At 40.9% G+C, this 144,179-nt stretch overlaps 1 pseudogene; it reads right to left on the bottom strand.

The window, feature by feature from the left end:
• Positions 1–81,026: 81,026 nt before the first annotated feature.
• Positions 81,027–143,333, bottom strand: LOC131810531 (GTP-binding nuclear protein Ran-like; annotated as a pseudogene).
• Between the last annotated feature and the right edge of the window lie 846 nt (positions 143,334–144,179).

Raw genomic sequence — 144,179 nt, 5'->3', positions numbered from 1 at the left:
ATAAAATGACAGGACCCATCCATATGTTGTCTACAAGAAACCCATTTGGAACCTAAAGGTACATCCAGACTGAAAGGGAAGGGATGGAGAAGCATCTTTCATGCCAATAGGCCTCAAAAGAAAGCTGGAGTAGCAATTCTCATACCAGAAAAAGTAGATTTAAACTAAAGACTGTAATCAGAGATAAAGAAGGACACTACATCATTTGTAAAGGGCCTATCCACCAAGAAGATCTAACAATTGTAAATATTTTGCCCCTAATATAGGAGCAGCCAACTACATAAGACAACTGTTAATCAAGATAAAGAGTCATACTGATATGAATACATTAATAGTAAGGGACTTTAACATGCCACTCTCAGTAACAGACAGATCATCTGAGCAGAAAATCAATAAAGAAACAAGAGCATTGCATGACACATAGGACCAGATGGACCTCATAGATATATATACAGAACATTCCACCCTAAAACACAGAATATTCATTCTTCTTGAGCACACAGGGAACTTTCTCCAGGATAGATCACATATTTGGTCACGAATCAGGGCTCAACTGACACCAAAAGATTGAGATTATTTCCTGCATATTCTCAGACCACAATGCTTTGAACCTCGAACTCAACCACAAAAAAAAGTATGGAAGGAATTCAAACACTTGAAAGCTAAAGACCACCTTGCTTAAGAATGTTTGGATCAATCAGGAAATCAAAGAAGAACTTAAACAATTCCTGGAAACCAAGGAGAATGAAGGCATATTAGTACAAAACCTATGGGATACAGCAAAGGCCGTCCCAAGGGGGAAATACATAGCCATCCAAGCCTTACTCAAAAAAACTGAAAAAAATCCAGAATATACCAGCTCTCTTTACACCTTAAAGAAATGGAGCATCAACAACAAATTAAACCAACCCTCCACACAGGAAGGGAAATAATCAAGATTAGAGCAGAGATCAATGAGATGGAAACTAGAGATATAGAAGAACACATCAACAAAACTAGAAGCTGGTTTTTGGAAAGAATCAGTAAGACTGATAAACCATTGTCCAAACTAATTCAAAAGAAAAGAGAGAGGACCCAAATTAATAAAATTATGAGTGAAAAGGGAGAGATCACAACTAACACCAAGGAAATAGAAACAATCATCAGAAATTAGTTAATGCCAATAAGTTAAGCAACCTAGATAAAATGGATGCATTCCTGGAAAACTATAAACTTCCAAAACTGAATCAGGAAGAAACTGACAACCTGAATAGACCAATATCTAGTAACGAGATTGAAGCAGTGATCAAAAATATCACAAAAAACAAGAGCACAGGATCTGAAGGATTCCCTGAGGAATTCTACCAAACACTCAAAGGAGAAATAATACCTATCTTCCTGAGGCTGTTTCAAAAAATAGAAACAGAAAGAAAACTTCCAGACTCTTTTTATGAAGCCATCATTACCTTGATCTCCAAACCAGGCAAGATCCCACCAAAAAGGAGAATTTCAGACCAATATCCCTGGTGAATATGCATGCCAAGATTCTCAACAAGATCCTAGCTAATAGGATCCAACAGTACATTAAAAAGATTATCCACCATGACCAGGTGGGATTTATCCATAGGATGCAAGAGTGGCTCAACATTCAAATCAATCAATGTGACAGAACAAATCAGTAAGAGAAGAGATAAGAACTACATGGTCCTCTCAACTGAATGCAGAAAAAACATTTGGACAAGATAGCATCTGTCCTGATTAAAACCCTTCAAAATGTAGGGATAGAGGGAACATTCCTCAACTTCATAAAATCCATCTATGAAAAACCCACAGCGAATATCATCCTCAATGAGGAAAAGCTGACAGCCTTCCCTTTGAGATCAGGAACACAAGGATGTCCACTCTCACCACTGTGGTTCAACATAGTACTGGAAGTCCTAGCAACGGCAATCAGACAACAAAAAGAAATAAAAGGTATTCAAATTGGCAAAGAAGTCAAACTCTCTCTCTTCGCAGATGACATGATGTTTATAGGGAAAACCCAAAAGACTCTACCCCCAAACTACTAGAACTCATACAGCAATTCAGTAATGTGGCAGAATACAAAATCAATGTACAGAAATCAGTTGCTTTCTTATTCACTAACAGTGAAAATATAGAAAGGGAAATTAGAGAATCCACTCTATTTACTATAGCACCAAGAACCATAAGATATATGGCAACAAACCTAACCAAAGAGGTAAAGAATCTGTACTCGAGGAACTACCGAACACTCATGAAAGAAATTGAAGAAGACACAAAAAGATGGAAAAGCATTCCATGTTTATGGATCAGAAGAATAAGCATTCTTAAAATGTCTATACTGCTTAGAGCAATCTATACTTTCAATGTCATCCCAATCAAAATTCCACCAGTATTTTTCAAAGAGCTAGAACAAACCTAAAATTTGTATGGAACCAGAAGAGACCCTGAATTGCTAAGGAAATGTTTAAAAGGAAAAACAAAACTGGGTACATCACATTGCCTGATTTCAAGCTTTACTACAAAGCTGTAATCACCAAGACAGCATGGTACTGGCACAAAAACAGACACACAGAACAGAGTAGAGAGCCCAAATATGGACCCTCAACTCTATGGTCAAATAATCTTTGACAAAGCAGGAAAAAATATACAATGGAAAAAGAACAATCTCTTCAATAAATGGTGCTGGGAATATTGGACAGCTATGTGTAGAAGAATGAAACTTAACCACTCTCTTACACCATACAAAAAAATAAACTCAAAATGGATAAAATATCTAAATATGAGGCAGGAATCTATCAAAATCGTAGAGGAGAATGTAGGCAGTAACCTCTTTGACATCAGCCACAGCAACTTCTCTTAAGATATGTCTCCAAAGGCAAAGGAAACAAAAGCAAAAATGAACTTTTGGGATTTCATCAAGATCAAAAGCTTCTGCACAGCAAAGGAAACAGTCAACAAAACAAAGAGGCAACCCACAGAATGGGAGAAGATATTCACAACTGACACTATAGACAAAGGGCTAATATCCAAGATCTATAAAGAACTCCTCAAACTCGACACACACAAAACAGATAATCACGTCAAAAAATGGTCCTCAAACTTGACACACACAAAACAGATAATCATGTCACAAAATGGGCAGAAGACATGAACAGACACTTCTCCAAAGAAGACATACAAATGACTAAAAGACACATGAAAAAAGAGAGATTGAAATCAGGAGATTGAAATCAAAACCACATTGAAATACCACCTTATGCCAGTTAGAATGGCCAAAATTAACAACAGAGTAGACAACATGTTTTGGAGAGGATATGGAGAAAGGGGAATCCTCTTACACTGTTGGTGGGAATGCAAGTTGGTACAGCACTTTGGAAAACAGTGTGGAGATTCCTTAAGAAATTAAAAATAGAGCTACCCTATGACCCTCCAATTGCACTACTGGGTATTTACCCTAAAGATACAGATAGAGTGAAAAGAAGGGCCATCTGTACCCCAATGTTCATAGTAGCAATAGCCACAGTCACCAAACTGTGGAAAGAGCCAAGACGACCTTCAACAGACAAATGGGTAAAGAAGATATGGTCCATAGAGACAATGGAGTATTATGCCTCAATCAGAAAGGATGAATACCCACCTTTTGTATCAACATGGATGGGACTGGAAGAGAATATGCTGAGTGAAATAAGTCAAGCAGAGAGAGTCAATTATATATGGTTTCACTTACTTGTGGAGCATAAGGAATAACACAGAGGATATGGGGAGATGGAGAGGAGATGTGAGTTGGGGGAAGTCATAGGGGGAGACAAACCACGAGAGATTGTGGAATCTGAGAAGCAAACTGAGGGTTTGGAGGGGAGGGAGGTGGGAGATTAGGTGAGCCTTGTGGTGGGTATCAAGGAGGGCACGTACTGCATGGAGCACTGGATGTGGTGCATAAATAATGAATTTTGGAACACACATGTGCACGTGCACACTCACACACATTTAATTTAACTTTTAAAAAAGAAATAAAAGAAGCTAAAATCAGAGGAACACAAAGAGGAGGAAAATAGAAAATAAATAGCAAAATGGTAGATTAAAACTCAGCAATAGGAGTAATTGCATTAAATGTAAATGGATACATACAACAGTTGAAAACTAGAGACTGCCAAACTGGATGAAGGAAAACAATAGTTACAACTACAAGAGCCATAGCTGAAATATAAAGATACAGACAGTTGAAGGTAAAAGGGTAGAAGCAGATATACCATGCATATGTAAAGGTGCAAAAGCTAATTGTGACCGTATATCAGATATGGAATTCAAAACAAGGGATTGATTGGTAATAAAAGAAAGCAGCTGATAATGAAAAATGGGTCAATTCATGGGGTGCCTAGGCAGCTCAGTCGGTTAAACATCTGCCTTCAGCTCAGGTCATGATCTCAGGATCCCGGGATCAAGCCCTGCGTTGGGCTTCCTGCTCAGTGTGGAGTCTGCTTCTCCCTTCCCCTCTGCCTGCTGCTCCTCATGCTTATTCTCTCTCTGTCTCTCTCATTCTTTCTCTCTCTCTCTCTCAAACAAAAATCTTCTTTAAAAATGGGTCAATTCATTAAAAGACATAGCAATATTCAATGAGTATGTATCTAACAGAGCTTCAAAATACATGGAGCAAAACCTGACTGCACTAAAAGGAGAAATAGATAAATACATGATTACAGCTGGAAATTTCAGTGCTCCTCTCACAATAATTGATAGAAGAAGTAGACAGGAAAGTAATATGGCTATGGGAACACATAGAACATTTCATCAAAATGAACCATATGAAACAAATCAAATCTCTGTACTTTTGTTTTGAAGAAACAAAATTATACAAAATGTGCTTTCTAATCATAGTGAAATATAAACTAGAACAACACCACAACTTTTTCTTTGAAAATATTAATAATCAATAAGTCCCTAGAAAGATTAAGTTAAAAAAAAAAAAAAAAGGAAAGCAATGAGCTATCAAGCTACAAAAAGACACAGAAGAAACAAATGCATATTACTCAACTAAAGAAACCAATTTGAAAAGGCTACACACCATACCATTCCAGCTACATGATCTTCTGGAAAAGGCAAAATTATGGAGACAGTAGAAAGGTCAGTGGTTGCCATGAGTCTGGAGGGAGGGAGAGATGAATAGGTAGAGCACAATGAAATTATTCTTCATGATACTGTAAGTGTGGATACTCATTTGTCAAAACAGAATATGCAGTACATAGAGTGAAGCCTAAGGTAAACTATGGACTTTCTAAATCAACAATAATGTATCAATATTGGCTCACCCTTTTAACAAATGACTGACACTAATGCAAGATGTTAATAACAGGGGGAAACTGGGGAGGGGGTATATAGGGAATCAGCAATTACCACTCAATTTTTCAGTAAATCTAGTATTACTCAAAAAGTAAATAGTCTGTGTTTTTAAAAGGAGAGATAAAACTCAACTAACCAGTATCCTAAAAAGAGAGACATTAAAGGTTTTGTACATATTTAAAAGATACTAAAGGAAGATTATGAAAAGTATTGCCACTACATTTGACAGCATACATAAAATGTACAGATTCCCTGTAAGATACAGCTTGCTGAATCTGAAACAAGAAGAAATAGAAAATATAAACTGCTCTATATCTGTTAAAGAGCTAGAATCCATAATGTAAAACCCTCTCAGACAGCTTTACTTGTGTTTTTTATAAAATATTTTTTTAAATAAACACAACCTATCTTACAGAAAATTTTTTAGGAAATCAAGAATGAAGAAACACTTCTCAGCTTGTTTTATTGACAAAGACATTACAAGAAAAAATTACAGGCCAATAATTCTCACAAAATATTAGTAAATTAAATCTAGTAGTATTTGAAAAGAGGAATACCACATGATAAAGTGGGGTTTATCCCAGCAACGTAAAGTTGGTTTAACACACTCAATCAATTCATCATGCTAAGAGAATAAAAGAGAGAAGCCAAATGATCATCTCGATAGACACAAAAAAATGAAGTTGATGTAATTCAACTTCAGCAAACCTAGTTCAACTCAGTAAGTAGTAATAGAAAGGAGATTCCTCAAGCTGATAGAGGACATCTGTGAGAAACATGTAGGTACTGAATGGTGAAAAATTTAATTCTCTCTCCAAAGAAGATCAGCAGCAAGACAAGAGTGTCTCTTCTCACCACTACTGTTCCACATTGTACAAGGTCCTAGCGAGTGCAGCAAGGCAAGACAAAGAAATAAAACCACTCAGATTGTAAACAAAAATATAAAATAGCTTTTATTCACAAACAATATGATTATGTATATAGAAAATCCTAAGGAATCCACATACCAAAAAGCTACAATAATGAGTTTAGTGAGTATCATTTATAAGATAAATATGCAAGAATTTATTGATTTTTATATACTAGCAATTAAGAATTATATTTGAAAAAATGTTACTAATAGCATCTGAAACATTAAATGAAAATGTTTACATATAAATTACCACTGTATTTGTAAGACTTATACACTGAAAGTTACAAAACACTGAGAGGAATTAAAGATAACCTAAATAAATGAAAATATAAGGCATGTTCAAGGACTGAAAATTTTAATATTGTCAAGATGTTATGTTCATATATTGAAGTCCTAACACCATTACCTCAAAATGTGACTATATAGAGCATTTAAAGGGGTAATGAAGATAAAATGAAGTCATATGGGTGGGTCATAATCTAATATGACTGGTGTCCTTATAATAAAAAGAAATTAGGACACAGACACTCCTATCAACTCAGAGGCAAACATGTGATAACAAAATGAGGAGGCAGGCAATTTCAAGCCAAGGAGAGAGGGTACAGAAAAAAAAAAAAAATTATGGACACCGTGACTTAGACTTCTAGCCTCCAGAACTGTGAGAAAATAAATTGTTGCTTAAGTCACCCAATCTGTGGTATTTTGATATGATAGCCCTAACAAACTAGTACAGATTTCAATTCTCTAAGAGTTGATCTATGGATGCGATGCTATTGTAATCAGAATCCAAGTTGGCATTTGTGTAAAAATTAATAAGCTGATTGTAAAAATTATATGAAGAGGAATAAGAAATGAATCATTCATGCGAAACCTAAAATGATCTTGAAAAAGAACATAGAAGATGTACATTACCTGATTTGAAGACCTACCTTAAAACCACTGTAGTCTAGGCAGTGCATAATAGGATAGACAAATAGAACACAGGAAACATAAATAGACCCATATATATGCTATCAGTTTATATAAACAAAGGCACCAAGGAATTCAGTGGATACAGGAATCTTTTCAACAAATTACTCTGGAACAAGTAGATAATCATATGGAGAAAAAAATGAACTTCAACCCCTACCTCACACCATATACAAAACTAATTTGAGACAGATTGCAGATTAAATCACAAAAGTAAAAACTACGAAGTTCCAAGAAAAAAATATGGAAGAATGTTTTCATGATCTTAGGGTGGGCAAAAATTCCTTAAGCAAGACTTGGAGAGTATATTAACTAGAAAAATTTAATAATAACAAGCTGAACCTTACCAAAATGTAAAGCTCTGTTTGTCAAGACAAAAAAGGAAAATGAATAGTCAAAGCAAAAGTCAGGAAAATAATAAACTGCACATATTTACAGTGTAGAATTTGATGCCTTTTTCATATAGTATATTTGCAGTGAAATCATGGGCATAATTAAGGAAATTTGCATCTTCACTAAAAAAAAGTGGGCAAAATATTTATAACAAATGCATAGATCAAAGGACTATATCAGAATATATAAAGGCCTTCAGGACTGATCAGAATATATAAAGACCTTCCACTAATTAATAGTAAAAAAAGCTCAGTGAAAATATCAGCAAAAGATTTGAACAAACTCTTCCAGAACAAGGCATGTAAATAGCTAATATTCAATGAAAAGATGCTCAATGGGCTAGGAGGCTCTTTCAGTGACTTGGACAAGAGTAGTGCCAATGGTATCACATGACCCAACAATTGCACTACTGGGTATTTACCCCAAAGATACAGATGTTGTGAAAAGAAGGGCTATGTGCACCCCAACGTTCATAGCAGCAATGTCCACAATAGCCAAACTGTGGAAGAAGCCAAGATGTCCTTCAACAGATGAATGGATAAAGAAAATGTGGTCCATATATACAATGGAGTATTACCCAGCCATGAGAAAGGATGAATACCCAACATTTGCATCAACATGAATGGAACTGGAGAAGATTATGCTAAGTGAAATAAGTCAAGCAAAGAAAGTCAATTATCATATGGTTAGAATTTGAACCCAGTAAAAAAATTGTTCCAGAGCTAGCAAGGTCTTATAGCTGCCTTCTTTCCCCAGAGCACCACTGATAGTCATTACTGATGCCTGTCCAATCCAGCTCAGTGTGCTGACAGGCCCCACAGCTTCATGAATCATTGAGGCCCACCTGCCACCTTCTCCTTAGAATCTACACCTCACTGTCTCTAGTCAAATCTAGTTTATGCCTTTCTGCCCAGTTCCTTTAGATTTGATGCTAATTTGGACCCTCTGGTCCTCAACTACATCTCTGACCATAGACTGTCTTTTTGGATTCTGCACCCTCCCACCACTATGCTTCATGCCTCGAAGTCTTAGGTTACTGCAAACTCACACCTTTGCAACCAACCCCAGGTCTAGGAAGGGCCCATGCCAGCTTATACTGACTAGGAGAGAAGGTCCAAAAATCAAAAGGTTTCAAGGGAAGACTAGGTAAACCCATGTCCTGCACTAGGTACCCAGCCAAAGGGTCAAGTTGGGGCTGAAATCCAGCCCGTGCTCTAGTCTCTAGATCTGAGCCCCACTGCTAGGCTGAAATCTGCAGGAAGCAGTACCTGTTTCCTTATTAATTCACTCAAAGAAGAGGTCTTTTACATAAGGTACTTATTTCTAATTTGCCCAAAGGCACCATATGTACAAAAGAAGACTTTATTTCAAGGCCAGACAGGCATGACTCTGATTCACAAAGGTTGGACTTTTTTTTTTTTTCCTAGAAACAACAGTGAGAACCTTAATAGAGCACTTGAAACTCCTGTCTCTCTAGCTTAGAATTTTTCTTAGAAAATTTAAGTTGAAAGAGGAAACAAAACTTCATTGATATCGGCATATCAGAAGGCAGTGTTCCTAGGTATCATCTTTGTTTTGTCCCACATCGGCACGTCACTGTTTCTCCTCCACTCCAGAAGTGCAAACAGCTTTTGTTTATTTCTACTGAACATCATTCCTTTTTCTCTGATATTGTCTCGATTGAACCTGAGAAGCTGACATAATTGTGCAACTCATATCTAGTGAAAGTTGAACTTTGAACAGTAACTGGAGATCTGAGCAGATAAAGGCATCTGACAAGAGTTTGTACTTGACAACACTAGCATCCCTTCCTTTTTGAATAATCATATAACCTGTTCAACGCTCAATATTTTCCTGCTGTTGCAATTGTGAATTCAAGCGTCAGTATGACCTATTTATCTGGTCAACTCAATTAATTTGTGCCCAGACTCATTAATTGCTCTTAATTCATGTTTGACCATTGTATCTAGTACCTGACCCCTGGTCTCATTTCTGCTTGGAAATCTCCCTCTCAGTAAAAATGCACCATGCTCTAGCATATAGCCACTTACTCTTGATTGTCACTAGGGCTTTTCTGTCACCACAGCTGCTGAATTTCCTTGAATTTATTTCAGCAATAGGTTCTGGGAGACTGCATTTTGAAGATAAGTTTTTTTGTTTGTTTGTTTAAATCTGTCTATAAATCCTGAAAAGCTCTTTCCACAGGATCATAATTAATGCAGGAAGGAATGCAGGTAGTGTAAAAAGCACTGAACCAGATGCAATGCACACACTAGGTACTCAGTGAGTATTTGTTAAATGAGGCAGTAGTTCTAACTCTCCTTATAACCAGCCTGTGTGAGGTTCTTTCATCTTGGAGGGCCTCAGTCTCCTAGTTTAACATCCAAGGGCTGGAAAAGATAAGTTCCAAAATCCAGAATGGGGCCTGTGAAATTCCCATCTCTCCTATATAGTTTTCCCAAAGTATTCCTCAGGCAAATTGAAGACAAAGGCTGAAAAACAAGTTCCTGGAACTCAAAATGACCTTTGGAACTGTCTATTGAGTCAGTTCTCTACTAGGGGACAACCTCAGAGAACAGACATGCAGTCCTAGGAGATTTTTCAAAGAGTTCAAGCAGTCTAGAGATTCAATAAATCCAACCAATATGTTGCAAGACATCCCACCCTTCCCTTATTTTTTATCTCTTTCTAGCAACTCCATATAATTTTTTAAAAGAAAATTTACCTTTAAGGTCTGATTTGTTTTGAATTCAGTAATTTTATCTCCTTGTAACTCACTGGGGAATTAAAAAAAGCACAGGTTGGGAAAAATATTTAGGCCCTTTAGTTTTTTCCTATCTTTTCTATACAATCACTGATCTTACCAAGGCTATGATATTAATACAGGTGAAGACCAAAAAAATGTCTAAGTAGATACTCTTAGAACAAAATCTTTCTAAGTTCTGCACTTAGCAAATATGCTCACTCAATCTTTTAAGTTTCAAACTCTTCCATAGTCATTTTTATGAACAGTTTAATTAAAATCGAAGAGGCAATTCTAAAGATTAGTTATAGACATGCACTAACCAGAGATTCACAAGAACCCATCTCTACTTCAGCTCTAAGTAGTAATACTTAGCTATGAAACATTGCACAAAAGTATCCTGGAATTTGATAATGCTAGGCCAGCCTAGCAATAAGGAATTACTTTACAAAAAGCCTCTCTTGTATAGTCTATGTAATTCCTTCCTGTGGTTAAAAATGAAGAAAACTTTACTATTTCCCACCTATTTCCACTACTGGCTAGGTATGGTAGAAAGACTGAACCACCACTTTCATCTTTTGGTCATAGTTCAATTGTGTTGCAATTGTGAGGAAATTAATAATAGCCTACATATTTTAAGCATTAACTATACATGTTATTACTTCATTTAAACTTCACAATAGCCACTATCTCTGACCAAAATCGAGTCCTAGAGTCCTGCATTAAACAACTAGAAAAATTATATATATATATATATATATATATATAATCTTTATATATATAAATTATGTATCATTTTTCTAATTGTCATATATATATCTATAGATAGATAGAAATGAAACAAAGCTTTTTGACATTGAAAAACTGGGGACTATGATCCCCAAGAAAGGCCTAAGAAAAAAGGTAAGCCTTACAATTCTGCAGCTTACTACCTGGAGAGAGTTTCTAAGCCACAGCATAGGAAAGGGTACCAAAGCAGAGACCAACAGCCTCATTTAGATGAAGAGACAGATATGGAAGTTCAAGAAGGTAAAACAGCTAAAATCTGCAGAACAGAACATCAGGGGTGGAGGAGCTGCACTGAAACTGTGTGAGAAAGAGCTTGCATGCATGCTTTGCAGATCTACAAAGGGTTCCCCTTAAGTCTTTGGATGAGGACTGATCTACACATACATGAAAGTAAATTCCCCAAAGCCCCGGGGAAACCCTCTGGCAAGCAAAAGATCAAACAATGCCCAAAGCTTATATCATGTTCCCACCAGAATGGGCAAATCTCATAATACACAGGACATCAGGTGAAATCATCAGAAGGGTATGACCTTAGTAGCCATATTAAATAACCCATAAAATAAAGACTGCCCAAAGCAAGCCCCCCAAAGACCCAACTGATTCCAAATAACTTAATTGCATACCAGAACAAGTCTGACACTATTTAAACGAATACACCAAAGTCAACATTCAACAGCATAAAATTCACAATTCCAGGCATCTAATCAAAATTTACCAAACATGCAAATAAGAAAATATAACACCTAATCAGGAGAAAAAAAATCAATTACTGGACTTAGACACTGAAATGACAGATGATATAATTAGCAGATAAGGACACTGAAACAGATGCAGATGGTCCCTGACTCAACGATTGTTCAACTTATATGATCTTTCAATTTTACAATGGCACAAAAGCAATACACAGTCAGTAGAAACTGTGTTTCAAATTTTGAATTTTGATCTTTCCCTGGACTAGTGATATATGGTATGATACTGTCTTGCAATGGGCAGTGGCAGCTCCTAGTCAGTCCCACAATCACCAGGCTAAATAACCAATACACTGACAACCATTCTGTATCCACATAGAGATTTTGGTTTTCACTTTCAGTACAGCCTTCAATAAATTATGTGAGATATTCAACTCTTTATTATAAAATAGGCTTTGTGTTGGATGATTCTGCCCAACTATAGACTAATATAAATGTTCTAAGCATGTCTAATGCAGGCCAGTCCAAGCTATGAGGTTCAGTAAGCTAGGTATACTGTATTAAATGGATTTCAATTTACAATATTTTCAATTTACAATGGCTTTTTCAAAAAGACCAAAATGGCAATGAAAACTAAAAAGTCTCAAAGGAAAATAAAATATCTTAACAAGAGAAACGAAATGTCTCAAATCAAAATACCTAGCAGATAGGGATGGCTGGGTGGCTCAGTTAGTTAAGCAGCTGCCTTCGGCTCAGGTCATGATCCCAGCACCCTGGGATCGAGTCCCATATCAGGCTCCTTGCTTGGCAGGGAGCCTTCCTCTCCCTCTGCCTCTGCCTGCCTCTCTGTCTGCCTGTGCTCACTCGCTCTCTCTCCCTCTATCTCTGACAAATAAATAAATAAAATCTTTTGAAAAAAAAATATCTAGCAGATAGATTAGGCAGAAAAAAGAGTCAGTTAACTTGAAAACACTTCAGTAGAAACAATCCCAAATGAAGCACGGACAGAAAAAGTCAAAAAATTAACAGAGCACCAATGCCGAATGGAAGATTACCAAGTAGTCTAACAGACACATCACTGAAATATCAGAAAGAGAGTAGGTGTGGACAAAAAAAATATATGGAGATATAATAATGGCCAAAATTTTTCCAAATGACTATAAACCCACAAATCCAAAAGGTCATCCAACTTCAAGATGAATATGACCATAAAGAAAGGCATGCTTACATAAAATACAATCATATTGCCTTAATCCAGTGATAAAGAGAAAATATTACAAACATCCAAAATAAAAAATAGGAATATTACAAACATAGGAAAAAAGATAAAAATATATTGGAATTTTTGCCTGAAACTACTTGAAGCAAAGATAATAGATTCATGTTTGTAAAGTACTGAAAGAAAACCTGTCAACCCAGAATTTTATACCCAGTTAAAATAACTTTTTAAAATGAAGGCAAAATAAAAACTTTTTTGGAGAAAAAAAATCTAAGGAAATTCATTGGAGGCACTGGCACTAAAAGAAATAGGAAAGTAAATTCTTCAGGTGGAAGACAAATGATACTAAATATAAATACAAAAGAAAGGAAAGACCTAGAAAGGGCAAATGTGTAAATGTCTTAGTCCATTTGGGTTGCTAGGACACAGTACCATAAACTGGTATTTTATAAACAAAAACTTTTTATTTTTTTCTCACAGTTCCAGAGTCTGAGAAGTTCAAGAATAAGACAACATCAGATCTTGTGTCTAGACAGACCTACTCCTGGTTCATAGATGGTGACTTCCCACCGCACCCTCACATGACGGAAGGGGCAAGGGAGCTCTCTGAAGTCTTTTTTATAAGACCATTCATCTCTCATAACTTAGTCACATCCCAAAGACCCTGATCAACTTAGAGGTTAAGTTTCACACAAACATTCAGACAATAGCAGGAGGTGAATATAAAGAAACCTTTTCCTTAGTTTTTCATCTTTAAAAGATAAATAACTCCTTAAGGCAAGAATAAGGGGTGCCTGGGTGGCTCAGTCAGTTAAGAGTCTAACTCTTGGTTTTGGCTCAAGTCATGATCTCAGAGTCATGAGACCAAGCCCCATACTAGATTCCATGCAAAATCTGCTTAAGATTCTCTCCCTCTTCCTGCCCATATGCTGCCCCTCTCTTAAATTAAATTAAAATCTTAAAGCAGGAATAATAATATATTATGGGGTTTATAACAGGAGAAACTAAAATGTATAACTCCATAAGAACTAGAAATGGAACTAGACTGTCATAAGTTTCTTAGATGTGAAATGTCACATCATTCTTTAAAGCACACACACATTATAAGCTAAAAATGTATGCTGTAAATCCCAGAATCACTAAAATCACTAAAAATAAATAGACAAAAATGTATATCCACTTAGCCAATAATGGAGATAAAATGGGATAAAATTTACAATCCAAAAGAAAGCAGGTAAAAAAGAAAAGGGGAATAAAGAAAAGGTAAACAGAAAACAAATAGCAAGTTAGTAGATTTAAATCTGGCAACATTGATAATTAATTTCAATGTAAATTGCCTAATACTCCAAATAAAGGCAGAGATTGTCAGAGTCAGTTAAAAAGGTCCAAATATATACCATCAATTATAAATTCAATATAAAGATATAATAAAAAAGGTAAAAAATAGATATGTAATGATATACCATGTAAACACAAAAAAAGGTAGGAAGAATGAAGGTAACTAGAATAACTATATTAGTATCTGACACAGTAAGTAAAATAATAAAAAGGGACATTTCATAATGAGAAAGGGGTCCAAGAGGACAAAACAATCCTAAACACATAGGCAGTTAACAATACTTCAAAATATGTGAAAAAAAAAAATGAGAGAACAGAGAGGAGAAAGACAAATTCCCAATTATAGTTGCAAAGTTCAACACTCTTCTATTAGTAATTGAAAGAAGTAGTAAACAGAAAGTCATTAATACAGATAACTTTTCAGAGCTAAATAAGAGGCGATCTTCACTTCTCTTAATTATATCTTGACTGATACCTCCCTTCCCACTCCATATGACATTACATAGACGTCTTTCCCAGCCAGTCATGATACAGCACAGCAAATTGTAGCTAAAGAGAACAGTACGGCTACCATCAGAAAGCGTGAAGAATATGTGGGTATAAAAATACAGAGATAGCAAGGTTACTAGGGAGAAGCTATTTTCTGCTTACTAGTTCAAAAACTCAGACAAACAAAAAACCTCAACATGTTTGCCTCCATTCTTCTTCTAGAGACTAGCAGACTGTATCTTTGCTCCTCACAACACGTGTCTGATTATACACTGATTGATCCAGCCATCCCCAAGCATCTATGTATATATTTATGGATGTGTATAGGTTGATGGTGTCAGACATTTTAAAAAGTATCCTTTACTGCCTAAGCATCATTGGCAGACAGATCTCATAGTCCAGTATATACTCGTTCTTTCTAGCTATAATAATCCAGATTCATTTTGCACATTGTGATGAATACACCAACATCAAGTAGTAGTTTCTCCTCCACAATAAGTTAATTAACACCATGTAAATTAGTAAATTGACCAACTGGCTTTCCAGAAAAAGAATGGCTTCTGCTCTCTTGCTCTTGCTCTGATTCTTTCTACACTGTCAAATAAAATTCCAATCTTACCTTAGTGATTATCTTGCAGCTTTGAATTGCTCTGCATAATATGTCTCTCTTCATTAATAATTCAATCATGGGACTGTAAAGGTAAAACTGTCAACAAATCTGCCTGATGGACTGTCTTTGATGGGCCACAGCTCAGATGCTTGCCAGCAGCTGACTAAGAAAAATCTCTAAAGGTTCTTGGACAACAATCCCAGGCACTTCTTACCCTACAGTGCATCTTTTTTCCTCCTAGGGTACCCAGAACAATTTCACATGGGCAAAAATTAAAGCAAGAGAAGGGAAGTAGAGGGGTATAGTGGAAAATTTTAAGTTTTTGCATTTTTTTACATCTCTGATATTATGTAAGATCCCTTGCATACATTATAATTGAGCAGCAAGAGAAAGCTCTTTATAAAAAAAATTATTTATTTTCAAAAAAATTTATTCTCCTACTCCCTTTGACTTCCATAACTATTAATGAAATATGCCCTTATACCTCAACCAGTCTCTACTACATCATATTCCCCATCCAAAAGTACATATTCCTAGTAAAACAAGACACAAAAAAATGTGTGCTTTGCTAACTACCAAGAAATTCCTCACTTGTCATGAATGATTCTACTTTCTTAATAGTTTTATCACTAGTGTTTTTTTAAGTAACTCGTTTTTAAACTAGCCTTCAAATTACCAAGGGCCATGAATTTCCTAAAATAAATCTTTAAGATTTATTTATTTTGAGAGAGAGCAGGAGAGTAGAGGAGGGGATGAGAAGGCAGACAGAATCTCCAACAGACTCCCCACTGAGCGGGGAGCCCCCATGCAGGGCTTGATCTAACCAAATGAGCCACTCAGATGCCCCCCAAATTAAATCATTTATAAAATAATTTTTAGAAACCTAATATTGGGCTCGAAAAGCTACAAAAAAGTGTTAAAGGAAAAGCTATAGTTCTCACAACAAGGACCACATATAAAACCAAACACTGGACTTGGACTTAACAAGGTTTTTGGAATCAGCTTTTAATTCTGTAACAGCTATGAAAGCTATTCTGCTCTGGGGGTTGGGGGGTTTGAAGGTGGGAATCAGAGCTAATTCTTACTAAAATGAAAAGCACCAAGTTCCACCTTTCCTTTCTGATATGTCCTATTTCATGAGGACAGTGATTATACCTATTCTTTGAATATTTCTCCATCAAGTGTTTTCAAACAGTCCATGCTAAATGTTTGAGCTTCTGCAAGTGTGGAACAGAATCCATTAGCAGAGTGGGAAAAGGGTGGGAGATTTGAAGTCCTGGAGAGAGATTTGAAGTATCATAGAGGAGCAGAATTTGTTCAACAGGCTATTAATCTTAAAACTATGCCACCTGGGGGCACCTGGGTGGCTCAGTGGGTTAAAGCCTCTGCCTTAGGCTCAGGTCATGATCCCAGGATCCTGGGATCGAGCCCCGCATTGGGCTCTCTGCTCAGCGGGGAGCCTGCTTCCTCCTCTCTCTCTGCCTGCCTCTCTGCCTACTTGTGATCTCTGTCAAATAAATAAATAAAATTAAAAAAAAAAAAAACAACTATGCCACCTGTTCATACTAAGGGTACCGGGTTGTAATTTGTCACTGAGGACAAACTGAATATTCTCTATTAACTTACTAATTATTATTTACTATAGAATTGGATTTAGACTATAGAATTGGATTGACTTATAGAATTATAGCATATAAACTGTGGAAATGGCAAATTGTCAGGCAAAACTTATGTGTAGGTAGTCATTCAAATTGTATCAAAATGCCCTTTGCTGTTGAAATCATAAAGTAAACACTAATTTTGGCCAAGTAAAAAATTAAAATGACAATCACGCCAGAGAAGAATTTGCTATATCCATGTGTGTGGAATTTAACATCCGTTTAGTGAATGGGGGAAGTATATTCTCAGTGTGCCCAAGATTAGCTATAACTGATGTTCAAGAACAAGAAACACTGGCTCTTTAAATCACCTCTTTTTTTTTTTTTTTAAACTATTTCACAATGACTTTTTTTCCCCTCTCCCAACAGAATTCACATCTTTGTGTAGTTTGGAGAACTAAGGAATGAGTTGGGGGGCTCAAGATCTGTAAGGGTTGATACCACTGAAGTTTATTGTGACCTGCTCTGTAGCTGGTACTATTCCCTCACTGGTTTTTCTTTTTAAAATAAGATTTTTAAAAATAGATGATACTATTCCCTCACTAGTATTTGTTTTTAAAATAAGATTTGTTATTAAAATAAAAATAAATTAAATAAATAAAAATAAATTAAATGAATTAAAATTACCTGATCCCAAATGTAAGTTTTTGTATTTAGACCTGCAAAGGTGTGGCTATAAATGAGTGGGTGTGGGAGTAGGAATGCTAATGGGTCTAGAGAGTAGGAAAATCTATCAGGAAAGAGGGGATGAGAGAATGCAAAAAAAAAAAAAAAAAAAAAAAAAAAAAAAAAAAAAAAAGGAGGCAGCTGCTTTAAAAGAAATAAAATGAGTTTATCATTATAAGAGCCAAACTCAAGTTCTAGTCTGATTCTTACTGTGAGACCTTAGATAAGTAACTTATGCTTTCCAAACTTTAGTTTGCTTATCTCCAAATTGGGATAATAAGATTGTTAGGAGGATTCATTTTGCAGTCTAGAAAATGTGTTACAAAGTAGCAGGTAATAGCTTTGGACCCAAAAATCCAAGCCTTAAATCCAAAGAGTCAGCACACCTATTAACAAAAGACTTCTTATGTTCATTCAATCACTTAAAAAAAAAAAAATGCATAATGCACCTTCTCGGAACCAGGCACCCTACAGAGCTATGCTGTCCGTGACTTCTACCAGTTCACAGTCTCAGCAGCCACGGAGATAACCTTAACAAGTAGAAGCCATGAAATGTTTAGAGTATTTTAAGATAAGCAAATGTCTTCTATGGATATCCTTTGCTTTCCTTTGTTTTGGACACAGACCACTAAAGAGTAAGACTGGAAATCTAGTCCCTGAACACAATTTCTTTTGCCCCAGAGTCAGCTCTCTGTCATTGTGTGTGTAAGTAATTGCATGTGGCTTAGTTAGGCGCCCTGGATTCTGGGAGTTAGGGAAATTATGCATAGATCTGCCATTAACACTAATGGGGGGTTACATGCACAAATTCTCCACACACCAAGAAGAGAATAGACTCTTCTCATTCATACATAATAGATCTGTAGAAAAATTAGCATGTACGCTTTTAGGAGCTGAACTCTGAAGATGTACCTTTTATGGGAAATATGTAAATAAGGAGAGAGGATACACTGAAGGACAAGTGCTGTAATGTGCTCCCTTTCTGACGCCTGAGCACCTTGTCAATTTTGCTGCTGCATAAAGTGGGACTAGATTTGCCTGTGTGAAGATTCTCCAGCACATCTCTCTGCCCAGTGCATTACCAAATTTTGCCACGCAGAGTTTACTTTGCCAAATTTGCCAGTTCCCCTAGGGAAAGGGAAGTGGGGCAATGTAATTGGTCAGCCAGTAAGCAACTATGAATATAAACATTTTTCACCGAAGTATTTCTTTGTTCCCTTAGAAGCTTTTACTACCTTGCCTAATAATTTAAGCTGTCTTGGAAATAAGGAAATACGATATTCACTGTGGAAGTGCTGACCCTTCCAGTCAGTGGGAGTCACCCCTAACAGCCACAGAAATCTGTCATGCTGGGTTTTACCTAGGAAAGGGAGAAAACACCTTCCCTGTGTCTTTCACTTTTCTGCCTCAGCCCATAGAGGAAGAAAAATATTTTCCCAGCTTCTCCATCAGCCTATACTTAGCTCCTCCCTACCAGGCTGATGTGAGAGTCACTGGGCCACATTTCACCAGCAGGCAAAATCATAACTGAGAAAGGTGATTTACATCCAGAGGGATGAGGAGGACACTTTTTTCATACACAAGCACACTTCAGACCAGGCCGTAGCAGAGTCTAGCATTCTCCCTGTGCTCCCATCCAGGGCCCTAACCTGTGCTTTCTAGCCCATTGGGTGCTGCATGCAGGGGAGGGCTGTTTGCAGGCTCAGCCTCTCTCCTAGCTACCTGTTCTAGATCCCTGACCAGCCAGTGGTTGACTACATGGACATGGGGTTTGCTTTGTATGATTCCAGAATGAACAGAAGAGTAGAAAGGCAATCTTTACTGGGAGTCCAATCCCACTTATTGTGAAACCCCTCATCTGGAGGGTGGTTCTGAGAGTTGTGACAGAGGCTTTCCTTAATTTCAGTGAAAGCCACTAAACTTTCATACCTTATACATGTAACTTCCAGAGTGTGCCCTGGGAGGAGAGAGTATTTAGGCACCAAACTTCACCCTACATATGTAAGAATTAAAAGTGCTAATAATTATTACAGTGCTGTATTCCTACAATTGTTCACTCATTCATCAGTGTTGGCACTCTTCCTAATTTTAGGCATGACCAAGGCCAGAAATACTCCCAGGAAAATGAGAAACACCTTCCATTTGAGGAGTGTACAACCTATTGGAGGAGAATAAAAAGCAAAAGAAAATTTCTAGACAGTATGAAAAATATGATGAAAGAGGTAAGCATAGGTGATATAATGGTAGAAATCCAGAGGCATGGGGCAACTAGGTGTCTCAGTCAGTTGGGCGCCCAACTCTTGGTTTTGGCTGAGGTCATGATCTCATGGGTCATGGAATCAGCCTGCATCAGGTTCCCTGCTCAGCTGCTTGAAGATTCTCTCCCTCTGCCCCTCCCCCGACTCACACTCTCTCACATACGCATGCTCTCTCTCTAAAATAAATAAATCTTAAAACAAACAAAAACAAAAAACCAGAGACCTGAACTCAGGCTTTGGGGCTGTGTGTATCATCTTTCACAGAGCAAAACTCTTGAGACATGTTGAACAAGAAACCATAAAAACCAGAGTCAGCTGTGAGGAAATAATTTTAAGTGTAGAACATTCCGAGTGTGCCTAAATCAGGGAGGTTAACTCTTAAAACCCATTCTAGAATCAATAAATTCTTTTGGAGATCTTTTTACTTTAATGTGTTACATCAAACTTAAGACATTAATCACAGATTTACTTTCTTCTTTTGTAAATGTCCTTAAAGTTTTGACCACTGGCAATGGTCCTCTAGGAAGTCCTATCAGTGGAAAGAAATGAACCAAATGTGTGTGGCCCATGATTTCAAGGTTTTGTGTCTAAGGGGTGGAACACTTATTTCAACTCCTGGAGGTTACTTCTGTCAAAAAGAAAATTCCCAGCCAAGTGCTAGGTGGTTGCCTAGATCTTGTTATGAGGATTGTGGAAGAAATGTTTGAGTATAATGCTTTATCTGATCCAAAACCACTGTGACTTGACTGATAGCCGTAAACCCTATCCTGTAGCAACACCCTATCCTGCAGATGCCCCCAAAGCTTGCTTTGTCACAAGGGCAGATCAAGAAGTCCATAGGCAGACACTGGCCTGCAACCAGGGGTGGGGGTGGGGAGTCTTCTGCTTTGAAATGTAGAATTTACCACCACCAAGACATCTCCAGAATTTCCAGTCCCAACTCAAACCTACAACCCATGCCATGCCACCCCTTGCCCTAAAGTGGGGCAGCAATCCCGGAATTCCACTGAAATGCCCATTATCTGGATACAAAGTAGCCTCTGCAGACACACAGAGCACCATCGACATGAGTCCAGGAACACCAAGCTGGGACCTCCTACTGCCTTGTGAAATCACAGCCATGAAACAACTTGGGCCACCAGCTTCGGGTTCGTTGTTCTTTCAGAAATTTGAAGGCTCAAGTCTTTTCCAGAATCATTACTTAAATTTTCCTAAAAGCAGATATGGGATGGGATAGATAAGAGACAAATGAAACAAGAGGTGAGCCTCCAAGAGACTATTGCAACTAGGATAAAACTGGAGATCTGATAACATAGAAAAACCAGTCCTTCCCGTTAGTCAAGGAAAAAGGATTTAAATGGCACCATAATAAGTTTGCTCCTATCAGATATAGCATGGAAATTGACATTTTTATAAGGAAATTAAGTCAGGGTCTAGAATTATCTTTTATGTAGCTTAAAATCTCAATTAGAATGTTTTTGCTGCTATCAAATTCTGTCCTGAATGACAGCATTTGGAAGGAGAGAGTTAAAAAAGGGGGAAAAAAAAAAAGCTGAGAAAGATTGAGCCGGCATTGCACATGCAAATGAATGCATTATGGTAGTGGGGTTTTTTTCCACTGAATAAATTTACATTTACATCAGTTAGAGCTGATGTAATTCTGCAACCAGTGGAACTTAAATATATACATATTTTGTCACGAAAGGCCTCACAGCTATAACCTTTTGATTAAAATCTATTGCAAAACTAAGAATAAATCTCAGCCGACCAACTTTAGATTTGACAACTTTTATTACTCATTTTACCCAGAAGTACACTTTAACTGGTATTTTAGCAATACTCAATAGAAGAAGTCTCCTCCAGTTTTCCTGCTAATTCTCTAGATTTTGTAACAGTTCCCATAAACTGATGAAATTTTGTAAACTCCCACCATAAAGAATGAATACTATAAATTGCCTGCTCTGGGCCAAGGACACACTTACACATGGGTGATACATGGCTACCATTTACATTTTCCCACTGGACTGAAAATGAATCACAGAAGTAAAGGAGTGGGAAAAACTGGTGGCGAAGTAACTTCCTGTGGGTTAAACTGTCACCTGTTCCTGTTTACTGCTTATGTTAGCCATTGCAGAACTGGTAAGTATGGCCTTTTGCTTGGTCACCTAAGGAGGTGCAGATGAGCACATAATTAAGACTAGAAATAAGCAAGAGCAATAGCGCTGATGTTCTAAGCGACGAGTCCAGGAAAGTATAATCTGTGTCATCATGGTCGTTACAAATAGCAGATTAGTGAAGCGGAGAGCAGGGGGCTTTGCATCGGTGGACACTGACAAGGTTATCACAGTGTAACTGCCACTAAGTTATCAAATTTGGGGGAAAGATGGAATTTTAAGGACTAGTATGACAACTGTTTGTGGAGTGCCTATGTGTTAGCCACAGTCTGCTGAACTCAGAATTCTCCCACCAGCCTTATAAAGTAGGCACTTCAGGTTCCATCTGACAGATGACAAAACTGAGGGGTGGAGAGGAAAGTTCCACGTCTAACCCCCGCAGTTCGTAAATCACAGAGGCAGAACGTAAGCCCAGTACTGTCCTATGAAATCACAGCCATGAAGCCCCTTGGACCACCAGCTTTGGGTTCATTAAAAATCCAATGGCTCAAACCTTTTCCAGAATCATTATTTGCATTTTTTAAAAACAGATGTGCAATGGGCTAGAGAGGAGAAAAAGAGATAAGAAGCAAACCTCTAAGCAACTATTTTGGTTAGGATAAAAGTGGAGATCTAATAATATGGAAAAACCCATCCTTCCATTAGTCAAAGAAAAAGGATCTAAGTATCTTAAGTGGTTTTTCTCTGAAGTCTGAACTCTTCGCACAATGCAGACCCATCCGCAGGAAATTAGAAAAGGAACAGATATTACCCGCAAAAAAATCACAGTATTACCTTTTACTAGCAGTGCAGGGCAGGAAGAACAATAGCTGCACAGGAGAGAATTTCCTAACAAGCCCACTGAAATCATCCTTAAAGATATTCAAATTACAACAACTGTATTACCATAGAGCAGAGGAAGGTTGGGGATTTGTAAGGCTCTTTTGCCTTGGATGGCTAACACCTCATGATTCAATTACAAAATTAGATAAAATAACTAATGGTAGTTACACCTAATATTTGTATGGCACTTTACCGTCTAACAACTGCTTCCGTACACACATTCTCATCTGAGGCATACAGGAAGGTTACACGGAAATCACGGCATGGAACCACACACGATATCTAAAAAGGAGAATTTACATCAGTTGTCTTCAAATTTATTGTAAGAATCCACTTGTTTTCATTAAGATACAGATCTCAAGGTCCTTGTCCCCCAAATTCTTAACGTGTGCTTTGCTGCAGGTGGGCCTAGGAATCTGTATTTGTAGCAGGCATCTGGTGATTCAGTTACATGAGGGTGAGGAGGGGATCCTGGGACCATCCTTGAGAAACACCGGTGTGTATCAGAAGGATAGGACAGAACCTGCCCCTGAATCCTGTCCCATGTGGTGGGGGGAGGGGGGCTCTTTTCAGGGGGAGGGTTCTTTTCCCCACCACCCAAAGGAGATGACCACTTGCCTTCACATAGAACTGTTTTTACAACAGGTGACCTCAAACAGCAAGGTTTAGGGTAAGGCGGCAAATTCCATATCTCATCTTCAACTCTGCAGACTTTTTATCCTCATACTTAGTCAATCTTTTCACCTTATTTTCCCAGTCTTCTTTTCCCCCACTCTCCTGGTGTTCTAAACCCTCAGTGGGATCCCACACATTAAAATAAGGTTTTGCCGAAAATAAATATATTCTAAGCATCTGGCATAACATTGGAGCCCATTCCCAGACTCGGAGCATGTGCCCAGCAGTTTAGCCGGTTTCTTAAAAGCGTTAAAGATAGGATATCTTGCACCTCTCTATGTACTGGGGTCACATTAGGAATCCATCACAGGCCCAACATACCCAAATCTCCCCTCTGGTTCCAGATCCAGGACGGTCTCAGAATCTGCATCCTCAGCCTCCCTCCCCAGTGGCAGGAAGCCTGCCCCCAGCACCTCAGCACCTCGGCTCTTCTCTCTTTCCTCACACCCCCGCTGCCTCCTTCCAGCTAGAGTGGTTCAGGGACAGGGGCTGTGCTGCGTCCTGGGACCCTGAGGTCCCAGTGTGAGGCACGTAACAGATGCCCAAGATAGGTTCTCTAAGTTACAACGAGGAAATCGACAACAAACTGCAAGGAGCCATAGGAGGCATCCCATCACAAAGCCAGTCTCTGGGTTTCTACACTAGTCTCTTAGTCTTCTTTACACAATGGGAACAAATGGACATTGTCTCCCAGACACATTTACTGCAATGAAATCCATAGACTGGACAAGAAGGATCCTTCAGGTGAGTTCTTTAGACAGTAAGTGGAAACCATTCTTCTGTGTGTTGTTTTTTATTTTTTTTAAAGATTTTATTTATTTATTTATTTGACAGACAGAGATCACAAGTAGGCAAAGAGGCAGGCAGAGAGAGAGGGAGAAGTAGGGTCCCCGATGAGCAGAGAGCCTGATGCGGGGCTCGATCCGAGGACCCTGAGATCATGACCTGAGCCAAAGGCAGAGGCTTAACCCTCTGAGCCACCCGGGCACTCCGTTTTTTTTTTTTTAGTAGGGAAACACTATCCCTCCCCATCCATGGAAAGGCTTCACCCAGACATACAGAGAGAAAGGCTGGAGGAACATGACCTGCTCACTGTGTGTGCGATGAGTGTGATTTATTGCACCTTCCTTTAATGTCTGGAAGCTGATGCAGGGGGCAGGTGAGGTGGCAGGACAGAGAGTTGTAACTGCACCCTTGGGCAGCATGGGTGCTTTCCAGGTGCTCTATAATCACTTATTTACTACCCCAAGGGCGGCTCCAGGAAAGAAGGTCAGCATTATCATCCTGGCTTGGAGGAGATGGATCTGAAACCCAGAAGGGTAGGAGGCGGACCATGCTGGGCCACTGTGTCACCGTTGAGCCATCTCCTCTAGCCAGGACTGCAGAATCCACTCCTTGGAGAAAGACAGCACTTTCCACAGCCTCTGCAGACATCTGGGTGGGGAAAACCAAGGGACAAGCTTCAAGAGGCCCATTCAGGATGTTCCAGGAGGAAAAGTGAATGGAAACTGAACTTTAACATGTATATCCAAGGGATCTACAAACTCTCTAGTGCTGAGGAACTAAAAACAATGCTTAAGCCACACACAGAAGTTGTTCACAGAGCATCGGGGTTGATTACTACATCCATACTGCTTGTTAGTAATGGAGTAGCCCACACCCAGTGGGGCAGGCAGGAGAACAGGGCCACAGTTCCCACAGGCACCCTCACAGCTCCCAGCTTCCCTGTTCTGTGTTCTGTAAGGGAATGGGCAAGGCAGGAAGGGTGTTCACTTGGAGCAGTAACGTGGAACACAAAGAAGTGCATTCTGATTCGCCTCAGCCTCCCTTCCCCCAAAATATACCTACATGCACACACACACCTATGTGCAAAATATACCTATGTGCACACACATACACACACACAGACAAGGCAGAACTTTAATGTGATGGATCCACTAGAGAATCAGAGGATGAGACTTGGGTTTGCAAGCTCAAAGAATGAAGCAGGGTCATCTCCCTCTCAGCTGGAAGAGAGACGGAGGGGAGGCAAAGAGATGAAACGCAGAGAAAGCCTCACACGGAGCAGGGATGAGTGTGGGCCTGGTAGTAACTGCGAGGCTGGCCCAAGGACCGGCAGCCCCAGCATCTCCAGGGAGCTCGTTAGAAATGCCAGATATTGGCTCCCACCCTGATGTACTCGATAGTCAGACTCTCTGAGGGCAGAGTCCAGGAATCTGTGTAATAAGTACTCTAGGTGATTCTCATATGTTCTAAAGACCCAGAAGCACTGGCCCCGGGATCAGACAGCCTGCTCCAGCACTCTGGCTCTGTGGCCTGAGACGAGTCACATAACCTCTCCAGGCTGCCATTCCTACCTTTGTAAGTTGGGGACAGTGGTAATGCCTACCTCTTGGGGTTGTTGGTGGTAAGGACCACATGAGATATTGTTCATAAAGCACTTTGAACAGGATATGACACATAAGAAACTCTCACTAAAGCATACAGAAAAAAGAAATACAGACCATCCCTTCCTAAACCCCACTTCCACTCTGAGCTCTTGCCCTGACGACCACCCAAGGTTAATTCTTGGCCCATGGCCAACTGTAACTGACAACAAAGTCTTGGATCCTGGCTAAGTCATCCATGACCTATTCGTTCGTGGCAGTCCACAGGCATTAGCCTTTAGTCCCCCACTAAAACCCCTGCCCCTTCAGCAGTGATGGATTCTGACACTCATAGCTTGGTGTGTCTTCCCCAGAGGACAGAGACTTCCAGATAATCACCCACAAAGTCTAGAGGTGCTTGGGGAAAATCGTGGACTTGAACTCACTTCTCATCTTGGGCTTGTGGCTTGGTAAGTAAATGTTCAGTTTACTTGATGAGTAAATGAATGACTACCACTCAACTTGGCAAATAGAGTCACAGGTTAGGTGACAGGAGACCGGACTGAGTTTCTGCTCTCAGTTTATCGCAGAGCCTTATTTACGGTTCGCTGATCCATTTAGACGTGCCAGGGTGGTGTGGTATACTGTGGCTTCCTGCCAGGTTTGCATGCCTGCCAAACAAGCTCCTCTCCAGACAAAAATTATCACGATTTGGAGCACAACTTTAAAACAAAACTGTAATTCATTCCTAAGAAAAGCATTCCAGAAAAACCAAGAGAAGTTAATAAGCCACGGATTCATTTAGTGTATTGTTAGAGAAAGTGAGAGTCAAATCTGAAGACTAATGAGCCTGGTAAACATAAATGCTGGGGTGTGTGTGGGGTGTGTGTGTGTAAACAAGGGAAGGCAGCCAGGAGGGAAAAACATGGATTACCACAGTATGGGGGCGGGTGGGGGAAGGGAGACAACATATATATAGATATATAGATATATATATAGATAGATAGATAGATATGTAGTGATATACAAGAAAACGTCTGACAACTTTTTTCTTTTTTTTTTTCTTTTCTCCAATCCTCCTGAGACCAAGCAATGCTCTATACTAGTTCTTCTCAAACTATCCATGTGTGAAGGACAACTTTTTGTTCTTTTGTTTTCTTTTATCATTTCTCGTCATGGACCAATGTTCTAAGTACAATAAAATTAATTATTTTGAAAATTATATAAAATAAAAGCACACAAAATGTATGGAGCTGTCCCTGCAGAAAGAGCATTCCCGCAGCTTCCCTCCCCTTGAGGGAAAGAACTAGACACCATTTAAGGACACACTTCTAACATTCTAAGACTATCAAGTGAGCAAAGGACAAGACGCGGTTGCCCAAAATTGTGGGTGACCATGGTAGCAGAAGTGGCTTAGCTCCCCAACCTCCTCTCCCTTGCCAGGTGATCCCACGTGCTAGGTTTCACTAATGAAGAAATGTTCGTGCTAGAAATTTCAGCAGCTCAACTGAGGCCTAACCCCGGCAGGAACTACAAGCAAACCTACTTCTTCCTGTTTTGCCTTTTTTCTGGTTGACTGTGTCAGAAAGAGTCAAGTATACCCAGTGGAGATGCAGGTTTGACAAGGCTTAGTATGCATATCTGTTGTTTATTTATTCTTTTAATTACAGGTTATTTCTTTAATCTTCTGCAAACAGTGCTTGCAAGAAGTGAAGACTGAGGAACAGGGCTTGCTGTCAGTCGTGAATTCCCAAGTGGGCGAGGGCACGGTTATCAGAGGGGAAGAGAATGCCTGAGTCCTTCTAGGGGGCAGCTTCAACAGAAAGGGGACTATGAAACCATTCTGACCTCACAATTACTGAGGCCACTCACATCCTGATTTGGATCAAGATGAGGGTTGGGGTAGGAGCAAACCCCCCAACACTCTCTCATGACTAGAGAAATCTTTGCTCCCCACAGTGTCCTGGCATTTCTTCTCCCTGCCATGTGCTCTACTGCTCATTCCCTTCCACCTCTGCCTCCACCCCTTCAAAAGGAGCATTTTATTCCTGGGACAGACACTGTGTACTGCCTCTGCCCACTGCACTCCCTTTCTGCCCTTCCATGGGGGGCTTATTGTCTCTATGACCTGGAGTTTTTTGGTGGCAGGCTTTTCTTCTCCCAAATATGCCCCTTAAAAAGTATCCCCTGTGAAGAGGCAGTCAATAAACATGGTGGTGGTAATAACAATGTGATATCTTCTGAGAAGTCTCCCTGATTCAGGCTCAGACTCCACAGAAAAGTATGCCCTTCTCAGAGCCTATGAAGGTAAGATATTTTTACACAATTGTCCCCACTTGCTCTAAACCATGAGCTTCATTCATTAGCTTGACCCTTGTTGGCTATAGCCGTCTTGGCTAATTCCCTTGCCTAGCTCATGAGTCGTTTGCTGGATTTGATCTGGAAAGGCTTTCTGGTTGGGGTATTGTGAGTGCTGCTCAGTTCAGGGCACACACGGGGCCCTCAGGGAGCATCCTCACCCCTTAGAAACACAGATTTCCAAGACTAGGTTCAAGCCCTGGGTCTCCCAGTTAGGAGCTACATGAGCTTGGGCAGGGTATTCAGAGTCACAGAGACTTAGGTGACTCATCTACAAATGGAAATAATGGTAGCATCTAACCCAGAGGGTGGTCATAAGGACTAAATGAGTCAGTAAGTATAAAGCAGGCAGTATAGGGCCTGGGACACAGGAGACAGTAAGTAAAAGCTATGACTTTCATCTGTCCTTGTGGACAGGATCAGGACCAGGTCCTTCAATGGGTAACAGGCACTATTTGAAGAAACTGAGCTGGAGAATAAAGCTTCCATGAATATTACAGTGAGATCCCATAAGCCTGCTCATTCATTCAGCTTATGTTTATTCAGGACCTACTTAGTACTGGTAACCCCAGTAGGTCAGGAAGGCAGACTCATCTACTACGATGCTAAGGACACACTAGAAGAAACACCCACAAAACCCAAATGACAATTTTTGTGTCTTTTCTGCTAGTGACACAAAGGTCTGAGGGTACATACTCATAAGATGTAATATCCTTGAGGAAACTGGACTCCTTGTAAAAAAAACAAAACAAAAAAAAAAAAAAACAAAAAAACCTACCACCAACTAAAGGCCCCCTCAGCTCTGGCTTCTGTTTGAGACAGCTTGGAGCAGAGGCACAGGGAGGCTGAAGAAGGGCACAGGGCTTCCTTTGGGCCTGGCCTAAAAAGACACGCCCAAGCCCCCAAGGGCCAGGGCATGTCTGTCAGTGAAAGTGGCTATGGCAGAAAGGCCCATGCACATCAGAAAGGCAACCAGCAAGAAGTCAAATCCCCCCCTTTCCCATCCCAGGGCCCATTTCCGCAGGGCGCTCGCAGCCCCAGCAGGGGCCTGGCCACTGCCTGCCTTCCCACTGCCCTTTACAAAATGGGAGACAGAAGAGGCAGCGCGGCTCCCAGATTCATCTGCTCTCTGGTCCCAAGGATTGGAGCATCCGGTCCACCATCTCGGAGCCAAACCTTGTGCGTTTTCTCTTGAACAAAGAGCATCTGTGACCGGCTGACTTACACGTTACTGGTATGGGGGTGAGGGGGGCAGTGGGGAAAGAATCTGTGTCACAGCCGTGGTGTGAGCGGCTTTCTCCCTCTCTTCCTTTTCTTTCTTTTGTTTTGGGGGATTTTTTTTTTTTTTTTTTTGTAATGCCTTTTTTAAAGGCAGCAGAAGAGGCTCTCCTGCTCCTTTCAGAGAACACGTCCTGGTTCGAGGGAGGGTTAAGTAAACAAATGATAACAACACCAATCAACCCTCTTTGCTTACAGCCCGCAGAGTCAATCTGCCTCCCGGCTGCGGAGCTACCAACCAGCAAAGGCAAACTAATTAGACACAGACAAACACTTAGGCAATCACACCTTGTGAATGTAAGCGTCTTCCTGTCATTTGGCAAGTCTCTCAGCTGCCTCGGAGCGTGAGACAACAAATCCCCTGCAAACAAGTTCCGCGCTCTCCCGTTAGTGAGACCTAACGGCTCGCAGTGGCTGGAGGTGAAAGGTGGCGGTCCCGTCAGGTAATGACATCTCTCCAACAGCCCATATTAAAACAGCGACACTTGTTTAGACTAGCCTATTTGCACCTACCTACAGAGGGCCTTTTTAATGTAATTATTAGCCTCTGCCGCCCTGCTTAGGATCTGAAAATATCGTTCATTTTCATCTTGCTTCAGCTACCGCTGCTACCTCCTATTCACTCAGTCACCTCGTCTCCCCACAACCAAGTGCGGAAACAGGCACGAGCTACCAGAGCTGAATTAACAAGAACAAGCTGGCAGGTGAGCGAGGTGACAAAAAAGAAAGAAGAAGAAGAAGAAGAAGGGGTGGGGTGGGGGGGGGGCGAACCTAAGAGATTTGACAAGATATTCTAATCATGGCCTGTCTGTGGAAATCTCGAAAACATTTAAATGGCTTTTCTCAGAGAGACCAAAAAGTTATTGCAATCATTGACCAAACTCGAAGACGTAGAAGTAGAGAGGTTGGGATGTAATATAATAGCGTGCAGCCAATAAACAACTGTACATTGCTTTAAAAAAAAAAAAATAGAATGAGGAATTTATTGACAGGCTGGCTCCTGAGTTCTGATAACTGCTCATCATAGTGCAGAATTTGGCCTTTGACACGTTAAGTAGCTGGAAGGGATGGTCCCACCTGACCTCTTTCTGTATTATACAAACAAATGCATCACCGTGTAAAAGTTTGGCTGATACATGATAGACCTGTAGGTCAAAGACCAGAACTTATAAATCCCCCGAATGGTTTCCTTCTCTGCTTCTAAGTATCCAGGTCATATTCGGGCAGAGCAGGAAGGCGTTTCATCAACCCACTATTAATTGTTAAATATCTGCCAGTGCTTGGAGCTGTGCTAGCTTGAAAATGATGCAGTTGACTTTCTGTCGAGATGGGTTTCAGTCTTGCTCCTCCAACCTTATCAGCGCTCTAGTTATACCATAGATTATGGCCATCACTTATGAGTGGCTATATACAGTGATGGTTTTCTTTTTTTTAAAGGTGCTAGATTAGACGGATATTAAGGAAAGACGTGTCCAGAGCAATACACATCTTCCTGTTTTCTTCCTACACTTTTCCCTCTGGCTCTTCACTTCATCTTCTTCCCCACCGCGCCCCCCCACCCCAGTGGAAGAGGTCGATTTTATAGAAGTCCGTTTTCAGTAGAGTCATCAAGGTCACAGCAGCTCCAGAGAGAACAATCTGGGATAAACCACCAGGGCAGGGTGAGGAGGGAAGACCACCTGGGAAGAGCGGCAAGCAAGGAGCCTTTATTCCCTCTTTGTCAGTCTGTCACCTGTCCCAGGCGCTATGGGCAACTGGAACAACAGGGAAAATGGGAAATGGTCCTAGATTCAATCTACTAAGGAAGAGAGGACTAACAACAGTTAATTAGCCCTCTTAATTAAGAGGATCTCCTCCTTAGCCTTCTGACCCCAAATGAGATGCCTAGCAGTGTGTTGACCACACTGTCAGCACAAGATTCAGAACTACCAGCAAGAGGTAGCTGTTCACAACTGAAAAATGAGAGCAAAACTCAAATTCAAAATAGCAAATGAGAAGAGGTTAGAGGGAAATGACATTGTTTCTTCTAGTAAAGGATGTAATTTTAACAAAAACACTTAAGGAAGAAGATAAAAGAAATAAGTATTGCTTGTTTTGCTCTACTCTCTCTGGCCCTCTCTTCAAAGCAGGGTGACAGGGGACTTCTGTTCCAAGATGGTGGCACAAAGGTTGTGCCTGTGACGCCTACCTAGTCTTCAACTTTTGATCAAAATCCTCATGGAGATTCGCAAAAGGACAAAAACTGGTAACAGCCCTGGAAGCTAAAGATGACATGTCATAACTGAGAGGAAGGTTCCACCAACTGCAAACATAAATGAGGATAGGTTAAAAACACATTCTCAGAATACACACACACCATCCTCTGCATCCAAACATGGAGAAAAATGATAGAAAAAGACTTTGATCCCAGTGTCAGCACCCACACCCCCCAAGATGCAAGATGTGCTAACCGAGAGAGCAGGCGCTCACTCCTCAGATGCCCTAGAACTGCCTTCTGAGCTTCCAGACCATGGCTACCCCAGCACCTCCTACCTTAGCATGACCATTCAGAAGACAGCCACACAGGAGCTTCGGGGGGAAGTGGCTGTACCTTGCATCTTGGGATGTAGAGTTTCCTATAGAAAATGCATTAGAGGGGCACCTGGGTGGCTCAGTGGGTTAAGCCTCTGCCTTCGGCTCAGGTCATGATCTCAGGGTCCTGGGATCGAGTCCCACATCGGGCTCTCTGCTCAGCAGGGAGCCTGCTTCCCTACCCACCCACCTGCCTCTCTGCCTACTTGTGATCTCTTTCTGTCGAATAAATAAATAAAATCTTTTTTTTAAAAATGCATTATAAGCAAGGGAGGACTCAGGAACAGCTGTGGACCACGCCATGCAGTTGGCCTCTGGAATTTACCATGTCACAGGAAATCTGCCGCCCCCTCCTGATTTTCAGCATAGTCAAAGACTGCACAGAGTTAAGTGTGGAGAGATTTTAAGAAATTTGAATAGTGTGTGTATATGTGTGTGTGTATGGCACTAGGAAAGAGCACTCATACTGACAGAATGTACCCAAGTCGCTTGAACTATGCATTGGAAAACTCATCATAGGCTCAGAGACCACAAGCCACTAGGACCCCACAGCTTTAAGAAAACTCAGATGGGAGGAAAAGATGTCCAGCTCTTGGGACTTCCAGGAAAAAACTTCCCAACTTTCCTAGAATGAGCAGCCAAGGTTAGGGTCGTGGGAGCAGCACAGAGACAGGCTATTTTAGAGGTTGAGAAAGCTTCAACCTCTTTTCACTTATTAATTATTCGGAGGAAGCCACCATCCTACTGTACTCAGGGGTTCAGGCTGCTGCCCTAGCTTCACCTGACCTTTGTAAGCATCACACAATCAAAAAAGGGCGACCTGGCCTCAGGGACCTTTCAGAGCAAGTTACAAGGACTTTGCGGGTCAGTTTCAGTCAGTTTTTGACTATATTATCTGATTCTGAAATTACAGCTCTAACTAGAGACACAGAGCATATGATGAGGGCAGAAAGGAAAATTATGTTTGCTATATATTGCTTCAGAAAGCTGGGAAGCAGAGTATCTTTTAGAAAGGTGTGTGTGTGTGTGTGTGTGTGTGTGTTTTAAACATAATTTTTGATTTCCATTAAAAATGTCAGTGCCTAAGTAGGGGTTACAAACCCAGATGCCTTTGGGGCCCAGTATATGACACAGCTGCGTGAATCAGGAGAGCTTGCCACCAGAGGGAGGAGTATGAGCCAGTGAAAGTTCTCCAGGGGCATCTACAGCCCAGTTTGGCCCTTCGTCCTACCAGTTTCTGTCTCATGGCTTAAAGAGTTAACCTCGACTATCTCTAAATGCAGGTATTTGAAATAATACAGTCCCAGGAGGCTCTGCGATGCTAAAATTAGGCTAACCTCTAATTATAAAAGGTGTTCTAGGATCAGGTGCCAGAGTACTCCTTGTATTTTTAACCTTTCCCTTCTGAATGAGAGCGGTAGGGAACACCAGTGGCAACTGCGTGAACCAACAGACAGTAAGATTTCGGCAGGAAAAGGTGGTCTCAACTGGGGAATGAGATGGAATTATGCGGTATCCAGGGCTCCATATGGCCCCTCAGTCAGGGGTACCATTAGAGGACATCAAATGCATTACCTTCTCTCAAAGAGCTGGCTGGGGGCCTTCTCATTCCATCTGACCACCTGTCCCTCTTTCCTTCTCTGTCACAAAGACTCCTTCCTCTCTTCATGCTGTACCAGAACTGGCAAGCTTGGCTCCTACCAGTTACAGCAGGGGGAGAAGGGGAGATATCAGGGGACTATCAGCTTGATCAAGACCTCCCCATCCCCCCCACCCCTGCTCTTAGACTGGAGGCGAGTCAGTTTACCCTCTGGAAGAAAATCTGAGAGCCCCTGATTGAGAGTGCAAAAGTCAGTAAGGAGTGTTCATTCTTTCATAAAGAGCCATGAGGCTGCACAAAGATGGGAGAAGCCAGGCCCATAAATGTGTGGGTGGGTCTCTGGATTCCCCAGGCTCTTTGGAACTATTTGCAATGTAAGGCAGGGTGCCCTGCACTTGGCGCATGTCCAGACTGAAATATTTTGTATCTGCTTGTGCACTTATGTTTGGGAAACAGGAAAATCTTTTATTAAAACAGGGTAGTTCCAGAATAAAAGATGGAGTGTGGACAGAAAAGAAACACACACACACACACCACGAAAACCCAAGAACATCCTTCTTCTAGCTCTGCCTAGAATCAGTGATGGTTTTTGGAACAGCTTTCTGCAACACTATCCTGAGTGTCCAAACTGAAGACATCATGTTCTGCTCTTCTATCGTGACCCCTCCCTCATTTCCATTCATTATTTTTCCCCAGTGGAGCGCTCTGAATAAACCTGTCACTCCTTGAGCCTGCCTTTCCCCAGCGGCACAGTGTGAAACCGGCCTCCGTGCTCGTGTGGACAGACGAGGCAGAGCTCGTCACCATATTTGACACTCGGGGTTGTCGGTTCCTGGCTGGAGTTGAAGAATGGCACTACTTCATCCCTGAGCTAGTGCAGTATACCGTAAAGACAAATTCTAGCCATAATTACCTTTATACTTTTTTAAAAATCTACTTCCTAGTAAACATGCTTAGCACAGTTCTAGGTCCAGAGAGTAAGCCCTCAACAAATGTAGCTGGTTGATTCATTGACCAAGCCTCTTCTCCCAGGCCATGTCCAGAAAGACTCCCTATGCTTCTCCTTAAAGTTTTTGCTGCTGCCCATGAACACCCTGCCTCAGAAACCCCTGCCTTCAGGTGAAATCACACGGAGAAGAAGAAACACCTGCACAGCAAGGAGCCAACAACGGGCATGACTGGAACATGGCTTAAGGCATTCGAAAGCCCAATTTCACTTTTATTCAGTAACTTCACTTTTTTAAAGATGAATCATTGATGTGGAAAGAGAACTCCAACCTTACTCTGAATTCACCTACACTCCCCCTCCCAGCTGGGGGTGATGGGAAACCTCCCTAATTTGAGTTTCACATTCCATGGTTTGCAACTTCCACTGCCAGATTCTGTCACTAAATAAGGGCTGTGTTCAGGGATAATATGAATTTACCTTTTTTAAAAAATATTTTATTTATTTATTTGACAGAGAGAGATCACAAGTAGACAGAAAGAGAGAGGGGGAGAAGCAGGATCTCTGCTGAGCAGAGAGCCTGATGCGGGGCTCAATCCCAGGACCCTGAGATCATGACCTGAGCCAAAGGCAGAGGCTTAACCCACTGAGCCACCCAGGCGCCCCAAATTTGCCCTTCTTTTTCCAGACTTTTGTGGTTACTTAGGAATTAAGCTATTTGCCATATTATGTGGTGCCAATAGGGAAAATGGAAAAGATATGGTCAGGGTTGACAGCTTTGATTTTGGAAGTTTACATTTTCTCTTCAGTTGGAATGCCCTCTCTTGTCTGCCACACATACAGCATCTCATATTACTGACATCTTGGTCAGTTTCTCTGACCCTTCTCAAACGCAGTCTCCTCCACAGTCTTGATCCTGGCCACCCGAGGCAACTTCGTCCTACAACTATGGTGTCCCTGCCTGGGATCAAATGTTAGCCCAACACATTCTTGACTGTGGGACCCTGGGCAGGTAATTTGAACTCCATGTGTCCCAATTCCTCATCTGTAAAATAGGGAGAATAAGGCAACCTATCTCAAAGTCCTGTGAGAATCCAATAATCCAATTCATGATAAATGCTTGGCACAGCACCTAGTGTGTGTAAACACTTAACTAAAGCTAAGCACTATTAATTGGCTGTCATCTATGAACTCTAAAAGAACTTTTATTTTTCCAGAAGATCTTGCCTCACTTCCCTATATGTATGGTATCTTGCTCATCTACCTCTTCTCACTGTCCTTACATGTTGATAGTGAGATCTCATCTCCTCCAGCCAGTAGGGTTCTAGAAGAGCTCAGGGCAAGTTTTGAAGGTCCATCTTAGAGTAAGGTACTTGGGAGCAGAAACAACATCCTTCTCTCTCTGGTTCATGTATGTGTCCGACAAATACATATTGAAATGAAGCATGTGAGGTTTATGTAATGCCTAGCATATGCTAAACTCTGAGAATATACGTGTTGACTTTGTTGACAAAAGCTTATACCAGGAGGAAGAACCCAACTATCTCTGTATCAGCATGTAAAGTACATCTCTTTGTAAGCATCCATGTACAACTGAGACACAAGGTGTAACACAAAGTCAAATTTTGCCTTCTGGTAACCTGACAAGGCTGCAAAACTCTGACAGCACACAAAAACTTTTCCCAACAAACAGAGCTGTCACTGGCGCTTCCCCACCTTCCTAGTGACATAAAAATGCTACGGGAGATGCCAGAAGCATCAGCGACCCGATCAAGGACAGTGCCCTGCCCGTAGTTAGAGTCACTCTATTTATTCTCACTCTGATCTGCTGTCAGCTCATCCCTTTCAGATCTATGGCTAAATCGTGAGCTAAGATTGCAAGTCTTCGTCATTTCGCTCGCAATATCTATTTCCAAAATACGCTCTTGTGAACACAAGGTAAATCTAATAGTTTTCTTTCTGTAATGTTCCTAGGCATTCTCTGCCATCAGCATAAATCTTTCCTCCGTCCCTTTGAGCTTTATTAGAGTTTTCCCCCTAAGAACTCCTTTTGCCATCTCCCCTTCCTGATGCTCCCACTCTAGTACTTGGACATTTTAAGCTTCTCTAGTCCTTCTCTAAAGAAACAAATTTGGGCTCCTCTTGTGAACATTCAGGAAGCCCTTGGGAATATGATTCATAGATCTGCCAGGGCCTGGTAGGCGTCAGAAGACCCAGTCAGATGGTATTCTGAAAAAAAGTAAGGAAAGACTATCCACAAAGCAGGGGCAGGGACTTCTCCGAGACTGAGAAGCCATTGCCACCATGTTGCTGGAGCTTGGAGATAGCTCCAAGCTATTCACATACTCTCATAAAAGCAATGGACTGAATGCAAAATTTTCCAGATAGCTGGAGCCATAGAATAGAGGCCAGCCCTTGTCTGGGAGGACATGGCTCTCCCAGGCAGGAAGGGGGAGGCCTCCCAGGCAGGAAGGGGGAGGTCTGGAGCCCGCTGAAGCAAAGAAAAGGACAGAGAATGAATCTCACAGGTGAGATGAGGACAGGAAGCAGAGAACAACCAGCACAATGTATCTGAAAGTTCATGTACCCAACCTGGAAATGACATTGCACACGGTCACCTTGCCCACTACATAAAACTCCATCCATGCAAAACACTCTCCAAGGGGCTTCCTACTTGTTTGACTCTCCCTGGCCTTCATTGGTGTTACTAGAAAACAGAGGTCAGTTTAATTTCTAAAGAAGGAAAGTAGCATCACCTTACCTGTGATCGTGATTCTCTTCGAGGCTCCCAAGATTTGTGGGACACCACTCTCTTCTCTTGCAGAAATGCAGGAAGGTAGAAGAAATTCTCTTTTCCAGTTAACAATACCTGAAACAGAAACAGCCAGCCATGAGGCATCCACAAATCGGACTTCCTCTGGAAGTGGGAAATGGCACGTATGTCCATTCTAGATGGAATGCAGTGCTCACCAGCATCACCTTCAGAACTGTTATCTTGTACCGAATCCTGGGACCTGCCCCAGAGACCTTTGATTCAGAGTCATTAATTTAAAATTATAGCTGTATGATTAGGGCACTCTAGATGGAGATTTTTTTTTTTTTAAAGATTTTATTTATTTATTTGACAGAGAGAAATCACAAGTAGTCGGAGAGGCAGGCAGAGAGAGAGAGGGAAGCAGGCTCCCTGCTGAGCAGAGAGCCCGATGCGGGACTCGATCCCAGGACCCTGAGATCATGACCTGAGCCGAAGGCAGCGGCTTAACCCACTGAGCCACCCAGGTGCCCCTAGATGGAGATTTTTATCCAGACCTCTTTGACCTATCAATAAACTTTAACATGTTATGTTTTCTTAAAGATCTCCCATGTTTGTCTCAAGACAATTTACTATTTAGAAGTACATATCCAAGGGAAATAGAAATTAACTTTCACATACTCTCATAAAAGCAATGGACTGAATGCAAAATTTTAAAAAATAAGGATTTTCACATGCAGAATTAAAATTAGTTTGTCATTTAAGGGGGAGGGGGAGTTGTGGCACTTCTGAAAAGTACAATGAACAAACTAAATGTTGCTTATATAGTCTTCCAAACCCAGCTCAAATTCTTCCAGAGAATAGCCAGGATTTTTTTTTTAAGATTTTATTTATTCATTTGACAGAGAGATCACAAGTAGGCAGAGAGACAGAGAGGGAAGCAGGCTCCCTGCTGAGCAGAGAGCCCGATGCGGGGCTCGATCCCAAGACCCTGGGATCATGACCTGAGTCGAAGGCAGAGGCTTAACCCACTGAGCCACCCAGGTGCCCCCAGCCAGGATTTTGTATGTGAAAAGGCAAAGAGTTTTGATTCTTCAGTATCTCCAATAAGTAATTCTGCCATCCACTGAATTAGTAAAGGATTCTTCTCCTGTCTCCTGGTTTGTTTGTTTGTTTGTATGCTTACTTGTTGGCTCATTTACTTCAGCACATTTCATCTTCTGGATGAGATGAGAGAGAGAGAGAGAGAGAGAGAGAGAGAGAGAAAGAACACTTTGAGGTCAGAGATTGTGTTTGTTCATCACTCACAGTGCTTGTCCAGTGTAGTCTGTTGTAGATGCTCCCTGTATGTCTGTTGAATTAATACATGACTTCAAAAACAAATGTATTTCTTTTTTAAAATTTTATTTATTTATTTATTAATGAGAGAGTGCAAATGAGCAAGCAAGCAAGTGAGCAAGAGAGAGAGAGAACATGCTCATGAATAGGGAGAATGCTAGAAGGAGAGGGAGAGGAAGATTCCCAGAACCCCGGGACCATGACCTAAGCTGAAGGCAGGCGCTGAGCCAAATGAGCCACCCAGGTACCCCACCAATGTATTTCTTTATGAACAAAATGTACCTGGTACTAATGATATTTTTCACTGACATATACCTCTTCCCGTCATGCACACCTATGGGGCCATTCTCAACTCTCCCACTCCAGGCACAAAGAAGAAAACCTAGATCTCAAATCCAAATATATTATGCTCAGTTTGAACACTAAAGGCACCACTAAAGGTTTCAAATCCAAGATCTCAGAAAACATTCATTTTCAGACAAATGTTTACCTCTATCTAGGGGACTTTCTTGACTTTGGTATGATCTCTTGATTTTGTTATTACTGAACCTCTCTACAGCTCTGTCCTGATGAATAACTGGTATCTTTCATTTGTTTTTACCATAAGTCATTTTAAATGAAAGTTTAAAGCCACCTACACCACGAAAGATATCCTTTAAAAATAAATAATGACAGATAATATTCGGAAGCCAGGAACTTGAGTAAAAGATGTGTCTGGAAATATCACCCTTGAAAATCATGCACATAATAAAAAAGGGCCGGAACTGATGAATTTTAATGCAACCAGGCAAAGACCCAAGGCCTGTCACACCAGCTGGTCATTCTTGCTTTAGCCATTAAAAGTGGCCTTTTTTGTGGCTAACAACAGAAATGTCGGTCAATCAGGCACAGCTGTAGGTCTGGGCTTGGAGCCCACTCTCAGCTTTGCCCCCTCCCTCTCTTTCCCCCAGGCTAGGCCGGAATGAAAGGATTGGGATTGGCAGTAGGCACGGAGAAAGGGAAAACCGAGATGCTGAAATCCAGATGAAAGATTGATTGCTGCAGCATCTCAGGCCTTAGCCCATTAGGTAAAGTTTAACCCCTGCAAAGCAGGTCACTTGGCAAAAATGGATGGAAAATACAAACTTCAGGTTGAAAGACAGGGAGGAAGCAAGGGAAATGCTCCGCTGCATATGGTGTTCCATTAATAGGTATCACACTCCATAATGGGAACATTTTTATACAAATGTGTTCTTTGGAATCCAGCCAAGAGCAGGGCACCCTAGTGAAATCACAATGCACAGCTAATGAGCTATTTTTGGTGAATTTGGCACTAGAGACTAATAGAACCAATTTGTCCCCAAAATGTTAAATCATTTAGCGCTTCTTTGGAGGTGCTAAGTGCATCTAGAACTTTTCGGGGCTGTCAATAAAAATTAGAGACCACTCAAAAGCCTTCAGTCTTGGCTTGCAATCCTTTATCCTTGGATTAGAGGGCTGCTGGGCACCTGAGGAGACTCCGAGCACAGCCTGCTAGCTGCGGGAAGCAAGTGGTTGGGCTGAGCCACGAATGCGCTCCCCCGACTAATGAGAGACTAAAGAGATAGTGAGCGTTCTTTACCAGCCGTGCTGTCAACCCAGGGCTCTGCTGTAATCAGGCAGACTGGATCATCTCCTCCCCACGCTCCACTGCCCACTAATTCTGTCGTGTCACTGCCATTGCCCCAAGCCCATAATCTCCAGACTGCCTCCTCCCTCACTTTACCATTTCCCATTGTACTTGCCTCCAATCCCTCCACACCAGCCCTCAGCCCTTCACCCCTGGATTTCTGCAGCCGTCTGCCTGAACGCCCTCCCACCAGTCTCCCTCGATTCCAACCATGCTGCATATTGATGGACGATGAATCTTCATTAACTAACACTCTCAAAAAGTTACTCGCCTATTTGGAAACTTTCAATGGCTCCCCAGTACCCACCACATCAAATCTGAACTCAGCCATCTGACTGTCACAGCCTTTTATAAGATGACCCCATTCAACCAAGATAGCCTTATTTTCCATGAGCTGTCTTACCCTGCCTGGCTCAGGAGAATCATTAACCATTGTTGAATAAATAAATCCCTGCTACTGTTCACCCTGGAGCCCACTACAAAGAGTGAACAAGTTACATAGTGCTGCCCATGTGAGAGACAGTAAAACCCAAAAGTAAAGCCTGCAATTTAAAGCATCTGCCCTTGTGAATTACATTTTAGAGGTTAAAAAATGCTATTTGTTTTCTTGGTCTATGGCCCACTCACCCTATTCCCACGAAAAAGCCTCCCTCCCCATGAATCCAAATTTGGGCAAATCCACAAACTCTTTTTTTTTTTTTTACGCTGCAGTAACAAATAAGAGCAAGTTTAGTGAGATGGCTGCCTCCACCATCTCCACCACCTCACATGCCCTCCACCCTCCACCCTCGCCAGACTGGCTGCATTCCATGAACACCTGCATCCATGCTGCCTCTGTGCCTTCACATCTTCTTTGCTCTTCTTGGCATGTTCCTCCTCTCCACCCATACATCCAAGTCCCATTCTGTAAGACTCTGTCCCAGCCCCACCTCTGCAAACTTGGCTGCCATAAAATCCCTGGTTCTCTAGGATTTTGTTCCTGAAAACAGTATTACAATATTCTTTATTGCTAAGGGTTAATATTCTCTCTAGTACTGATTGCTGATCAATTCATGGGAGTCATTTTTGCTTCTTCAAGAAGAGTCATAATTTAAACTCAAGTTTCCACATAATGCTATGGTCATCGTAGGTTCCAAATAAATAGCTTTTGATTGGTCAACCCATTCATGCTTTAATCCTATCCGTATTGTGCCTAAAATAGTGGTGGGTTTATAGTAGGGTATCAAAAACTCTAGTTAATCGAGAATTAGACACTTTCACGGAGAATTTTCTTTAGTCTACTCCAGATATTGGATCAGAACATTCTTTAACACTAAGGCCACTGTGGGCGCCTGGGTGGCTCAGTGGGTTAAGCCGCTGCCTTCGGCTCAGGTCATAATCTCAGGGTCCTGGGATCGAGTCCCGCATCGGGCTCTCTGCTCAGCAGGGAGCCTGCTTCCCTCTCTCTCTCTCTCTCTGCCTGCCTCTCCATCTACTTGTGATTTTTCTCTGTCAAATAAATAAATAAAATCTTTAAAAAAAAACAAAACACTAAGGCCACTGTGCTAGAGAAAACTAACCATCTTTCCCAAAATCTGTCATTGAGAAGCAACTGCCCAGTCAGGCACAAAACTTCCCAGCCTCTTTATATCTAAGTAAGTCCACATCACTAGTGTTCACCAATGGATCATAAGTCAAAATCTTTTCTGGGCCAGAGTGGCCAAGAAGTGGATATGCTTCTACCCTCTTTCCTCCCAGGTGCCACCTGGATGCAAATCTCTTGAGTATTTAGAGGACAGTGGAGCCAGATGTTGGAAAGAACTAGATCCCTGAATCACCAACCACATGGAGGAAACGTCCTGCCAAGTTCATTGGACTGTGACTTCAGGGGAAATATAGACTCTTACTGTGTTTATAGCTACTGCAAAACTGGGATTTGTTACAGCTAACTAATCCACTTACCTACCTCTGAATGACTGAAGGTGCCACTGAGGGAAGAGAGGTTCAAGATAAGAAGTATTTAAACTCCATGCATTAATATATGATGAGTTATCAGGCTGAAGGCTAACTGGCTTCCAAAATGTGCCTCTGTGCATTTAATGAAGAATCCAAGCATGTTCCACCGGTCCTAACAAAACTATTTTTTGTAGGTTCCAATATGCTCAAACTCATGGTTATGACTATTCTCTGAAGTTGCCTGTATCTCCTATCTCCAGCCCAAGCCACTTTCCTGAACTAAAGAACCGTGTATTTTTTATTGCTGCTAAATGTCTCCAGAGGGGTGTTCCACAGGCACCTTAAACTTGGGATCTCTAACACTGACCTCAACGCCCTCTCACTCACCTCCTGTTAATGTTATTCCTTCTGCTGAACCTCCTACTGAAGTTAGTGGCACCACAACCTATCCAAATGCTGCCTATTCCTCCCCTTCTCAATCTCTCTCATACCCCACCCTTACTGTCTTCTCTCACACTACTGCTGGCTTAAGGCTCTAATTAGCTCTTACCTGAACTCTAACCATCACCTCCTAACTGTTCTCTAACCCAGGGATACCTGTCTTTTACAGGGTATTATGATCATCTGGGGGGGGGTTGTAAAAATAAATAAATAAATAGATAGATAGATAGAAATTCTTAAAAAATTAAAGAGCTGACTCATGAGATCCAGACCACAGTTTCTGATTAATGGGACTGGGTGAAGCCTGGCAAGGGGATTCTGGAATGTGTGGTCCATAGCATATATTGTTATTCCCTTTTTTTAGTCTAGTATCTATACTGCCCCTGAAGTTATTTTTTGTATCACACAAATCTGATTTAGCTCACCGACACAAATTCCTCAAAGGCTATATGGTAAAGCCCTTGTGAGTGGGTTCTGCCTACTCACCAGCCTTACTGCCCTCCCATCTCCACCTGACCATTGATTCTTTAGTAATTTTGTTCATCCACCTCCCTCTACTTTTGTATGTTCTCTTACCCTGCCTGATAGCCCTCCCCAACATACTACCTGGATGACAACTACTCGTCTCTCAAGTCTCAGCTCCAACAGCAACTTCTCTGGACAATGGGCTTGACTCCCAGAAACAAACATGAATCTTTCTGCTCCTTTTACACAGTCTACCTACTTCTGCCATGGTAATAATGTGTCAGGATCATTGTGCGTACATCCATCTTCCCACCAGACTACAAACTTCTTCAGGGCAGGGACCAAATCTTTTTATCAGTGTATTCACAATACTCAAATGTTTGCTCAAGGAAGTAATAAATTATCATTGACCTAAATGTAAAAGCCAAACTATACTACAAAACTTTTAGAAGAACACATAGGAGTAAATCTTCATGATCTTGGATTGGACAGAGTCCTCAGATATAACAAAAGCATGACCCATAAAACAAGTTGGTAAATTGGTCTTCATCGAAATTATAAGCTTTGGGATTCAAAAAATACTATTATGAAAATGACGAGACAAGTCATGGATCAGAATATATTTGTAAACTACAGCTCTGCTAGAACCCTTACCTAGAATATATAAAGAACTCATATACTCAATAATAGAAAGAAAGAATCCAATTTAAAATTCGGCAGAAGAGGAGCACCTGGGTGGCTCAGTCAGGTAAGCGTCTGCCTTCAGCTCAGGTCATGATCCCCAGGTCCTCTCCCTTCTCCTCTCCCTTTCCCCCTGTTTGTGTGTGCTCTCTCCCTCTCTCTCTTTCAAATAAATAAAATCTTTTTAAAAATGGGCAAAAGAATGGACATTTCACTAAAGATACATGAGTGAACAATAAGCTCATGAAAATACATTGAACATCATTAGCCATTAGGGAAATGAAAATTAGAACTTCTATGAAATATCCTATCACTCTTACTGAAAACACTATAATAAAAAAAGACATAATTAGAAGTGTTGGCACAGACACAGAGAAACTGGAATTCTCAAAACATTGCTGGTGAGAATGTAGAACAAAGCAGCTACTTTGGCAAACAGTTTGGTAGTCTCCTAAAATTTAAAAATTTATTGACTATATGATCTAACAATTTTACTCTTAAGTCTCTACCCAAAACAGTCATCCACACAAGAGAAATGAAAATATTTGTCCATACAAAGACCCGTATGTGAATGTACACAGTATTATTCATAGTAGCTAGAAAGTGGAAACCATCCTAGTGTCCATCAACTAGTGAGCAAATAAATCGAGTTGAATTGTGGCATTGGTTGCACAAATCTGTAAATTTACAAAACATCATTGAATTGTACACCTAAAACAGGTGAATTATATGATATGCAAATTGTACCTCAATAAAGTTATTTTTAAGCAAAGAGTAAGTGAGAGTTTTGTATTTGTAGAGATGTGATGGATACTAATACAATGACAACATATATTTATGTACCTGCCGTGTGCTGGGCAGTGATCCAAGCACTTTATACACACTAACTACGTCTACACTGAATCCTCTCAAAAATTTGTACCGCTATTGGCAAGTGCTATTGTGATCAGTTTTTATTAATTATGTTAGTATTCATTATCATTATACTACCATCAGCTATTATTAAAAGGTAGGTACTATTATCATCCCTATCTTACAGATAGAAAACTGAGATACAGGGAAGTTAAATAACTTGTCCTGCATCACATGCCTAAGAAATGATGGATTAGCAAAATACGGGGAGGGGAAGAAATTGTCAAATCACTGCAATCGTTACATCAAAAAGATGCTCCCTTTTATTCAAATAGTTATGAGAAATAAGCAATGTTTGGATTGTTAATTCTTTCCCCTCAATAACAAGAATAAAAAATTTAGTCTGAAATTATATAAAAGGCCCTTAAGTATCATTCAATTCTTTCCAGTCATTCTCACTGGGTAAAACAGACATTTGTTAAAATATTACTATGGAAGGCATGATTATACACCAAACCCATTATATGCTATCGAAAGCAAACTTCAGGGGTGGCTGACTGACTCCGTCAGTAAAGCAAGCAACTTCTGATCTTGGGGTTATGAGTTCTAGCCCCATGTTGGGTGTAGAGATTACTTAAAAATAAAATCTTTAAAAAAAAAAAAGCAAACTTCGTTCATCTTCATTCTACTGCAATTTGTATACTTGTGTTCTGAACACAAAAGGGAGTCAAAGTTTCCAAAACCTCAGTCAGCCTAAACCAAGCTCCCCCCTTCCCTTCCACAAAGACATTCTCCTACCTGTGAGGTATGCTCATATCTGCAACCATCTCTCCAAAGAGCCTCCACGTGGCCTTCTCATTTTTTAACCTCTCCATGCACCCATACCTGACCAGGGGCTTTGCCTGTGACCATACAGAAAATGGTGAAAGCCCTCGCTTCCACCTCTTATGAGTAATACCAATTGTATGTAAATAAAGAAATCCATTGGTGAAGTCTAGGCCTAACAGTGGGATAAGTAACTCTCTGAAAATGAGCAGAAAAAAAGGTTAAAGCCATAGGATACTATTGATACTATGATTTTATTTAGCTAGCCCTAAACCAGGGTTTGTCTCGTGTTGGACTGCACATTACCCAATCACTGGGTTAGTCCACCACCCAAGCTGAGTCATATGAGTGACATATACGTAATTAAAGAGATATTCCTCACCCTAGAAAGAGAGTGAGACAGACTTTTAATTCTCCTCCGGGCCACCTCACCCAAATCCACAGTTGACTGAAATGTTTAAATTCTGACATTACTGAAGATAATTTGTGCAAAGCCAAAAGTAAGATTTCTTTCTGGCTTCCACCCTCTTCGGTCTCATTTTGTCCTCCAGCTTATAAGTATTAGCCCTTTTCAGCCACGGCGGTATTGATCCTTTTCATTTCCTCATTACAAATCTTAAGACAACTGCAGCAAACAAAAAATGGAATTTGACTTGCTGATGTTTAATTATTGATGCGGCCTTTTGAAAACATATTTGGTTCTCGGAAACGGTTCCTCAGAACTGTGCTCCATTTCTCATTGGCTCCTATTTTGTTTGTTCTTGGCCTCTGTGCTCCTTTTCGATTTTCCGCAGGTTCGCAAGCGCTGCATCGTCTGCTTTTGAAATGTGTCTTTAGGCGTGCTTTTGTTTGACAAGTAATGCCAAGGCTGAGCTGACAATCTGTTTGAAAATCTTTTTCCAGGTATCCAAGATCAGTGAGCCTGTTCAGTGTATACTGTGATTAGAATTCTTCTTCAGATATTTATATCAACATTTCAGTTTTAGGGAGAAATGCTTTTCTGAGCCTACCTGTCAAAGAGAAACTTATAAAAGGTAAGGAACGCTATCATTTATATATTCAAATGCAGAAATACGTTGTGGTTGTGGTAGCACTGACATCCTCCCCACCACGACTGAAAAGAAAGGAGGCAGCTTACATGCAGGAAGTCACTGCTCCTCCCACAGGCTGGGACGCAGCCTCCTTGGGAGCCCTCGCCCTTGGCTACGGGATTTCAGGGCTTCCAAGACTTAGGAGGTTTCCGTCATAGGAGTCCATTTCCTATATACTTTCCTTTCCAGGGTAGGAGGAATGGAGGCAACAGCATGAGAAAATACAGCCACCAAAGTCAAGTTTGTCTCTAGCAACCTGTATACTAGGATATCTGGTCAACCGGAGTTTATAAATATCTGCTTTGTCTGGGAGCTTTGGTCTTCAGCGCAGTTCAGCAAATACTCATTTTTTCCCCAGACATATTTGAAAGTGAGACACATTTTACCTACGACCTCACAAAACCAGAACATATTATTTCAAAATAAAAACTTACTTTAAGGGGCGCCAGGGGCGGCACACGTGGTTGAGCATCAGAGCTTGTTTTCAGCTCAGGTTCTTATCTCCTGGTGGTGGGATCGGGCCCCAGGTGGAGCTCAGAGGGGAGTCTTCCTGAGACTCCCTCATCCTCTACCCCTTCCCCACCACTCTTACTTTTTCTCTCTCTTAATATAAATAAATAAATGTTTAAAAATAGAGAGACTCTTCCTTAAAAAAGCTACTCCTTTTTGGAAAACAAAGCTTAGCGTGGTGAAAGGAAGGAGTGGCACTTTGCCCACTGGCTGTCTAGATGCCAACAGTCAGGCTTCCACTAATTTGCTATAAAACACCACCAAAGGCAATATAACAAAAAATTAGAGTTGAGGGCCCTATCGGCTTAAGAGATGAAATGATTCTTGAGTATTCTAGAATGCAGAAATACTGTGCAAAAATCTAATTTCAAATTTGGCTTACTGAGTGATTAAATCTATTGATTAAAAGTAGGCCTGCCTAAGAAATCTTCCTTAACCTTCCCTGTTGGCAGGAACATGCAATGGAACACTCCCCCGTTCCTTACCCATGCTCCACAACTTAGACACTTAACTAATTATCCCCAGTTATAAAAAATAGATTCTACCAGCCTACATTTGTCTGTTAAATTATATTTTATAAGCCAACCATCCCAGTGACAAATATTCATTGATTGCTTATGCAACACAAGGCACAGATCCCAGATATATACCTGCGAACAGCACAATCCCTGCACTCAAGGAGTTTCTGTCCAGTGAAGGTGGAAAGACAATTAGATTTACTGTCAACAAGATCAAAAAAAATAAAGGAACTTCAAGACTCCAACACATAAATAATAATAGCCGCCATTTTAAATTCTCTGCAGAGTAAGATGGGAAAATAAACAAATAAAGCTTGAGAGCTTATGTAGCTTTCTTTAAAAAAATTCTAGACAATAATGCTTTAATTTTGTATGTCAATTTTCCCAGAGCAACATTAACATAACTGTGTTCCCTTTTCGATATAGTCTTCTACCAAGAAAAACAAGTTCAGATACCTCCTGATTCTGCCATCCAAAAGTATGAATGCAAGATGCTTTTCAATTAAATAACACTGAGGATGGCTAAATCTTTCTTTTTGTTTTCAAGTGCTAACTTATGACAGTAATAGACATCAATCCCAGTTCCTAAATCCAACAGAGGAGGGTGAGGGACCAGAGGCCGGTTGAGTTACAGAACAGTTTACATGAGATGGAGGTCTGAGACCCACAGCCTCATGCTGGTGCCCATCTTGGAAGCACTGGTTCTATGCACTGCTGTTATACACACACTTAAAAGAGAAAGACCGAGAAAAGATAGGCTCATCGTGTGGTCAAGCGGCTCATTTTCACACCACACAAGTGCCAAGCACTGTGCAAATGGATGGCTGTCCTAATATTCCCCTATGGACGCTGAAGAGCCATGGCAATAAAGCAGGTGTTTTCCTTTGTGACGATGCATAGTAGTTTGGCCAACTCAGTGCAGGCGCCTCAGAATCTTTCACAGGGAAGAGAGCTACCCCCATGCCAGATATCTGGAATGTTGCTTGAAAAAAATGCCGCAAGGTCTCTGGGATGTGGCCTGAAAAAGTGTTAGAATCTGTACTAGTGAAGTGACACAGAAAAAAAAAAAAAAAAAAGTCACTTGAAGATGGAGGAGTCTATCTGCAACCCATCTGTTTCATTTTGCATTTCTGGAGCTTTAACTGGACACGTTATGCAGAATCTCTTATTTTTCTGTAGAAATTCCAGAGTTAGCTATGAATCCCCAAGATGAGAATACCTAATACACTTTGGTAGGTGTTACTATGCTCCCAAATTCAAATGATAAAAACAAATAGGGCTTTGCAAAACTTGTAGAAAACCAACATACATGTTAATGCCCATGGTCTACCAGCTTAAGATCGAGGACCCCAGAGAGAAACACTTCAGAATTCCATAACTACACCTACTTCAGGGCTCATTTCAGGAATGAAGAGGAGATAATCATTTGTTTGGGATGCACAGGAGGTGAGCAGGGAATTTGAAAGGTGAGGGAAGGGATATTCTTATTGGGGATAAAATGGAAATTATTTACTCTAGCAATCCTCATTATCCTGTTGATTTCCATCCTGCTGACACTAAGAGGTTCTCTTATCTCCCACCCACCCCACCCCACCCCCGCTCTCACAATTCTCTATTCCCTTTGATTTCATGACAAAAATTTGCAAGTCTAAAAACTTGCATTTCACGGAAATATTAGTATTCAAGCTTCGTGTATGAAGAGGATGAAGAAGAAAGGCCCCCACCTCCAAACCCACAGCCAACAAACAGAATTGCATGTTCGATTATCAATGCATTATCAACATTTTACCTATGTTGCTTTCATTGGCTTTTTTCTAGTGCAGTCATTCCATGCAAAATTCTAAATTCCTATCAAGGCAGGATTAAGAACAGCATTTTTTTTTTAAAGTGTACCTCACGTGCAGTAAAACGATAAAGTCCAATTAATACTTTTTTTTTTTAACATAAGACAAGAAATACAGTTTACTCATGGCCCATCATATGGAACAGATCTTCCCGAAAAGGAAGATATCTCTTAGACCAGAAATATTCTCGGGGCATGAAGAGGAAAATCCATTAAAGAGTTTAATTCTGCTAAAATAAGATCCTTTGTTGCCTCATGCCTGAGGCAACTCATGCAAAGGGTACAATTTGAAAACTTGATTAAGTAGGCTCTGCTACCATTCCTGAGTATAATACCCTGTCCAGTCGTCTATAGCTCCCTAAGACCCTGCCTGATATCCAACTTCCAATTCATCAATACCATATCGCGCAGTCAACTTGGTCAGACTGGTTAGAATCCCAGCCTGGCAAATATATTAACCACCAGATCATAAGTCTTAGGTTCTTTGCTGGTAACGTGAATAAAAAAACTGACTTAAAAATTTATCTCACAAAGTTGTCCAAAAAAAATGATTTCTATAAAGCCCAACATACAGTAGGTACTCCATTACCCTTTTCCTTCTCCCAAAAACCTATCTCTACCCAGGATTTATTTTCCCCTAAATATTTCGGGAGAAAAACACAAAAGGGCAATCCTACAAATAAACGACATATTATATACCATAACCACTCAACCAAAACCAAATACACTTTTTTAAAAATCATTTTGCTTTACTAATTAGCCAAAGTGTCCTCCTTTCACTAATTTACCCCAAAGGGACATTATGCTTGTCGATACAGGCCCTGGGTCTAAATCAACAAGCAAGCACTACTTTGATTGGTTTCTAATTTGTGTAGTTTCAGAAAGAGCTAAAGAATTTCCCCCAAAGCTTCTCTCTCTTGTATGTCCTTGGAGAAATTTTTATGAACTTTTAGTCTAAGGTGGAAGACTCTTTCTCAGATGTCTCATGGGCCACAGAAAAAGGAGGTTGTGTAACTAGGCTCTGCTGGTCCCCAAGCAGGCCTTTATTTCGGTAATCAGGACAAACAAGGAATCTATCACCATGGGGCCAGCTCCTTGGAAAACAGAGCTTCATCCCTCCATCCCAGAAGCTATTTCGTCCTTTCCCAACCAGGAGATGAAGTCAAGACCAAGTTGTTCAGGGTATCAGTAAGACTCTTAAAGGGCTCAATGACTGGTTCCAGTTCTGGCCATTCAGTACTCAGTCATTCTCTACAGTCAAACCACACTGACCACAAGCATCCCAACATAAACCAAGTCACAAGACCTTCCTAGAAAGGGTACCTTCATGGCTTAGTATAGAAGACTCAGAATCTGGCTGACTGGATATCTTCACCATTCAAGCCAACTGTATAAGGGCTGGAGGCCTGAAGTGGGTATCTGTGGGAACACCAATGGACCAAGATTTATGATGAAGCCCTAAGATCTTTTTGAAACTCATCACCTACCAAAAGATAAGAAAAAAAGAAAATGGAATAAAATCACCTGTCACATACAGTTTGAGATGTTCAAACGGAAAACCAAAATGCTCTGTGTCACTTTTCTGGTGACAGACAAGAAAAAAAAAAAAGTATGTTTTAGGTAGTTCTCATTCTACTAGCAAAACAGAATAAAACCTTTGGTCTGACTCCAACCACATTATTAAAGGACCATTGACCTAATATAAAAAAGCAGCTCTTCATCAATTTATCATTAAAGACAGCATTACTGCCTAAAGTAAGGAAACTACTCCTTCCCGGGGATTCTGTTCATGGACGGCTTGAGTCAGACAAGAGCATAGGAGTGGGTCAGCCATAGGAGGGAACGCAACATATGTGTTCTGTGTTCCCAGTGATGCATGTCGCACAAAAGCCATCAAAAACTGAGGAGTTTTTGGCATGTTCAAAAAAGAGGAAGGGAGCAGAAGTTGAGGAAAATTTCAACTTTCAAATGAGTGCCTTCTTGGATTTTTTATTTTTTTTTTAAGTAAGCCATGTTTATTGTCAACACACATTCCCCAGTGGCTCTTGGCTCCTGCGCAGTTTCTCACCCTCTCCTTGTGAGCATGCAGATCTACAGTTTGGGACTGATGCCACCTGGAATAACGGGCAATGTAAATGAGTATATTTTTCAAAGACTAAGGTGCCAAATAGATGCCCTGTGGGATTACTGTCCAACAATAACACCAAATGCTAGGAGCTATTTAAACCCTCTAATGGTATTAAATAATTTCATCCCTCCTCAAGAAATCTAAGTAGGTCCTATTATTTTGCTATTGTATAGATAAGAAAGATGAGACACCAAGAGGTCTGATAACTGGCTCTTGGTCACAAAGATAATACACAGTGCAACTAGGATTTGAACCCAGGCGCTCTGGCCTCAGAGTCTGTGCTCTTAAGAAGTATACTATAATCCCTGCCAATCCAGCTAATAATAAAATAAGCACATACAAATAAGCACAGGACTTGGAACTCAGAGATAACCAATGAATACCCAATGAATTCACACTGGCGATGTTGGGTTCTTTAATTAGACGGTAGGCATTGGAGTCAGACTATCTCAAGGTCGAATCCTATGACCTATATTAGTCAGTTAAACTTGAACAGGTTATTGGACTATCCCAAGCCTCAATTTCCCAATCTTTAAAATGGAGATGTAACAGGGCTTATCTCACAGAGTTTTGAGAAGTATTATCTGCATAAGCACAATTGCATGATTCTAGCAATGCAGTGGTCTATAAACTTTATGAATTATCGTCATCATCATTATGTATTACACATATGGCTTTCCACTGCAGGTGAGCATTTGGAAGGAATGTTCCTTCTTCACTCTATCCAGGCACCCTATTGCTTTCAAAAGCCCACACAGGGGGTTTTGAGATGGCTGGTGGGGATTAGGGGTATTGGCTATAGCTAAGGATCACAGCAAAGCTAAGGGGCTCACAGGGACCAAACCCCTCAACCTTGGCTTCATTAGCAAGTTTCTCTAGCTGAGCTAACCCAGCCCATGCCAGTCAAGCATTCCCTTGCAAATATAAATCATTACCCAATAAACCACAGACATACAAGACTGTCCATAGCAGATAAAGCTGTGGGTCAGAGTAGCCAATCCCTAAGGCTTTGAGGAAAGAAAGGAAAAGCAACAGCATTAATTATATAAACAGTTCCTTGGAAAATGCTTTAAGCGAGTATTTTAGATTCCCCTTTAATTAGGATAAATAATTACTGTGTTTTCATTTTTCAATGAGCTCTCAAACTCTCCCATGCCCCATCTTCAAATACCAAGTAGAAACACACAAAGATCAGGGGAATAAACTAACTGTGTACACTTTTAAAGCCACTTTATCTGTCTGGATCTCAGCTTCACCGTCTGTACAATGAGGAAATTGAACGAGGTAAGTCTCCAAGGCCCCTTCCAGTAGATTTTCCACAACTTCGTGCAGTGCTTTGGGGCTGACATAATGGCTATACCACTTTACTCACCTCATGTTCTTTTCTAGAGAGTGGCATAACATTTGAAGATATTAACTGCATTTGTTTATTGAGCTTCAAAAACTGTTTTACAAAGTAAACATCAAGCCATCCAGCATTCCTGTAAGTGTGCTGTGAAATAAGGAAACCCAAAATAGCAGGACTAAGAAATATCTGGAGATGAGCTCAAATGAAGAATAAAAGAACTGGAGATGTTTTTGGAAAATGACAGTTATCTCTTTTAATTAGATTTATTCTGTATATTTCCAGAACTGGAAACTGGAATTAGCATTGCAGCAAGAGAGATAGTAAATAACATTTTTAAGAAATAGCTCTCTACCTGGGGCGCCTGAGTGGCTCAGTGGGTTAAAGCCTCTGCTTTCGGCTCTGGTCATGATCCCAGGGTCCTGAGATCAAGCCCTGGCATCGGCATCGGACTCTCTGCTCAGCAGGAAGCCTGCTTCCCTTCCTCTCTCTCTCTGCCTCTGCCTACTTGTGATCTCTGTCAAATAAATAAAATCTTGAAAAAAAAAAGAAAGAAAGAAAGAAATAGCTCTCTACCAAAGATAATGGTTCGAATCAAAAGAGAATTATGAATATAGCTCTGAGCATCACTGAGACCTATGTGAAGACTTCCCATCAAGACACTTAGAGGACATTCCTCAACTGGCACAGTAAGTAGAGAGTCTCTGAGTCTGTCTTGACTCCCCACTGGCTCTCATAGGGTACCCAATGGGAGGTTTTAATAATTCTTTGAGGGTGTCACCCTCATCAAACCAAGAAGGTCTCATTATTGTTTGTATTTGTCTATCACGGCTCCAAGCATATAGTAGATTCTCAATAAATATTGAATAACTTTTTTTTTAAGATTTTTATTTATTTGACAGAGATCACAAGTAGGCAGAGAGGCAGGCAGAGAGAGAGGAGGAAGCAGGCTCCCTGCCGAGCAGAGAGCCCCATGCGGGGCTCGATCCCAGAAGGCAGAGGCTTTAACCCACTGAGCCACCTTGAATAATAGCTTTTTTAAATGACTAAAAGAGTTTACAAAGTCTGTCCTTGCCCTCAAAGAGGCTTGCAATCTAGCCAGAGAGTCTAAATTAACACAGCTGAACCAAATTTTATGTAGTTAAATAGATATTTTGCACAGAGTTAGGACTTAGTAAATGTTTAGGAAACAAGTTCATTTGACAGGAGTTGAGCAGGAGTTTATCATTGAATGACAAGAAGCTGCTGCGGCTGGCCTGGACCACTGACCAAAGTCTGCCCCCTCCCCAACCTGATTGTATTTTCCTTGGAAAGGCCAGCTGAGTCTCACAGTCTCCTAATCTTGCACTCTCATTCCCATACTTTGGCTCAAAATTTTTCTTTCATCTATACCACCCTCCCTTCTCTAAAGCACCAAGATCTTTCCCTCCCAGAATTATCTATCATTATTACCATTTAATAGTACATCTCTCATCTGTTTATTAAGCAGTCACTGATCCTTCAGTATGTGCGGGCTGAGCTAAACTTCAGGATATAAATGGAGGAGATATATTTCCTGCACTCAAGAGTTTTAAAATTCCCTGGAAGCCAAGCAGTGTCTAAGACAATTAACAGTTTTAATGCATAATGTCATGAAGCAAACACTGAGGACAGATGAGGACACCTACACAGTCTGTAGGTTTTGACAGATGGTAAAGAAGATCAGGCAGGGAAAGTTTCCTGGAAGAGGTATCACCGGAGCAGTCTTGAAGAAATGCTAGAATTGAGCCATGGTGGAGAGAGGAAAGATCCTTTCCAGCACAGTAGCATGCAAAAGGCTGCAGGAAGTGAAGGCGCAGTGAGTAGAGTATGGCTGGTGTGTAGGGAAGAGGGAAGAGGTGGGCACGGGGAAAGAACATGAGCTGAATAAGGAAGAACAGGTTGTGTTGAAAAGCCCATCTTTTGGGGGGCACCTGGGTGGCTCAGTGGGTTAAGCCTCTGCATTTGGTTCAGGTCATGGTCTCAGGGTCCTTGGATCAAGCCCTGCACTGAGCTCTCTGCTCAGCAGGAAACTTTCTTCCCCTCTCCCCCCACCCACCTTCTTCCCACCCCCTACCCCCTGCCTCTCTGCCTACTTGTGATCTGCCAAATAAATATATAAAATCTTTAAAAATAAAAAAAATTAAAAAAAAAAAAGAGGGGCGCCTGGGTGGCTCAGTGGGTTAAGCCTCTGCCTTCAGCTCAGGTCATGATCTCAGGATCCTGGGATCGAGCCCCACATCGGGCTCTCTGCTCAGAGGGGAGCCTGCTTCCTCCAATCACTCTCTCTGCCTACTTGTGATTTCTGTCTGTCAAATAAATAAATAAAAATCTTTAAAAAAAAAAAAAAAAAAAAAAGAGGGGCACCTGGGTGGCTCAGTGGATTAAGCCGCTGCCTTCGGCTCAGGTCATGATCTCAGTGTCCTGGGATCGAGCCCCACATCGGGCTCTTTGCTCAGCAGGGAGCCTGCTTTCTCCTCTCTCTCTCTCTGTCTGACTCTCTGCCTACTTGTGATCTCTCTCTCTCTGTCAAATAAATAAATAAAATCTTAAAAAAGAAAGAAAGAAAGAAAGAAAGAAAGAAAGAGAGAAAGAAAAGAAAAGAAAAAAAGCCCATCTTTTATCCTCACACTACGGGGAAATTTTTAAAGGACTGTAAAGAAGGATATTACCTCATCAGAGTTGCCTTTTAATTCAGACAAGTGTAGATTGAAAGGAAGGTTAGACCCTAGGCTTAGAGGCATGTCAGGAAGCAACTGTAGGGAACCATATATGAAGTGAACTAAGGTAGTCTCAGTGGGGAAAGGGAAGGAACAGATAATCCTGAGCAGGTTCAATTAACGGGGTTGAGTAAGTTATATTGGAAAGGAGGTGATCAGGAAGCCAAGAATACCTTCCAGGATTCTGCCTAGAATAGCTAAGTCAACAGTGACGGCATTACTGAGATAAACACAGAACAAGGAGTAGGTTCGGGAGGAGGGGGTGTGAATTTCACATTAGGCCTGATGAGCTTGAGATACCTTTGAGATAGACAAGATGCAGCTGGATGCACAAGTCAAAACATCGTAAGAACTGAGGTGGAGATGTGAACAGGGAAGTCAGGAACATACATATGGTGAAAATCATGAGATCTCATGGAGATTATGAGTGAAGAGGAACAAAGCACACTGTCATCCTGGGCACTCAGCCTGCTTCCAAAAAGCAGAAGAAACCAAAGGAAAGTTGGGACCACCCTTATCCCAAGTCATCGCTTTCCCCCCAGGAAAGGAATAGATTTTTAGGCATGCTAGTAGGTCAGCAGTGTGTCTGCTAGTGATTATTTCTCAATTTAAATGCTACCTTTTTCATCTGTAATTGCAGAAACCTTGAAAACTGATCTTTGCTGACATTCAGTGACCATCACCAGCCCTCGTTTTATTGTGCCCTTCCTCCTCCTCTTCTGTTCTCCACTGTGTCTAAGGGAGGTAGAGCATCTGACTTTTAAGTTCTGGAGCTTGTTTTTTAGTTGATAAAGGCCCCACTTTTCTTTTCCCTGAAGGATGCTTCCAGCTGAACTTTATTTTGTTGTTTCAATTTCAAAATAAAAGGAATAAAAGGAAAGAAACTGAAAAAGAAAAAAAAAAAAAGGAATGCCCCCTAGACCTGTAAGTGCTTGAAGTCTTGAAGAAATGCTGCAAGGGTTATCCACTTTTCAACATGCCTATCCATCTGGTCACCCTAAAGCAACTGTAAGCTCCCTGAGAGTAAAGAGCCAGCTTCTATTTGTAGTGGGTCGGTCCTGCAGAGCAACTAGCAGCAGGATGCTCTATGAGAGAGGCTGCCTTGTAATTATTTATGGAATCAGAGGTTGTTTATACACTTAGGCTCATACATATGCACACTTCTATAGCTCTTGGAGTATTCCATACTATTTAACACAGTTGCTGTGTCCTGTTCTTTGGTTATTTTATAGATGCTACCCTTGGAACTGCAGTTAGACAGTAAACTTCCGGAAGACAGGAATACTGGTATATATTTTATCTTGTATTGCTTGCTAGTCCAAAGTGGTGCTCAATGAAGGTGTGTTGATTTACATATGTTGTTTCATTCAGAATGAACATACCCTCCTACATTACACCTTCTGAAAGATATAACAGAATGTGTATCGCAGATTAGCAGGACTCAATTAGCTTGAGCTAGTCTAGAGCACACCTTAAACAGTAGATGTCCCTGTATGTTGCCTAATTGAGTAATTCATTCAGGAGAGTTCCTACGGATTTGGGTTGCAGCAGGCTGCACATGGAGTTTCACCATGACCTTCAACTGAAGATGCACATTTCATACACAGATCTGTGAGCACCATCAGTAATGTAGACTTCTTGTGAAATAAATCATCAATGGCTTTCATTGTAATGCAGGAAATTGCACTCACAGAGAACATATGGAAAGAAGGAATGAGGAAGAGAGAAAGGAGACAGAAGAGAATAAGAATATATTCCAGAAGATAAAGGAAGAAAAAGGTTTTGTTCATCACATGCAATCTGTGGCAATAGACTCAAGTTTAGACCAGGAGGGCCCTGCATGACCTCCACATGGCCTCACAAAGATCCTTGCCAGTCAGAAAGAATGGCAGTAAGCCTTCCCAGAGGGAAGTATTACAACGGAATACCCAGGTTTCTCTAACTAGTCCCACTTTGACTCTAGGCTTCAGAATGAATGTCATATCTTGATAATCATGAAGTCATTGATAGGCTTGTCAAGTTGTCTAATATGGATGGTTGTATATTTCCCCTTTCTAAGAGGCCATGGAGATCACATTGAAGAGGGGTATTAGCCATGAGTTCCTAACCTGGAGAGGTGAGCAAGCAGCCTTTAAAAGTGTGCTCAGGAAAAACAAGTCACATGTCTAGGAAGGCCAAGAGGAGCTGCACTGCTGTGAGCCTGTGAGTGCAGAAACCCACGGCTGATCATGCCCTGGCCACTGGAAAGCCACAGGGTCATATGCTTATGGATGAGAAAGAAGAAAATATTCCCTAATTCCTTCCCTTCTTTAAGCATTTAGAGAGGCAAGCATGCTGAGAAATTGTGGTCATCCTCCTAGGTCCTACAGTGGAATATTTGAAAATCTTAGGTAAACAATGTAGAGTAAGCTGAGTTTTAGTGTACGTGCACCAGTAGAGTGCTCTTTAAAATACTGGAGTAATTCTGCCGAGTTAATAAATTGCTGTTGTCCCAAGCCTCTTAGTGACCCTTAGCTGTCCCAGCCTTTCTTCCCAGGACAGTCCCCATCTCTTCACTAAGGGGTTAATGTCTGACACTGCAGTGGGCTGCAGGTCCCTGCTCCAGACTGTCATGAAAAGCTGGTGTTGCTATGGCCTGATGAGACTCTCAAAGCCCAAGCATCAGAAGGTTGCTAGGTGAGCATGGAGTTGAGCAAGTGCTAGCCTGGCAGGATATAGGCCAAGATGGTCTTTTCTTTGGAGGCACAAGCTGTGTTTTAGTTTCTGCTTTGTGGAGTCAACTGACTTCCACTAAATTGTCATATCTTTGGGTAATTATCTCATAAATCTATAATTCATGAAAGTGTGTTCTCTTTCCCCCCAGACTGTAAACCCCTTAAAAGCTACCAGTCCTCAGACACAGGGGGCCCACCAAGCCCTAACCCAAATAAATTAAACTCACACCTAGACACAATTTCAGTACAACTATTGAACATAAAGGATAAGAGGAAAATCTTAAAATGTATCAAAGAGAGAAAGATAGAACATATATAACAGAATGACAATTAGTTCTTCAGAAGGCTTAAAACAGTAGATGCTAGTAGTTGTAAGTATCTTCAAAATGCTTAGGGAAAATTAGTTTCAACAAAGAAATCCTTATAAAGCTAAGTTAGTCATTAAGAGAGCAGACAAACAAAAGGTAGTTAACACTTTTTATCCCCTTCCTGACACACATGCACCACGTGTAAGACACGATGAAGTAAAGCAGCTAGCTGATAAACTTGGTAAATTTGAATGAGAGCTGACCATTATTAAGAAGAAGAATGACTAAAATTGGGGGGATTAAATTCAAAGTGAACTGAAAACTGCAACAGATATGAAAATAATAAAGGAAATGTTACGATTAAAAGCATCTTGAGGTCTATATAAATGAAAGAGGTTTTGTTTCTGGATTTTGCTACATTAAGGACATGTATTAAAGAATAGCCAGTGAAAACAATAGAAATGGAATAGATCACTCCCAACTGCAGAGAGGAAAAGATGGGACAATAAAGGTAACATGTACAATGAAATAGAAGGAAGGTAAGGGATGGGGAAGGAGCATGATATATTTTTGTAACTAAGATAGTAGAAATGAGTCTAAATATGTTAGTAATCACAAAAATAGATGGATGGCATTTACTATTTATTACCTGAAAAAAGCTGGAGACTCTCAGGTATTTGGAATATTGAAAACTAAACAAACTCCAGCTATTATATGGTGTTTATAAGAGACACAGATGAAACGTAAGGACAGAAAAAGTTGAAAGTTAAAAGAATAGTAAAAATATACTGAGAAAATATTACCTAAAATAAGCCTGCTGTAGCAATATTAGACACTAAATGGAATTCAAAGCAAAACACAATAACAGAAAAACCCTATAAAGGCCATTGGAGGTACAGGGTAGACAATCCTTCTGGGGCAGGTGAGTGGGTCTTATTTATAAGGGTATGGAGCAGGTCCAGGGTAAGAGCCATGTAGTAATGATCAGGACCAGTCAGCCAGGACTGATAATGAAAGTTTTGGCTAATAGAACTTATGCTAAGGCCTAAGCCAACTGGGTCAATGTGTCAGCCTACGTGCTTCATACAACAAAGCTACAGTCATCTGATGGTCAAGTGACATGGTGCCCTCAACTAGTACAGACCCTAACCTCTACAATGATAGCTCTTATTTATGATAAAAAGGAAAACCCTGCCAGGAACATATAACAATCATGAACTTGAATGTGCTTTATGCAAAACAAAGAAAGATTTATCCAAAGAATTCCATCTTGTCACATGTTACAACAACATGGATGAACCTCGAGGACATTAAGTGAAATAAGTAGGACACAGAAAGACAACTACCGTGTAATTCCACTTATATGTGGTATCCTAAATAGTCAAATTCATAGAGACAGAAATCAGGGAGTGGTTCCCAGGGCTAGAGGGAGGCAAGGATGAGAATTTATTGTTAAATGGTTACAACTTGGAATGACAAAAAGGTACTGAAATTAAATAGTGGTGATCATTGCAAAACAATGTGAAAGTATTTAATGCCCCTGAATTGTACACTTAAAAAGGTTAAAATGGTCAAATTTATATTATGTATGTTTACCACAATGAAAAAAAGAAAAGAGAAATACTTAAAAAAAAACCTTATCCTGTCACAAAGGGAGATTTATTAATCCATTATTATATTGGAGGTCTTAATATGCCTCCCTCAATAAATATATATCAAGGGGCTCCTGGGTGGCTCAGTCAGTTAAGTGTCCAATTCTTGATTTCAGCTCAGGTCCTGATCCCAGGGTCATGAGATCAAGCCCAATATCAGGCTCCACACTGAGCACAGAGCCTGCTTGGAATTCCTCTCACCCCCTCTCCCTCTGCCCCTCCCCACCCTCACCCATGTGCACTCTCTCTTTCTCTTTCTCTCAAAAAAAAAAAAATTATACATAGCAAAAAGAAAACCCATAGAAAAACTGAACAACTACTAAGCTTATTCCAATAGACAGAATCTCACAATCAGCAAAGAGGCTACTTAATGGAGCAGTTATGAAAACTGAGCTAATCTTCATGAATAATCTATGGGGTAGTCACCATTATGTTCTCATTTTATAAGAGGTACGGAGGCTAAGTTGCTTGTACACAATCACACAACCAAGCTCTAAGTAGAGCTAGGATATGAATCCAGATGTTCTGATTCCAGAGTCCAAGTTATAACCATAACATTGAGTAATAGAGGCAAGTACAAAGCATTAATAAAAATAGAAAACTGAGAAACAGTAGAGGTGTTCAACAAATCAAAAGCTGATTCTCTGAGAAGACAAAATTACAAACTGCTTATGAGATCAATCTAAAAATTGAAAAACGAAGAAGACATATCCATCATGATAGAAATAAGAAGGAAGACATAGTACAGATATAGTAGAGATTCTAAAATACATAAGAGAATGTACTTTATGCCAAAAAAAATTTAAAACATAGATGAAATATACAATTTTCTGAAAAGAATGGAATTCCTAAAACTGACTCAAAAGGCCAAAAACTAATAAACCATTGGAATTAAAAAGACTGACTCAGTAGTCAACTTCTACCACTGGTTTTATAGTTAGCATTCTCTAAACTCCTCAGAAACTATTGTCCCCATCTTATACAATTATTTCATAGAATTGAAAAAGAGGATGAGATTCATTAAGAAGACCCAAAGTGAACTTAAATGCAAACGGTGGGATGGGTGCTCTATTACTCTTTATACTTTTCTGTATTGTCCAAATATTTCATATTAAAAAAGAGGATATGGTCTTAGGTCATTCAATAGGCATGTGGCATATCTTCAATTCAAAATTTAATCATTATTTCAGAATCAATAACTTCTAAATACTTTTTTTTTCAGTTTCTATTTCCTAGGGGATGGGCTCCAATATATCAGACCTACTTGTATCTCAACAACTGTCAGCTTGGAAGTAACTTTCTCCCACAGACACGCTTTCTTTCAGAGAGCACCATAGGGATTCTCCTCTGAACCGTCTCTGAATCTGTAACTGAGTGACTATGCCACCATTTGAGTTTCCAAGAAAGATTTAAGCAATTCCTAACTTGAGAACCTTTATGAGGCTCTGACATTCTTCAGACATTAGTCCTGCTTCTTCTATCGGGAATTATATTTAGAAATAAATCACCTGAATTCTTTCCCTGTGGGTGCATTCATGTTAAATTTCCTTTTTTTTCATTGTGTTATATTAGTCACCACGCAATACATCATTAGTTTTTGATGTAGTGTTCCAAGATTCATTGTTTATGTATAACACACAGCGCTCCATGCAATACATGTCCACATTAATTTCTTAACCCAGAGAAGAAACCATCTTGGGGAAGAAATGACCCATGTAATCCTCTGTTGTCTTCAACAAGAAATGGACTTGGAAAGAGCATGATTAGACAGTAATTTGAGCACTAGTTCAAAGAGGAAGACTTCTTTCTCAGAGTGAAAACCTTGCCTCACTGTGTTCCCCCAAGTCTACTAGAAGAATCTACAAAGGTCACAACACAAGTTTTCCATTTCTTCACTGATCTGAGAGAAAAACTACATTCCTGGAAATACATCAGGAAGTTAACAAAAGTAAAGTTTAGATGTGGTGAGTAATATTAGAAAGAGTCTTAATTAGAATCAGGTGACAGGAAAGAGAATTAAACATTAAAGTTCAGCATAAAAATATAATTTGTGAGTTCCAGGAGAATGGCTTACATACTATATATGGTTCAGGTGAGGTCATTCTAAGGGCTGGAAACTCTTTCATGGAGAGACTTTATGAATCTGAAAATAAGTACTTTCTATTGTCACTCAGACTTTCATTCCTAATCCTGGTAATAAATCACTGCATGTTATCCTTCAGTGAGGTTCCCCAACTCAAATGATGCTGAAGAATGTTAATCAGTTTTCTCTACTAAGAACACTCAAAGGGCAAGGGAAATAATTTAAAATTTACCAGAATTTTTATTTAGAATTAACTTTTAAAAGGAAATATATGATTATTTTTTGGGAAGTAGACACTTCTTTGCAGAGTAAAGTCACTTTTTAATTTTTCTGTTGGGTGTTGTTTTTTTTTTTATGTGGAAGCACACTGTTGCTTCAAGGGCCACTTAATTACCCTTTTCTAGACACATCAGTACTGTAGGCGATGTTAGCTACTTTGACTATAAGTGCATGTTTAAGGTCACACTGATCTGTAGTATGCCAGATCATTTTACAATATATAAAATAAGTTACCCTGTAATGTTACTCTTGATCCCCTGGGATAAGCAGTAACTATATATTTTTTCATATTAATTTCTGTTCATTTTTACAGTACTTCTAATAAAATGAACTGTCTTCATGATGACTGATCGTTTTCTCTTAACCTGAGCATCTTTAATCACCTGTATTTTTCCTCATTGTTTTCTACCATAGTTTTTTCTCCACTAATGATAACCATCAACTTTGTACCAGAATTTCCTTGAAGTTTGTTGATTTTTTTTGTTATTTTGCTGGAGTGTATTGTTATGCTTCTTTCAATGTTTACATGTCAGCTATGCTTATCCAACATCAAAACACTGGAGATACTCTATTTGTTACTTTATCCTTCGACAAATATTTGTTTCATGTCTGTCCACTGTGTCATAGGTTCTGGAAATGCAAATCCTAAATAAGACTCTTGAGGCATTTTATCTTTGGCTTACTCCTCTCTTTCTTTACCTGGCTAGTTCTCCCTTCAAGTTGAATCTTGCTGAGAGGTAGGGTGATGATTGAAAACAGAAAATCAGAATTGGCATTGAAGAGGTCATTGGGGACCTTTAACAAAAGCATTTTCAATGGGTTGGGGGTGGGGGGGGAAGACTGCAGACAACAGGTAACACCAGGAAGGAATCAGCATCAATGAGGACAGTCTCTTCATTTCTGAAGACAACAAAAAGAAAGGAGCATATACAGTTGCAACATGGAGGGAAGAGATCACCAGATGAAAAAAGGCTGTCTGGGATCTAGGAAGAATTCAAGTATGTTTATAAACTTAAAAGCAAAGAGCCAAATAGTTTGAGAGAAATTGAAGATGCAGGAAAGAATGAAGATAATTTATGTACAAGACTCCAGGATCATTTGTGGTATTTTATGGGCAGAGATTTTTGTATTGGGAAGGACAAAGTAATAGGACAAGAATTAGAATCTAAAAGTGAAGAAGGAAAGGAAGGAAGGAAGAATAAGTGAAATGCCTCTTATTTCCATTAAGAAAAAATGGAGTAGAATCATGCTTTAAGAGGCAAATAAGCAGAGGCAAACAGTTCGAGAAGAATGGCGAAGGTCTGGAACACTTTCTCTAAGGTTGGTGTGTCCCCCCAGATCCATTCTCCATACTTCTCCACCCTGCTCTGTGCTCTGAGATGCTGGCAGCTACAGATTGCCCAACCGATTTCCTAACCATCTTGCTTTTGACTGGTTTCAACCACTGGAAGAAAGGAGAGTTTGAGATATTGATTCCCTGGTGTCTTTCCAGCTGGCCATGAGCTGCCAGTGGCCAGCGGTTGTGAGGCCCACAGAGCCACAGTGTTAGCCACTACTAACAGTGGTTAGTAGTGCTCTCTCTCTGTTGTTAACCCCAGGGTACTTCCCCATCCTTTGGTATTTTCCCATAACCCCGGGCAGACAATCTTCTCATTAAATTCTCCTAAAATTAGGTGTGACATTTGTGTCCTGTCTGGGATCCTCATATGGGGGGAAAAAAAGAAGAAACTCAGTGGAGTGAAATAAAAGGATTGCCTTAGGCACAGGTGAAGCTAGGAACTCTAAGTCTGTGGTGCTTACTTGCCCGGCGTAACCTTGCTGCTCATGAGAAGCAGATGAAGAGGATGGTGGGACAATGATGTTTCACTGGAAAATGTAAATGTGGCAAAAAAAAAAGAGAGGGATTCAAGGGGCTCGTGAGTGTGTCATTGAAATAACTGCCTTAGACCTAAGAGCTGTGCTTTCCATGTGCATTTTGAGATTAAGCAAAACCCTTTTCTATTGGTTTCTTAAGTCTCTAGAACTGAATTATGATCTCCCTTGATTTTACCTGTACATTCATCATAAATCTCCAGAAAATAGGGATGCGTGCACATGCGCACGCACACACACACACACACACACACACAAAATCACTTTAGGTCGCTTTAGATCTGAAAGTGTTATTGGAATGTTATAGACTGAACTGTGTTCCCCAAAAGTCATATGCTGAAGCCCTAACTGCCAACATAACTATGGAGACAGGACCTTTAAAGAAGTAATTAAGATTAATTAAAGCCATAACAGTGGGACCCAATCCAGTGGGACTGGTGTCCTTAAAAGCATGCATATAGAAAGACCATGCAAGAAGGTGGCTGTCTACAAACCAAGGAGAGAGGCCTCACCAGAAACCAACTCTGCTGACACCTTGATCTTAGACTTCTAGCCTCCAAAACCGTGTCCAAATTCCAGTCTGTGGAATCCTGCTGTGGCAGCCCAAGCAAACTAATACAAACCAATCCACCTAAGCTTTTTTTTCTTTTTTAAAGATTTTATTTATTTATTTGACAGAGAGAAATTACAAGTACACTGAGAGGCAGGCAGAGAGAGAGAGAGAAGGAAGCAGGCTCCCTGCCGAGCAGAGAGACCGATGCAGGACTCGATCCTAGGACCCTGAGATCATGACCTGAGCCGAAGGCAGCGGCTTAACCCACTGAGCCACCCAAGCGCCCCCACCTAAGCTTTTTAACATAGAAGGGGAACCACACTTCTTTGGCCATGGAATTCAACGATGCCTAATACTGCATTCCGCCTACACGTTCTGGCCCTTTTCCTCCTTTTTACTGAAAATGATTTACTCTTCAAGGCCCTGCTCCAATGCCGTCTCTTCTGGGAAATCCCCGCTGGCCAGTCTCACCCTCTCTGAAGGAAGCCACTCTTTAGAGCTAAGGTCTATCTGGTCTTAGATGGTGCCTATCTTCATTATCATCTCTCCTCACGCCAAAGTCTTACAATTTTGTGAACTCACCCCTCACCCCCGCTCTCAGCAGAGCTGTTTAGAGAGAAAGCACTTACTAAGTGTTTGTGGATTGATTAATTACTTGTCCTTGATAATGAGACAAAAGCTTCTCAGTTTCCTGAGTTTCTATACTTAGGACACATCCTGAGAACAGCCGACAAGGCAGAGCAAACAGACTGCCACAGCTCTGTGTAGCAACATCGATGTGACTTCTGAACCTTCACGGTATCTATCCCCCCCCCCCCATCGTGTTCAACTGAGACCACCCATGCCTGGCTGGTGACAGAGCAGAGGTGACAATGCGGTTTCTTTTCACCACAGCGAGTGTTACTCAAGCTGCTTAAGAGCAATAACCAGTTTGTTCTCATTCCCGAGGCTGAGCGGGCTTGGAGTAATTTGTGCAAATCAGACCAATGAATCCTTAAGCCCCTTGTTATTCTGTCATTCTAGACATTGCCTTAAACCAACAGAAGCCCCGCAAAGTACGGACTGCTCTGAAAAGAGGTCTCAGTAGTAGCTTTCCTACCTTGACAGCAACAGTGGCTTCCCCCAGGTGGACCTACCTCATTTAGCAGGCTTCTGTGGCAAATGCTATTAAAGCAATTCCCTTTGAACCTTGCATTTTACTTTTAAAGCCACTGGTGGAGTTAACTCTCCCTTTCTCCTGAAGACTGTATCACCTTTAAAACAAGCTCATCATCCACTAATCCATTTCCAAACCCAGTTCGGGAAGCTGGGTTAAGCACAGTATAACAGAGCGAGACTGTGGCTTGATGGAGCAAGAGTTCCTTCTTTATCCTAATTGGCAGAGTCCTCACGAGGGAAGGCAGAGCACCTGGTTCTAACTCCAATTTGTCTTCCGCCATGAATAATTCATGCTGCCTTTATGCAACCAGCCACTACAACAGTAGGGGATGGTCCCTCCCTGAGAATCACTGGCCGAAGCCTGGTTGGAACAAACGGTCCCTGCCCAGCCAGCAGGAAGCTTTGGCTTCTGCAAATGTGAGAGTTCTTGCTCAAGGTCAGGTTGATGGCTACTGAATGTTAACTTACAGTATTGTCAATTTGGTATTAGTGATTTCCAATATGGTTTATTTAACGAAGGCCGACCTGCCTCACCTTTTAACCTTTAGAGGAATGCAGGCTGCTTCCTGGCAATTGAATATGCTGGTGAACATATGGTAAGAATACATGTATTTGAAGGTCTTATAGGCCTGCCTAGATCTGAAAATGGAATAGTAACCAGAGTGATTTTGTGTAAAAAGAGAGGGGGAGGGAAAACGAGCTAGGGAGGAAGGTGGGAGGGAAGGTGGGAGGAAAAAGAAAGCAAGAAATCTGATCACATCACTCCTCTGCTTGAAACTTCCACAGCCCCCATGGCTCTGAGGCTCTGAGTTCTCAGGCCTAAGCGACCCTGAAGAATGTGCCTCCTGCCTGCCCCTCTAGACTCATTCCCTCACCGCCCCTTGTTGACTGCACTGCAGCCATACCAGCATTGGTGAGTCCTTGAACTCGCTCAGGGGCTCCTCACAGACCTTCCCTCTTTCCTTCTACCTGCCCCCCTCCACCCACCCCCTCACATCCCCAAGCTTCCACCTGACTCCTCCCTCAGGTGGCAGCCAGGAGACTGCCTTTACAGGTCTGAGTGACCTCAGACTGAGGGAAATTCATAGCTCTCACCCCACACTGTTAGGTTCCCTGGTGATATAGAAGGTCTGTCATCACAGAAGCTGCTGTGTCTTTGTGGATTTTACCTCACTTGTAACTAAATTCTAGATTCAACGATAAGCTACAAAAATATAGGAACCCCATCTGCCAACTCTGTATTCCCAGCACTTAGCACAGTGTCTGATGCTAGAGAAAAAGTAGCAGGAACAGAAGGATAACTGAATAAATGAACAGACTTATGAATGGGGATGGAACTACACCAAAGCCCAGCTGGAACATTCTCAGCCTGTTGGCTTGTTTGTCCGGTGAGATTCTTGCCCAAGTGGAAGACGGATACTCTCTCCTAAAGGAATGATGAGATCTCAAACAGGTGAGAAAATGTGGACAACTCCACTAACCTCCTGCGTCTAGATTTTAAAGTCTAAAGAGCAGCTCCTTTAGTTAGCTCGACTGAAAGGATCAAGAGAACTGAGACCAAAAAGTCTCTCTCTGCCCGACGCCACTGAAGAGCACAACCAATCAGCCAGTTGGCAGCGGTTTCATTTGAAGATACCTTGGAAATCTCTCGAGCATGCCACACTCAAGAGACCTCTCGGAACCAAAAGACCTGGTTCTTCTGTGACTACCTCAGTAAGCCTCAGCCTCTGCATTTACAGATATGGGAATGACAGCATTTGGTAGACACTCCTTCCATTTCTTCCCTGCACTTCCCTGGCACTGACTTCTCCCTCCATTATGCACAGAAAGCCCAGTGCTCAGGACCCAGGATACTTTTAGGAGCTCATCAAAATGATTTAACTTCTTTTAAGATCAGAAGATAATTAATATAATCTAGCCTGGATTACATGCATCATTATGTCAAGATGTCATAAACTAAAAATGTTGCTATATTTATCAAGAACGTTTAATAAATAGACAAAGGTTTAAGTGTTCAGGGCCTACAAGAGTCATACTGTAGCCCTGTGCCCAACCCCTTCTTGGAGATCTTCCTCTCCCCTACTGTTCTCTTGGTTAGAGCACTGCATTCTTTTAAGATTTTACTTATTTGAGAGGGAGAGAGCAAGACAGGAGGAGGAGCAGAGGGAGAAGCAGACTCTGAGTCTGCTGAGTGGGAAGCCCATCTTGGGACTCCATCCCAGGTGTCCCAGCATCATGACCTGAGATAAAGGCAGACACTTAACCGACTGAGCCACCCAGGCATCCCACAGCACTGCATTCTTAGCACCAGTTTTGTGTTGTCTTTTTTTTTTTTCTTAAACAGCTCTGTGCTGTATTTATTTTTAAAAATCTGCATATAAGTGGACCCACACAATTCAACCTCTTCTTGTGCAAAGATCAACTGTACAATGTACAACTGTACAATGGGTGTGTAGTGATTGCTGCTGCACAACAATCCAGGATTCTATGGACAGTAGGGTTTATTTCCAGCAACCAGTTTTGACTCTGCTCCTGTGGTTTGATTGTACCCAGACCTACACCTGTCCCAGGCTGGGCCTGACAGAGTTGCCTCCACTCAGTACTCATCTGGCTATGGTTAACTAGTTGGGTTCAGAGGGAATATTTGGGGATGGGCCTCCTTCATCCATCCTCCATCCTCCTCCTCCAACTGGGCTGAGCTAATGTCTTCCTTATGAATTTAGACTTGCTTCTGAGATCCAGCCAGTCTGACTAGTCTCTCCCTGAAAGAAGATGAAAACTGGGGAGCTGTTATTTCCCAGCACATGGAATTAAAGCAGAGAAAGCCAATCTGAGGCAGAATAGGCGCCCAAGGGAACAGAGAACTAAAATCGAAGGTCCCAGACATATTCTAATCTTGGGCTGGAGGCTGTTTCTGGGGTTGCTGGCACCCTGTCTCTTGGCATCTCTGAGACATCAGCAGGGCTGAACAGGATAGTGGTTCCGGGCCTGGGGTCAGGAGCTCCGCTGCCAATATGCAAAGCCCAGTTTCTGTATTCCTGCTCCATCACCCTAAGCGAAGTACTTAACATCCCTGTGACTCCATTTCCTCTATCATAATAGGGACATGTGAGAATTAAGTGAAGTAATCTATTAAAAGTGCTTAGAATACAGAATAGAATACAAGACCAGAAACAGACCCATAAATATTATCAGTTGATTGCTGACAATTGCAAACAATTGCAAACAGTTCAGTAGAGAAATGATAATCTTTATAATAATTGATTTGGAATAATTGGAAATCCATAATCAAAAAAATTGACCTTCAACTAATAGTTTGCAATATGCACAAAAATTAACTTGAGGGGCCCCTGAGCGGGGCAGTCCATTAACCATTCAACCCTTGGTTTTGGCTCAGGTCATGATCTCCTATCAGGGGTGGAGCACCACATCTGACTGCGCGCAGTGAGGAGTCTGCTACTAAGGTTTCTCTACCTCTCCTCTGCTCCTCCCCCCACGCACCCCTCCCCCCAACGAGCTTGCTTGCTCTCTTTTTCTAAAATAAATAAATCTTTAAAAAAAATAACTTGAAATGGATCATAGACCTAAATGTGAACCCCAAAACTATAAAACTTCAAGAAGAAACCATAGAGAAAATCTCTGTGACTTTGGGTTAGACAAAGATTAGATAGGACCTAAATTTATGGTTCTTACCACAATCCATTTTTTAGAAGGTGATTAACTGGACTTCATCAAAACTAAAAACTTCTGGTTTTTTGGAACTTTTTGTTTTGTTTGGTAAGACACCATTAAGAGAAGGACAAGCCATAGATAGAAAATATTTGCAAAAACACATGTCAGACAAAAGACTTAAAATATGTAAAGAACTCTCAAAACTCAGTAATAAGAACACAAAGACCCCAGTAATATTTGAACAGAAACATGACCAAAAGCAAATTTATGTGTAGCAGATAAGTCCATGGAAAGGTACGCCACAGCATTACTCATTTGGGAAATGCAAATTAAAGTCATGAGGCAGCTCTGCACCGAATCACAAGAGCTAGGCTGGACCCAGAGCAAACCCACAGCTAGTGAGGACGAGGAGCACCTGGAACCCACACACAGCTGATGGGAACCTAAACCCTACAGCCCTTTCAGAACTCAGTTTGGCTGTTACTCCTAAAATTAAATATATACTTAATATAGGACTCTGCAGTCCCACTACTCGATATTTTCACTCAAGAGACATGAAAACATATGTGTACTCTCAACTTACACACAGATATTTGTAGTTTTATCCATCATCATCATCAGAAACTGGAAACAACCCAGATACCTTTCAGTTGGTCAACAGAGAAGCAAACTGTGGCCCCCTCATACAATGGAATACGTCTCAGTATAAAAAGAAATTAACAATTGATGCAGATATTGACATGAATGAATCTGAATGAAAAAAGCCAAATTCAGAAGGCTACATATCACACGAACCATTGGTATTTTTTTATGTTCAATTAGTCAACACATGGTACATCATTACTTTTTGACGTACTGTTCATTATTTGCATTTAATACCCAGTGCTCACCACACGTGCCCTCCTGAATACCCATCACCCAGTTATCCCATCCCCCAACCCCCTCCCTTCTGTAACCCTCAGTGTGTTTCCCCCAGTCCAGAGTCTCTAGTGGTTTGTCTCTCTCTCTGATTTCGTCCCGTTCGGTTTTCCCCAAACAAAATACCGATGGTTCTCCACAGAGGAAGGGAGAGAGAACCATCAGTATTTTGTTTGGGAAAAGGCAAAACTATAGGACAGAAAACTAATCAGCAGTTGCCAATGGCCAGGTGGGAAGAAGACAGGCTACAATGGGGCATGGGGAACTTTGGGGGGTGACAGAATATTCTCTATCTTGCCTATAATGGGGCAGCACGACCGTAGGATTTTGTCAAAACACAAACCTGTACACTGTGGTGAATGTATGTAAGTTATATCTCAACAAACCTGGGTTTTAAATTTTTAGAGGAAAACAAAGTCATTTCATTTCCTTAAACTGGTCCGAGGGGGTTTCTGTGACTTACAATCAAGGGTCCTGAATGATAACAAACACCGTGCTATGGGAATTACACAGCACAGTGCAGTTTTATCTAGAGATGGGGTTAATTCATCCTTGAAAATCCATCAACTCTCCCACAGAATACAGTGTACCTTTTTTATGTGCAAACTGGTACAAGAATATGTAGATAACACCAAACTTTGAGAACTGCTGAGCTCTACAGAAGGAACTACATGCAGGGGCCTGGACTCTTAATTCACAGCACAGTGTTTCTAGTCAAATTACCCTGGTTCAAACCTCAATTCCACTTTCTAGCCCTGGACAAGTTACTTGACTTTGCTATGCTTCAGTTTTTTTCATGTGTACAATGGTGATAGTGGTACCTCACTCATAGGGTCTTAGCGTAAATTAATGTATGGAAAGCCCTCAGTCAGGCTCAAGTCAGTAAAGGCTGTATTTGTGTCATCTGTCAGCTGGTCAGATAGACCCACATTATAATCCCTGCAGTCAATGAATATCCATTAAGCTCCTATTATATACAATGAATATCCATTAAGCATGATATAGGACCTGTTGCCTCAAGCTGCCCGCAGAGAAAACTGACCCTCTCTGTTAAACAGGTGAACTGAGCTTGATCTAGATTCAGTTTGAGAATGTGAGGCATTCAAGAGCTAAAGCTACCTACCCACAGGGACCTCGCCAAGACTTTTGAGATAATTCCTAATATTCCAACAAACAATCCATCTTCCTCTGCCAGCACCATCAAGGCCTGCATGTAGAGGATAATCTGGTAACCAGGAAAAAAAAAAAAGTATTAACAAAGCAGCCCTTATTTGGGGAGTCCAGTCTCAAAAAGGGGTCACTCGAAGTAGCCCACCACTAGCCTTCTTTTTCCTCACCTCTCTAAAGTTCTTCAGTCATGTTCTCCAGCTAGTCTGGTTTCCCTTCAGTGTGGGTTCTTTAATCTCAGCTCCTTGCCCCTGTTCAAAGACCATCACATTTTACTTGGGTGTCCACTCCAACAAGGCATCCTGCTTGTTAAGACACCTTGAACCTTTTATTTAGCTTCCTCGTGCCTAAGCTTTCTCTTATATCAAAATGGCTTAATACCACCCGTTCTAGTGATGCCAGCAGTCGCTTAAGTGTCTGCCTTTGGCTCAGGTCATGATCCTGGGGGCCCCGAATTGAGTTCTGCTCCCTGCTTGGGTTCCCTGCTTGGCGGGGAGTCTGCTTCTCCCTCACCCTCTGCTTCTCCCTGCACCCCGACCCTGCTCATGTTTTCTCTCTCAAATAAATAAAATCTTTTTTTTTTTTAATCACCTGTTCTATCTCCCCCCCCCCCGTGAAATTAGGTAATCAATGTGACAATGCCTTATCACCCACAGATGTCAAGGCAGAATCATTTTATCTTTCATTATAGGATTACCTCCCTTTATACAACCGTTCTTCTCAAATGTTGCTTGTGAATTAAATCTAGATTTAAAAGGCCCGGGGATGCTCAGAGCATGAGGAAATTTCATGGTGGGGAATTCTGTCAAACAAAGCAAACTGATATTTGGCCTATCCACCCCCCCAAAACCTTATCCATGGGTACACACTCTAAGACCCCCAGTAGATGCCTGAAACTAAGGAAAGTACCGGACATAGCATATATACTGTGTTTTTCCCCTACATATGTATTCTGACAAAGTTTGATTTCTAAGTTAGGCCCAGTGAGAGATTAACAACAGTAACTAAAAATAGAACAATTACAACAATGTGCTCCAGAACAAGTTGTGTGAATATAGTGTCTCTCTCCCTCTCTCAAAATATCATACTGTACTCACCCTTGTTCTTGTGACCGTGTGAAAGGATAAAATACCCGTGTGAGGAGATGAAGGGGGGTGAAGGACGCAGGCATATGACATAGTGTCAGGCAACTAATCACCTGACCAGACGTCGTAAGTAGGACCCTCTGCTTCCGGACCACGGTTGATCGCAGATAACTGAAACCCCAGATAATCACCACTGCCATTCCCAAACCTCCATACCGAGTTCATTTAGAGGAGGAGGTGGAGGAGGACGCAACAAACATCACGAAAGCAATCTTAATTCACTTAACAGTTTACAGGTTTTCAAGCCACTTTCACGCACCTCTCACCTGACGCCCATTGCCTCCCCCAGGAGACAGCCGTCAGGTATTATTCTCCCCAGCTTCCAGATGAAGAAGCTGAAGCACAGTTAGGTTAATAACGTGCCCAAGGTTATGCAGCTAATGGACCAGGGCTGAAGGCTCGGATGTCTCAAAACTCTTACCCTTGACCTGTGCAAAACAGTCCAAGAATTAAAGGAACCAGGAATCATCTGCAGTCTGCAGAAATGCAAATAACTTTCTTTAAGCATTCATGGTCTCAAGACCCTGAAATTCTAAAACCAAAGTCTCCAACACATAAAATTCTAAATAAATATAGAAGACTGCTGACATCTTCAAAGCAGAAAGGCAGTAAATGCAGTATCGCCATGATAAAAAATGATTAAATGCTAATCATACCAGCTGAAATATCATCAAATTTTGCATTAACAGCTACAATTAAATAGTAGACTTATTAGCTACATTATATTTAAGTGCATCCTGCCAGAATCTTTGTATTTTCTCACCAAACATAAAAAAAGACCTTAAATCAACTTTAAGGGATGGAAAGAACCAAGATAAAATGATGTCACCCATATTTATAGTGGAGGAAGGAGCCTCAAAGACCCCGGAGGAAAGAGCTGAGGCCTGCAGGTTCCAAATGTTAGTTTGGAGGAGAGTATTTTAGGCAGAGGTAACCTTCCTGCTAATGAGATTCTAGATAAAACTTCTAAGTAAATTCAACCTTATCTTCCCCCCACCCTGCAAAAATATCTAGGAGGGCCTGTAGTGCACTCAAAGTCATCTGTTGGGAGGAAAATATCCTACCAGGAGCTGATCCAAGCTCCCCTGAAATCTGAAAGATGAAAGATGAACAAAGGCCATTTCTTTATTGATCAGATGGGGCCACCTTTCACTTTGTACGCTGTCAGTCTTGGATGGATGCCTAGAAGTCTTGGGTGAATGGCCAAGAATCCCTTCTTCCTCTGATTTTTCCCAGCTTCTCCCATCTTGCTACCTTGCACCATCCTCCAGGGTCCCAGTGTTATCCAAGTTTGTACCACTTGGTTTGGACCACAAAGATCATGATTCTTGCTTCCATTCTGCAGAGGGAGAAGTTAGAGAGGATTTTCAGTCAAAAACTTCTTAAGTTCTCCATAAGCATTGTCTATGATCTTTCCCCTTCTTCCATGTAAAACCACTGCAGGACAAGCAAGACTACTTCTTGGAGGAGCAGATAATTTTTTACAGCCATCTATGCTGGCTTAACAGTAGGCTATGTGTTATGAAACTAAAAGTTTTCTTTCTTACCAAGAGTAAAGAGAAGTGATAAAGGGGGACAAGAAAAACTCACCCTGCCAAATAGACCTAAAAGCAAGTGTACCCTTCCAAAGTAGCTTTTTGTTTTGCATAATCTAATTTAAATTTTCTATTCCCATCCTTCCTCCAGAATAGTCTCTCCCAGTGGAAGAGATGCTTTAAATAGGCATACCTTATGATTTTGTTCATTGTAAACCACAAGTAGGTTATTTTTTAAATTGACGTATAATGTTCATTAAGTCCTCATCAACACCCATTTCATGTTTATTTGCCAAATTCCACACAACTGTGTGGACAGAAATGACCAGGGCTTTGTTGATGTCTGTGGTTGAACTGCTTTATGGCCAGATTGTTCTGAACATCCATGAGCAATGGATGAATGGGTCACCTTCCCACCTATGCCTTTGCAGAGTTACGCAGCTCATGAAAGACTTCAACTTTTGGAAACCTGGTGATGTTTATTTGAAAAATTCCAGTTCAAAGGATTTGAAAATTAAATGTCCCCATATATGAGGTCCTTGTTTAAAACTCTGAAAGGAAAGGGAACAGATCACGTAGATGTTCACCAGTTAAAGATCCTGAATTCATATACGGTCTGCAAGAATGGGTTCATCCCTTTATTTATTCAGTTATGGGTTGTCTGCCCATTATTTGTTGAGGGTGAAAAGTCCTGGGATATATTAGTGAATAGAACAAGACAGACTGTGTACTAGCTCTTGAGGTGTTCCTGCTCTAGTGGGAAGAGAGAAGAAAGTAATTAAAATAATTATAGATATTGCTAAGATGTAAGAAAGAAAGATATAGGAGACAGAGGTAGAGAATAAAATGAATGAGACATGCCTATTTTCAGGAAGGAAAGCCACCCTCAACAGGTGACAGTTAAATTGAGCCCTGAAAAATGAGAGGCTGTATCATTCCTATAATACTGAGGGACGAACATTTTCAGGAGAAGGAGACAGCCCATATCAAGTCTCTGAGGACTGAAAGGGTTTGGTGTATTCATGGCACCGAAAGGAAACTTACGTAGCTGGGGTGAGCTCAGAGAGGTAGGCAGGGGCTAGATGATGCAGGATATTGAAGGTCATGGTATGGAGTTTTCATTTTATTCTGAGGTATATTGAAAGCTGCTGGAGATTTAAATAGAAGAGTGACATGACCTAGTCTGTTTTTTATGGCCCTGGCTAGTATGCAGAGAATGGACTGCAGGAAGAAACACGTGGCTGAGGGGAGACAAGAAACTGTTGTAGCAGTCCAACAGGCACTCAGGAGAATGGCCCAAGGAAGAAGTGAAATGTAGAGAAGAGGACAGACTCAACACACCTTTCTGAGGTAAAATCAAAAGGACTTGCTTGGAAATTAAGATGTGGAAATGAAGGCAAGAGGAAAAATCATGGATAATTTTAAACTTCTGACTGGGGTGGGTGATGATACCATTCATTAAGATGGCGAAAATAGCCTCGGGTTTCTTCTGGTCTAGTGTGATGGCCTGTTTGTGGTACACACGTGGGGCCCTACAGGGTTGACCCCACAAGGTTTTTCATTTTCTTTCTAATAGAGCTTCCTGTGGGGAGAGCTTTCTTGACTCTTTTGTACTTCTTTTGTACTAAACACACACACGTTAGCCAAGATGGTTCAAAGGAAGACTGAGACCCATGTCAGCCCTTACTGTCAGGTTTCCCAGTCCGGACTAGTGTGCAGAGTGTTAGCAGGCAGAACCAACTGCAGCTTAGTGATGCTCAAGAGAACAAGAAAACAACCCAAACATAAAAATCACATTTTTCTCAGGAGTTAGGACTCGCGTGCCAAACGTTTGACATGAGTTGCATTATTGGATGAACTGAGCAGAATTCACACATACACATCTACCAGCCACTGGAATCAAGTTCTTTAGAGAAAACCCAAATCAAAGATGGGCAGTTGCTCACTGGTCAGAGGAAATTAACTTCCTTGGGAGAGAGATGAATTTAGGCTCTACTGCCTGAGATGTGCTTCTCCATTGAAATTTGTTGTCAGAGACTCTTCCAGACCATTAAACTCAAAGCTAGTAGCTGGAAGCCAAATGATTCAGAGGTATTCTCACCTCTGTGGAACTTGAGCACCACTTGAAGGCCATCAGTTTAAGGTGGATTATGATGCTGGGACCTAACCAATTAAAATGGCTTTGGGGACAGACATTTATGCTTTATTCCATAGTATTCTAGACACCTCTCTTACTGTCTGTGTAGCTCTTAGTGGGAACACAACTGGCATGGGGTCATTGGCCATATGTTCTCACTTCACCAGCTTACACCATCAATACTTCTGTGCTGTGGAAAATGTGCTTATGAGTATTGTTAAGGGAAATCTTGAAAAGATAAAGACATTGCAAAAGAATAACTCAGTACCTAAAGGAGTAATGAAAGGGATTGCAGAATTCATTCCACTGCTCTGGATCCAAATCCCAGCTCCCTTGTTACTAATTAATAGAACATACCATCAAGACAAGACTTTGGAGAAATGAGAAGCACTTCAATAAGAGATACCTAAAAGGGGGACAAGGCTTTCACCATTTCCTAACCATTGTATCCCTATGTTTTCAATTCTGTTTACTCTTTTTACTTAATGAGATTTTTATCTCTGCGTTGATTTTATGTGCCCTCATCATTTCTTTACTAAGCTCTACCATTTTTTAAAATTTTCTTCTATTGTCTTTTCATCTCCTTTTCAATGATTTTGTGTGTGTGCACCTCCTCCTCCCCAAGAGATACTACCTATAGTAACTTTAAAATTCCTTGTCAAATTCATAGAACAATCCCTCTTCTAAGTTCTGTATGTTATCTGACTTCTGCTTACTCTTTCCTCTTTTGTTCATATGCATATGGCCTAATGTGTTCCTTTTTGATGGTTATTCACATTTCTTAGAGTAATTCTAACTGAGGGCATCATTAGCTTAAAGTCTTCCGTGAAGAAGGGAAGCCCAGAGTTTCAAATGTAGTGTGTTATCTCAAAAACCTTCTCACCAAATGTGCCCTCGACCCTGATGGTGCATTTCTCCTCCCGTCTGTTTAGTTAGGATGTTGATTTGTGTTGCCGTCTGGCAAGCAAGTTTCGTCCTCCCTCCCCCTCCCACTGCAAACCCCGTTAGCTAGGAGACTAGGGTGTTCTGCACACGGTACAGGTGCACCCTCCACGTGACTCCCCTTCAGCTCCGCCACACCTGCTCTTCCGCTGTTGACAGCTGAGTCTACATAGGGCCACGTCCACTTCTTCTTTGGCCACATTTCTCTAGATCCCAGGAACCTGAATGGAGGACCCTACGGATATGAAGACTGTAACATGTACTTTTTGAGAATTCTGACTCTGCTAAAATCTGAGACGGTTTTTGGGTTCTCGGCCTCCACCCTTAGTGTTAGTTTCGATTTTTAAGAACTGGCCAGATTTTGTTCAGAGTGAAGTTTCTCTATTTCATCAAAGATGGAGTTTTATTCCTTTTTTTTTTTTTCTTCATTTTTTCAAGTGGAGGATTTTCATTTTTTTCTAGAAAAGGTTTTCCGAAACCTTCTTCAAGGTTTCAAGGAGGCTTGGTAACTGAAAATATTTTTACCTTGACTTCTCTAACTGAAGGTCCTCTCATTCACTCCTTGAGCCATGGCAAGCTTGCTTCTACTTCCAGTTGATCAGATTGCTTTCTCAAAGATTACTAGTGACTTCCTAATTGCTAAATTAAAAGTCTTTCATCCTGTTTCTTTTTCTGCTATCATAATTTCTTTTTTTATGATTGAAGTATAATTAACATACAGGTTATATTAGTTTTAGATGTACAATTTGAGTCAACAATCTATGCATTACTCAGGGCTCATCAAGAAAAGTGTGCTTTTAATTCCCTTCATCTATTTCATCCACCCCACACCATTTCCCCTCTGTTAACCATCTTCTGTATCCATTCACCTATCAATGGACCTATCAATGGCTGCTTCCATAATTTGGCTATTGTAAATAATGCTACAATAAACATAGGAATGCATGTATTTTTTCACTTTATATTTCTTCTGTTATGGCTCTTAAATGCCCATTCTCTTGCTCTTTCTCAGTTTTCCTTCAATTACAGCTATTCTCCCAGGGTTTTTTGTTTACATGCTCTTCCTGATCAACTCTATGGCTTACCCAGGTTTAAACTGCCCACTGTATGCTTTACTCCCAAATGTCTCTCATCTATCCTGATCCTCTCTTGAAACTTATACCCAATTTCCAAAGCCTGCTTGACACCTGCACGTGCACAACCCCACTGGCATCTCCATGTATGTTCTAAACCACTATTTTCTAATCTACTGACTCTCAGAATGTTAGTGTTGTGTTATTCATTTTAAAGATTCACACATTATTAGTTTTCTAGGTTTGCAAAAATAAATTACCACAAACTAGATGGCTTAAGACAATTTATTCTTCACAGTTCTGGAGGCTAGAAGTCCAGAATTAAGGTGTTGGCAAGACCATGCTCCCTCTGGAGTCTGAGGAAAGAATCCTTCCTTGCTTCTTCCAAGCTTCTAGTGGTTGCCAGTAACTTAGCTTCTCTAAGCTTGTTGCTATGTCACCCCAATCTCTGCTCTGTCCTCATAAAGCCTTCTTCTCTATGTGAATCTTTCTTGAAGCCTCCCTCTTCTTACTCTTACTAAGACACCATTCATTGGATATAGCATCTACCCAAATACAGCATTGTCTCATCTTCACTTGCTTACATCCACAAAACCTTATTTCCAAATAAGGTCATATTCACAGGTACTGTGGGTCAGAACTTCAACATATTTTTCGGAAGGACACAACTAACCCACTACCTCATGACAAAATACATTTTGGAAGTGTTGGTTTAAGCAGAATCAGACAAATTTCGTCACTAAAGAACTCCTCAGAGCCTTAACAGGCTAATGCAAACTGTAGGGGGTTTGTTTTGTTAACATCAGATTCAGGTGTGCATTATGATTTGCTATTTGAATACACTGCAAAACGACTGCGAGTGAGTCAACATCCATCACCACACATAGCTACAGACTGTTTTCTCCTTGTGATGAGAAATGTTGAGATTTACTCTCTTAGTAACTTCCAAATAGTCAATAGAGTAGTATTCACTATAGTCACCAGGCTGCATATTATATCCCCAGGACTTATCTATTTTATAACTGAAAATCTGTACCTTTTCACTCCCTTTACCCATTTTGCCTACCAGACACCCCCTACCTTTGACAACCACCAGTCTGCTCTCTATATTTATGCACTTTGATTTGTGTTTGTTTGGGGCATTTTTTTAGATTCTATGTCTAACTGAGATCACATAGTATTTGTCTTTTTCTGTCTGACTTACTTCATTGTGCATAATGTCCTCAAATTTCATCCATGTTGTCATAAATGGCAAGATTTCATTCTCTTGGGGCGCCTGGGTGGCTCAGTGGGTTAAGCCGCTGCCTTTAGCTCAGGTCATGATCTCAGGGTCCTGGGATCAAGTCCCGTGTCAGGCTCTCTGCTCAGCGGGGAGCCTGCTTCCTCCTCTCTCTCTCTCTCTCTCTGCCTGCCTCTCTGCCTACTTGTGATCTCTGTCAAATAAATAAATAAAATCTTAAAAAAAAAAAAAGATTTCATTCTCTTTTTATAGCTGAATAGTATTCCATGATATATATTGGACACATTTTCTTTATCCCTTCACCCATCAATAAACATTTAGTTTGTCTCCATGTTTTGGCTATTGTAAATAATGCCTCAAAACACATTGGGGGTGCATTCCAACTGCTTTCCAAAACAGCTAAATATGCAGGTCCAAAAAAGGAAGGTACTTTTCCAACTGCCACAGGTACTCCAAAGCCCATTCATCTCCTTCAGCATCCCAAAGATCAAGTACATGTTCTGCTCAGCTATAAAATAAAGTGGCAAACCTGTTGTACCACTGACATTACGGGACAGTTGCCTATAAAACCAGACTTCTGATGCTGGGCTCCAGCTGCACTTTCTCACAGGTCATCCTCCTCCTCTGGAAGATGACCAGATGTCTAGGCGACCTCTAGATCATGTTCATACTGTGCTGCCAAAGCTGTGTCCATGACAACCTCTGGTGGGGCAAGAGCTAGCATGGCGACAAACTCCCAAGTTAGGGTCTAGAATTAGTTTTCTAGCGAGCCACAGGAAGAGCTTTTTAAAGTTGTAGTTACTTTTGGCAGAAATGTCATAGTTCTGAAGGTACTTCTCTCTAAGACAATAGATTTTGCCTTAACTTTTCTGTCTTCAGGGTTCACTTTGTTGCCACACAGCACAATGGGGGTATTTTCACGTACTTGAACCAGATCTCAATGCCAGTTAGGCACATTCTTGTAAGTAACCCTTGATGTTAAATCAAACATTGTAATGGCACACTGGGCCAGGAAGTATTAGCCATCTCTCAGCCCACCCAAATTTCTCCTGACCAGCTGTTTACCATACATTGAACTTAATAGGTCCTCGTTGGTATGGAACACAAGGGGATGGACCTCAAAGCTCAACGTGGCTATGTACCTCTCAAGTTGACCAGTCAGATGACATTTTACAAATGTAGTTTTTCCAGTACTACCATTGCCAAACAAGACAAGTTTGATCACCTTGGGCAGTCATTATACTGTTGCTTCCAGAAGTGTCTCTGGACAATCTGACAGAGCAGTATTTCATTCTCTTTGATGCAACTGTAAATGGAATTGTTTTCTTGTTTTTCTGATAGTTCATTATTAGTGGGTAGAAACACAACAGATTTCTGTATACTGGTTTTGTATCCTGCAAATTTACCAAACTTATTAGTTTTCACAGTTTTAGGGTGGTGTCTTTAGGGCTTTTTATACATAGTATCATGTCATCTGCAAATAGTGACAGTTTTACTTCTTCCTTTCCAGTTTAGTTGTTTTTTATTTACTTATCTTGCCCAACTGCTCTGGGTAGGACTTCCAATAGCACACGAAGAGAGTGGCAAAAGCAGGCATCCTTGTCTTGTTTCTGATCTTCAAGGAAAAGCTTTTAGCTTTTCCCCATTGAGTATGATGTTAGCTTTGGGCTTGTCATATATGACCTTTATTATGTATGGCATATTTCTTCAATACACGTTTTGTTGAGAGTTTTTATCATAAATGGATGTTCATCAAATGCCTTTTCTGCATCTATTGAAATAATTACACGATTCTTTTTCTCTTACCTTCATTTTGTGAATGCTGTGTATCACACTGACTGACTTACAGAGGTTGAACCATTTTTGAATCCCTAGAATATATCCTACTTTCACATGTTTGATCCTTTTAAGGTATTACTGAATTTGGTTTGCTAACATTTTGTTGAGGATTGTCTGCATATATGTTCATCGGGGATATTGGTCTATAATTTTCTTCCCTTGTGGTATCTTTGTCTGGTTATGGTATCAAGATAATGCTGATCTCATAAAATGAGTTTGGAACTGTTCCTTCCTCTTCTATTTTTTTAAAAGAGTTTGAAGATTGGTATTAATTCATCTTTGAATGTTTAGCAAAATTCACTAGTAAAGCTGTCTGGTCTTGGACTTTTGTTTGTAGGGAGCTCTTAAATTACTGATTCAAGGGGCGCCTGGGTGGCTCAGCGGGTTAAAGCCTCTGCCTTCGGCCCAGGTCATGGTCCTGGGGTCCTGGGATCGAGCCCCGCATCGGGCTCTCTGCTCAGTGCAGAGCCTGCTTCTCTCTCTCTCTCTTTCTGCCTGCCTCTCTGCCTGCTTGTGTTCTCTGTCAAATAAATAAATAAAATCTTTAAAAAAAAAAAAATTACTGATTCAAGGGGCACATGGGTGGCTCAGAGGGTTAAGCCTCTGCCTTCGGCTCAGGTCACGATCTCGGGGTCCTGGGATCAAGCCCCGCATCGGGCTCTCTGCTCAGTGGGAGGCCTGCTTCCCCCTCTCTCTCTGCCTCCCTCTCTGCCTACTTGTGATCTCTCTGTCAAATAAATAAATAAAATCTTTTTAAAAAAAATTACTGATTCAATCTCCTTACTATTGATTGATCTGTTCAGATTTTGTTTCTTTATGATTCAAACTTGGAAGGTTATGTTTCTAGGAATTTAGCCATTTCTTCTAGGTTGTCCAATTTGTTGGCATACAATTGTTCATAATAGTCTCTTTTTTTTTTTTAAATATTTTATTTATTTATTTGACAGAGAGAGATCACAAGTAGGCAGAGAGGCAGGCAGAGAGAGAGAGGAGGAAGCAGGCTCCCTGCTGAGCAGAGAGCCCGATGCGGGACTCGATCCCAGGACCCTGAGATCATGACCTGAGCCGAAGGCAGCAGCTTAACCCACTGAGCCACCCAGGCGCCCTCATAATAGTCTCTTATCATCCTTTTTATTTCTGTGCTATCAATTGCAGCATTTTCTCTTTCATTTCTGATCTTATTTCCCTTTTTTTCTTGGTGAGTCTGCTAAAGGTTTGTCAATTTTGTTTATCTTTACAAAGAATCAACTCTTAGGTTCATTCACATTTTCTATGATCTTCTTAGTTTCTTAGTCTCTATTTCATTTATTTCTGCTCTCATCTTTATTATTGCCTTCTTTCTACTAACATTGGGCTTCATTTGTTCTTAAAATTATAGTTTTCAAATATCAAAGAATAATTATCATACAGGTTATTACATAGAGATCTCCCTAAACTTAGATAACCACAAAGCCCTTTTTGGTATAGAGTCCTTCAGAAGGATAGTCCAACAATAGACTTTGTATTTTCTTTTACCATTGTTCCTCAGATTTTCATGTGTGTGTGAATCACCTGGGGATGGTGTATAAGTACAGATTCTGATTCAGATGATCTGGGTTGGAGGTCTGAGATTCTGCCTTTCCTACAAGCTTCCTAGAGCTGCCAGTGTTACTGGTCTTCAAACACATGTTCTAAGCAAGCTTCAAGTCAGAATCTTTATTTCCACAGATGTTTCTCTTCCTACATTTCCTTGGTTAATGGTGTCACTATTTGTACAGTTACTCAACTGGAAACTTGGACACCAAATTCCCTTCCCTTCACACCTCCTTCTAATTCCACCTCAAATCCAACTTATTGCCAAGTTCCATTTGTCTCTTGAATCCATTTCACCATCTCCATCTCCATTATCTTTGTTCAGGACTTTTGTATCTTCCTATGGACTATGAGTAGCCTCTTAATATCTCTTCCTGTCCTTGATCTTTTCTGTCCAAACTGTTGCTAGACACAGACATAATGAGATCAGTCCTTCACTTTAAAATTGGCACTGGTGTCCCACTGCCCACCAAATAAACCCCCAACTGCTCAGCATTGAGACATTCCAGGTCCTGCCAAATCTGATGTTAGAAAATTTTGGAGCTTTACTCCCACTACCAATTCATCATACAATAAGAGTTGTGACCACATTAGGTCATGCACCTCCCCAGAACAGACCACACATGCTCCCTTCTCTGGACCTTTGTTCAAGCTCTTCACTAATCAGTATAGTCTTTCTCCTACCTTCTTACCTAGAGGAATACTCTCATTATTCCTAATCTAAATATAATTTCCTTTGTTAAATGTCCCCCAATTATAATAAATTTTTACCTCCTTTACATTCTCAGAGATTTTTAAAGTATTTTACATATAGTTTCTTAAATGTTGCCTATAACCATTTATACATATGTTTTTGTGGTTAGCTCCTTAAGGGCAGTGATCATGCATGGCACATAATAGATGTTTATTTATTCCTTTATCCATTTTTTTAAAACGCCATATGCATGTGATAAATGAGTAACTAAGCATGAGCATATTGGGTGGAGGAGAGTCAAATTGCTATAACTTCTTTTCAAACTGAGGTTGACTCATAAATAATATGGGCGCTAGGGGTGTTGGCACGGTCAAAAATATCATGCTTAGCGAAATAAGTCAAGCAGAGAAAGACAACTATCATATGATCTCCCTGATATGAGGAAGTGGAGATGCAACATGGGGACTTAAGTGGGTAGGAGAAGAATAAATGAAACAAGATGGGATTGGGAGGGAGACAAACCATAAGTGACTCTTAATCTCACAAAACAAACTGAGGGTTGCTGGGGGGAGGGGGTTTGGGAGAAGGGGGTGGGATTATGGACATTGGGGAGGGTATGTGCTTTGGTGAGTGCTGTGAAGTGTGTAAACCTGGTGATTCACAGACCTGTACCCCTGGGGATAAAAATATATGTTTATAAAAAATAAAAAATTAATAAAAAAAGAAAAATTTACAATAAAAAAATAAAATAAAAATAAAAAAATAAAATAAAAAATCCATGTATAATTTTTTACTCCCCCCAAACTGATAGCATACTGTTGAAGCCTTACCAATAACATAATCAACTAACACATATTTTTTACATTATATATACTATACATGACAGTATTAAAATAAGTTAGAGAAAAGAAAATCATTTAAAAAAGAAACTACATTTACAGTACTATACTATATTTATTTTTAAAAAAAGAAGAAGAAGAAGGATATATACACCATTCAAATCCATGTTATCTAACAGTCACCTATATAACCAGATAGGTGCCTCAGACCACCTGAGGAAAATGCAGATTACTAGAAGCCAATCCCAGACCTACTGAACCAGAATTTTGAGATGATAGGACCACAGAAACTAAGTTTTAGCAAGAAATCCAAGTGATTTTTATTCAAGCTAATGTGTAAGAACCAGTGCCTATAATTTAAAAAGTAAACAGTTCACTGTGACCAACTTCCGCTCCTAAGGATTTAAAAATATTTAAGATAAAAAATCCTCTATTAGAGTGGCTGGCTCAGCCATCCTGGATGGCTCAGATGGTTGAGCATCAGATTCTTGGTTTCAGCTTGGACCATAATCTCAGGGTTGTGGGATAGAGCGTGGCATGCAGCTCTATGATCAGCAAGGAGTCTGCTTGAGATTCTCCATCTCCCCCCTCAGCCTGTCCCCTACCCCAATCAATGAAATAAATAAGTCTTAAAAAAACAATTCTCCTAGTCAAAGTTGAAAACTCTGTAAAGCAACGAAAAAAGTTCAGATCAATAAAGAACAAAATCATATAAAGATTTGGTAAGTCTTTTGAACAAAAAACTTGCTATTGAGCTCACAATAGTTCTTTTTTAACATTTTCTGGTCAGTGACAATTTAAAGCATGTACATGGATGCTAATTATTTCAGTAAAGCTAGGCTATTCCAGTTGCCACATTTTTCTGAGGCACAAGAATTGATTTTAAGTTCTCTCTTTTTTCTCTGCAGTATTTAAAAACAACTGATTCCTAAATCACAATTGAGATCACCTACTCTTTGTTACTAGGGATCCACACAAAACTGAAGGCCATCTTTATGAATACAAGAGCTAAATGAAAGTTAAATTGTCACATTCTTTACCATGCTGCACACTTTCAGAATTTCATTTAAAAAAAAAAAAAACCCACATAATTAGTTTAGCTTTACCAGGAAAAAAAATTTTTTGAATGACAAGGTCAGGCTCCTGACCTTTTAGTAAATTAGAGAAGATTGCCATAAATTGCACAATATAATGAAACACCAATTTGCATATTTGCTGCTATATTAAAAGGGATCAGTTTTAGCTCACAAAGCAGAACAAACAAAAACATGCATTTTAATAACTCAAATTACTCCCAGGAAGTGACCCTCAGCAGAAAGCCTGATTATCACTACTTAATTAGAAGCCTTGGAAATCTAAATCCTCCTTTAAATCCTATTCTGGGTACAGTGAAAGATGAAGCCATGAGTTTTGTCTAAGATTCAATATTTACTCTTTACTAATATGTTTGCTGGAGAGACTTCCCAAGCATTATAAAGACATGCAAGAAAAAATTTAATATTCAAAGAAAGAGTGCACAAAACCTGTGTTGGCTTGCAGGTGCAAAGCAATTAACAAGCTGGCATTTACAGTACTTTTAATTAATTAATTAAAAATGCAAAGCTGACTTTCATTTCTTTAAATGTTTGAACATTTTATCCATCAATAATAAAGCACTACATGCTGCTGGGCGACAACAGCTGGTAAATGAAAAAAGTTAGTCCAGTGTTAAAGTAAGTGAAGAGAGATTGGGAATTTGCTAGAGCATCTTCATCTCTTCCTACCCCGCAGCCTACCCCCTCTAAGGATACTATGAAACTTCGTGTCAAATGAGAGGGGAAATGGCCTTTTGGCCACTCTGAGTCATAAACTGACAGTGACAATATTTGATGTGACATAGTAACCTTGAATGGGAATGAAAACAACAAAGCTTATTACAATTATGCTCCCCATTAAGGACCTGCCGCTCTGTTTCCTTCGGGGAGCAGAGTTGTTTGGAATTGAGGCTGTGCACCTCCATCTTATTTATAAAGGTTAAAAACATAATTAACAGAGGGAATTTCAATAATTCGCAAATTACATTCTAATGTAATGCTGCCGTGACTAATTTTACAGCTGGACGCTGCTCGAACAACGACGTTACCGGTCCCTGTGAACACATTTTTGGTCAGTACATATTTAAAAACAACAGCATTAATGTACTTTAATTAAAACATAAATACTACAGTGCTACCTCGGTAGGCATTCACTCAGCTGGAACTAACTGTATTTGCTTAATCTACAATTTTAGATGTATTAGCAAAAATAAATGTTGGTGAATGTAAGAGCCTGATTACATATCTTGGGTAAATTGGTGATAATGAGTCAAGAGACTTTGTGTTCATTCACATATATTAGAATAAGAATCATTATGAAATTAAAGCTAAGATTAATCCTGCTAATGACACCACAGAGCATCTGGGAATAAGATAACCCAGATGTCAGATTCACTGTGCTACTGTGCTGCTATTTGATAGAGTAACCCTTGAAGTGTTCTTTTAAGGAAGATAGCTGCTACCCCCCCACCAGTCCCAGCACTTGAAATGCAAATGAGTGACAAGATAGTCTAATAATGAGAGCAGATTCTAGCAGTAAAGAAAATGAATAAATTAAAAAAAAAAAAAAAACCCTCTGCACCACTGATAAGAACAAGCAGCAGGCACCCTGATGTCCTCAATTAGGGTGGATGACATCTGCTGAGCATTTCTCTCTAATAAAGCCCTCACTCGGTATTCCAAAGCACACGATTCTAACACTGTTAACATTTTAATGTCCTGGGCGTGCGTGGTAACATTAATTACAAGATGATTTGGATGACTTCTGAATCTCTTTTATGTCTTCCGCAGAAGAGAACACAGCGTTGCAGCTTTGATATCATAAATAAAATGGGGACGCCTGCCAAGCATGAAAGGTATCCTGAAGTCACTTGCGTCTGCTGTGTTGTCCTGAACCTCCGTAGCCAGGCAGAGAGAATCCTCTGGGCATTTACAGAGGGTCAGTAGCTATGCATTTTAGGGGGAGGCTATGTGGCTCTCAAGGATTTTTTTTTCCTTTATGCTAAAGGTGAACATTTTTGTTGCTGTTTTTAATTCCTAATGAGCTTAAAGTCCAATTAATATTTTTCTAAGCACAGTTTGCCTTCCTAATAGCTATTTTCATGAGCTTTGGCAAGTGTCACCAGGGCTTTCTTGTTTGCTGGCTGGAAGATGGGAGCAGTTTTGCCCCTTATTCAACAGACTAGCACAAAGCACTGGCACTAACAGGGGACCCGGGGTGGAGAGGGAAGTAGGGGGACACGAGAGAAAAGAAATTTGTTGGTTCTCCTGCTACATAACTGGCACTGTATCACCATCATTCCTACAAAGATACTATTATTACCTCTATTATATGGGGAAGAAACTGGGGCACAGAGAGATCATGTAATTTATTTGCAAGTTATTAAACATGAAATAAAGAGCAGAACCAGGATTCAAACCCTGTCTGACTGAGCTCAAAGTTCATGATCCCACTGTCCCTCTTCACTACACCCATGGCAGTCACCAGGGCTGTTCCCAGATGCCCCAGGTCTCATCCTTTGGGGCATATGATAAGGTTAGGTTTCCTTGCCCTCTTTTCATAGCTGTGTAGAATTTTTTAACTGATGATATGCTAACAGAAGCTTCAGAAGTCACTGTGTGGTTCACCCTGACCCCTTTTCCCTAAGAGGAATCATGAATGTCTCTCGGCCTGGATCTGAGGATGACTTGGAGCAGAGCCCACAGCCAACCTACAACAGACATGAAGAATGAGTGAGAAATAAATGTTATTTAAGGCCCTGAGATTGTGAAAATATTAGTTACTGCAGCGTAACCTAGTCTATTCTGACGAATATAATACTAAACATGTACAAATCTATAAAGTCCCCAAGTGACCTCAGAAATGGATGAAGAAGGATGGAAAAAATAAAAGTGAGGAGAGACGTGACTGAAAAGGTGGCTCAGGAACTGTAAGACCTGGGAGAAAAAGATTGCAATGCCATTAATCCTAACAGGTGCCTCTTACATGTGCGAATGGCTCCCCCTAGAGTTTGGCAATGCCCAACCTAGACCATGGTGAGCAGGGGCCCTGCCATTTCTAGCCCTGCTACTTTGAGAACATGGCTCCCCACTCTTTTTACAGATTAAGCCAGATTTGCAGGGTGTGCTGGGTATAGAATTCATATTCAGTCAACAAACATATGCCCAGCCCCAAAAATGAGCTTGCTCACTCAAAACATCAGGAACAATTCATCAACACATGTATTACGGCACTTGTCCATGGATCAAAATGAATCTTGATGGCACATTACTGTCACCAGATACATACAATAAAATAATGTTATAGAGTCATGGAGATGTGTATCCAAATGTGAAAGGAAGAAGAGAAAAGACCCTTTTGGGTTTTCATAATTAACTCACTACGGTAGGGATTTACTGCCACAACAGGAGGGTTGTCGGAGGGGAAGAGAGAAAATGAGATACAGCAATGAGACGATACCTGTGAGAATCGAGCCCCTTTTCTCTCTTTTATCTCTTTCCTACCTCTGTTTGGACCACTCCCGTGAAATATTCTAATTCTCTGTGCCAACTCAACCCTACTCAAAAGACATGCAGTTTGTCAAAATAACAAACGACCAGGAGGTTCCCAGTCCCCAGCCACCCATCAAAAGCTCTCCAGAGTATTACCCAAGGTCCCAGAGCTAGTGAACAGGGTAGCACACTTAAAGAACTGAAGCAAGTAGTAGAACTTTGTGGAATGGAGGCAGAATGGATCTCAAGCAGAAAAACCACACACAGCTGCAGGTCCCCTCCTTCACATCCCAGTGGCACCGTCCAATGGCAGCATTCCTCTGGGGACCACTAGAGAGGATTCTCAATGAGTGAATCAGCTCCCAGTGTCTGGTAGTCCCAAGTTCCACCTATCCACCTCCACTTACAAGAAGAAAGCTGGTTAGTAAGAGTGAGTGTTGAAGAAAGTTTTTATCTTGATTAGGACTCTAAAACCAGGTGTGTAGAGCACCTCAAGCACTTCTAAAGATGTAGGGAAAAGGTACACTTACAACCACATTCATACTCAACCTAGCAGCTCCCCAATGAAAGGATTCAGTCCCAACATTTATGTTCTAGATAATGAAGTAACCCAATACAAACACTCATGAAGCCTACTCGTGACATCACCATGACCTTTCACTGCATCGTGACTTAGCGTGGGGTCACCTCCTTACCAAGAATGCCTTCTGCTGGGACGTGGTGAATGCCCACTCGTCCTTCAAGATACAACTCAAGGGTCCTCATAAAGCGTTTTCGGATCCACTCCGCCAGAGGAGCACACAACCTCCTTTGTCCCACTCCTCTGTCATACCACGGAACTCACTCTCCTGCTGTAACCACGTCACACGTCTCCTCCTCCACTGGATGGCAGGGCCCTTGGGGTAGAGGTGGGGTGGCTTCTCCCATCCCCAGCAGGATGCCTCCTACACAGGAGGTACTCAGTACCTCCTTACGAATATTGACAGTGGTGGGCAGATTTAAGAAGCTGTGCCATCTTGGAAGATACATAATACCCATATTTTCTTATTGGGTGCTTAAGGACTGGCTCAGCTATTGCTTCTGACAGACATTTAGTACTTTTTATCTCCCCTTCTGAAGGCTTTGGCATCACCTTTATACCTTCCTAGACACTTTTTTTAGTTTTTTAATAAGGTATCCTTAGATGAGCCTCATCCAATTAGCATTATTTTGTGCCCGGCTGTGACAAGATAACTGGAAAATCAATGAAAACAAAGGCTGAATGGCCTGAGTTCTCATGACTGAGTGGGCTCCTAGGTGTCTTTTACACAGAATAATTTATGGAAGCATCCTTTAAGTACAGGCATTTCCATCTGTTTCACCTTCACTCTTGAGGGGAAATGAAATCGGAAGATATTTAGTCTGTTCCCAACCTAATATTTTTAACCTCTTCTTCCCAGTGTTTGGAACTTTCAGTCCCACATCTTTGAACAACATCTCAGCGGCAGGAGATGAATAATAACAATCGGGGTCTTGTCGACTTGGTGCCAGGCAGCGTGCTAGGGATTTCCAGGCTCAGTGAACTTGGTCTGGTCGGGGAAGGGGGGTGGGGGAAATATAAGAGGCATTTAAAAAATAAATGCTAAATGGAGATACAATCAGTCCCTGGGTGGAAAAGACAGAAGGGCGCTCAGCCACAGGGGGGACAGAGGAAGACAGACCAGGCAGACAATAAAGGGAAAAGAAGAGAGAAGAAAGGGAGTCTAGGTAACACATGACCTGTGGAGAGCTGTGTGCAGAGGATGTGGTGTGAGGTGAGGCATGACGGCGGGGGCAGCCCGTCAGAGGGCTCCTGCAGGTCATGCTGAAGATTTGACTTTGCTGATAATGGGGAGCACCTGAAGTTTGGAAGGAGGGGGTGACAGAACTCAACCTGCATTTCGAAAGGATATTTTTGAAGGATATTGGGGAGGGAAGGCCATTGGAGGTATCATTAGGAAGCTTTTGCAGAAACTCTAAATCATTGAGAGTTTTTATTTTTTGTTTTTCTGATGAGAATAAGGACAAATTGAGGGTCTGGGTAATGATTTCATTCAACAGAATGAAAGGTTAGTGCTGAATTGGGTCCAAATGGCTATAAAAATTAAATTTGGAAAGAGAATTTTAGCCCTTTAACTTAAGACTGTGAACACTGGGCTTCTCTTCTAGAACATGCTCAATGTCAGTCGCAGATGGGGCCCCATAGTTAAGCAAGGTCAAGAGATGTAAACAGAAAACCAGGATGCTGTATATTATTACATGCTTTCATAGAGGTTTGTACATGAAAGTTAGCTGAGAAGAGGAAGGATTGGATACTACACTGGAAACAGATCATTTCCCAAAGGCAATGTGAGATGGGTCCTGAAGTATGGATAGGAGTCTGTCACCCAGATAAAGGGAGAAGACAATCATTCTTAGTTTAAGAGGGGGAAAGGCACTATGGCAGAAGTGTCTAATTCACAGAGAGGATAGCTATCCTTCCTGAAGGAAATGCTGAGGTTTATGAAAAATCTCCACAAAAATCAGTATTCTCTTTTTAAACATTTATTTTTTTTATTATTTTTTAAAGATATTTATTTATTTATTTGACACAGAGAGAAAGATCACAAATAGGCAGTGAGGCAGGCAGAGAGAGAAGGAAACAGGCTCCCTGCCGAGCAGAGAGCCCGACTCGGGGCTCGATCCCAGAATCCTGAGACCATGACCTGAGCTGAAGGCAGAGGCTTAACCCACTGAGCCACCCAGGTGCCCCCAAAATCAGTATTTTCTTTAATAAGCGTTCATGAACCTGTCACCCACGAATTTATCTTTACCTCTTTAAAAAGTCAGTTCTATCTTCACCTCTTGGGACTATGAACTCAATGCTTATCATTAACTACTGCTCATTCCGCTGAAATTCACTTCATTCCAGTTTCAAGGAGTGTGTCTACGAGTCCTGCTTTTTCAGGAATTGCTGTTGAGTTTATACCATATCTATTGATACTCCTCATCTTTCAATATCAGAGAACCTTAATTTCTTTTGGTCATATTTATTTGTCCGTATTTCTTTTCTCATCCCAAATCCAGGTTCATTTGGACTAATAACTGGCTCACTCCACCCACTCTCGCCATCTGGAAACTCAACTATAATGAAATATGAACATCTCTCCATGTATTGCCGCCTATCTCTGCCACTTCCCCCCATCACTAAATATTGTTATAATGCCTGTTGGTGTATCAGGACATTTTCATGTGTATGTTAGCTTTCCCATGTTCCTGAAATAACATACCATGCACAGATTCGATCCAAGAATTCTAGAGAAAAAGGGCCCCAAGGACAATATTATATGTGGCATCATAAACCCAAACATTTAATTATTTGACCTGCTTCCCCAAATTATTTCCCAATGTTTCTCTAACTATTCTTGACAAGCACAAGGCACAGTAACTCTTATTTAACCACAGTTGGTTCTTTACTGTCTCTCTTCTTTCTTTCCGTGGGTAAGAGAGTTCCTTTAATAAAAGTGATTGTCTCAGAGGGAACTTAAATCCCACTGCCTCCCTCCAGTGCTGCACTTAATGTTGTATGTTTAACAACACCTGGGGGATTACACTTAAATCCTGGAAAATCTTTAAGCAGCAACACACTGGCAACGGGAAACTCTCTGTCCCCTGAGATGTCAGGGACACGGAAGAGCTGGAGAGGTGGGCTGTCTGAGAGAGGGTCCGTCCAGAGGATGGAGAAGCTACTTGCGGGATGGAGCAGAAATGCGTGCAGGCTCCCCTCCACACCCGACAGATGGACGGGGTACCGAGGGTCCTCCCAATGTCTGGGGTTTGGGAATGAAATGATCAGATACAGTCTCAGGAAGATCCAAGTGGTCTGCATGACCATCTACCTGCACCCTGGCCTACAATCAAGATCTGATTTATACCCTCCCAAAGAAGAAACTTTTGCCAATTTTAAAATATCCTCTAACTGTGGTTCGACCGGCACGCATTCACACCTGTGCTCACATGCGCCCACACCTGCGCCCGCACAAACCATCGCTCAGTCCGGGACTTGATAAACTTTGTTTCAGCTTTCTTCATTGCCTCTAACCAAATTTTCCCTGGCTAAAACTAAAACCCACTTCAGTTTAGCTCTGCCTTCATGGTAGAAGGAAACAGCTGGTCATTCTTTAGGGAAAAAAAACCTGCACACAACACTTTAGATAAAACATGTGTACTTTTTTTTTTTTTTTTTTTAAGCCCAGAAGCAACCCCGGAAAACATCATTATAATGACCTCTTAGACTGAGTCTCACAAAATCGAGGTGCTTTCTTCATCCTTCAAACATCTGTTGGGCACTGACTCTGCACAAAAACTGTGCTGATGCAGCATTATTAACAGAGCACGTTAAATGACAGGCATTTCTTAAGGCTCTAAAAACTTCCACAGCTCTTATTGACTCCTATGACAAATGCTTCACTGACTATTGGCAATGATTCTTTGGACTACAGACAAATAGTTAAAAATAAATTAAAAGTTTAGGGTTTTTTGGTTTGTTTAGTTTTGTTTTTTTGTGAGGTTTTTTTGTTTGTTTTTTTTGGTTTTTTGTTTTAGTGATTACACTTTTCATAAAATTCTAGTGGGCACTGTCAGCAATGCTTGATCTTACCAAATAAGGAGAATTTTTGTGACACAATGGAAGAAGAGAGTCATTTTCTTACTTCTTCCAAGATAGAAAACTACCTGCTAATTTGTGTATATCCAGACACTGCTCTGGCAAGTAAGTCCAAGGACATAACAAGTAATAAACCAATAAGCATTTTGCCTTGAAAAACCCATTTCACGTTTTACCCCCTGAAGTACCAAGGCTCAAGAAAAAGTAGTTTTGATATGAAAGAACAAAAGAACAGGTGTGCTGGAATGTCTGAGATGAATTCAGTCTAACTACGGGGGTACAACCTCCCCCTACAGAGTCACTGAATTACCCCATGTGCTGGCTGAAGGCCATAGCTCAACACATCTCTTCCTTATTCCGTGGCACATTAGCATTTTCCTGATTTCCTATTCCATGACAGAGTTTAAGACTTCCTTCAAAGTTCCCCTTTGAAGCTAGGTCTAGTTAGGTCTCTGGCTTTTCTGTCAAATGCATAGAGAAACGCTTTGTGCACTAATATTCAGTGTACTTAGGTGTTTAATAAATACAAAAAGTTGCCCAACTGAGGAAAAGATCATTGAAAATTCTGTTTCTAGAGACACCTCAGTGACTCAGCCAGTTGCACGGCTGACTCTTGATCTGGGCTCAGGTCATGATCTCAGGGTCCTGGGATGGAGCCCTGAAACGGACTCTGCACTCAGCACGGAGTCCGCTTGAATTGCCTCTTTCCCTCTCCCTCTGCCCCTCCCCTGGCTCGTGCTTGCACTCGCTCTCACTCTCTCTCAGTAAATAAAATCTTTTAAAAAATTATAGTTCTACATTAAAGAAACTGATATGAGGCTTAATATTGCATAATGTTTGCTTTGGTATTGGACAGTTTATAGTCGTTCCCCCACTCTCTTTAAAGGCCGTGAACATGGAAATACCGGCCAGCCTTGCTACTAATCCAAGAGGTTTCGTCCTGTTTGATCTCACAGATAGAACTTCGGTGGAATTTGGCTATAGTTCCATCTTAAAGTAAATTATATCACTGTTAGCTTTTATATATGTATTTGAGAGGGAAGAAGGACAGAAAGGGAATCTTATCAGGTACCACACCTGTGGAGCCCCTCAGGGTTCCATCTCACAACACTGAGATCATGACCTGAGGTGAATTGATGGGTCAGATGCTTAACCCACTGAGTCACCCAGGTGCCCCTAGCTTTTTAATTTTAAACGGATAGTTTTCAGAAGAAACGTCATCCTTCTTGTAGAAGTTCTACAGCCCACCTGTTCATCAGTGATTTCCACACTGGGCTGATTGTGAAACCTTTTCACTGTTCCATCATCCAGTCTCCAAAAGATTACGGAACACCGAGTTTCTGTTGATGACGGACACACCAGAAACGCAAAGATAAGTAAGTTGAGTGTCTGTCCACAGGTCGGTCACAGTTTAATATGAAATACCAAAGAGACCGAGGGGCTTGCTAGAGAACAAATGTGTGCAATAATAAGGCCCACTGACTCGGTTTCCTCAAAAGAAACATCACCTTTCCATGTTTTTGATCCCAGTGTTTTCGATGACGAAGGCAATGAGTGTTTTCAGATGGAGGCCTGTCACTCACACTTGAGAAGCTATTGCTAAATCCTAGGAATCAAAGGGCTAGAAAAAGATGTAAAAAGAAGGCTAATAAGTTCTCTGCTGACTTCAGGATCTTCGGTCCCTGTCCCCTCTCATCCCAGCATTACCATTCTAGGTCATGTAATTTTTAAAAGCAAAAGCTACTCAGAACCAAATATAGAAATCTCTGGAGAATAATGAGGACCAGATGGCTCTGATCCTTGGCTTTCTTCGAAAATCTGTTTTCATGATAACTTATCAGCACACTTACCATTTCTTTGACATAGGGAAATATCAGTGTTCTTTTCCAATACCTGTTTTTCAGATGAAAAAAATAAAATGTAGGCCACTCAGACTGAATGAATGAAGACTTACCTTGCCGCCACTAGCACCACTCTCTGGGCTGTCTAGAGAAGACAGACAAGCACTTTTTTATACTTAGATGTTGCCTCAGAAGACAATTAGTACCGGTTGTTATATATTGCTAAAGGGGGTGGCTAGAAAAATATCTCTTCCAACCCAGTGGTTATTATATTCAGCAGCACTGGCCCAGCTCCTCATGGGTTCGTAAATACTAATCAAGCAACAGGTAGCCTTGTTCATTTACCTTGGGGCACATTATGCCGTAGTTTATCTTGCGGATAACGACAGACCAGGACACAGGATTGCTAAAGCTGAGCGTGCAGCAGCTGAGTTTTGTTTTTCTCTTGTAAAGTCAGGCATCTAGTTAAATCTACTTCAGCATTTCCCAGGCTAGCCTTATTAGATGGAGTAACACTGTGGGCCCTTGATCACACATTTGTTTTGACATTAGAACAGATTCAAAACTGTATTCTGAGTTGAAATCCGGACTTTTCTAGAGACACTCTCTTGGCTCCTTGTAAAGCAGGGACAGAGCCCTTCCCTCCAGGCCACCTACCTTACTCGACTGCCCCAAGTTAGCCTTTCTCAATTGTCTGTTAAGATAGACAAAACACACCGGCTGTGCTGTAGCTACTTTACAAGGAGTACATCCTACCCAAAATCCCAAGCGAGAGGAATGATATTTGGAAGGATCTCCTGGAAGAGAGAGTCAATACCTTCCTCCAGGATCTCCAAGTTCCACTCCCGGGTTAAGCCAGGTCACAGAGAGCAGGGTGCTGGGATGCATTGTTTGACCGGCTGCAGCAAAATGTTTTTCCTGAAATCACAGTTTGGCAGGGTGTAACTGGCTTTTTTTTTTTTTTTTCAGGGACTGGATATAAGTAGTATGGATACCCTTGAAAGTAAAGATTTGAGAAATGGTTATGTAATAAAACCTCCTGGTCTTGGTAACTGATTAGATGTGAGCTAGGAGGAGGAAGGAAAATCAAATTTCTCATGTGGATTTGTAATGAATGATGGCAAATTCAATATCAATGCATTGAGGCTCAAATGAAGACACTCAGAGTTGGAGAGGCATGTGAGCCATTTAAGGTCTTGTGTCCAGCACACATTAGAATAAATGGGTCAGAAGTCAGAAAAGAGGTCAGCACTACAACAGAAGCAGAAAATCGGCACAACATCAGTGGTCTAAGGGACCAGCATAGGAAGAGGATCCAAGAAAGCCATTTAGAAAAGAAATCTGATGACACACAAACCATAGCATCAATATTCCCAAATATGAAATTGTTTGACACCAAATGGCATGAAATTGACAACGTGCCCATCAAACCTGGGGGGGTAAAAAAAAAGAGAGAGAGAGAGAACCCAGCAATTTCATCGAGTGTAGGAATAAACAAAGACTCATGCATGACAGGTTAGTTCTCACCAAATACAGATATTTTTACTGCCTTCTACCTCAATGAGAATATTTCAATGAGGAAGAAAAAAAAGCCAGGTTGTTTGATCAAAAAAAAAGTTATGATTTCAAAGTGGACACGTGCTAGCCACAGAAAAATATCCACACAAATACATAACAAGCTATTAATAGTAATTATCTCTTGGGCTCGTGTGTTAAAAGAGACTTCCATTTTCTTGTATGTTTCTGTAGTACTGGAAGTTTCCTAACAGTCAAGCATTTTTAAGCAGAAAGAAAGCTTAAAAGAAAACCAAGTGGACACTTCAATATCTTTCTAATAAATTTGAATTCTGTCTCTGCTGTCTTCTTCAACTGTCAGTACCAACTGAAGGAAAGCTGCTTTCATTTTACCTGTGTCTGCTGGACCAGGAGATGCCACAGGACTCCGGTTTAAGGGGGAAAGTGTGACCTCCAGTATAAGAACTAGAACACAGCCTGTCCTTTGGCAGGCCTGCTGCTTCTCTACAGGGGATTGATTACTCAACAGAAATGGAAAGCAGGCTCCTGGTGAATCCACTATCTGTCACCCACAAGCAACCCTGACCCCCAAAGCCTGCGAGCCAGGTAGGAATGAAGCTTCCTGTCCATCTCAGCACCCGCTTCCTCTGCACCCCAGGTTCTCCGGAGGTCAGACTTCCATGCCACATTCTATACCTGCAGCTCCACGGAGACCATATCTGGGACTAAAAGGTCAGCCCACCTGGATTGAGAGGGCATCTGCCCAGGCCTTGCAAGGGCTGTTAGTTCCACATTTGCAGATAGAAACTTACCCCCTGTTGCTCACACTGATGAACCTAATGGTCTCCTGGCATGCCAAGGTTCACAGCCATCTGCTCTGTTGGCCTCATGCCCACGTTGAAGGTGGTGTGCTCCGTTCAGATGGAGTGGGCCATGGATAGCCACCAATGAGAGGACTGGAAAGTAGGACCAGTGAATGCAGTTAGTGATGCCTTATTTGCAGGAAGACTTCCCGGTAGCTAATAAGGCCACATGCAGAACACATGACGTGCTGCATTACAAGGCAGCAAATCTACTGACTGTTGACCTGACATCACTGAGGCTGCCTTTATTCTGTATCCCTTCTAAGTGGTCATCGAATATGGAATTGTGAGCTTAGAGGAGGTAAAACCTGGCTGGCTAGCCTTCTTCTGAGTGACCAAGCAGTAGACAAAGGTTAGAGCACCATGTGTGGGGGAACCTTACCTGAGATATGTGGAAGCAGTTTATTAAACTGTGCCCAGAGCTGGATCCGATCCTCCAGTGAAGCACCACGGGAGGGAAACGGGCCTTTCTATAGGCTTTTTAGATACGGTTGCCACACACACACACACACTTAGTATATACATATACTAAAAATTTACTGTTTATCAAAAATTCTAATTTAGCTGGTGACCTGTATTTTTATCCTCTAGCTCTAATAACCCTACTTTTAGATCAGGCTAAAAAGGCAGGGTGAGGCAAGGAGGCAACCTTAAAGATCTTTGGGACAAGCCTAGGACAGTTGGCAGAAGTAATATCTCAGAATCAGAGCAGCTTAGAGAAATCCTCTTTCATCTGCAAATACTCCCTTACCTATGACTGAAGTGCCTCTGGTTGTTGAAGGATTCCTAGTTTAATCGTGTTTTAAATGACAACACTTCTCTCAAGCTTTATCTTCTATACACATGCACTTCTGGCCAAACTCTTGTCCCTACTGGTCATTGCAAGGCGACACACTACCAAGTCACTGCAGCCACCTAGAACGGTCTAGTTTCCTCATCAGTGCTTTAGGTCAGACAAGCACAGAGCAAAAAAGAACATCAACATAGGAAGCAGTGGAACCTGGGCTTGGATCCCAGATTTGCTAGTTAATAACTACAAGTTCTGGGGCAAGTTTCTTCATCGTTTCTTAACAAACTCCAAGATTTTATTTCTTCATCTTCAAAGCACAAGCCATAATCCCGCTTCAGCAGGATATGAGAAGGAAATATGATCATATACTAATGGGAATTATCTGAACCATAGAGTTACTTAAAAACAATAGTTACTATTACTCCTGTTGTTGTCTGTATAGTATTCACGGCTCAGCCCCCAGGCACAGGAACCTAGCAACCAACCGTGCCTGGGTCTGAACCCTGACTTTCTCAAGCTCTTTTTGTCTCTCTCATAAGCTTAAGCAAGTTATTCTGCACACCTGTGCCATAGTTTACCCATAAGTAAAATGAGCATACAGACAATGCCTACAAAATAGGAAGTGCCACGTAAGCACTGGCCATTATTACTGGCTTTCGCGAAGCATTCCCAGAGCAGGATGGTACAATCCCGTCTGAATTTCTTTAGCACTTTACCAGTCCCATGTGCTTTTGGCTCCTAGGATGTGTCTCATCCTCTTGACTGTTCTCACAACAGGAGTTCATTGAGTGATGATGAGGGCGATGAAGGTAAAGCAAACATGTAGGGCATTATGTGAGTAAGCACATGGGCCAGATGATGTGTGGACAGACAGCAGGTTACCTCTATTTACTATGTCTACTGTGTGCCTGGCACTATAGTAGCTACCATATGCATCCTCTTTCATTGCGTGTCCTATCCACCTTATGAGTTAGGCCATTGGCTTTCCCTCTTACAGATGGGAAAACTCAGTTTAGAGAGTGTCAGTAACTTGCCTTCGCTTGTGCTGCCCATAAGGTATTTCAATATTCATCCCCAGGTGATGTGGAGGAAAAGGAACCCTTGTGTCCTGATAGTGGGAATGCAAACTGGTGTAGCAACTGTGGAAAACAGTATAGAGTTTCATCCAAAAGTTGAAAAACAGAAGGACCATTTGATCCAGTAATTCCACCACTGGATATTTACCCAAAGAACATGAAAAAAAAATTCAAAAAGATATACACAATACTCAACCCTATGTTTACTGCAGCATTATTTATAATAGCCAAAATATGGAAGCAGCCCACATGTCCAATGATAGATGAATGGATAAAGAAGAGGTGGTATGTATATATGTATGTATACACACACATATACCACCATGAACTATTACTCAGCCAATAAAAAGAACGAAATGTGGCCATTTGCTAGGACATGGATGGAATCAGAGAATGTTATGCTAAGTGAAACGTAAGTCACAGGAAGACAAATACCATAGGATTTCACTCATATGTGGAACTTAAGAAACAAAACAAATGAAAAGAGGAAAAAAGACACAAAGAAGCCAACTCTTAACTATAGAGAACAAACAGGTGGTTAGCAAGGGGGAGGGGGATGGGCAAAAGAGATGAAGAGGATCGAAAGTACACCTGTGATGGGCACTGAGTAACATACAGAATTGCTGAATCACTTTATTGTACACCTGAAACTATTGTAACACTGTATGTTAATTACACTGGAACTTTAAAGACCGAATTTAAATAAGAAATAATTATAAAATTTTCAAAAATTAAAAAATAATTTCTTTTAAGTAGGCTCTATACCCAGTGTGGAGCCCAGCACAGGGCTCGAACTTATGAACCCAAGATCAAGAATCAGAGACTTAACTGACTGAGCCACCCAGGTGTTCCTTAAAATTTTAAGATTTATCCTCAGGCAACTAGACAGTAGAGCCAATGCTCTAACCCAGCCTGCTGTTCCGCCTTGGACAAATCACTCAAATTCACTGAGCCTTAGTCTCCCTAGCTGTGAAATAAGGGTGGTAATAGTGGCTCCATACTGCAGTGACGATGAAATGAGGTCAATCGCATGAGGTGCTTACCACCACATGTGTTTCGCGCTCAGCACATACCCAGCAATTACCAGGTGTTAACAGCAACTTGCAACCTGGGGGTTGGGAACATAGCCTTTAACTCCTGCCAACCGAACACAGACCTGAAAAACACACAAGGAAAACCAAAGCCTCTGGTGCCAGGAATGATTCAATTACTGTCACTTGTAGGTCTTCCCTGGCATTCCCTAAAGGAGTCTTCATTCTTTTTTTCCACTGTGTAAAGTTTTCATTTTTATTTTAAGCTTTTAGTTAAATTCCAGTTAGTCAACATACAAGTGTATTCATTTCAGGTGCACAGTATAGTGATTGAGTACTTCCAGATATTGTCCTGGATTCATCACTGACAAGTGCCCTCCTTTTTTTTTTTTTTAAAGATTTTATTTATTTATTTGAGAGAGAGACAGTGAGAGAGAGCATGAACGAGGAGAAGGTCAGAGAGCGAAGCAGACTCCCCATGGAGCTGGGAGCCCGATGCGGGACTCGATCCCGGGACTCCAGGATCATGACCTGAGCCGAAGGCAGTCGTCCAACCAACTGAGCCACCCAGGCGTCCCGACAAACACCCTCCTTAATCCCCATCACTGATTTAACCCTTCCCTCTCCCTCCTGATAACCTTCAGTTCATTCTCTATAGATAAGAGTCTGTTTCTTGGTTCGCCTCACTCTTTTTCCCCTTTGCTTGTTTCTTAAACTCCACATACGACTGAAATCATATGGTATTTGTCCATCTCTGACTTATTTTGCTTAGTATAATACTCTCCAGCACCATCCATGTCATTGTAAAGGGCATCATTTCGCTCTTTATGGCTGAGTAATATCCCATTTTAGATAGAGATATAGAGATATAGAGCCCCTCTTCTTCATACATTCATTAATTGATGGACCCGTGCCCCATGATGATTATAGCAACAGCATTACCTTCAACAACCCACTTATGGAAACAGCCCAAGGAGGCTTCATGCCTAACCTACTGCCTCTGCAGCACATTCCTCTCCCTCTCCAGGAGGTTTGTGCACACTCCTTCACAGGGAAGGGGTTTTCCCTGAGACAGGGGCCCGGCGCTCCTGAGTGGAGGGGGCTGTACTCAGGATGACCAGGACCAGGACCAGGGCCCGGGCTTATCACACCCAGGTCTCCTTCCCCACAGAGTGGGCTCCGCTCTGCAAGAGGTCCGGCCAAATCCCGGGCTGGCTTCTGTGGCACCGCTCTTTCTGGAGTAGACCAGAGTGGCTCTGTTTGAAGTAACACTTATCTATCCCTCTCCCCAGGTGACAGCTCAGAATCCTCTACCCTGCCCCCACCTCCCCTATGCTCCTGGGCCATTTACCAACTCTTTTTTTAACCTCAGTTTGTTTCCTAGTCTGTGAAAACAGGTTAAGAACAGTGACTCACAGAGCTAGATTAAAGATCAAAATGAAGTGACATCTTTGAAAATGCCAGGTTCACAGAAGGCATTCAATATTTTATTTATAAACAGGTTTATTAATATGTTAATTAAGAAAGCACAATTCTAATAGCTTTACAAGCATCAGCTATTTGATCCTCGTAATAACCCTACTGATGTAGGGATTATTTTCATACCCCTTTTAAAGATAAAAACACCAGGGTATGGAGAGCCTAAATAACCTCACCAAGGTGACACAGCGAGTAAGTGACAGAGGTGAGATTAGAATCCAGGCAGATTTCCTACTTTTATCCACTACTCCAAGTACTAGTTATTCTTTCTTCCTCTCCATTACAGATTTTCCTCTTAGATCCCTTGGGCTAAATATATTGTCCTAACAGTGTTTTCCAGTGATGCCATACTGGGAGCCCAAACCATGACTCCCCTGGTGATAGCCAGGGCTGCTGGAGAGATTAATCTTGGACAAAACTCTTCACGATGCTTCTGATCTTCCCTGGCCTTCCTTAGAAAAGTTTCTAAATGACCTCGTCCAACCATTACAACATTCAAGAAATTTAGTTCCTAATAACATAGTTGTTAGGAGCCCAGTATAGACCCTCAAAGGAGCATTTTTTTTAAGATTTTTATCTATCTATTTATTTATTTATTTATTTGACAGAGAGAGATGACAAGCAGGCAGAGAGGCAGGCAGAGAGGGAGAGGAGGAAGCAGGCTCCCTGCTGAGCAGAGAGCCCGATGCGGGGCTCAATCCCAGGACCGTGGGATCATGACCTGAGCCGAAGGCAGCAGCTTAACCCACTGAGCCACCCAGGCGCCCCTCAAAGGAGCATTTTTTTTTTTTTATTTTTTTATTTTTTTATTTTTTATAAACATATATTTTTTAGCATTTTTAAAGCTTTTTGATAACTCATCCAAACATAAATTGGAACAGGAAGAGCAAGTATCTAAAAATATATATATATGCACCTAAATATGATGATCACGTTTACCTAAAAACACAGGAATAAATTTATATCAAGATTTGAAAAGACAAATTCAATGGCACAATATACATATGTGTTCATGGGCCTATGTGTGTATGTTTATGGACGTAAATTTGTGTTGGGACTATGTGAACAGTTTCTTTTGGCAATAATTCAACATATTAAAAAAAAAAAACTAATGACTATTAAGATAATGCCATTTTCTCCAACATTGGCTTCCGTGGCCATGCTCCTATTAAGAAAGAGCAGTTTGCAGTTTGGTAATTGGCTGTCGTATCGAATCTCCATCAAGGGCTCTACATCCCAGATGTCTCCACTGTACCTTCAGCTCTGCACTGGCATAGAAGAGGTTTTGTCCCAGCACTGGCAGAATTACAATGAGGACCAAGAAACAGCTTACTCTCTTGTCCTTGAAAATCAAGAATGAGGCTACCTTTTGTGGTCTTAAGCCTCACCTAGTAGACCAGCCTCTGCGCATGCTCTCTGGGATGTCAAAAAGCATTGTTCCTCGAGCATCATTGAGCATCTCCTCTGTTATCCTTGAGGCCAGATCAAAGGAAGACCGTCTTGCATAAGAGAGACCCCTCCCCTGACAGCTCTTGCAGTCACTGACAACACTTCTGTAGGGCTCACGCTTAAAAACAAAAATCTAGGTGAGAAAAGATAATATAAGACCAACTGGGAAATATGTGTGATTGGAAAGGTTTTAAAAAGAAAGAAAGAAAAAAAGAGGGCTGATAAATTGGTAACTCCATTTGTGTTTTATTCGGTTACAATAATAAATAATTTAATATAATAATGTATGTGCATTTAAAAGGCTAGGCAATGGAAGCTCTATGTTATGTGTGACTTCCACAAAGTTATAATGTCTATTATCTGTTATAATACCTGTCTAAAAACAATTCATATTTATTAGTGGAATAAATCCCCAAAATTCCTTTCTAAAGGCTTATCAAACCAGATTGGGTCCCAGCCCAACAAATCGAATTAGAAAGCCATGTAAGGCCGCTAACTGAGTTATTAAAGTGATCTGCATGGATATTCCCAGTTCCCCAGGAAATGTTCTGTGTGGACATTTAGTCAAATGCTGCCCTCTAGTGAGAAAACTCTTTAAAAGGCTCCAAAAAGCCCTGGGATTCTAAAGCACTCACACTCGGGCTTCAACAAGAGACCCAAATCATATACCCAAGAAGAATCTTCAACTAGAGTTCCACTTTTTCTAGACAGAAACAAACACTGTTTTTTTACTTTCTTGATACTGCCTCATTTTCTTTCTAAAATTATGTTAGACTGGTAATACATTAAAATTACAGCTGGTAGTTGTTTACATTTAGATGTTTTAAGTTCTTGTGCTTGATAATCTAATAGGAATTTAAAGCTTCATGTGTTTCATTTAGCTGGTGTACAGTGAAAGAACTTACCTAAAACTAAATGAGTGATAATATGGCTTCCCACTCTGTCAATAAAAAAGCATAGAAGACGTGATAGATATTTCACAGAATGTTTGTAGGAATAAGCATTTCTTTACTTCTCGCTGGTTATTTTGCCATAAAAGCCAAGAATTATAATGTTCTTAAACAATACAGGAAAATTGCTATATCCCCACATACATAACTCATCATTTCTAATTCAGTAAGAGAGAAAGAAGAAAAGTCTCTACTTTCAAACTTTTTCATACAATGTTAATACATTTTATTTATTTAGCAGTAATGGGCATTTAACATTTTTTTAAATTGCATGCTACACTTTGTGTAGAGTCCTAAGACATGATATTCCCACTAGAGCATTCATTCATCCATCCATTCATTCATCCATCTTTTGTTTCTGTTAATGAACTTTTGTGATTGCCTATCTGTACCCAGACTCTGGTAGTCACATGAGATCTAATGATGAAAAGGATGAACTTGGTCCTACAGCATATGACTCCCACAGCCAAGTGGGGGTAACAGACCTGAATCAGGGCATGATGAAATGTTGTCATTAATGCTTAAAATGGGAATAGACACAGGGCTCTCCAACAGCATGCAGGAAAGGAGGGATACCTGATCCAATATTGGGAAGCCAGAAACACTCTGCTTCCCCAAGGAAGTAAAGTTGGAGCTTTGACAAGGTTCCATAGCAATTGAAAGCACTCTGAAGGCAGTGCTGGCAAGACAGGCCAGTTTCTTTCTGCAGAAGCAATTCCAAGACTGTGACTCTGTGACAGTTCCATGATTTCAGCAATATATCATTCCCAATTAGATATGCAATGATGACAGTGCCACAGTCAACACTAGCCATACAAATATCTTAATCCAATCTCTCCATAACTTAAAGTGAAATATTCCAACTTTTGTAAGTTTACTTAACAGAAAATTTTGTTCTCCTTTCTTACTTCTGAACACATCCACAGAACATTATATCTCTCTTTTTCTGGAAAAATAAGAAAACTAAGTTATTTGGAAATTATGTAATCCTTACATGCTCCAGTCTAACAGCTAGCACCCTATGTGAACTTGGCCAAGTCCTACAGCTATGGTCTAACCTCCACTCAGTCCAAATATTCTGTAAGTTCACAAAAAACCCACTATAGAAACATTCTTGTTCATCTTAAAGTGTTATATTCATTGTTAAGTACTGTTGACCTTCAGCTCCTCATCCTCCAATTAACCACGGTCAATGTTTGGTAAGTAGGAGAAAAGTTCTTGCTTAAGAAAGGCAATCTTGTCCTTTCTACTCAAAGGCTTTAGTCATTAAAAAAGAAAATAGAAATTGCAATTTGGAGGAAAAGTGTATAAAGTCCGGGTCCTGGTTTTAAAAAATATATATCGGGAGTCTATCAAGAATACATCTCTAGAGGGATGCCTAGGTGGCTCAGTGGGTTAAGCCTCTGCCTTCAGCTCAGGTCATGATCCCAGGGTCCTGGGATCAAGCTCTGCATCGGGCTCTCTGCGGAGCCTGCTTCCCCCTCTCTCTCTGCCTGCTTCTCTACTTGTGATCTCTGTCTGTCAAATAAATAAATAAAATCTTAAAAAAAAATACAGCTCTAGAAAAAGAATTAAGTTAGGGGGGCTTGCTATGTGAGAAACCTTTAATGTTGTCTCTAAACTTGATGAGAAAAATTCCTTCCTTGACACAAGGGAAGTTTTATCTGTATATTGGCATCTATTAAAATACCTGGTTTTTAGACAGCAATTTTTTATTTATGTCTTAAAATTAACTGAATGTAGAAAAACTCTAAAACAGAGCTAAAACTGATATATAGAGGTGGATAAAGATATGAATATAGGTCAATGAGGGAAACATAAGGTATTCTCAACCCAGAGTGTGAGAACAACATTTAAATGGTACACCATGGGAGCGCCTGGGTGGCTCAGTGGGTTAAGCCTATGCCTTCAGCTCAGGTCATGATCTCAATGTCCTGGGATCGAGCTCCACATTGGGCTCTCTGCTCTGTGGGGAGCCTGGTTCCCCCTCCCCCTCTGCTTACTTGTGATCTCTGTCTGTCAAATAAATAAAATCTTAAAAAAAAAAAAAATAGATGGTACACCATGTTTTGCAGAATGAAATGTTGTATGAAGGAGGGACAAGGTTTTACACAAAGAATTAAGCAGCCTGGATTCTAAGAATATAACCAACTCTAGCCAAGTCATCTAATTTCTCTGTGTGTGAATTTCCTCACTTGTTCTGTATTATGTGCATCCCTGGCTTCACGCAAGGATCCCATGAATTCATCTTTGTGAATGTATATTGAACATTACAACAACCTAAATAAACATGAATGTGTTTATTTAACAAAACAAAATGTGTTTATATAAACAAAACGTGTTATATTCAGACCATGAAAGGCCACACACACAAAAATTAAAAGAATAATCTGGACATATGTATATTAATATATGTATATATTCACAGATCATCATAGATAAAGATACAGAATGATATACCATTTTACTGCTTATATTCTTAAATAACACTCAGAACAATATTATATGTTGTTGATGGATTATAGGTTGCTGATACATATGTAAATATATATACATGCACACACTTTTTCTTTTTAAATCAACAGTGATTGTCCCTCAACAAGAAGAGAAGAAACAAAACTCAAGGTTAGGGGGGCCCAGGTGGTACAGTTGGTTAATTGTCTGACTCGGTTTCAGCTCTGGTCATGATCTCAGGGTGGTGAGATGGAGCCCTGTGCCAGGCTCTGTGCTCAGCCCAGAGTTTACTGCATATTCTCTTTCTCTTTCCCTCTGTCCCTCCCACTCATGCTCTCACTCTCACTCTAAAATGAATAAATAAATCTTTAAAAACAACAACAAAACAATTCAAGGTTAGAGAGGACTAGGGCCAATCATGTCATTATTTTAAGAGGCTGGAAGAAATATGACAGAGTTACCCATCAGCTCTGAGTGCTGGTAACATAACTATATTCCCCCTTATTCACCAGTACTCCCCATACCTTTTAGATTTCTTTAAAGAAAATTTTTTAAGCTGGGGCACCTGCGTGACTCAGTTGGTTTAAGGGACCGCTTCTGATTTCAGCTCAAGTCATGTCATGATCTCACAGTCCTGAGATTGCGTGCCATGCTGGTCTCTCTGCTCAGGGCAGAGTCCGCTTCAGATTCTCTCTCCCTCCATCTCCCTTCCTCCCTGCCCCTCCCCTCCTCCACTCACATGCTCCCATTCACGCTCTCTCTGTAAAATAAATAAATAAACTCTTCAAAAAAAAATTTTAACAAAATAAATAGCAAGCGTAACGCTCTTTGGTAAAGAGGTGAAGATAGGGCTGGTGCAATGATCCACAGATCCCTCCCATCTTTGTTTTATGGTCTTTGGTAACAGATCAACAGAAGAGTCATCTGACGATAAGGTCAACCTACATATAACAGGGGATGCAAACAAGTATCTACATGAATAGATCCAGGGTGGAGGGAGTAGTGCAGAGACATGTTCTACAAAAAGAGCAATTTTGAACATAATTTTAATCCCATACAACCTGAAGCTTTACCATTCCTACTCTGCTTTCAACCTTCAAATAAAATCAGGACTTTCATAACTTAAAAAATGGGGGTGTGTCTCCTTATATTCTTCATGTTCATATCAGCTACAGAGGTTTTTCCCAGTACTCTTGCCCAAACTTAAAAGAATTAACTGGAATCTCTAATTTCAGATTCCAGACCTGTGATTCTGTAGAGCAAGCTAGAAAACAAGTGACTTGACTTGTTTAGTAGAAGTGATTTCAAACATAAACAGATTGTTCACCAAAAAAAAAAAAAAGTAACATGAATAGTTAAATATTTTTTCAAATGCTTACTTCAACTCATAGTGGGAAAAATGGGATTTTAAAGTCATGTCCAGGGGCGCCTGGGTGGCTCAGTGGGGTAAGCCGCTGCCTTCGGCTCAGGTCATGATCTCAGGGTCCTGGGATCGAGTCCTGCATCCGGCTCTCTGCTCAGCAGGGAGCCTGCTTCCTCCTCTCTCTGCCTATTTGTGATCTCTGTCAAATAAATAAATAAAATCTTTTTAAAAAATAATAAATAAAATAAAGTCATGTCCAAGTGTCTTCTTTTTTTTAACCTATCAGATTGATGTAGATCATTAAGTTTGATAAGTCACTGAATGCATAGTCAGGTGGTAGGGAATTAAACACTCTCATCCAACATTGTAAGTCAAAACCTCTACAGAAGATAATTTAGCAATGTCCGTGAACATTACAAATGTACATTTCCTTTGCCTAGCAACTGCATATCTAGGAATTTACCCTACGGATATTTTTTGCATATGTATTATATGCCATATATACAAGACTATTCTTACTGCAGCATTTTTAACTGCAAAGTACTGGAAATATCTTAAATATTTACCTGTTCATAACTTCAACCTAATTTTGTTACAATCATAATGGAATATAGTGCTGTCTGGAAAAAAAAAAAAAAAGAAGGACTTCTTATGACTTGTTATGGAAAAATCTCCAAAGACCAATTATTAAGAGAAGGAAACCAAAGTGCAGAGCAGTATATAAAGAACACTAGCACTAGAATAGAAGGGAAAAGATCACTGGAGCAGGGTATTCCTGAAAGAATAAAAGAGACAAATGCCAATACTGGCCACTTTTGGAGAGGAGAACAAAAGTGGACATCTGGATCACAGTGCTGAAAGGTAGACTTTTTACTAAATATTTTGAATTTTGAACCATATGGATGTTAGTTGCTACTTTAAAAAATAATAAAATTTTAAAGACACACCCTAATTTTAGCTATGATGGTGGAAGACCTCTGAAAGAGGTCTTCAATTTTAACAGATGGGTTTTCTTTTTTTTTTAAGATTTTATTTATTTATTTGACAGAGATCACCCCAGTGAGCAGGGAGCCCGATGCAGGGCTCGATCCCAGGACACTGAGATCATGACCTGAGCTGAAGACAGAGGCTTTAACCCACTGAGCCACCCAGGTGCCCCTTAACAGATGGTTTTAATAAAGGTAAAGAGCACCCTTCCACTGGCCCCCAAGAAAAAAGAACATGAAAAGAAGAATTAAATCCCAAGGAAGAGCCAGAAAGGAAAACTTCCTCATAGGATGGACTCATTTTGTCAGTTCTAGCAAATTATCTCACCTGACGCTGCCATGCAAAAATCAATCTAGATTTTCTTAAAACCATACGCAATTCAAGATGCTCAGCCAACCCCTGCTAAATGAAACCCTGATTCAAATTGGTAACAAAGCTTCAAAATCCAATAGTAAAACCCCTACCTGGTTTTCAGTTTGATTATGAAACTCAGCAGGTGTAACATAAAATGCAGAAGTTATTTTCTCTTTTGAAGAAGCAAAAATGCATCCTCTTAGCTCAAAAATACATCAACATGTGTTATATAGAGGCAACAGCTAAATCTAAACAATGTGAGCCCCACGTTTCAAATAGACGAAATCCGGCATCTACGGAGCGTAAGCTGTGTAAACTGGTCATCCTAGAGCAACAGGCATCAGAATTTTGCCTTAAGTAGCCCTGAGGGGATTTGTTTACCCCAGCAGATAGTTACCGCTACCTTGCCTCTGGTTATTAGCTCGTGCTTTATTTTAGCCCATTAACAGGAAGACTATGATGGGGTGAAGAAGTTTACAAAATGACCCAGTCGTGTCCTTAAACCAGAACCCTCAAAGTGGATATTTCTGTTTTCTGGTCTTATATTTGACTATATTTTTATACAGGGGAATCCACCGCTTTTGAAATGTAATATTCTGCCTTGTTATTTTCAATTTCTTTGGACACACTGCCACCCAACACTACATGGTCGCCCGGAACTGTGAGTCCACAAATGATGAGTGAACACTGCCTCCTGGTTCCGCCTGCTGCCAAGGTGCTCCTGGCTGCTCGGAGCTGGGACCGCTCAGCCCCTCCTAGGCTCTGGGAAGACCTCTGACCATAGCGTGCTGGAGCAGGGCAGTTGAGTTCCTCTCCTGCTCTGAAGAGCACTCACTTCCCATCTCCCACATGAAGAAATTTCTCTTTGTGAAATTCCAGGCAGAAAACCTTTCCTAGCATCTCCCTGAGAGGATCTTGGTACAAAAAGGGAATGTTCTATGAATCCATCGGCACTGACCTAACAGAATGAGCAGGAAAAAAAGAGAAAGAAGAATTTTATCAACTCATCTCAGTGTCACAGAATTCCGTGTGTGTGTGCGTGTGTGTACACACACACATATATGGAAAATTTTCAATGCCCAATAATGACATTTTTCTACAAGTTACAAAATACAATGTCCTAGAAATACAATGACAGTTTCCCACACAAGCTCTCCTTTTAAAGATCTGAAAAGACTTTTTAAAAACACCTGCCAAAAGGACACTCACACACCCTGAGAGTTACCCACGGAGCTGGCTTTGTGGTAGGCTTTTAGGGCTTTTAGTTAGGATGAAAACACTGCTTCATTTGGGCTGGCTTCTCCACCCATGGGACTTCAAAAACGAGTTTTGCAAGCAGCCTTGGCCAGAGCTCCCACACCCCCGCTTCCTCACTGGTGTGGACCTCACGGTTTCCCAGATTGATGCACCTGGCAGCCTGGAGCTGCCTGGGGTAAGGGCTGTGACCCTCGCTTTCCTTCTCCTGAAGTTGTGGATTCATTAAAAAGCAGGCACTGCCTCGTGCTTGGGAAGCAGGTAGGTCCCACACTGAATGGTTCTAGGACTTCGTCACAGACAACAAAAATAAATTACATTTACATATGTGCACACGAGCGCACACGCACACAGCTCCGCCCTCTGCAAATTCTACAAATATGCCGTCTGTCCCTGGGGTGGCGACCCACACCCACGCCCAGAGACCTGCGGCTCCTCCAGGGTCCCCTACCAGGATCCAATCTGCATCTAAGGACAGAAATGTCTCCAGCACGTTTATTGACGGCCCTTGGAGCTTTTCTGTTCCCTTTTGTTTTTACATTCTCCCAAGGAGTCATTTATATTTTCTTTTCTTGGGGTTCATTTTTTGAAAGAAGCTGGAGCTCTGTACACAAAATTCTATCCCCCGTCTGCACCCATCTTTGCCACTAGCCTGGGTTAAAAATGGCCAAACTGACTTTTAATTTGGTTAAATAGGAAAAATAAATAAATAAATAAAATGTCCCCAGGTTAAGACCCTGCATTCCAAGTTCCGGCCCAGAGTGAATTTGTATGGCCAAGTTATAAACCCCTGAAAATAGGAAACTAATGCCATGAGGATTTAAAATAATAGAAAATGTTTCACATAATATAAATCCATAAGCAGTGTATTATATTTAAGTCTTAATATCTACATACTTGGATTATCTTATATCTTGACAATCACACAAAGTAATCTCCCTCCCTCGGCCCCTTCCTTTGACTCTGGGTTTCATTCCTATGTATTAACAATGCTCTGGGCCATAAAATACTGTATTAATATTAGTTTGTCACAGCAGACTAAATTTAGAACAACTCATTAATATGAGAGAGTTAAAGGCAGTCAGCCAAGAGTACCAGGGACTATAAGCTCTTAAGGCTGTAAGTTATGCAGATATGCCACTTGAAGTGGAGAGGCAACCATTCTTTTTGTGACTAATAAGAGATTCTATTAGTTCTAAGCTGATTCTAATTCTAATTAAGAAATGTGGGAAAAGGCAATTTTGCCGTCGTAGGTATAGTTCATGTGCAAGTAGGGTAAGTCTTCTATCATCTCGTGTCGCTTTCCGGTCATGGAAGATTGGTGGCACATGCGTGGAATGAATATTCCTCCTGCCATCCACATCCACAACAACAACAACAACAACAACAACTTCGCTGCCGTGTTTGTGACGGCGGAGTCATAATCCATGTTCCTGAAGAAGCCTGGCAATCCGTGTTCTTTCCAAACAAACCTTTTGTGGCTCAGAATCATCCCTGTTGTACAAAAAGTTTCAACTTTTTACAAATAAAAAAACCTTTCAAATGGATACTTCTGGACCTGTTATGCCTTTCTTTGGGCTTGTCAAATATTAATTTTTTTTTTAAATTTAGTCCCTTGCTAAGCTACAAATATTCATGTTTAACACCAAGTAGTAGTTCAGGGGCTGACAACTTGGTATGTACCTTTTGAATGATGCATAGAAAGCAGCAGTTAGCACAAAGAAAAAGCCACCAGATTGGTCTCAGGGAAACCCAGTGTCTGAATATTTCATGACTCCTCTAGCACTTAAAGAATAAAAAAACTGGCTACTAGTGTTGGGAGACCAACATCAGGAAGGTCAGAGCCTGGAAACGTGCAAGAGATCCCAGTCTTGCCTGGGGAAAGTGAAAGGGGGTTTAAGCTGCTTAGGAGAATTAGAAAAAGAAAAAAGAAAAAGAAAAGAAATTTCTTTTGCTTCGTTTTGGTGTTTTATAAACATGCGGAGTGGCAGGACAAAAGCTATAAAAGGGTATGCAGTCCTACATCTCTAGGGGTCCTGATTTCTTCCATGTCTCTAAGGACGCCAAAAACTTACCTTCTCTTTTGGGTTATGAGGCTTAGTGTTCAACTTCCCCAAATCACGCCTTTCCTCGCGTACTTGCTCACTCCTGTGGGTTCTCTCTCCCAAGGAAACGGGAAAGGAGAAGCGATTCAATTATTTGTTTCCCCGGACAGGCTGGCAAACATCTCCCACAGACGCGAGGAGCAAGTGGGGAAGATGACATCTTAATTACACAGATGCCCAGTGACTTGGGACTGAAAAATGTTCCCCCTTTGGTGAACTTTTCTGCATTTTACGATGATTTACAGGAAGTCTAAACTGAATCCAGGAAAACAAGCGAGTAACTCTTACGGAAAGGGGAAAAAAGCGATTCGGTGTTTAAGCAGCTGATGACTTCACCTGTCACTGTCTCATTAAGCTCTTAATGAGTTCTTTTCTATTCTTGGTCACATCTGATTTTTTTTTAATATAAGTCCCTTTGAACAGCTGGGAGTAAGACTCGCCTTTGATCACTGAATTCTTCTGAATTTTCCGTCAAAACGAGGCCATTTTCATCCTGACTTGGGGTATTTTTATGAGTTATTTCCCCCAAGTACATTCCTGGGCATAGCTTTCCAGGCTGAGAAGAGCCTGAACAATTAATGTATACATTTTTACATAAATGTTTATAAATTTAACAAAGGGAGAGAGCTTTGCCACAAGAAGCCTCAGCTCTTTTGAAGGCGGTTTTCTAATGATGACCCTTGGCGTGTTGGACCACAAGGGATTCCTCGGAGAAGAGTCAGATGAAAATTAGTCTATTCTCATTTCAAACAGAATTTTGCTGAAGTCCTGATCAGAGCATCAGCATGGAGTCCGGGGAGACAACACTCGCTACTTGATTCACTCCGCAGCCTCCCTCTCCTGGTAATTGTTGCAGGAACACATAGTGACAAGGCTCTAGGATGTGAGCGGTCTGGATGTACTCCGGCTGTTACGCTCTGTTTAAAGATTTAAACCATCAGGGTATGATAAGGCTTTTTGATGTTCATTGAACACGGAGCTTGGGTACAGAAGAAGGGGAAAGGGCTTCACCAGAAGGCAATCATCTTTCAGAGCCACAGTAAGACAGAGAGAGGTGGGGAAATCTCAGCCTCAGCATAGACACGGAACAAAGGCAGATGAAAGGGGCCGGGTGAGGAAGGGGCCAGCTCTGGCTGTGAGGCAGAACTCGCTCCGTGAGAGTCTGATGCCTTAAAATGCGGGGGAAGCGTTTAGTGTTCCTCTTTCATTAAAACACACTTCTGTTCGTGGGGGGAGGGGATGATGCCAGCTGCAAATTTGGGTGGCTTCAGTTGACCCTGGATTTAAAAGAGCCTCCCCATGGCTTCTATTCGAAATTATTTAATGAGTATTTATTTTGAGTCAGATGAATGTCGTTTCCTGCACTCGCCCCGGCAAACCTGGAAGAAGACCTTCCTTAAAGTATGTTTCCAGGCTCCTCGCCGAGTTCTTTTCCCCCAAAGGTAAAACCTGAATACTTGTCTTGAAGAACAAAAAGATCAGGAATGCAAAGGGACAAAGGTGGCCTCTCCAAAACCCAACCCAATTTCATTTTTTTTTTCCTTCTTTGGCAAAATACCAGCTTTTCCACCCTGTTCACGACCATATCCTGCCATGGTAACTGAGCCCACACTTGGAGTGTATTAATTAGACAAGAACCAACACTTTCCCAGCTTTGTCTCCCCAGCCCCTGGCTGCATGTACCCAAGTCTGAACAAATGTGTGTTCAATGAATGAATGAAGGCAGGCAGGCCTGCATGTAAGACCCTGGGAAATGACAGGACAGATTTCAATTTCTTTTCTGTGCCTCCATTTAAGGTTTCAGAAAGCTTCTGTATAAAGAAAGCAGGAAGTTATGTCTTCCCCTGTTGCACCCTGCACCAGCGAACAGCACAGCACGACACAGGTGTCGGGAGTCGGTGCTCTGGCTTCAGACACACATGGTCCTGAAGGCTGCTTGGCCTCTCACCACAGGACTCTGGGAAACTTCTTTCACTGTCTTAAGCTTTCTTTTCCCCATCTGCAGATGAGGAAATATTAAAAAGAGCTCCCTCTCTGGAATGAGAAAATCCATGTCAAACACCTAGCAAATGGTTGGCATATGGGAAAACTCCCCCCATATTTAACTATTGCATTGTTGCTATTATTAGTAGCATTGCTCTCCAAAACACTTTCAGACATGGTGGCATTGGAAGGGGATTTTAGAAATACGTAGTTATCAACACAACTTCAACTGAGGAAGTTATGATCACAGTCTCCCAAAGGGCTGTCTCCACCCTTGTCTCTATGACGACATGAACAACATGTGCTGTAACTGGCTGTCCTCCTCTGGTCTGACAAGGTGCTCTGGTTCCCACCTCACGTAGCTGTTCTGTAGTTAGAGCTCAGACCCCCTTCTCTTGGATAGCGGCAATAGGATTAGAAGTGGGTTTGACCAACCAGCACCGGGAGACCTAAGCGGATCCTGTCTGCTTGAACCTGGAAAGCAAAAAGCTAGGCAAAAATGACATGTCCAATGCGGAACCCATCCCCTCACGAATGTGTCTGCTCAGTGAGAGATATAAAACACTGCTTCTGAGCAGGGAGAAGGAGATGAGGTCCCAAACTCCATTCCATCCCGTGATGGTCACACTTCACCCAAGCCAAGGGTCCAACCCCAATGAGCTGTGTCCCAGAAGAAGCTACAAACACCACCATGTCTCTGGGAAATCAGCCCTCTCATGGGATCCTCTCACCAACCCCACGAAGAAGCTATACCTGTAGATGAGAAAACTGAGGTACAGAACAATAATACCAAGAAAATGACATTTTCTGCCATTTTAATTTTATTGCTCTTTTAACACTTTGCTTAGCAACCTACTGGACTGGACTAGGGCACTCATTCTCTCTGAGACTCTATGAAATCCCTCAGTTCTGCTGGATCTCAGTGTCCTCATAGGCATCACTGGGGAGTAGGCGTGTGGAGAGTGGACAGGCTGGTCCATGCTAGCCCTTTAGCCTATGATTCGTGCCAGGAGGGCTGAGCTCCTCTAATGACACTGGAATCTTCGTAGAAACTGCGCACCATACATTGTGATCTTCCTCTCCAATTTCCCCTGACTTTCCAGCCTCCGATACTGAAAATGAGAGCATGTCAGCCATTATCATTACAGAAAGAGTCCGTTTTAGCCGAGCTCAAATCTAAGGGAAATTACAGCCAAATAACCTGGCCCCTGATTGAGCCATACAGGAATTACGGTTTCCTTTTCCTTAGCCTGCTCACACGGAGAAAGTCAATCCTCTAAAAACAAATTGATTGATGACATAATTTAATATCTTCATATGATTTCTAGTGGCAGAATCAATCTGCTGCCAGCACAACTGTCCAAGGCAAAGGAAAAGAAAAATTGCACCAGTTGCTTTTCTTTCATTGCACTTCTGGGTGCTCTAAGAAAAAAAACTCTCTCCAGAAAATCAATAAGGCAGATTTTGATTTCAATAAGGGGAATGTGCCCAGCAGTCCCCCATTACAGAATTAAATCCATGTGACAACACGAAACAATGAAGAGACCCAACTAGCAAGGGATCCATTTGCTTTGTTTGACTTTGACTGCCAGGAAATGAGACCACAGGACTGGCTGTAATTTAATGCAAACCTTGGCCTATCCTGGTTGTGCATATGACTGACCCTTAGGGCACGACCATCAATTTTCTATTAAAGATCAGAGATTTGACATATCAAAGTCAACATCTAGCTGAATAACTGCAGTAACTTGATAATAATTCTTTTGTGGATTTCACAGTGGCTTTTCCGTAAAGTATCAGAAAGGTAGCCGATTTCAATCCTGACCTGGCAAGATCTGAATATGAAATAAAGGATTTCAGCTTGATCTCCCCATGATGTGAGGATGAATGTTCTGGTAAATGTTAACTTAGTGCTCTGAGTAGCTCAGTAATAGATGGGTTTAGGCAGTAATAGGTTTAAAATGTCAACTTATTGAATAATAATTTCATGTTGTACAAATACTATGTGTAAGAAGGGATTTGTTTTGCAAATTTTGAAATAAATGAATGGATTTATAATGTCCTTGACTGTTTCATTGTTCCGGTCAGAATTTTACAGAAGAATTGAAATTAGTTTTTGCTTTCTCTGGTCTTATTGTTTTCCTGCATTTGTCTCGATTCAGTTGTCATAATTACTGGGCCTCCCTGAATTCTGGTCATTAATGAAGTTCTTCCCTGTTTTGGTCCCCAAAGCCAGGCTGATAGTATTATTTTCTAGTAAAAATAAAAACTCAATTATCCCTCCCTATAAAATGTTTCATGACACCAATAGCATAAAAACTTTTCACCAACCCAGCTATAAAACGCTCAACTGTTCAAAACATAAGAACCGAATAAAATTCTGTTTCCATAACTGAACTCAGCCCTTCAGTCCAATTACAAGCTGACAGCTCCATAAATCCAGGTGGAACACAAGTGTAGGTAAAGCCGAATTGTGATTGGGACACCGAGGACCTGGGGCAAACACCTACACCACAGCCTGCGGAAAAGGTCCCCAGATTCTACAACCAGCTCCATGCACTACACACACACACACACACATACATACACACACACACACACACACACACACACACACACACACACACACACTTCCAACCATTCTGGATAGAGTCAACATCTTTGCTCAGGGAAATGGGAGATGCTTAAAAACCACCCAGGTAAGTCCTCTGAATACATCAAGTCTGATTCTTTGGATCCTCAGCTTATCTCAGCCTCCCAGAAAACTCAAGAAGAGAAACCAAAAGGAGCCACTCTTGCAGCCCACCAGGCTGGCAGCCTGAGGAACTCTGTCTAATGCATAAAGGACATCTCCATTTCCATAAACCAAAACACCCATCGGTAGCTTATATAGATGCTCACACTTGGGTGATACCTACATGAAATGGTCCCAGATAGAACTGCTCGACCATTCAGCTCAGCAGTTGAACACGTCAGTCTCTGTGCTGCAGCCACGGAGAGACTGTGTCCTCATCTTGGGCTGCCCCAGAAGCTGGCTATAAAACAAGGATGCGGTCCGTGTAGCTTATTTGAAATGTCAAGAAAACATTGGAAAGGTAGTAAGGAAACAAAGGCAGCCAATAAGGGGTGCCCCATCAAACCAGTTATCACCTTGGATAACAGGGACTTAGTCCCACCAGGGACGCTCTGACATAGTGTGACAACAGAAGTATTTATACACCAACACCCCTGTCAGTCACTGATTAAGGCTGCACCTCAGGGGCACTAATTCCCTGGCATTTCTAGTCTACTGTATGGTTAGGCAGAGGGGCTTAGGGGCCAGTAGAAGTCCTCACGGGGGAAAAAAAAATGCAGTTACTGGAAGCTTGAAGTCAGGCACTGTGAGCCAAAGTGGAAGGCGATGAGGGATGTCGGATGGGTCCAGAGCTGCTGCTATAGACACTGACCTTTTATTAACTTCTGAAACTCTCCTGACTTATTTTTAAGTTAATATGGCTCTGGTAAACCAGTAACATATTTAAACACTATGGAAAAGCTCAACTATTTTTTTCAGGACCCACTTCCTCCGAGCCATTCAGTCCCATTCTCAGGGATAACAATTTTTTACAGATTCTTTTTTTTTTTCTATATATAGAACCTGTGAATTTAAACACATACACACCCACAAGAGCTGGATATCCTTTTTTTGTTACACAAATAAGGTCATAAAGGACGTAATTTCCTGCGGTTTGCTTTTTTCAGATAATAATGTATCTTGGACATCCTTGAATGTTAATACCTCTATTTTATATCTGTCTCAAATTTTGTAATGGATACTAATATGGGCATATCATAATTCATTTAACCTATTTCCACCTGGTAAACATTTAGGTATTTGTTACAACTTTTTTGTTACCAAAAATAATGCTGCAACCTTGTCTGCAATGTATGTGTGTGTGTGTGTATGATTATACAATGTCTGCCATATATACGTATATATATGATTATACAATGAACATAATGCATACATGAGAAGTTCCTAGAAGTAAAATTTCTCAAAAAATATACATATTTTAAATATTTTTTAAAGGTTATTCATTTATTTATATATCAGAGAGAGCGCACAAACGGGGGGGAGCAGCGGGCAGAGGAAGAGATTATGCTGAGTGAAATAACTCAAGCAGAGAGAGTCAATTATCATATGGTTTCACTTATTTGTGGAGCATAAGGAATAGCAGGACATGGGGAGATGGAGAGGAGAAGGGAGTTGGGGGAAATTGGAGGGGGAGATGAACCATGAGAGACTATGGACTCTGAAAAACAACCTGAGGGTTTTGGAGGGGCAGGGGGTGGGAGGTTGGATGAGCCTGGTGGTGGGTATTATGGAGGGCATGTATTGCATGGAGCATGGGGTATGGTGCATAAACAATGAATTCTGGAATACTGTAAAGAAATTTTAAAAATAAATAAAACTTAAAAAAAAAAAAAAAAGCAGATGCCCCACTGAGCAGGGAGCCCAATGCAGGGCTTGATCCCAGGACCCTGGGATCATGACCTGAGCTGAAGGCAGACACTTAACTGACTGAGCCACCCAGGCATTCCTACACACATTTTAAAATTTGATAAATCATGCCAAAGTAATCTCTAAACAACATTTCAGCAACAGTACACAAATACATATTTTTTTTCCTTTATCTATACCAACACTAGAAATGATCATACTTTTTAATCTTTAGCAAATTAATAGGTTAAAATAGTATACCCTCTCCTACTTTGTGCTTCTTTTATTATGCGTGAGGCTACTCAATTATGTTTCTTTGCAACTTCATATACATCTTTCTAATGTCCTGTTAGCCTTTTCCTTAATGTTTTGTAAGTACTGTTTATAAGAGAATACGTTCCAAGTCTGTATTTTGTTTTTATTGTTGTTTATGGCTTTTTTTTTTTTACTATACAAAAGTATGATATCTGTGTTTTCAAATTCAATGTTTTTATGATCCTTGGTTTTTGTTTCATAATGTGATCTTCCTCAAAATTATTAAAAACAAATTCAACCATTAGTTCTCTAAAACATTTACAGTAAGCTCTTTATATATTTTTTAAAAGATTTTATTTATTTGTCAGAGAGAGAAAAAGAGCAAAAGAGAACAGCAGGCTCCTCACCAAGCAGAGCCCGACTTGGGACCAACGCCAGGACACTGGGATCACAACCCAACCCAAAGGCAGATACTTAACTGACTGAGTCACCCAGGTGCCCTGATTTTTAGATTTACATTTTTAATTTTTGTGTAGGGTGTGAAGTTTAAAAACTTTTTCTAACAGCTATCCACTGGTCTCCAACTAAGTCTTTTCCTAAATATATTTTCAGGATTGATTTGCAATATCTCTTTTATCCATAATCAATTACCATATGGATTTAATTCTACTTCTAGAGTATCTATTTTGTTTTAAATGTTATAGATGTATAATATAGTTTATTATCAGATAAGACTTGTCTTCTGTCTTTAATTCCTGGCATTTCTCTCTGTTTTTTTCCCCCCAAATGAACTACAGCATTCTGTCAAGATCACAAAAAAGTTGGTATTTTATTGGAATTACTTGAATATCTTGATTCACTTAGAATGGTTATGTTCACAATATTCCATTTCTTTATAAGATAATAGAATTTCTTTTTCCATTTATTAGTGTTCTTTCATGTACCTAGCAAAGTTTGTTTTGTTGAACTGTGATTTTGTAACTCAGAAGCAAAAAGTTAAAAGATAAAAATTATTCTCAGTTATAGCAAACTATTATATTCCCCCCCAAGAAAACTTAGTTTTCTTCAAATATTTCTCCTGCACCTTTCTTGTTGAATTTATTTCTAAGAACTTAAACACATTCATAAGCTTTGGTAAATGAGTTGTTTTATCCCATTATATTTACAACCTTCTACTTGTTTCTATGTTAGCTATTTATTTTTGTGCATTAACTACATACATAGCTATCTATTAGATTCTTATTCTGCCTAAAGACTCCCCCTACCCAGGTGTTATCTTGTATTTCCACGATCTATAATTATATCAACTATAAATAAGTTATATAAAATAAGACTTTTGATGTCTATTCTAATATTTACACATTCATTTTCTTATCTAATTGCATTTGCTAGTATTTTTTAAATAATGTTAAGCAAGAATAATGATTATTGGCAATTTGTCTTGTTCCTGACTTTAATAAAAATGTAGATTTATGAGACAAATTCCAATGAAACCGAATTTCTCAAATATACACATATATAAGGCAAATTTATTACTAAGAATGATGCTATTTTAAACAAAAATACATATTTGTATCACATTAAGGGAGACTCCATCTATTTGAACCATAAAGACTTGAATTGAGGCAAAGTTATTAATTTTTCAAATTTCTTTTCATTATTTTTAAAATGTCTTTTCTCTTTTGACCTATTTATATGGCAAATTATATTAACAAACTTCTTAATAATAATATATCCTGGCATTTCCTAGATTAAATTGATTCAATCATATTCTTTTGCTATTACTTGGATTCCATTTGCTGTATTTTACTTTAAAGAATGTTTTTAATTCACTAGTAAAGCTTATGGATTTTTTTGTGTGTGTTTTCCTTGAAAAATCTTAGGATCAGTGTTATGCTTTTTCTGAAAGCTAGCAGAAGGGATAGTTCCTAGTTTAAAAGTTAATCTCAGACCAGCAAAGGAGTCTCTGGAGGCCACATGATTCCTCTAGACATGAGTGCAGGTATGCATATTGGCATAGTTCAATTCCAAAATATGTACTGAGCACCTATGTCTATGCGAAACTATGTAAATGGGAATTTGGCTCTTAAAACCAACATTCAAAGGGAAAAAAGAAAAATCTCACATGCCACTCTATCAAAACATCGAAAGGAATTTTCCAATTGTCTTGAAGTTTAAACTGAAGCCCAAAGCAAAAAATAACAAGTATGCATACAGTAGATACAAAAACAATATGCATTATTGAAAGAGTTACTAGAAGATAGAAAAACTAGCACTGTGACCCCAAACCAGGCTTATTAGAGAACTCAAGACATTTGAAATGAACATTGAGCCACTGAAGTAAAAAACTGTCAACGGAATCAGCAGTTCAGTGGCATTTCCCCAGCTCTCCTCATAGATGACCTCTCTTAAACCAAGTGAGAAAAGAGCTTCAAGAAGATCTTTTGAGAGAATGGGTGTTCTTCTACAGAGAGGACAGTGACACATGAACCTGCAAGAGACGCCGAGCTGCACGGATTCTCCAGTGTCCCTGGATCAGAGTTGAGCCTGGGGCACTTCCTGGGAGATACTGACAATGTCCCCAAAGTCCCCAAAGTGAAGAAAAAAACTTGTGTACACCATAGTGACAAGAAAAGACAGTAGCATGAGTGGTTTCCCCTTCCAGAATTTGGTGGAACAAGAACGCTGTATTTTCCTCTGAACTAAGAGGTCATCTCGTTAGCTACTCTCTTGAAAGGTTTCTACTGAAGGAGGCTACCTGCCGGAGCAGAACACCACCAGCAGAATGAAGCTGGCAATCTACCGCCCTAAGCAAGAGCTAAGATTTGTAAGAGCTCAGCGAGAGAATGGATGTCCAGCACTGGATACCAGCAGAGTGCCAGAGATGCCCACGGGGGCCTCCAGAGAGCCCACGAAAGCTTCAGCTATCTGTCTCCTGGAAGACACCACAGCCAGATTTCCTCTCCACCCACCAAGTGGCCCTTTTAATCCTCATCTGATCCTTAACCTGGTACACAAGGAACTAGGAACATAAAGAGTAGACGACTAAGGCAGAGTAACAGTGAAAGAACAAAGCGCCACACATCTTTCCCTGCTGGTCTACAGATTTTGGCATGGGGCTGAGGCTTGGCAGGAAGTGGAGGAAGGGAGAAGTTTGGAACTGGACGCAAGAATAAAGCCGTGGTTTGAACTGGACTGACCACTTTCATGCCTTAACAGGAAACAACTCTAAAGCAAAAGGTGACTGGAAAAGCTATGTGAGTCCAAATTATTGCCAAGTTGTGAAGGAGACCCAACAGTTTGTATCTGGAGGCAAAGGTGAGACACATGGCAGAGTTGAAATAACCCTTGAGCATATCCCAGGAGGGTTTACATCAGACTGACGCCCTCATCTTTTGTTAACTCCAACAGAACAAGTATTTCTTCCAGCACTGGAACAGACTGCAGCCATTTCCCTGAGCACAGATGAAGTGGCTGGCGAAGTTTAGCAGCCATGTTGTAGGAAAAGTATGTACCCTTAAACACAAGGATCACACCCAACACAGCAAGAAGCTCATGCTACAAGAAGCATAGAGATACCAGCTCTGTGTGAGAGAATGAAAGATGAAAGATGACAGTCTCCCAAATACTGTGTATTCTGGACCACAGAATAATTAAATGCAATGGTGACTGGCATCACTTACCTGCCCTAGTTAAATCAATCTCTCCCCACCCCCACCTTACCCGTGCATCTAGATGGGTAAGATTCACACGTGGTACAATTCCCCTTACCTCACTTTGAAAAGACCTGAAGGTCAGCACACACTTCTCAATGAGTTCCCAGATAAATGAGAGAGATAGCTATATAAACAAATGTGTAACAGGTCCTCTAGCAAAAATAAGCTTACGATCCAATGGAGATACAAAGGATACATTCTGGTCTTCACCTTGAGGAAGAGAGACTTCCCGAGAGAGAAGGAAAGCAGTCCAGCCCAGGCCCAGTGCAGTGAACTGATGGCCCAGAGCAACGTCTCTTCCTTCTCAATTTACTTGGAAAATTACCACTTAAAATTGATAATAGGAAAAATAATACCTTTTATTTACAAATGTCCCTTTCAAAGGGCGGGATGAGAAAATCCCCAAAGGTGTGTCTTACACAAAGGCATTAAAGTTGGCAGGTTTGGGGACGCAGACTAGACCCAAGTCTGCTGATGCCATGCTCCACACCTTACTGTCTCTGAAGTAGAGAGCCATTAATAAAATTTTTAAAACGTATTTCTCCTGGAATAATATTGTATTGACAGTAACTATCATCAGGTACTGACATAACTATAAATATGTTCTTGTAAGAAATTTGCAAAAATTCAAGGACTAGAAGTCCATAAGTGGATATTAATAGAAGCATAAGCCTGCCATCAAGGACAACCATGTCATGGGAATTTCGGGTCTTTTGGTTTTCAGCTTTACTGAGGTATAATTGACAAAGAAAACTGTAAGATATTTAAAGTATATATCATGATGATTTGACATACAGGGGCATTGTGAATGGATTCCTCCCATGTAGTTAATGAACACATTTATCACCTCACATATTTATCTTTGTGTGTGTGAGAACATTTAAGTTCTGCCCTCTTAGCAAATTTCAATCATACAATAGAGTGTTTTCAACTATAGCCACCATGTTATACATTAGATCCTCAGACCTTATTCATCTTCTGGCAGAAAATCTGTACCCTTTACCAACCTCACTTTATTTCCCTCACCCCCCAGCCTTTGGCAACCATTTCAGGTCTTTATCTATGACTTGATTCTCAGCCCCAGAAACCAAGTCCAGAAGCACTATGGTAATTCCTTTGCTCTCTTGGAGTTGTTCCTCCAACCACCCCAGGTACCACTTCTGCCTACTGACTTCTTTGTATGCTGACTTCTTTGTATGCTTGGTACACTTGAATAACATGGTGCTGGGTTCGGATTCTCTGGTTACTACAGAGGTAGTGCGGTGTGACAAGGCTTTCACCTAGAAGTCAGGAAACTTGAATTCTAGCACCATAGAGAGAGACACCCTTTTCCTCCTCAGCTGGTAATTGGTAAAAAAGAGCACAAGAAACCAGATTATCTGACCCTACATCAATTCCTCTCCCCACTCTCCTCCAAAACCCTTGGCAAGTCATATAAGGGTCCCCACTGATTGACCTTGATTTTTGTGTCTTGCTTTCAATCTGCATAATTTTAAGTTATATTTTTTGGCCTCCATACCTTGTCTCATTCTCTTCTTACCACTCATCTGCCTTTTCTAGCTCATTGCTTAAGATCTCCTAATGAGAGGCACTGGAGTGGCTCAGTGGGTTAAAGCCTCTGCCTTCGGCTTGGGTCACGATGCCAGGGTCCTGGAATAAAGCCCCACATGGGGCTCTCTGCTCAGTGAGGAGCCTGCTTCTCTCTCTCTGCCTCCTGTGATCTCTGTTGTCAAATAAATAAATAATTTTTAAAATCTTAAAAAAAAATTTCCTAATTTTCCTAATGAAACTCTGGCTCTTCTTTATAGCTCAACTCAAAACACAGTTCTTTCATGAAACCTTTCCTGATAGTCTTAAGGATGGGCTCTCTCTTTTCATTTCTTATTTCTCTCAAAGCACTTACCACATCTTGCTTTGTGTCACAACTGAGTGCCAATAGATTGCAAACTCCTTGAAGTCCTTGGATCTCACCCCAGTAACCAAAAGAAAGCCTTTCACAAATAGATTCAGATCCAAGAACACACGGCAACAATCAAGACAGACTAGGCTATGTCAGAATAAAAAACAAAAACTCCAACATTTCACTGGTTTTATCCAACAGAGAGTTATCAGAATTTCACTCTAAATGTCCAATATAAGTTATTAGGGGAGCTCTGTCATAATCACCTCTCGGGAACCAAGGCAGATGGAAGTTCGAACTCAACAAGGGCTTCTGGGATCCCTAGGGCAGGGGGTATGAATGTGAAGAACCGATTAAGGGCTGGCTCTTAAATCTCCCATCCAGAGATAACCCATGCCATTTCCTCTTATTTTTCCAGGTTAAAGCAAGTCATATGGTCATGCTTCCCTTTACAGCAGGGTAGAGAAGTGTGAGCCTTCATCGTGTTTGCAAGAAAGGGGAAAATCAGAATATGGATGAACACCTTAATGACACTACCACACACATCATGCTATACCTCACCCTTGACCTTGCCCCCCACCTTGTCACCTGTGCCTGGGACATTCTGCCCATCCCGTTTGTCCCTTTATCTGAATAATTTCTTCTCATCCAGATATTTCCACTTAGAGTTCCTCTAAAGACTTTGTTGACCGTAACTCAACTTTACAACCACCACCATCACCACCAGACCTGGATAGAGTGTCCTTCCAATGAGCTCCAATAGCACCTATGACTTTAAGAGACAGACTATATTGTAGTTTGGCTTTTTACTTGACTTTTTCCACTAGACGATGAATAAATCCAGCCTGCCACTGTTTGTTTATTTTTTTAAATAAACTTTTATTGGAATACCATCATGTCCAATCACCTATATATTGGCTATGGCTGCTTTTATTCTCAGCGCTAGACCATAAGCTCCTTGAGAACAAGGTTATATTCTCAATACCTTCTGTATCCCAGCACCTAGCAGAATAACTGGTTCATACTAGGAATCAAAAAAAATGTGTAAATGAATAAAGAGTAAGCTCATGAGTGTTTGCTGAATTAAAATCAAGAACAAAGGACAAAGAAACAGGGAACAGACAGCATCAGAACTTTAAATTTGGCAAAATAAACTCTCCAGATTCTCTGTCCCAGCTATACATGCTATCACTTTTTAGAAAATGAGTAAACACTGGGAACCAATATTAATCTTCTAAGTGTCAAGGCAACTAGAATTTGCCACAGCCCAGTTAGAACAAATTAAGGAACTGTGACACTTACGAAATGCTTTAAAATTACAAAATTACTAAATCCACAGCCATTTGCTCTGTAGAATATTTCATTCTCTTTGATTAACAAATCTGACTTAAATGAGGTGCAGACCTTTTCACACAGTACTGTACAGCCTTCCAAAGGACCACAACCAGTACGAATTGCCTCCAAGCTGAGCGTCTATGAGGTAATGTCAGTATACTGGCTCAGAGCTTCCAGAAGTAAACACACAGTATCTGGGCCGTGGTGATTTTACAGCGTATGAAAAAAAAAATCTCAAAATACAAGCAAATCTGGAAAGTACAGCATCCCAGCTTGTTTATAACAGCAATTTCAACTAGTACAGATCCACAATTTATTTGCAAACAGATTAATTAATGTTTCAGCAGCTGTTTGCAGCCAGTCTGTGATCTCGCTGAGCACAGATGACACTTTTTTCCTCTCCTATTCCATAGGGGCGATTTTAGCAATGCTTAGATTAGGTTTTTACTGTATCAGCCCCACGATAGAATCAGTCGAGTCCCGAAGCAGCCAAACTGGCTCTATGAGATCCCCAGGCCGCCCCGTCTCTGGTGGGTCCCCCATGCCACCTTCCCTGGGCTTCCTTTTAATTATGGCCCCAAAATGCCAGTTTGCAAACAGCTCTGCAAGATCAAAACCTGACATTTTTAAAAATTGTTTTCTCTTTCTACTTTCAGGTCCCTCAGGGTTGGTATTCGGCAATGCGTACCACTGGGTGTAATAAAAGCAAAAGCTTGAATATTTTTCAGTAACCTGACAGAGAAAAAACAAATGGAGAACAAATGTTGAAGAGCCTACAAGTAACGGGCCGCCGAAGCTAGGTGGGTCGCTTCTGACAGAGCCATGCGGCTCTTCTGATTCTGTTTCTCTTCTTGAAGGAAAAAGAAACCGAGAAGACAAGACAAAATCCCCAAAGCCTCACTAGGCTGAATTTCCTTTTTCTCCTTTGAACAGACTACACAGATTTTGTTGACTAATTGAGATCAATCCCAGTTGTAAATCGCCTAGCTATCCTACAGCTTTAATTAAGCTACCAGAGGGAGCTGTTTATCAATTAACACTTGTTACAAATTATTAGTAATTATATGGACTTTGTGTATACACCGTAGCCTGCAAGACCAAAACTGCTTCCCAGTTGTTAGGGAAGCAAATTGAATCACTAATGGGCTATTTGGGTGAAGGCACCAGTCATCACCATAATTACAGACCTCCTTTTTTGGCAAGAGATTTAAGAAGGTAAGTTCCAGCGCTGTCGGCAGCACTTGAATCAACACTGTAAACGAGTCTTTCATGGGGCTTTGCCAGACCATATTCACTAGTGGACCTTGTGAGACAGACTTCAGGTCTGTATTTACTGTTCGAGTAACAAACCTCATGAAGAAGGGAGCATTAGGTAAAAGTTGATAACATATTCAAGCATAAAAGCTACCTATTGCGGTATGCACTGCATTCTGTGATAATTTTAATTGGCTTAATTGAGATGCGCAAGCCTGATTAATGTTTAATTCCTTTATATTAAAAAAAAAGAGTCAAGTAGTTCGACATTTCTTCAATTATGTTAGATCTTTCTAGACTTCAAAGGAATGTTACATTAGACAGCCAGATACGGGGCGAACTGATTAAAGAATAAAGACTGCTCATTATAATCTAAGAGTACAAAATTGGTTTGTGTAGCCTTTGAAAGTTAAAATTATGAGCTAAAACTTGAGCTACAGTAATTAACCCAATTTATAGTCATTCTTGCTTATCTATTTGCTTATGATTAGTAATTTAAAATGATCCATGGGATTGATTTACAGATCTAAAACCCATTCAGGGACCCAAAACGTGTTGTTCATGATTCTTAAAAATGTTGAAGGAATAGATTTAGTAGCATTAGCAAACATCTATCAGTCAATGAAATATACCAGCGTGAAAAGTCTTGATAGTCAACTTCATTATTCCAAATGCAAAAAATACTAAAATATTTGTATGATGTAATCTACTTGCAAAAAAAAAAATTTAGTTTAACTTGCACTTTCTGTGGCTCTCTGTAAAAACAAAGACAATGTAAAAATTGTGGATTTCTTAAAGTGATCAATTCTTAATTTCTCTGATAATTTTTTTAAAGAATATAGATGAAATTCGAATATGCAGTGGCATTAGTTTAATGACGTGCACCATGACCACTTCTATGAAAGTCACACCCCTCTCTCATGTGCGTTTTCCAAAATGTTCTAAATTCACCTCAGGACATGGGATCACAGCAGGCTTTGGGAAAAGTTGGGGTGGGAACCCTTAGGGAGTCAGGAAAGAACAGGTATGGATATCTTTCAGAAATAAATATTTGCTAACTTTTAACTATCTCCACCACCTCACTGATACAGGGATATGAAAATCCAAAGCCTTCCACTTGATCAGAGACACATAGCAATTTGGGGCAGAGAGGAAATGGAGCTTACACATTTTGGGTGGGGGAGCTTCTTTTATCTACAGAAAATACAAACCACTTCATTATGACTGAGTCCAGGGATTCTGAGCAAATCACTCTTTCTGGGACTTTTATGATATTATGACTGTATGTGTGAGTGAATGAGTGTGTAATGGCATTCCCCGAAGTAGATTTCATGGGACACAAATTTACCTAGATGCTCCATGAAAAGGAGATTCTGCAGGCAAATAAGTTTGGGAAATCTTGTACTATATCTTTTTCTTGGAATTGCAATGCCTGTTAGCATATTAAATGCTCTACATATTTCACTAAAGAACATTTTTAATTGAGTATCAATTAATATTAGTCAACATTCTCAGCCCAGTGATGTAATAATCTATAACTAAATAGAATACTGATGCTTGCTTTTTCCAGAGTAGTATTGATCACATATGTCCAAATAAATAAACTTTTCCCAGCCCACCTGCATCACTGAAGGAACAAGACCATATGCCACATTAGGAAGTAGGAAGATTTTATTCTCTATCATTTCTGGCCACTTACATTGATTTATATTTGGTATATTTATGTAGCACATGTGCTAGACTTCACAATTTAAGATAGATGTGTGAAATGTGTCCAGGAATTGGGGAGGAAAGGGTGACTCATTTTTAAACTTGGTGAAAATACAAGTCCTTGACAGTTTTTTAAGGGCTAACTACACACACAACAGTAATTCCTTTCCCATTGCCCTGTGAACTGAATAAGAAAAGCTAGCTTTTGCTGCAGATTGAAAGAAAAGATACAGGAGTGTGTGTGTGTACATGCCCTAGCCATATCTGCTGACAGAGACCAGAAGAAATGGCATTTCAATACTGATGAACACCCCTAGCACCCAGATCTTGGTTTCTAAGTGCCATTCCTCACCAAAGGGAACAGTGCTTTGTGAAAAAACAATCAGTTCCAGGGTTGGGACAGGATGTGTAAGGTGAACCTAGAACATCTTGTTATACACAGGAGTGAGGAGCATTCAAAGACTAGTAAAGGCAGGTTGGAAGGACACAGAAGTCAGCTTCTAAGGGCCCCCTGATAGCTAAATCTGAGTTGATTTCAAATCTTAATCTTTTAAAATTTCAAAATTATTTATATATCAAAATAAATAAGAGTAAAAAATTATAACCCATAGAATATAACAAACAGTATGTGAAACCATACAAATATCAATCAATCAGAAGGAAAAGCTTTCATTTCTTTTTCGGGGGTGGGGGAAGGAGCTTTTCTTTAAAGTAAAATGCCAACTAATAAACACAGAAGGAATAACAAAATCAAAGTCACCATTTGACAACTATGATGGAAATACTTATTTCAGGAAAGAATCATTAATGAATACTAAAATTAATGTGCTCTGCTTTGATGAGAAAAAAAAAAAGCTGTCTGCATAGTCTCAAAGTATTTGCCTACAGATCCTTATTAACAAAGAAGAAATAGTTAGCTACATGGTGGAGAAATCTGACCAAGTGATCAAAACGGACATTACCATTAATGAGATGTTACCATTAATGTATCTGATATCAAGTGCCTCCCAATAGATGTACTGAGAGGGGGACATTATTTCAGTCATTTCCCTGTCCAAAATGTATAATCAGAATCTAATCATGAGGAAATTCCAAACAAACAAACTCAAACTGAGGAACTTTCAAAAAAAAAAAAAGACTAGATTGTCTTCAAAAATATCAAAGTCATGGAGCGCCTGGGTGGCTCAGTGGGTTGAAGCCTCTGCCTTCGGCTCAGGTCGTGATCCCGGGGTCCTGGGATCAAGCCCCACATCGGGCTCTCTGCTCAGCGGGGAGCCTGCTTTCTCCTCTCTCTCTGCCTGCCTCTCTGCCTACTTGTGATCTCTGTCTGTCAAATAAATAAATTAATTAAAAAAAAATATCAAAGTCATGACAAAAAAAAACTATTCCATATTAAAGAAAACTAAAAAGTCATGACAACTAAATGCAAGTAGTAATCTTGGTTAGGCTCTTGAACCAGGTTTTTTTTTTTCTTTTTGTATTAAGGACGTTAATAGGATAATTGACAAAATTTGAATAGGGTTTCTTAATTATTTAATAATACTGTATCCGTGCTAATTTCCTGATGCTGAATTATATGACAGTTAAGATAGTAGCATTGTTTTTAAGAAATACACGCTGAGGGGTACCTGGGTGGCTTGGTGGGTTAAGCCTCTGCCTTCAGCTCAGGTCATGATCTCAGGGTCTTGGGATCGAGCCCCGCATCGGGCTCTCTGCCAGGCGGGGAGCCTGCTTCCTCCTCTCTCTCTCTCTCTCTGCCTGCCTCTCTGCCTACTTGTGATCTCTGTCAAATAAGTAAATAGTAAATAATTTAAAAAGAAACATACGGGGAGCCTGGGTGGCTCAGTGGGTTAAGCCGCTGCCTTCGGCTCAGGTCATGATCCCAGAGTCCTGGGATCGAGCCCCGCATCGGGCTCTCTGCCAGGTGGGGAGCCTGCTTCCTCCTCTCTCTCTGTCTGCCTCTCTGCCTGCTTGTGATCTCTGTCTGTCAAATAAATAAATAAAATCTTAAAAAAAAAAGAAAGAAAGAAAGAAAGAAAGAAACATACGCTGAAATAATAGGAGAAAAGCTGCATGTCTGTGACTTACTTTCACATGATTCAGAAAAATGTGTGTGCACACACCTGGAAAAACAATGAAGACAAATATAGTAAAAATGTTAACATTTGAAGACTCTGGATGAAGGATATGTAAAAATGTACTGTTTTTGCAATTCTTCTATAAATGTGAAATTATTTCAAAATTCAAAATAAAATGAAGGGAGGAAAAAGTCATGGTCTGGACAAGGGAATGCTGGGAAAGGAGCCCTGAGATTGGTGTGCTCATCCAGCTACATGCAAGGCTATTCAGTTGGATTCTCCAGGGATGCTTCACCTGCTACTTGAAGGTTGTCCTAGCTGCTGGCCTCTAAAGCCATTTTCCCCCCCTTTGCCCTCCCAACTCGTCCCCACGAAGCCCAGGTCTAAGTGATGACTACAGGACCTCAACCCTAAAAATAACTCTGCACTTTCTTCAAAAAAAAATACTTATTTGTAGGTATTCACACCCAGGACCACATGGCAATCCCAATTGCTACTGGTGAGGCAAGGAAAATGAGGGCAGGATAACACTGCAGGTAAGCATAGAGCAAAGGTCTTAGACTAGGGGCTAGAAGAAAAACGAAGGACTTTGAGACTACCCGAAAACCGTAACATTACTCTCTCCTTTTCAAAAGGCCACTGTGTCTTGTAATGCATCCTATCACAGCACTAACGACTGGGAAAACATGCAAACATCAGGAACCTACACAAACGATACAAGATGGCAGTTGCATGGAGTAGCTAAGAAAATGGGCACCAAAACAATTGGAAATAATGAAGTTTTGTCTCTGGGGTCCTTGAGTGTTCCGTGAAACAAGCTAACAATATTAATGATGAAGACATTTGCTAAAAGCAAATTATGGCAATAACACAGACTTTTGGGACTGAATAGTCTCCAGCTTCCTCCCCTTCCCCCTTGTGTCTTCACAGACTGAGTTAAACACACACACACACACACACACACACACACACACATCCCACTGAGAATACACATTTTTTGAGGCATTAAGCCTTTAGAAGTACTCTGCAGATTTAAGGTTTATTATATATCTTCCTGTCAGTGAAATCTCTTTCTCTGACTACGAATGGATACTAGGTAAGGGCAGAATGTTACTTATTAAGCAGATACCCAGAATAACAAGGAAGGAATAACAATGTGATCCCTAAGACTTGTGCCAAGACCTCAAGGAAAAGTGTGGCTGGAATGAGGGTAACATCGCTGTGTTTAGAAACACGTATGAATCAGAATCAAATTGGATTTAACCAGGGGAAGTTTGGGGTTACAGAGCAGCTGGAAGAAGAAATTTTTTCCTTAAAAGTGGTTTCTTGTTCTGGTTTTGCTCCTAAACATTTGTAAGGCCTTGGATGGGTCATCGAAACATTCTGGGCTTCAACTTCGCTGGCCACTGAATGAAGAACTGTATACAGAAGGACAAGAGGGGGCAGAGGCCAGTTAGGAGTCTGTTGCTCTCATCCAGGTGAGGGCTAACAGCAGCCTGGGCCAGAGTGGTGATGGTGCACAGGTCTAATGAGGGAGCTGAACCAGAGTCTTCTCCCTCTGGAGAGCCTATAGCTCCTTCTTCAACTAAAGGCAAGAGGAAAATCAAGCCTATGCCTTAGGCTCTCTAAGCTGTTACTATCACCTGATTCATTCACTCAGCACTTGGAAATGGGATTTATTGTACTGGGAGGTCAAGACCAGAGGTCACCTCTTTACCCAAGGAGCTCACAGCCTTGCCGTGCACAGTGACAAGCAAATCAGCAATGACAGTGCGGGGGAGAAAGCTGTGGTCGGGGAGTTCAGGACTTGGGATCATGAATGAAGTCCAAGCAACCTGATCTTGGGAGAATCAGAGAAGATGTATTGGAAGAGATGACATGTAGGCTGAGATGTGAAGAATGGAAGGGAATTACCCGAAGAGAAGTGGGCAGGAGAGGGGAAGGGAAGATCTGCGGGGGGACGGAAGAGCAGGTGTAAAGGCTCTAAGAAGAGACCGATGGCAACATGCAGGAGCTGAAGGTAGTCTGGGGTGGACAGGACAGTGGAAAGGAGGGGTGGGGAGACGCGAGGGTCCTTATAACTCACGTTCAGAAGTGTCATCTGTATCCTAAAGGCAAGGCTGAAAAGTTTGAGCAGGAAAGGAAATGTTATTTGTTCATTTAACGAATGATGTCTAGGCATCTACCATGTCCCAAAGAGTGTTCTAAATGTTGGGGAATTCACAGTTACACATGATCTGATTTACATACAGAACAATTACTCAACTACCAAACAAAGAACTGGATATAGAAAGGCAAGAGAGGAGGGGGCGGCATTGAAGGGCTTACTGCTGTTTACTACATGAGGACCAACACAGGCACCCCTTGCCTCATTGTGCTTGGCTTTACTGTGCTTCACAAATACTTTCTAACAAACGCAAGGTCTGCGGCAATTCCGTCTCAAGCAAGTCTATCCTCCCCATTTTCCCGACAGCGTTTGCACACTTCGTGCCTCTGTGCCACATTTCCAAATAGTGCCACGCTACACTATTTCAAACTTCTCCTCATTATCATATTTGCCATAGTGAACTGTGATCAGTGATTAAAACTTGATGAACGCTCACACGATGGTTAGCGTTTTCTAAACAAGAAAGGATGTTTCGATTAAGGTGTGTACTTTCTTTAGACATAATGCTAGTGCACTCTTAACAGACAGTAACGGAGCGTGAACATAACTTCTATGCCCTGGGTAACCAAAAAAAAAAAAAAAAAGGAATCTGATTCGCTTGACTGCGATATTGGCTTTATTGCAGTGGTCTGGTCTCAAACTGGGCAAGACCTCCGAGGTGTGCCTCTAGTAACTTGAGCCAGGGTGGTGACTGTGTAGGTGACTGTGTGGAAACTGCAAGAGGCATAGGCTTCCCTAGCTGGGAGTTTTCACCGCCGTACCTACAAGTAGGATAAGAAAGTTGGGTAATAAATAGCTTTTAGCATGCAACACACTTCATCTTTGAGGAGAGCAGCCTCTGCAGGCCTCCTCGGGAAGCACTGAATTATTGCTCTGACATCAAGCATTTCATCAGGGACTTGACTAGATTAGTTGTCCTTACCCAGACAGACCATTATTAAAAGTACATGAAATCAGAAAGAAAATCAGTCTGCTAGCATAACCAGCCTCCCTCCACGCACAAAAGTAAATACGACTCAGAAAAATGTCTGCTGAACGTAACCTTTTTCTAAGTCACCAGAAATGCGGTTGGCAGCTGCCGGTGACAACCTCCTTCATTACATTCTAATGATGTAAACTGCTCCCTCAGGATGATTTAGCTTTGCTGCAGACAAAATGCTTATTGCTCCTCTACTCATGTAGAACACAAATGACTGCTGCGGAACTCGGCCCGATCATCAGGATTTCGAGCTAACCTCACAGACCAGCCGCATTCTAGGGAGAACACAGGCGGTTTTAACAGGAATACCTTTCAAAGCCCGAATTACGGCCACGTTGCATTCTACACTCGCAGGCGATTAATCTGGGGCGCCTTCTGAAGCCTGGGACTTGGGAAGCCCAGGGAATTTCCTAGCATGGCTCCAGCCCTTCCCCTGCTGGAACCCAGTAATGGATACATTCTTAGCAAGGGCTGCTGGGGGTAGCCTGTGGGAGTAAACGCCGGCACAAAGCCCTTGTGCTGCCTCCAGCTGGCGGGTAGCTTCAAGGTATTGATTTCTGAAAGACCTGCCAGGGGACCAGGTGCTTCAGAGTTTTCTGGGGTGATTGTGAAAGACGTGGATTTGCTGGACCTACCTGAGACCGACAGAGTCAGAACCTTTAGGAGTAGGACCTGGCCATCTGCACATTTAACAAGATCCCCAGGGCGGGGGGGTGATGCATAGCCAGTTTTGTCAGCATCTTTAAGGAACTACCTGAGTGAGACCAGGTACCTCAAGCTAGTCCGTGTAGCCCAGAGAAATGAAGGCATGCTACTCGGGGGTTCACCAGGTCCCACGTTTAAGCTCCTCCTGGGACTGGCTCCAGCTTGGACCCCTCACTCCGGACCTGCTCTCCTGTTGGTTGCATCCATGAGACCCCACACAACATACTTAGCCTTCCTCGGCCTCTGTTTTCTCAACTACAAAAGATAGTATCACAACTGATGGGATTGTTGTAGGAATTTTAAAAGTTAATATTCATAAGTACCTGACACATACTAAGCAATCAAGATCTATTAGCTTTTCAAATTTTTTTCTGGCTTTTTTCAGGTCTCTCCTTTGTTACTGGAAAACCCTCGCTTTGGTTTCTCCTCTAAATCCCATCCATCTTCCTCCGCCCACCCTCTGATATGCAAACCTCCAGAGTCTGAATGGGAGCGTGCCCTAGGCTCCAATCCTACCCTGTCTGCCCTCCTTAGAGCCACAAAACACTGTCTGAAGCCTGGGAGGAAGGATTCTTCCCCTGGGGGTCACCCTGCAGGAGGGAGCCAGAAAAGTCTGGCACTCTGGACATGTGGAGAAGCAAGGTGATACTCTTTACCTGCCCTGGTACACAGGAGCCTGGGCATCTGTCCTGCTGCCAGCCCAGCAGCAAACTGACTGCTAACCCCACAGGGGACAGCATGGGATGAGTAAGTCCCCCTGACCAACAGGCCCAGCCAGGCCAGGCTCTCTGCTAAGGGCTTCTTAGGAAAGTACCTGTGAGATACGTACTGCTCTTCCCAATTTATATTTGAAAAAAACGAGTCTTAGAGAGGGTATGAAACTTGCCGGAGTTCACAGAGGTAGCAGCCAGGATCTTAATATATGTAGCCAGATTCCAGTGGGTTTTTTTTGTTTGTTTGTTTGTTTTAACTATTACACTAGCAATCTCCCACAGAGCTTGGAATACACACACACACACACATATATCCTCGTGTGTGTGTGTGTGTGTGTGTGTATTTAAATCAGAAAGTGTGTGGCATTCTACATGGAAACCTTACTGCCTCAGACCAAGCCTTAGCCCAAGTCACATCTCCTTCGCTGAAAGACAACATGATGTGAAATAAATACCGGGAAGGTGAGATATAGCTGGATGACTGGGGGTGAAGTTAGTTAAACTCTCTGAACCTCAGCTTGCTTCATCAATAAAACAGGGAAAATAATACCTACCTCTCATGGTTCTATATGAAGATTAAATTAGATAATAAATGTAGAAATGCCTTAACGTGGTCTATTCCAACTGCTAGCAGTTACAACGATTTATTCCACTAGTATTTATTTATTCAAGGCTATGTCTTAACTGATGGAGATGTCACTGTGAAGTAGACACAACTGTACCTATCAATGTGGCTTTTAGAGTCTAAGAAAAAGACGATCAGAAAAATAGTGGGGCACCTGGTGGCTCAGTCGGTTAAGCGCCTGACTCTTGATTTCCACTCAGGTCATGATCTCAGGGTGGCCTTTTGAGCTGGGTATGCTGGGTCCGCTTGAGTCTCCCTTTCTCTCTATTTCTCTGCTCCTCCCGTCACCCTAATCTCTCACTCTACTCTAAAAAAAAAAAAAAAAAAAGAAAGAAAGAAAGAAAGGAAGGAAGAAAGGAAAAGAAAAGAAAATTAGGAAGCGCCAAAACAGAGGATGTAGATGACGCAACAAGGACATGTAGGTAGAATGCCTATTCCTGACCTGTAGGGATGAAGAAGGCATATCAGGACCTGATACACTAGGGAAAGAAAGTGGGAAGAGATGATGGGAAGATAAAGGGCAGTCAGAGACATCTACTAGCATTTTGGCTGGATTTGGGGGTTTTTCCTGGTGTAAGAAACGTTGAAAGAAATCATATTTGGAAGAAATGGTAATAAGTTGTTTTAGATAAGATGCCTGGGGCTAGAGACAGCTGTCCACTAGGCAGCTGGATAAAATGATCTAGTGCTCAAAAGATTGATTTTGCATGAAGCTATAGATTTTGAAGTCATTAGCATATATATAATATTAGAAAGCATAAAAGTTCTAGAGAGTAAGAAGGTAGAAAAAGAAACTATAAGAGACTTTGGATTCTCCTCTTTCCTGCTTTCATATGGACCTTAGTCCATCAACTGTCCTATCCTCTTTTACTTGTTTTATTAACCTCTCCCTTGCTACTTATTCTTCCCCATGGGCAATTAAATATACTAAGTCTCTATTATTTAAAAAAAAATAGCTTTTTTCTGCCCTCTAACTCTCTCCAGTTTCAGTCTCATCTACCCTCTCTCCTTCAGAGCTGAACTTCTCTAAAGGGAAATCTGCAGTGGGAATCTCCATTTCCCCCTGTGCCATTCACTTCTCAGCCACTCCAGCCTGTCTGCACTCATCTCTCTAACGAAGCACCCTTATCAAGACCCGTAAGACCCTATTGTGGGCTAAATCCAAAAGATACATCTTCACCTTTATCTTACTTGACTTCTCCATGGTTTTAGAGCTTGGAAATGTCCATTCTCCCTCCTGTTTGGAACACACTCATGCCCTGCCTCCCTTAACATGACGCTTCCTTGCTTGTCCTCTCCCCTCTCTGACTGCTCCCCATTCTGTCCCTGTGGTGGCCTCTTCTTCCTCTATGGTTCTCAGAGCTTGTCATTCCTCAACATGCTTTCCTGGGCCCTTTCTTATTCCATCCCTCACTTTACTCCAATATGATATTTTAATCCACGCCCATGTTACCAGCTAGGGTAGACAGAATGTCAACTTTTTAACAGACAAGAAGGAAAAAAGATGACAGAGCCATGACTTTTTTATGTTGGGTTGCAGAAGGTTACACCTCTGTGATGGTTTACATTTTCTCTGAAAAGCAACAGGCACAGGCATCTGCTAAATGTGTGGTAGATGGGAAGGTCCAAGAATATTAAGAAAGGGGGCACCTGGGTGGCTCAGTCATTAAGCATCTGCCTTCAGCTTAGGTCATGATCCCAGAGTCCTGGCATTGGAGCCCTGCATCAGGCTCCCTGCTCAGCAGGAAGCCTACTTCTCCCTCTCTCTCTGCCTCTGACTGCTGCTCTGCCTACTTGTACTCTCTCTCTGTCAAATAAATAAATAAAATCTAAAAAAAAAAAAAAGAAAGAATATTAGGAAAGAAGTCTTGAAATGGTTGTTGTGAAAGACTGGAAAGAAGGTTAAGTAGGGAAACAAATGGATAACGGAGTTACGCTGAGGTTCTAGTTAAAGCTGCAAAGGATGGTTTTTAAGGATCTCCAATCTGCCTATGACTTTCTCTAGCAATCTAAATACAAGCATGGAGAAGGCCACAAGTGGTTTGATCCAAGGTGGAATTTTCCACATGGGCTCTATAGAACCTACAAAATAACAATAAAGGAGTTAAACATAACAGCAAAAGAGTGGCAAAATTCTGATCTGTGGAGGTCTAAGCTTGGAAAAGAGAAAAGTTTAAATAGGAGGGATCAGAGAATGAAAATCTTGGTAAGTTTAGGCACGCCGGGCTGGCCCAGTCAGAAGAACATGAAACTCTTGATCTCAGGGTCATGAATTTGAGTCCCACATTGGGTATAGAAGATACTAAAAGAAAATCTTGATAAGTTTGATGGAACGGCTGTAACTGACCATAACTGAACAAACTGGGAAGACTAGCGGGTCTGGTCAGAGAGTTGGATCGTGAATTTTATTGTATCAGAGTTGGGACAGTTTTAGATGATGAGAAAGCCCAGAATATGGCCACAGTAGTAGTTGAAGATGAATACAGAGGATGGTCACTGGAGATGAAAGGTAAGTTTATACCTGTGTAGGGGCCCAGATAAAATGATGCTTCTTCAAATTCATCATTGCCCAACTCGGAAGTACTATAGGCTGCTTCTGTGTTCCTTCCCAAAGCATTTACATTATTGCCCTTATTCCGTTCCATGGTCTCTCTCTATCTCCTTCTTATCTGAGAGCTTTTCAAGGAAATGTGTCAGATTGCCTTCTTCCCACCCACCACAGTACACAAGGTCAATCAGCAAACAATGTTGAATGAACGAATAATTAGTAAAAAATTGTTTCAATGTGACTTCATAGCATGGGCTTCTTTCTCAAATTCCTGGCCTATTTCACTGTTTTTAGTCCATAAATAAAGATAACTATGCATTTCTTGTGTATTCATTGCTCTTTTTCACTGAAAAAATATTTCTTTTTTTCTAAATAACTTATTTTCTAAAGCTTTAGCGATGGAACCATGATCTTTATTTTTCCCTCAAATAAATATTTTTTTTTATCACTTTTCCTCACATCGGAACCATGCCAAGGGTTTGGCTACTATGGAAATGCAATCTTCAGATAGAGCCTTCCTTGATACAGAATCATCATTTCATTCCATGAATGATTTATTAGTTGCCTACCATATGTCAGGCAGGCCGGTAACAGGGCTCCAGGGATGGGAATAGTGAACAAGACGATTACTTCCCTCAGTAAGATGTAGAGACAGGTAAGGAAGCAGGATGATGGCCCAGCAATGGCCGTATCAGTCAGGATATGTTGCAGTAAACACAGTCGCAAAAATCTCAGTGGCTATAAAGCTACAAAGGTATCTCTCTCCATCATGTGTCTCCATGGCAGATGTCGTCCACATCATGTTTCACCACTGTACCTGTTATCAACATGTGCTTTCAGAATTGCCACGGCAGAGGAAAAGAGAGAAGGATGTGAGCACAGGATAACTGTCAATCTGCTCACAAATCAACCAAATCAAACCATACGGCCTCACCTAACTTCAAGAAGGTGAGAAGGTGCAGTTCTCTCAGGCGCTTGGAAGTCAAGAAACGGCTACATTCAAGAGTGGAAGCAGCACGGCCACAGTGCCAATGCAGAAAGACAAAGGCTATGTCTGGTACTAGGGTATTATCAGAGTCCTCACAAGTCTTGAGGAGTCATGGAAGGCTTAATGGGGAACATAACATTTCAGCAGACATGCAAAAGAGAAACAAGAATTTAATAAGTTGAACCAGATGGCAAAGGGAGGCAGAAGGAGCTGTTTATGTAAAGAAAGCATGGGAAATCTATCCCCTCACCTGGTCCTGCCTGTTGCTACAAAAGTGGCAGCCAATGATATGGATGTAAATGATGAGGGAAGAAGAATCAGGGCTGGAGGAATCTGTAACAAGCCGTAGACATACACATGCACACACTCATACAATCACATTAAAAATGGAGGGGTGTAGATGGCTAATATAAAAACACAAGAATCAAGTGTTTGTGAGGATGTGGGGAAAAAAGGAACCCTCGTGTCCTATTAGTGGGAATGCAGACTGGTACAGTTGCTGTGGAAAACCATCTGGAAGTTCCTCAAAAAGTTAAAAATAGAACTACCCTGGGGCGCCTGACCGGTTTAGTCAGTAGAGCATGTGGCCCTTGATCTTGGGGTCATGAGTTCAAGCCCCACATTGGGTGTAGAGCTTCCTTAAAAAATAGAATTACCCTATGATCCAGTAATCATACTACTGGGTATTTACCTAAAGAATACAAAATACCTAAATAATACAAAAGCACTAATTCAAAGGGAGGCATGATGTAGAAGTAGCCCAAGTGTCCAGCAATTGATGAATGGATACAGAAAATGTGGTGTGTGTATATACAAATATATACACACACATATATATACACACATATCTTCATATATATATATATATATACTTATATATATGAAGATTATTCAGCCATACAAAAGAATGAAATCTCACCATTTGCAATGACATGGATGGATCTAGACAGTGTAATGTTAAGTGAAATGTCAATTAGAGAAAGACAAATACCATATGATTCCACTCAGATGTGGAATTTAAGGAACAAAACAAATGAACAAATAAAAAAAGAGATACTCCGAAAAAACAAGCTCTTAGCTATAAAAAACAAACTGATGGTTACCAGAGGGGAGGTGGGTGGTGGGCTGGATAAAATAGGTGGAGGGGATTAAGAGTACACTTATCATATAAGCATTAAGTAATGTATAGAACTGTTAAATCACTTTATTGCACCACTGAAACTAAGATTAACACTATGTTTACTGGAATTAAAATTTCTAAAAATTTTTAATAGGTGCCACTGGAGGTTTTTTTTAAGACTTGTTTATTTCTTTTTAATATATTTTTTAAAAATTTTATTTATTTATTTGACAGAAAGAGATCACAAGTAGGCAGGGGGTGGGGGGGAAGCAGGTTCTCTGCTGAGCAGAGAGCCCGATGCGGGGCTCGATCCCAGGACCCTGAGATCATGACCGGAGCCTAAGGCAGAGGCTTAACCCACTGAGCCACTCAGGTGCCCCAGGTGCCACTGGAGTTTTGATGATAATGCCTTCCCTCGCTACCCTCTAGGGACAAAAACACTATGATGTGCAAAGGAATTCCAAAGTTTCAGAACAAAGATCCTTGGAGTCTGCTGACAAGGACAAAGCTATTCCCCTAGCAACTAGGTCCAAGATAGAGAACTAACAAGCTCTCTCTGTATAGATCCCAACCTATTTCTCCTGATATCCCTACCCTCAGAGCATCCTCTCTCCTGTACTCTTGCACCAACCTCAAACGGCTACTCTGAGGATCCAACAGCTCAAAGTTCATGGTTGCCTAGCACAATTAAGTCACCTCTTATTCTGTGGCCCACACTGAATTAGGCATTCTTCTTAGGCTATACACTTTCAAACCTCCCCAGTTGGAAAGAACTATCATCCCCATTTTACAGATGAGAAAACTGTGAATGACCGTAAAATATCCCCAAGGGTACACCACTAATAGTGACAGGAGCCTGGGTGGTTCAGTGGGTTAAAGCCTCTGCCTTCGGCTCAGGTCAGGATCCCAGGGTCCTGGGACTGAGCCCCACATCAGGCTCTCTGCTCAGCAGGGAGCCTGTTTCCTCCTCTCTCTCTGCATGCCTCTCTATCTACTTGTGATCTCGGTCTGTCAAATAAATAAATAAAATCTTAAAAAAAAAAAATAGTGACAGGAACCAAGAGTTTAAGCTAGGATGGTCTTAATTTAAATGCACTTATATTGTGTTTAAATTACTACCCACAGAGGTAGAACTGCTGAGTTCATTTAAAATGAGGATACTCTATTTAACTGGAATTTTTTTTTTTTTTTTTAGATTTTATTTACTTATTTGACAGAGGGATCACAAGTAGGCAAAGTCAGGCAGAGAAAGAAGGGGAAGCAGGCTCCCTGCTGAGCAGACAGCCCAATGCAGGGCTTGATCCCAGGACACTGAGATCATGACCTGAGCCAAAGGCAGAGCCCCAATCCACCCGGGCGCCTCTAACTGAAATTTTCTTTATACAGGTATATAGATATGAAGCTTTACACAAATATAAACCATGAACCAATCATAAAACCCAATCACCACTGGATGTAGTGGTGGTGACCCTCTGGCATAGATATCAAAGATGCATGGTTCAAGTCTTCCAGTTTAAT

Source organism: Mustela lutreola, chromosome 10, assembly GCF_030435805.1.
Source record: "Mustela lutreola isolate mMusLut2 chromosome 10, mMusLut2.pri, whole genome shotgun sequence".
NCBI lineage: Eukaryota > Metazoa > Chordata > Mammalia > Carnivora > Mustelidae > Mustela > Mustela lutreola.
The sequence above is the reverse complement of the archived record's forward strand: the minus strand, read 5'-3'. Positions and strand labels throughout refer to the sequence as shown.